General features: G+C 39.3%; 7 protein-coding genes across 10 annotated transcripts; 3 read left to right on the top strand and 4 right to left on the bottom strand.

The window, feature by feature from the left end:
• Window positions 1–6515: 6515 nt before the first annotated feature.
• LOC133988586 (zinc finger protein 664-like) lies at window positions 6516–9791 on the top strand. Its single transcript, XM_062428081.1, has 2 exons — window positions 6516–6739; window positions 8743–9791. The coding sequence occupies exons 1-2, from the start codon at window positions 6577–6579 to the stop codon at window positions 9690–9692; spliced, it is 1113 nt and encodes a 370-aa protein (XP_062284065.1). The 5' UTR covers window positions 6516–6576; the 3' UTR covers window positions 9693–9791.
• A 3186-nt stretch (window positions 9792–12977) lies between these two features.
• dna2 (DNA replication helicase/nuclease 2) lies at window positions 12978–24238 on the top strand. The gene is made up of 25 exons (XM_062421678.1): window positions 12978–13007; window positions 13522–13578; window positions 14044–15003; window positions 15323–15423; window positions 15851–16000; window positions 16150–16333; window positions 16732–16880; window positions 17213–17335; window positions 17574–17811; window positions 17936–18050; window positions 18409–18565; window positions 18770–18961; window positions 19155–19397; window positions 19490–19603; window positions 20185–20294; window positions 20594–20703; window positions 20862–20990; window positions 21410–21502; window positions 21648–21841; window positions 22048–22137; window positions 22425–22638; window positions 22978–23067; window positions 23179–23364; window positions 23499–23645; window positions 24185–24238. The coding sequence occupies exons 1-25, from the start codon at window positions 12978–12980 to the stop codon at window positions 24236–24238; spliced, it is 4230 nt and encodes a 1409-aa protein (XP_062277662.1).
• Window positions 24239–26513: 2275 nt separating this feature from the next.
• LOC133982706 (phenazine biosynthesis-like domain-containing protein 1) lies at window positions 26514–30686 on the bottom strand. The gene is made up of 10 exons (XM_062421677.1): window positions 30557–30686; window positions 30258–30357; window positions 28809–28907; window positions 28360–28469; window positions 28149–28178; window positions 27882–27970; window positions 27598–27689; window positions 27284–27367; window positions 26933–26995; window positions 26514–26740 (listed from the first exon to the last, which is right to left on the bottom strand). Exons 1-10 carry the CDS (start codon window positions 30638–30640, stop codon window positions 26628–26630), a joined length of 864 nt encoding a protein of 287 aa, XP_062277661.1. The 5' UTR covers window positions 30641–30686; the 3' UTR covers window positions 26514–26627.
• Window positions 28914–39904, top strand: hnrnph3 (heterogeneous nuclear ribonucleoprotein H3 (2H9)). 3 transcript variants are annotated; one of them, XM_062421675.1, is made up of 11 exons: window positions 28914–29165; window positions 32708–32800; window positions 33814–33969; window positions 34314–34457; window positions 35786–35924; window positions 36675–36874; window positions 37321–37416; window positions 37862–37974; window positions 38202–38337; window positions 38564–38620; window positions 38857–39904. In XM_062421675.1, exons 2-11 carry the CDS (start codon window positions 32713–32715, stop codon window positions 38934–38936), a joined length of 1209 nt encoding a protein of 402 aa, XP_062277659.1. In that variant the 5' UTR covers window positions 28914–29165; window positions 32708–32712; the 3' UTR covers window positions 38937–39904. The 3 variants fall into 3 exon arrangements, with proteins under 3 accessions (XP_062277659.1, XP_062277660.1, XP_062277658.1); XM_062421674.1 differs by lacking the exon at window positions 28914–29165 and adding an exon at window positions 31186–31323; XM_062421676.1 differs by lacking the exon at window positions 32708–32800.
• A 127-nt stretch (window positions 39905–40031) lies between these two features.
• Window positions 40032–57364, bottom strand: rufy2 (RUN and FYVE domain containing 2). Its single transcript, XM_062421672.1, has 19 exons — window positions 56697–57364; window positions 55237–55410; window positions 54933–55050; window positions 53433–53534; window positions 53069–53192; window positions 52115–52179; window positions 51945–52010; window positions 51043–51112; window positions 50651–50752; window positions 50298–50414; window positions 50104–50196; window positions 49211–49285; window positions 49009–49106; window positions 44449–44568; window positions 44019–44148; window positions 43825–43919; window positions 43253–43301; window positions 42991–43071; window positions 40032–42798 (listed from the first exon to the last, which is right to left on the bottom strand). Exons 1-19 carry the CDS (start codon window positions 57004–57006, stop codon window positions 42655–42657), a joined length of 2133 nt encoding a protein of 710 aa, XP_062277656.1. The 5' UTR covers window positions 57007–57364; the 3' UTR covers window positions 40032–42654.
• A 6731-nt stretch (window positions 57365–64095) lies between these two features.
• On the bottom strand, window positions 64096–66148 carry LOC133980142 (uncharacterized). Of its 2 annotated transcripts, none has more exons than XM_062418735.1 (2): window positions 65757–66148; window positions 64096–64441 (listed from the first exon to the last, which is right to left on the bottom strand). In XM_062418735.1, the coding sequence occupies exons 1-2, from the start codon at window positions 66096–66098 to the stop codon at window positions 64112–64114; spliced, it is 672 nt and encodes a 223-aa protein (XP_062274719.1). In that variant the 5' UTR covers window positions 66099–66148; the 3' UTR covers window positions 64096–64111. The 2 variants fall into 2 exon arrangements, with proteins under 2 accessions (XP_062274719.1, XP_062274728.1); XM_062418744.1 differs by having other exon boundaries at window positions 65787–66148.
• A 20238-nt stretch (window positions 66149–86386) lies between these two features.
• fam120b (family with sequence similarity 120 member B) lies at window positions 86387–102035 on the bottom strand. The gene is made up of 15 exons (XM_062444249.1): window positions 101965–102035; window positions 101536–101655; window positions 99999–100189; window positions 99508–99641; window positions 99279–99401; window positions 98745–98936; window positions 97947–98211; window positions 97659–97842; window positions 97264–97365; window positions 96699–96871; window positions 94547–94639; window positions 91569–91775; window positions 91277–91397; window positions 86970–87249; window positions 86387–86877 (listed from the first exon to the last, which is right to left on the bottom strand). Exons 2-15 carry the CDS (start codon window positions 101651–101653, stop codon window positions 86847–86849), a joined length of 2214 nt encoding a protein of 737 aa, XP_062300233.1. The 5' UTR covers window positions 101654–101655; window positions 101965–102035; the 3' UTR covers window positions 86387–86846.
• Between the last annotated feature and the right edge of the window lie 6293 nt (window positions 102036–108328).

Raw genomic sequence — 108328 nt, 5'->3', positions numbered from 1 at the left:
TTAATATAATAATGCTCACTGTCATTAATAGTTCTCCATGAGCTAGTATTGGGACACAGCTCAGGGAATGAATGCATACTCACAAGTGCCAAGATCAAGAAAGCTTCTTCTCCTCTACACTTGGCTCCTGTTCTCCTGCAGAGAATTACAGGCAGGCACTATCTATCATTCTGATATCTTCCTCACACTGAGCTATTTCAACTCCTGCTTAAGACATTTACCCAAATCATGGAAAACTTCAAACACCGTGCCCATTCCTTAAAAGCCTGGAGTTTCAGAACTGAACAGTTTTAGGTTCATTGCACTTACCTCCATATTATGTAAATGTATGGAGAGACTTCTAAGCAGACATATACATATCTTATGTAGATGTAGCTACAGAAAATAATGAACATGACGATGTATGTACGATGAACTCTTAAGATGTAAAGCTGTCAGAATTATTAACAACCCTTTTCACACACTGTACAGTACTTTTTTCCCCCACAGGGAGACATTACAGATTACTGAAGGATAAGAGAAATATCGAAGAAATCCTTGATGTCTGTGTATGCCGAGACAATGTATTGTCGTACATATGTTTTTTATGTTTTCATGTTATGTCTTATGGTGAACATAAGGTTATGCTGTAGAAACAAATTCAAAGGCAGAGCAATGAGTCAGTGCCGTCTTATCTCCAACTTCTGTTAGATGGAGTCCTGTCAAATTACCCTATCAGACAGTTGCAAAACCTGTAGCCACTACTATTACAAAGATGTTCTTATATCAAATTCAAGGAATTCAGTTCTGTGAGAAACCAGTAAATTAGTATAATCTGAGCTTGTATTACAATGATTGACATTATCTGACAGCTAAAAAAAATAAAATATTTTGAGAAACCAAACTTGGTATTTATAACCCTGAAATTGGTCTTTTTTCCCAGCAATATCAACATTTCCTGGATGACATTTACAGTTGATAATGCAGGCTGGATCGTCAGGCTTTATTAACAGAGGAAGTGTTAATTGTTCAGATTCCCTCAGTTGACATCAGGTTCATAATGGGGTATAGGAAATGTGTATTAATAATTTACATTATTGAGAATTAACATCAATATCCTTTTGGGAAATTTTGGGACATCCATAACATTAATTAAGAGCCTCAACACAACAACAACAACTTTTGGTCACTCCAGCCTCATCACGTGTATCACTCTGCACAGAGGACAAAGGAAGAGGAAAATGTTTATCAGAGGTGAGAAAATATTGATGTAATAAACTGAGAGCACAGATGTATACTCTCCCTGAGTATCCCCCTCACACTATTTCAAACAATGAATCGTTTTTTATTGTCCTATTCTCCAGCTGCCAGTAAGTTTTTCTATTACTTGATTAAAACTATGAACAATGAAAACTACTTTCTTGATTAAAAGGCAGCCAGGAAACAAAGTATGCTGAGGCTTAGATTAAGTTTATTTTGTATTTCCTTTACTTCATTTACAGAAAAACAGATGTGGTGCCAGTTACATAAAGAGCTGTGAAGGGCAACAAAAACAAATCTTCAAGTCAAATATCAATATTATCTGTATCAATCTCTCTGACTGCATATGTTTTGTATCTTACACAAAGTTTTGTATTGTTGGTTTGGAGAGTAACTAGAGAGTAACTGTTACTGTAAATATAGTTTTTAAACTACAATTTTCAATGCATTTCCAGCTATTTACTATGTCAAGAATTAACTTTAATACAACATTTTTTTAAAGCATCGGCACTCACGTCACATGACTCGAGTAATTGATTGTTTTCATTTCTGGCTTGTCTTGACAAAATGAAGACAACTTAACTGATCTATATGTTTTGGACTTTCTTGTAGTTGCCCCTTGTCTACACTGAATCAAAGAAAATCGAAACATTTTCCTTGTGAGCTAAATGGGCAAAGTCATGTTTTTGTTCCCTGGAGTTAAAGATGTAACTGTAAAATGCGTTGTTGATAACAACAGAGTGCTTAATGAGCCACATATGACTGTTCATATTAAAAAGCTTGATCATTAATATGTAGAAAGGTCAAACAAGTCAGGTATTCAGGTGCTTTTGTTGAGTTATGTGCTGCTAATGAGTCTAAACCAATTACCTCTCTGTCTTTGTCTCTATCCTACTTATGTGTGTTTTTCTGTCTCTCTTTTCTCTCATTTTCTAAATTTGGTGCTGACCTTTGTAAGAAGTGGGGGGGAGGGGACACACCCGAGTGCCTGAAACACCCGATTGTATTGGTTGTGATCCTCGTCCCTCTCACGACTGTAGCTCCTTGGTGAAGTAGCACAGCCAGTGTGTGGCAGTCTCATCCTGTAATCCCTTTGTGCCGCTGCTCCCACAGTTTGACAAAAGTTTCAGCAGCAGTGACCTGACAGCTCTGCACCAAAAAATCATAACAGATTATAAATGCACAACAGGTGTTACCTAAATGTCAATATATTTTATTTTCATGCTGTGACTACTGTAAACCAAGTTGGAATAAAAGCATATTTGATCTCTTTTGGCCATAATATTGTCATTTGCCTTCTCCAAAATATCATTTTTTGGAGCAGTTATCTGTTAGATTAAGAGACCAAAAAAAGTCTGCAGAGTTTAATCATTGGGGTTTCTATGATTTTGATTTCAATTAAATGATCTTTTATTTTAGCTGTTTCGGGCTTGCAGTTTAACTTAAAAACCATCATCAGGAGCAGCTAGAGGTGTGAATAGCTGGTGAATACCAGCTGATTGCTCAGTTGCATCAATCAGGCTGATGAAATCACAGGGCTAAATTCTCCAGACCCACGTCCTTTACTACTCTTTCACAGTTTCGCACAAACAGGAATTTATGCCAGATGTGGCAACAATCAAACTTTGTGCTACTCTATGCAAAATATACAAAAAACATGTTTACATTATTATTTTGAGATCCTCCTGAAGCCATCTCACCTACATCTGTACTTATGTTTAATAATTGATATGCTCTTCCATTTCCTCTGTGCATGGCATTGTGAGAATATAGTGTCCATGACCACACTGAAAACTCAAGTGAAATTGAACGAACATAATTTTCACTTGTCAACGTGACTGCACTATATACTCAAACTGTTAAAAATGTGCATGCAGTCTGAAATTGGGACACAGTGCTGTGTTTTAGACAGACAGCCAAATAACAACCTGATCAAAATGCAGCCACTGAGTACAGACTGCAGTGTATATGTTGTACTTTTCAAGTTGGGGATTTTCCATACATGTCTTTACAACAATATAATCACTGCATTGCAGCTGTTTGGCAAAAGTTTTGTACTTTTGCAGAAGAACGTTAGCGTAGCAGAACCACATTCAGAAGTGTGGTTGTCTCAACTTCCATTGAGACTTAATAACGAAGGAGGAGAGGGAACACTGATATTAGTTGAACTCCTGAAAATTAAATAGACTGCCAGTTCAATACTGCTTCAAGTGCCATAAAACACTGAGAATAACATATTATGTGACAGACTGCTTTCTTTCTCATCTTCACAGTAATACATTCAACTGCAAGACATGCATGAGCATTACTTAAAGCTGAAACTGCAGGGAGATAAAGAGGCCATGCAAACACATTTTCTCTAGTAAGTGTAGCTTATACTATCACATCATGCTGTTGTAAAAGAGCAATGTGGCATTTTCTAAAATTGAGAGTAATTATTTCAGCAGAACTTTCATTTAGTATGAAGCAGTAAAAAACCTAAAGGTATCTGCCCCCAATCTATAATCACTTCCCCATAACTTACAATTACTAGATAAAAGGCAATGATGATGTAACACTACTATCTTCTGTATCTTCAGACACATTTTTACCTGCCTACCTAAATGCGTATCATACGCAGCGTTTGTGCAAAATGTGTGTAAAAACACAGCACACGGTGTGTCAAGATGTGTGTGTCTCTTTATACACACCAGACAATTCACAGAAGTGTCACCTGTAAGCATATCCTGTCACAATGCAGTGGAATAGGTGGACCCAAATACAGGAAGCAGGAGGAACTGAAGAATAACTCTTTATTAGATTCAGTCATGCACACAAGGAAAAACTGAACATATGACCGAACTAGACTGAACTGAAAGCAGGAACTTAAATACAGACAGAACTAATGAGGGAATGGGGATGAGGTGAGGAGACGGGCAAGGACCTGATTGGCTGGGGAAAACTCCAGGAACAGGGCAGGACTAATGAGGCTGAACACAGGGCAGGTGAGGAGGGAAAAGCAGGCTGTCGAAAACAAGAAAGAAAGAACACAAAAGGCAATAACTGATCTGGGCTAAGGACAAATAACAAACAGAACTTCATCCATGAGTTAAATTAAGTAACCCTCTTTGTATATAAACCGTCATTCATCAAAGTGTCTCAAAATTACATGAATATAACATAAACGAGAGCATAGGTCACCTGAGCAAGAACAGCAAACACACTTCAATATTACATTGTCAGTTTTGGGACTTTTACCTTAAAGACGTGAACCACACATAAATTGCTGTTGGCATAAACATGAGCCAATACGTCTGTCAAGTGGAGAAGCCTTCATATTAAGATTGCATGTAACAATATGAATTGGACTATTGCTCAGAGTAACATAACTAGTTTTTCAGTTCACTTTTGCACGTTTCTTTGAGGGTCCTTGTGTAGCAAGCAACAGTATCTCAAGTGTTCTGTAATATAATCTGTAAACTCTCTTATCCGTCCGTCTCCCTCTCAGCCCAGTTTGAACAAACAAAGAAAAAAGTCTGAGAGCATCTGGAAGAATGATGAAGAATGGAGCCAGACTGTGACATATGCACTTCAAAAACCTTATTTTGCTCTCCTTGCACAGAGCAGGTGAGAAACTCTGTATGCAAAAATATGTTTTACTTTGAGAGTAGACGTGTGGGGTCTGTGCAGAATGAGCTGGCATGAATCTGTCATGCTGGCATGTAAAGTTTACATGATCTCTGCTCTTCTCTCTCTGTGTGTGTGTGTGTGTGTGTGTGTGTGGGCCCCCCACTGGTATGTTATTGTCTGACTGACTTTAATCCTCACGTCTGAACTAACAATACCATCAATGGTATTTCTGCTGTTTTTCAAAAGTCTGACTGGGACAAGGGGGACCACGCAAATAGAAATAATAATAAAAAATTAGTGAAAATAAAGTATACATTAAGTAAAATCAAAAAATTAAATATGATGGTCTCTGATAATAAAACAAACAAAGGTAATAATCAAAATAGCATAAAATGTAAGGTAAATGATTACACTTAAAGTTGATATACCAGGATGTTTGACCCAGCTTTGAGTGCTGAAGATGAGAGCATTGTTGAAGCAGGTTAATAAACATTCATCCCTCCACTGGAAACTTGAGTGGAAAAAATGTAGATTTGGCACAATAAAAAACATGTATCCCATTGACTGAAAGTGCCAGTTAGCCTGTCCTACCTTGTTTTACATCATCTATCATGATAAATCTGATAGAGTATCAACACTTTCTGGCTGCGGCTCTAACTGAAGCAAAGAGGCCATCACTCATAAAGTTAGTTACATTTTAAAGTGTCAAATGAAAGTGCAGCAGTAATATAAAAGTTGGCTCTAAAGTATTGTCAGATTTATTACGCCCAACACCCCTTTTTCTTACCCTGGATATCTGCTGTCATCTCCTGGTCAGCTGCAGCAAATGCGAACTGCAAATCAATGTAGGTAGGTAGGTAGGTCATAGGTAGGTCACTTAAATGATTCCTCTCATCTATTGGATTGCTCCTGTGGTGAACGCTGTGGTATGCTGTGGTATATGGCATTGGTTCTTGCTGTGTATCTGTCTCTATAAAAATATGATATAAATAAATGCTTTAGTGTTTTCTTTCATAGCCAGTAGATGGCAGCAAAGCTTCATCATGCAGAGGGACTCGGTCCATTGTGCGCATCAGTTTGTGTTTCAGATTGTGTTGCCATGTCCGTTCATTATAAGAAGCTTTACTGTTTCATGAAGTGATTCAGCAGGTTCAACAGATTATGTTTGACGCATGCTTGAAAAGTTGTCATTGCTTTATTTGGGCATATGTCCGACTACTAAAAAGAACACAGAGCCACACATAGAAAACTGTCAATCTTCCTGGATAGTTCCACTCACATGCTGTGTTTCTATCCTTAGTGATAAGAAAAATGACCCCATGCACCACGTATTTCATTGTATTTACCGGTACATTAAATGTACCTTTCTACTCCATGCCCTAACATATTTACTTCATCCATGCAATTTTACTTGAGAAATAAAAACATAACATAACATAATAAAACACTGTATCCGGGGTGTAGCTACATTATAAATACATGGGGTACAGTCCTACCATTGGTCATAGCTAAATGTGACTCACCTGGCTCACGTTAATAACATTTTCATTATTGGCAAATAGTCCCATATCATTTCACAAAGAGAGCGGGTGAGTCTTTTTATGGTCTGAATTTACGGCTGACTTGCTGGCTCCTCTTGCGACATCTGGCAACCCAGCGAGCAGCCGGCCCTGCTGTGAGCCCGTCAGTATCAGGATCGGTACTGGAGGTGTGCTTTCAACCGCGGAAATGTTCAAGATTGAACAACTTAAAACGCTGGTCAATGAGCGACTGCAAGCCGCTGCTGAGGAAATCTTCAGCCTCTTTGAAAAAACTATTAAAGACTATGAGGAGGAAGTTTTCCGCTCAAAGCAGCAGACGGAGCAGCACGGACCGCTGGTTGGGAGGAGAGGTAACAACACAACACAGTCAGGTCAACTTCAACCACAAAGAGCTGAGGAGATAAACTCTTCCTGGCTGTCACTATAGTGTGTGTCATGATGTCCGCAGCCTTCAGTCATCTGGTCCACTCCCTCAACTCACAGTCCGCTACAGGGGAGATAATAACGCCATTTTGCATCCCTGAAGGTATCAGGAAAGGGGATGCAAAATGGCTGTCTCAAAAAAATTGAGCCACATACTGTAACAGTTTTCATGTTATTAGAAACTGCTGAATATATTGCATGGCAAATACTTTGATTTTATATGTGTATAGTGTGTTGAATGAATGAAAATGGCTATGCCTACACATTTAATAATGCTGATAGCAGGAGGTTCAAAGCTTTTCCATATTTCTTTCCTCTCTGCTACTCTCATGTGGATCAGTCAGGTCAGAGAGAACAAAGGGATTAATGGAGTGAAAGAGGACAGGGAAGCAAAAGTCATGACTCGTGTGGAACAACTATCATCAGATAGACAGATACTTAAAATATCTCTCTTTCCTTGGTTGGAGTCTAAGTCCACGATATGCTTCACACTAAGTGATATTTTTGTGTTTAGTTTTTAGGACATTTTACAGAAAGGTTGGTGCACTTTAGTACAATTTATTAGAAAAAATAAAAAAAGTGTTTAGGTGGTTTGGTTGTGCCCACTCAGATTTTTTAAAACTACACACAGAAAACAGACTTGACTACAGTATGTGCTGCTGCGAATGCATCTATTTTCTTTAAATATTAACAGTTGAACCAAAATATAATCAATGTACACTTACCAACTGAACCAACTTGACACTTTTTCTGCAAAATGTCATTAAAAATTATTATTGAATTTAAATTACTTTTCCAGGAAATAGTTATAAGGGACCTGTAAAATAAAATATTACCAAATAGGACAGGTATATCATATTCTCGTTCTAATAGTAAACAGTGGGAAATGTAGTGGGTACACACCATGTCACATATGTAAGGTTGTGACGTTCTTTTTCAGTTTTTGTGAATGATTTTTGTTCAAGTCACTATCACAGTTAGGATTGCATTGATCCATCATTGTCAGTCCCGATACCTGGGCTTTGGTTATCGGCTGATACCAAGTACCCATCCAATACCAGTGTTTAATTGATAAGCTGTATGTCTCACTGCGTGGCAGAGACTGGTATCATTCTTCATGTGTAAGGCAAAATCAGGCTTGACCATACATTGCTTTCCTATCTTTGTAAAACAAAATGTAACAAGTAAATACATAGATATGAATTAACCAAATTTGTATTTATTAAAAATAATGGTATCCAGTACCAGATTGGTCCATTGGCATTGATACCCATTCCAGCTATTTGAGTTAGTATTGAACCAATATCTAATATCAATATCGGTGCATCACAGTTTAGTTAAACCCTCACCATGATAAATTATTTGTGTAGAGGTAATGTCAAGCTAACTTGGGTGCGGCTGCTCTCCTCCGCCTCACTGCCAGGGCAGCATAAGAAAAAGGCGGCAGATGAAAAGATGTGGGAGTTTTTGAACTTGGGATGTTAACAGAGATCCTCAACGTGTGTATAAACACTTGTGATGCTCTGAGAGCCTCAGAAGAGATGAATGAACATGAAACATTGGATTCATGTGGACACACGAAAACACAGACTTTTTAAAATCACCATTATCTTTTACTTCCTCCACTTTATCAAAACATAAGGAGCCCCAAAACTGACATCAAACCATGGAAGCCCATACCAGGTTTTATGCATATGTGTATGCCCAGAATAGCATTACAAAGAAACACTCACAATAGACCCTTTCATATCACAAATAGGCAGCTATGCAAACCTAAATGTCATTGCACCTGTTATGTTGTGCAAATGAAGACCATCCTTAGTTCTTCTATATTGCATGTTTTACCTGTTAATAATAACACACCTTTTCAAAATGTGTATTTGATTAAATGAATGCCTACATTTCTTATCTTCTGTGTAATACTGTCCAGCCCCCTTGCAGCTCTCTGTCCAGGAGGAGGACGCTCCCTCTGAGCAGCAGCCCTGTGTGAACAAGTCTGACCTGTGTGATGATGACCAGGAGCCCCCACACATCAAAGAAGAACAGGAGGAACTGTGGACCACTCAGGCATGTGAAATGCTGAAAGAGGCTGATACCAAAGACTCAATGTTCAATATTATTTATGTTCAGAGAAGTGACAAAGATGGAAGACTGTCCCCATGTGAAAGCCGCAGCGTTGAAAATAAAGAGGGAGGCGATTTACCCAACGGCTCATCCGAACATCTCAAAGCAGAACCTGATAAAGAACCAATCGGTGACTGCCAGATGAGTGAAGATGTTGATAGCGATGATGAATGTGGGGACAGTGGAGGACATCGCTCAGGAGTAAACAGCCTTAAACCAGAGGGAGCAGGTGAGACGGTAGACAGACCGTACACCTGCAACGTCTGCAGCAAGAATTTCAGGATTAAATCCATTCTGACTCGCCACATGAAGACACACACAGGAGAGAAACCCTACAGCTGCAGCGTTTGTGGTAAAAGTTTCATTCAGCGCTCCTATCTGCAAACGCACATGAACTCCCATTCTGGACAGAAACCGTACATTTGCAGTTTCTGCGGCCGAGGATTCACGCAGGCTGGAAACATGAATGCCCACATGCGAATCCACACGGGAGAGAAACCTCACAGCTGTGCCGACTGTGGAAAAAGTTTTAGAGAGAAAGCAGATCTTATCAAGCACACCATAATTCATACTGGTGAGAAACCGTACAGTTGCCACGTTTGCAGTATGAAATTCAGCACTCAGTCTAATCTGACACGCCATGTGAAGACTCATTCAGGGGAGAGGCCGTACAGCTGCACTCTTTGTGGGAAAAGATTCATTCGGCGCTCACATTTAATCATTCATATGAAGACTCACACAGGGGAGAATCTCTAAACTGGACATCAGCATCACATAAATGCACGTATTAGTTTGTAAGAGTTAACAAGGACTCATGTTAAAGGAGTCGATGTGTAACGTAAAACCACTTTTAGTAAGGAAATAAATCTTGTACAAGCATTTTTTTCTGTCATTGTTGTACATTTTTTTACACTGTAGAGCTTACTTGTAATTACAGATTACAAGTTATAATTTATATGTTTCTCCAGGTGACATATTGGTTTATGTTAAATGTGTTGCTTCAATGAAGCAGTCATATCATTACACTCAAGAAATTAAGAAAGTGGGACATTTGACCTCCTCCAAGGTCACCTAGAGTCAAACCGATACATTGGTCAGCAGATATTATCGGCTGATATTGGCCTATCACAGATACATTGGTATCGGCGTACATGTAACCCGATATGTGCCAATTTTTTTTTTTTTTATTCTTTAAAGCTATATTGCCAGCACTTTATGTATATTTGATCCATTTTCTTAATTCTTGTTAAATCTATATTTTGATCTGTTTTTTGTTTATAGTGAGTTATTCAATTTAATTTTTTAGTGCACTGATGTCATTTTAAACATTAAGGTTTGTTATTGAACTTTAAAATATCATGGCCTCCATTGTATATCTTTGTCACAAGTGTTAACCACATTTGAGGGATCATTGCAAAAAATGACCTTTATGTATATATTATGTATCTATAAAGATTTACTCCCTAATCATAACTGATTTTACTTATTGTTCTCCAGTTTGTTATTAGTTGCCCTTTTATTGATATGTGACATGATCACATGATTTTACTATCATTTATGCAAAAGGATAACATTTTCTATTTCCCTTATTGTCCACAAAGCCAAACAGTGTCTTCCCCCATTTCTTGCATCTTTTAACAATTATAGAGGCCATCAGTAGTCCATAGAGGTGCTTGCAGGGAGAATAAAATTATTATTATGCTCGATTCCATTTCCCAAAGCCCAATATGCAAACTAAAATGTCTTGTTTTTACCCAACCAACAGTCCACAACCAAAATATATTTCGTTTACTATCATAAAGGACTAAAGAAACCAGAAAATATTCACTTTTAAGAACCTGGAACCCGACGGGTTTTGCGTGAAAGGGTGAACTAAAATAAGAATTTTATTTTTACAGTCTAACCGTCTGTGTTTATGATAAACTTCTTGAATGTTGAATTTTAAATCTGTTAATTTTTGTAACTTTAAGTGGATGTGTTAAATTGTTGTTTTTTAGTGAAACCTGAGGAAACATAATATATCTTTAAGTGAGCACCAGGTCTCATCGGCTATGACCTGATGTGTGTGATATTTCACAGGCTTTAGATAAAAACAGTTGACCATGAGAAAGGAGTGTTTAATTGTGTTTAATTGTTTAATGATCCCAGTTTACTAAAGCAAATGATCTCTAACGATCCAGGCTCCAAATTATTTTCTTATATGGCACCCTTTATAAAATAAAAAGGTTTTAAGTTATAATTACTTCTTAGGCTTAAGTAATAAGTTCAGATGTTAAAATATCGATTTTGGTCCAGCCCTTTTCTATAAATAAGTGGTCAGATATATCACCAATCAAAGGATTAATACATTAATTATTAATCATTAACAAACACCTAAGTCACATTTGTATGAAAGGATATTGTGGATATCATGCCTAAAAGATGAGCTGTTTGAGATTATTCAAATAATGTGGGCTTGAAGAAAGCACACTTTACAATCATTTGCTCCATTGTGGAGTAACATTTTCTGACATAGTTGAGACACTAAGATGCCAGAAAACACAAAAGCTATATTTAGCATAAAAGTGGTTCTGTTCGTCTTGGATGATACTGATTGTTTCTGGGGGGTTTTTTAAAGAAAAAATGTAGCATTTCATCATCATCACATAGCATTTAATCTGCACAGGCCACATCAGAGTGCGCAGAAAAACAACAAGGTACATCACTGCATCATTAGATTTTCTGACAAATACAAAAATTAATCAATATATAAATTAATTAATCAAACAATTACAAAAAACAATTTACTGAAAAAATACCCATAGTGATTTCACTGTTACCAGTTATTTCTCTGGTATGTTTATCACCAACAGAGGGCGACACGATAACTTAAAAATATGGTAGATGGTAACCCTGGATTTACCAAACATGATCTCTTTCTAACCCTCATTATGTGCCTAACCAGACCTTAACCACTGCATTGTCACCTAATAAAACCTAATTATTTTTTACAATGAAAAACAACGTGCACAATCCAAAGAATCATGTACACATTTTTTTGGTCATTTTTTTAAGTTGACAAAAACAGTTTACATGTAACGTATAAAACCATATACATTCTGGGTACATACAACAAATACAAAGAAAAGTAAATGTATATGTAAATAAAATGTACACATTACAACTATAAATGAGTGCTAGGGCGATGGGGATCTATATAAAGATGTTTAACATAGCACTGCAGTGTGTTACAGTTGTAATTGCTTTTGGTTTTAGGAAGGATTAAATTAAATGAATGTATTGTTTGATCTTATTGCTAAATGCAATAAAGCATGGTTTCCTTAACTGTAAATTTACATTTATGGATATGGAATTTGGCCATTATAATAATGATAAGATTCATCATGTTCAAATGAGAATTATTTTCCAGGAGACCAAACAATAAATTCTTCCAAATTAATTTAAAACTTTCATCCATTTTTTTCAACAATAAAATCACAAAGGTTTTGCCAGAATATCCTCTCAAATAAAGTGTGCCAATTTTACGAGATTCTCAAATCTAGAGTTACCACCCAGAAGACTCGCCCTACTCTGCTTCATATTGGATAGTACTCGTTGCCTTCGTTGATTTGATTGGTTAGGTTACAATAAGAACATCATGACTAGCCATCAGAGGCAGAGTAGGGCGGTTTTCACAAAATTGACAACGCCCCCAAATAACCGTGTTCCTGATGTCATTTCCGCAGCAAATTTGGCGCGCCGGACTTTAAACAGTCTTCAAACATTAGAAAAGGAGGGAGCTGAAGGATATAAGATTAAACAGATGAGTACAATCTTCAAACAGCCCGGGAGTTTTAACGGGATAGTAACCGTAACTAACGCCGGACAGTCAGTGAGTAGTCTGCTGCTCGTGGAGATGCGGAGTCGTTTAAACATTAACATTAATTAAACAAAATTCGTCTATCTGTAGCTGATGCAAGTGATCCAACCATAACCACGATAAACTAACAACCAGCAAACACATAATTACACACACCTGCCTGTGTTTTAACCGCAGTCACCATGCTCAGGACCAAGCTGAAGAAACCCAAGGTGAGTTCAGAGAGCTGGCATCAGTTTTATTTGAATGATTAAAAAGTAGCAAGAGAGTAGTTGAGTAACGTACCAGTCTTAAATGGTGCAGAGTAATCTGTTAGATGTGATACACCTGTCATCGTTTACTATGATATTAACTCAGGTGTGTCTGACAGGTTTGAGTTTATCTTGCTGTGATCTTTTTTACCCCCCTGGAAATATATGGCTTATCAGGTAAATTCATTTATTCATGTGCAGAGCAGTTTAACCACCCAATCTTCTAAATGAAGAGCAGGGGTGACCACTAACATGCTCAGCTGTCAGTTTTAGAAGCTGATATGGAGTTTTGTTTATATTAAGACCCTCTCTTAAATCTGAAACCCACCAAGATGTTAATATGGAGCGAATGCTGTTTCGGCTCTGTTTTAGCATGGTACTGTGGTGGGAAATAAACGCATAACACCTGTGAAAAGCTACAGAAATGTAGTGATTATTGAGTTCTTGTAAATCTTTGCTTTGTGGTTTCTTTCAGGTGACCTCAGGGGGGCAGAAGAACATCTCAGCCTTCTTTTCCTCTCAAAACCAGAAGGTAGATACAACTATCTATTTTAGTTAATTATTCTTCTCTTTGCTTAATCTTGTTACCTGTTTCTAGGACAGGGTTGGGTATAAATCATCTTAGTGTTTTTGACTAGAGCAGGAAAATGATATGATCAGGAATGTATGCATATTGCACATTTATATAATTGCAGATTATTTACACAGAGATTGTTTATTGTATATAGTATTTTACTTTATTTATTTTTATCACTTTCACCCTTAGGTGGCTACTGTTGTGTCAATTTTGAATGTCTCCCTAGAGAGATCAATAAAGATACCTTACAAAAAACTGATATATCAAGTCATATGTCACAATAATGTTGTTACATCAACTCTTTTACCTCCAGTTTCTTTGTTCAATTTGTATTTGCGAGTTTGCTCTGATGTAAGATGTGCTGTAGATACATGATTGTTGTTTTTGAATCAAAATACTCATTGACTGTGTTGCTTTCAGGACTTATCTTCCACAAAACTGTCAGTAACTGATGCTGCTTTCACCAAGACTGAACCACAAATCAAAGATGAGGAAGTCTCAATATTCAGAGCCCATTCCCCCTATAAGAGGAGTATTCTTGGGAACGTTGAGAACCTCCTTCCCTCCTCACCAGATCTCCTCCTCTCTGTGCCTGAAACCCCCAACAGTCAGATCAGGCTCTCTTCCACCAGAAACCTAGGTCAAGTAAGCCCCCAGCCCAGCAGAGATGTTGAAAGCCAAGGGATGTTCGGCCAGCTGTCCCCAATCTGCCGAAGTCCCTGCTCCAAAGGGACAAGTGTACGGAGAGTAATGACTGAGGGGGGACTAAGAGCCAAGAAGGAAGAGGGATGTTCTGGCTCCTCGAAAAGACTCTTTAGCCCTCCTGAAGAGTCCCAAAATGCAAAGAGGCCAAGAACTGCCAATTTATTGGCACGAAGAAATGAGAGTCCCATAGCATGTGACATAAATGTAACAAGGCCTGTGATTGAGCCTCTAAAGAAACCACACATATCTAATGACCAGTCTGAGAGATCAGAGGGTCAAACCTTTGGGCTCAGTTCCTCCAGAGCCAGTGAGGTGATCTTTAATGACAACAGAAAGAACACAACAGTGCACAGCAAGTCTTTCAACTCTTTGAGGGAGCAGATACAACAACAAGAAGAAAGAGATAAAGATGAGAGAGCTTCTGGTTTCACTGTCATTACGGAGCAGAAGGCAGCTGAAGGGAGAGCTAGTGAAAGGCCACACGCTTGTCTGGATAATCACACTCACACTCTGACCGTGCACATACACAAACTCAGTGCACCAGCGGTCACACCCGCACCACAGAGGAGTCCAAAGGAGGAAGAGGAAGGGACTGCAATAACAGCTATGATATCCTCAGATGGAGGCAGAGGCAATGTGACTTCATCGAATCAAGGTACAGGTTCTGGAGGTACAGTAGTGCACAAGGGATGAAGCCTGGGTTTGAACTGCTACCTGCTATGTTTTGTATATTGTTGTGATTATTTTGCAAAAATGACAATATTTTTGATGGACCATAAGTTAAATAATGATATCAATATCAGAATTGCTGCCTCTAAAACCAGAAAATGACAAGATAGATGTCATATCATGGTACCAGTATTGTATTAATGCAGTATACATGCATGTCTTGTTCCTGTCTCTGTTACTTAATGTAGTTTATTTCATTCCCTTTCCCTGGTGGGGTAATAAAGTGCTATTCTTCTCCCCCAAATAAGGAAATGCAGGTATGGAGTCAGCATGTCCTGTGGAAGAGATGATGGACGATAGCTGGTTTGCAGAGCAGATGGATCTCAGTGAAGGTGTTGTCACGGAGGATAAATCCAAGAAGAAACGGTAAGATACACATGAACACAATGACTGGTGCTGTTCCTAATGTTAAATTTCAACAGTAGGAGAAAGATGGAAGAGAAGCAAGAACACAAAACACTGAAGAAGTTTGTGGGTTCAACCACTTTCTGAACTGCCAAGGTGGTGCATGTTTCTATGTTACTGTGTCAGTCACTCTATGGGAAGGCAGCTTCATAATTTAAGCAGCTTTTCACTGGAAAATGATGACACCAAGGCATATAGTTCATTTTCCAGGTCAATAAACTCATTCAGATTTAAAAAAAAAAAAAAAAATATATATATATATATATATATATATATATATATATATATATATATATACACACACACACACACACACACACATATATATATATATATATATATATATATATGTGTGTGTGTATGATAAATTTCCCCATTGTCCCTGCAGTAAGGTACCAGACCACGTGATCCTTTCTGGAGGCGTGAACAACCGATACTGGGTTTTGGATGTGGAGGAGAGGCCGGGTCACAAAATACTGACTATCTCATGCTCCAAATCTCTTCATCCAACTGAGACGTGTCTGCTGAAAGATGGATGGTAAATAATGTTCATTTGGGCTGTCTCTTCTTCAGTTCCTTCTTTTCTTCATGTCGTCTTTTTATCACATATGGATGATGTATTGACCTTTGTCTGTAGTGTTCGGGGGTCATGCACATAACATGATAATTCCTCCACTGTGTTTCCAGGGAGATGACACTCGTCAGCACTGGTGATGTGGTGCATCTGGAGGGTCACTCTGATGATGGATCTTGGTTGGTGGACAGGGAGCAAGGCTTCCTGGTTTTATACCCCGATAGCCTCATCTCCGGCACCAGCATCTCGAGCTCCATCCGCTGTATGAGGCGTGCAGTGCTGGGAGATATGTTTAAGGTACGTTTACAACCCTGAAATTAGTCACTTTCAATTGATGCCTTTTTCCTTTTGGATAAAGGTGTAACTTTTTTTATGTCAGTTCATTATTGTGTATTTTTCATTAAATTCCATTTTCTGAAGTGCATAGTACTTCTTGAAAGCTAATGGTTACTTCATATTCATTATGTCACCTAAAAAGGCATTAAGCTAACATTATGCAATAACCCCTGCAATTAAAAATGTAAAATGACTGTTTTAATGAGGTAATGATGCAACTTTGTGGTAACCTTTGAGGCCTTAAATGACATAATATTGTATATGTGTGTATATATAACACATTGAATTGTTTCATCTTACTTTGAATACACACACTGTAATAACACAATGCCTTTTAATCTCCGTTTTTTGTGATTCAGAGCTTTGACGGTGGCTCAAAGCAGATGCTGAACGGCACCATGGTCCATGAAGTCTTCCAGAGAGCAGCCACAGCCAAAGATTTCTCTCTGGAGACCCTGTCGAAGCTGGCTGACCAGGCCCTGTGCAGTCCTCAGCACCTGGGAGACATGTAAGTGTTGGATTGTATTCTGTATCCATTCATGCTTTGTCTACAGTGTTGTCTCACAGTGGGTGCTGCAGACCTTTTTCCTGTCTGTAACGTTTAAATTACAGCATTTTAACCAGAATGGCAGGAAAACACTGGACAGTTGGTTTGTAATGACACTCTCTGATAGCAGGACCCCAATACAGCGAGTCCATATTGTAATTCGTCAGGAATTCAATATTTTGGTGTCAATGTATCTTTAATGTTGTTTTACATTATGAGCATCATCTTTTCACTTGTTTTTGCACATATTTGCCTTGTTCAGTTGTCCTTGTTTTTCATCCGTGTGTCTCTAGGTACAGTTTGGGTGTTTGTCAGGAAGAGATGAGGCAGGAACTGCATGATTACCTGCCCTCACTGGAGCAATGGGCAAATGATTACGTCAGCTCACCAACACCGAAAGCCATCAGCCTTAAAATGTAGGAGCACGCACAGTGCTGCAGATTTACTCGATTAGCTCTGCAGGAGTCTACTTGATTATTTTGCTTCCATATGTCATATTAATCAGTGTAATAAATAAGCCAACACATTTGTTTGCTCTATTCTTAACTAAAAAGCTGTCAGAGGTGAGACTTGTGATACTGAGGGTATTTTTGCATAGTTTGATCACAGTTTAAAGATGAATGTCCTTCTCCCTCTCCATGACCTCAGCCCTAGCAACGGTGGAGCTCCAAGCAGGTGTCAGGACTCGGCAACTGTCACGGTTACAAAGCTGGCAGACATTGAAGAGAATGTGTGGTCGCCACGATTTGGTCTGAAAGGGAAAATTGATGTGACAGCACGAGTTCGAATCCAAAGACCCCGAAATAGTAGTCACAAAACGCCCGAGGAGAAGACCGTCCCCCTGGAGCTGAAGACTGGAAGAGAGTCAAACTCAATAGAGCATCGCAGTCAGGTTGGTGGACCACTCAGCTAAGCAGACACACAATGTAGAGTAGTTAGAGCAGGTGAAACAGCAGCTTTACATTGTTATAGTCAACATGTAATCAAAATGTGCATGTACTTGTATTTTTTTCTAGGTGATTCTGTACACTATGATGAGTTTGGAGAGATATAATCCTGCAGCTGGCTTCCTGCTTTACCTCAAGACTGGCAACCTGCACCCTGTAGTGCCCAGCCACATGGACCGCCGAGGTGCTTAAAGCAACCTGACCATCACCAGCTGTGAAAAATATCAAAAATGATTGTTGAATGTTGTAATATTTTACAGAAATGCTAAGTAAGATTTAAAATTTTACTTGAAAGTGCTTGATGAGCAGCTGTAGTAACTTCAAATTGAGCCCCAACCTCACACTGTTGTTCACTCTACCATTGAATTGCATACATGGGATGAAAGCTGTTAATATAGCAAACTAAATTTCTTATTCTGGTAAAATCGCATAAAAGTAAGCAGAGCTGTGTAATAGTATACTATCAGTCTGCTTCAGCAACACCATGTCTTCTTTAAGTATTTTAATCAACTTAATTACTTGAAACTCTTTGTTTATCTCAGAGCTGCTGAAGCTGAGGAACACCTTGGTTCATTACATTCACAACTGTTTGGCGAAAGACAGTGAGCAAAGCCGTTTGGTTAGACTTCCTGACATACTGACAGACAGAAAAACCTGCCAGTATTGTCCCCAGAAGAGAAACTGTGCCTTATATGAGAGGTAAACCTTTTTTGTTCCCAGTTACTGAAATCTGTTAGTCCTCAGCAAGTATGCAACATTTATTGGGCTAGGCTAATTGCAATTTTGGGAGGTAATGAGTTTAAATAGATGTCTCATCAAGCTATGATTCCTCATCTATCTCAATCTTCTGTCCTCTCCTCTTCCTCTCTTCTGACTCCACATCTTTCTTCACCCCTACCCCAGGGCAGTAGATAGCAGCTCTGCAGATGTCTCTGAGGATGTTGTGCGTGACTTCTTGCAGCAGGAAACCGGTCACCTGACTCCTCCACATCTGAGCTATTTCTCCCATTGGCTGTTGCTCTGCTGCCTCGAGGCTGCCACCATGGAGGCCAAGAACGGCCGAAAGCGTGTATGGCTTCAGAAGGTTGAAGAGAGGTACGAGACGTGACGCACAAACGTAGACCTGCGAACACTGATTCAGTCTTTGACTTATATTAGTAGTTCCGTATCCTTTCATACCCCCCAGTAAAGCTGGGTTATTGAAAATGGTACAAAATGATATGAGTAAAACCAGCTTACAACATCGAGCAAGATAACTAACCGTATTTGCTCTGATCTGCGTTTCTAGTGAGAAGAACGGAAGCTGTGTGGGGAATCTGCGCCTCAACGGCCCAGTGATTGTCCAGTCTGAAGGGGTTTTCCTCCATCGTCTCCAGCGAGGTAGTGTAGTCCCACAGAAGGGTATGACCAGCAACGGTCTTGCCAGCGGGGATCGTATTGTTCTTAGTGACCAGGAAGGTCGTTTTGTTGGCCTGGCAACAGGATACCTGTGTGAGGTCAGCAGGACATGTATCAGCTGCACTCTGGACAGGTGAGAACAAATCTGTCATTTGAAGTTTTCCACTCAAATGATAACTTACGAACGGTATCTTCACCTGTTTTGCTGTTTAATGTCTGTTTCAGGGACCTGTCTAAGTTCAGTAATGTGTTGTTTCGGGTGGACAGTGATGAAGGAGTGGTGGGCCTCAGTACTCACCTCACTAATGTCTCCAGACTGATGGAAAGCTGTCAGGACAGGTGGGTAGTGTAGTATACAATATAAAATGACGATGAAATTTGTCATGAACTGACTCAAGGTTCAGACAAAAAATCAGGAGAACACACATGTTTGAATCTCAAAAACCAAAGTAATTTATTAAAGTAACTTATTTACATAAATCAAAACAACATGTTGGATCAGTAGAGTCTAGAAGTGCCTGGATGTGGGAATGTGTTGTGTGCAAAAAAATAAACAAATGAATCAAACTAAGAAAAGGATGTTGCTGGTGGAAGAGAGGGAGAGAGAGATTGAGAAGGCCAGCTTTTATAAGGTGACCCAGCCCAGAACTGCTTCAGCTTGATGACCCTGGCTCTGCTTGATTACTTCCTGGAAGGAGGACAAAAAAGACAAGCAGACTAGCCAGGCAGAGCAAAAAACAAAAGTGGTCATCACACATTGTAGACTTGTAACATGTAAAACTGGCTTTTAAATGAACAAGGTGACAGTGTAAACAGTAACCTTAGATATTTTATGTAGGGTGCCTTGTGTGAAATTCACTATTGATTTTGCTCCTGGAAATATTTCAGGTTTTATTTAATGCATGTTTCTGTCTGTTCAGTGATCGACTGAGAGAGTTGGTTGTTGACCTTCGTCCTCCAGAGTTTATTTCCAACCTCAGTTCTGTTCTGCCCGGAGACGCCAAAGACACTGTGGCCAACATCCTCAAAGGTGACAGTGCTGCTCTGCTTTTATTCTACTCTGTCTGCCTCACGCTCTTTCCTTTGTCCTCTTCTTTTTACTCTACATTACTGTAGTTGTGTTCCCTTCATATTTTGACACTACTTCAGGCAAAAATGGGTCAGCGTGATAAATACTTCCACACATCCCTCGGAAATGTTTTAGGGTTAGGGATACTGGAGTTGTAGCTTTCTTTATTTCATTGCTACCCAAACATCTACACAGATAAATATTTCAGAACTGAACTCTGTTAACAACCTGTGTGTGTGTCTGTCTGTGTTTGTGTGAAGGTCTCAACAAGCCCCAGAAGCAGGCTATGAAGAAGGTGTTGTTGTCTAAAGACTACACACTGATTGTTGGCATGCCTGGCACAGGCAAAACCACAACCATCTGCACCCTGGTAACCATGACCATCTGTTAACCATTACTTTACCTGAACCATAAACCCATAAACCAACGTTTCCCTCTAACCGTCTTTTTCACCCACCACTTTCCTTTCACTACTTATGTTATCTCTTTCCTTCTTTATCTTTGACTCTTTCTCACTTTTCCTTTCAGGTTCGCATCCTACATGCATGTGGGTTCAGTGTGTTGCTGACCAGCTACACTCACTCTGCGGTTGACAACATCCTGTTGAAGCTCAAGCGTTTCAGGGTCGGATTTCTCCGTCTGGGGCAGGGGCAGAAGGTGTGTACTAGTTTAAAATCATTATGTGTAAAGAACAGTAAATAATAAGTTTACTGGTCTACTTTATTATAGCGGTAAATATACACCTGTTTACACCAGGGAAACAGGTGTGTGTGTGTGTGTATATATATATTAGACATTTCCAGACATTTCCATTAAATATTTGCACATAGATAAAATCACTATAACTGACATAAATACATAAAATATCTGGAGGATGGAAAGGTCAGTTCTTTATTATGTAATGTAGCAGTCTGTACTCCGAATTTTTGAAATGTTAAAAAAAATAGTTCAAAGAGAAGGTTAGTGTAGGATTTTGTCCCCTTCTTATGAGATCCCCTTGCTCTCTCTCTCATTTCTGTCTTTATTTATTTTTTGTTTGTTTGTTTTTTTCCCCCATTGTTTGCCACCCTCTCCAGGTTCATCCAGACATCATGCCATACACAGAGGAAAGTGTCAGGAAGAAAGGAGTTCACACTCTGTCAGAACTGGAGCAGCTTTATAACAAGGAGGTGCAGAGACTCTGTTTTTTGAGAAATTACAAATGCAACAACTACAAATGTATTAATTTTAAACTTTCCCTGCCTCAAGATATTTCACTTGTTTTCATCATAGATAAATTAATGCTTTATCATTCAACTTTTTTTCTCCTACCAGCTGATCGTGGCAACCACCTGTATGGGCATCAAGCATCCCATTTTCTCACGTCGCCGATTTGATTTCTGCATCGTGGATGAGGCGTCACAGATCAGCCAGCCTATCTGTCTGGGACCGCTGTTCTACGCAAAGAGATTTGTCCTGGTTGGAGATCACCAACAACTGCCACCAATAGTACAAAACAAGGAAGCAAGGTAAAGTAAAGGAAAAATGAAAAAAGTATTCCCTCAAGTGCACTTTTGTCATTGTCATCTACATTAGGTTAAACACAGCACACTGTCTGTCTTCACATTAAAATGGCTTATTTAAAAGTGAAAGTTCAGCAAGTAATTAATTCAAACAAAAAAGGATAAAGAATAAAATACCTATATAAATATCAGTCTGATTTATTTTATTCCAGGTCTCTTGGGATGGATGAAAGTCTATTTAAGCGACTAGAGCTCCATAGTGAAGCAGTGGTTCAACTCAATGTACAGTACCGGATGAACAGGTAAACTTACATACAGTGATAACGCATAACTCTTAACTGCTAACGACACATGTGCAACTTCAAAGAGTTTAAAATCGTTTTTCGGCAGAATGAATATGATTACAGTAAATTTCATTATTAACCTGCAATTAATTAAATCTGAATTGACTTTGATCTTAGAGAGAAACTGTTATAGCTGCTCTGTCCTACTTTAGCATTATTCTCTTCACTCAATAACTACAGAGCAATACAACTGGTAACTCAAAAGGATTCCCACTTGATGACAGATGTTTGCTCTGTGTTTTCAGACAGATAATGTCTCTCAGTAACTGTCTGATGTATGAAGGCCGGCTGGAGTGTGGGTCCGAGAGGACGGCATCAGCCCTGCTCTCTCTGCCCTTCATGCCCTCCGTCCAGTCGGAGCTGGGTTCCTTTTCTCAGACTCATCCCCAGCAGGACCTAGCATGGATACAGGCCACACTGTTGCCTAGCAACCCTGTTTACTTCCTGGATTGCTCAATGGTTGGTAGAATATAGAATACAGGACACCTCAAGCTGTAGATTTAGAAATGTGTTGTGTTTGAATAGAAATGAGTCAAGAGATCAGATACTTGATGCTCCAAATGTGTCATCTACAACTTTGTTAGTCCCCGGTGCTGTCTAATAGAGGGTTAAAGAGGTGAACTTAGCTGCTTAATTATTGATGAAAATGGTTTATCTGAAGCAAGATTGTTTTACACAAGAGTGCGATTTGAGCTCGTTTAGTTTGTATCCAAAGTGTTCAGCCTGACAAGATCAGGACTGATATAATTGAGAGTAAGACAATCGAGGTGCGCAGGTCTAAATTGGTCTCTCCTTCAGGTGCCAGCATTGGAGTCAGTGGAGCAGGGAGGTGTAAGCAATCACACTGAAGCTGCCCTCGTACACATGCTACTTTCACTGCTGATAAAGGTACACCTGTTGCCTGCCAAATGTTAAAGTATTTGTGACATAATGCAATGAGTTTTTAGGGCCCGTTAATGTTATGATACTAACTCCTGCTTTATATTCCTTATTTTTTAGGCAGGCTGTAAACCCAGTGATATTGGTGTTATTGCCCCCTACAGACAGCAGTTAAAGAGTATTACTGCTCTGCTGCAGTCGTCTGCTTTCAGTGGTGTAGAGGTGAATACAGTGGACAAATACCAAGGGCGGGACAAGAGTCTAATTGTGCTGTCTTTTGTCAGGAGCACTGCAGAGGAGGGAAATGTAAGTTGTTTTTTTTTTTCTTCCCTTCTCCCCTTTCTGAAGCACTTTTCCTCTCTTCGTTGCTTTTATCTTTTTCTGGGATGAACAAGTGAGTCAAAACCTGAACTGATTCTTTCCTTCATCTTGATTCATAGCTAGGAGAGCTGTTGAAGGACTGGCGTCGCCTGAACGTAGCCATTACTAGGGCTAAACACAAACTGCTGATGGTAGGCTCTGCCTCTACGTTACGACGCTACGCACCTGTGGAGAAACTACTCAATCATCTCCAGAAAGAGAACATGATATCCTTTCAAAAATACAACTTTGTCATAACGCAGATAATTTCTTTAATCTGCAACTAGAAGCTTTGATATTCTTACTTGACTCTATTTAGGTACATAATGCGAAATGCACAGTGCCAGTGTCACGTCAAACACATAGAAACAGTGTTAATATATCCTTTAGCATTCACAAATGACTATATATTGCAACTGCAGGTAAGAGAGCCATTACTACTATAATATTACAATATAAGAAAAAATCATCTACTTTTAAATGAACCTGCAGTTATTTGAACTTTTACAGACTTCATGTGTATATAGGGTCTATCATTGAGGATTTATCATGGCTAATGAAGAAGATTCTTTAGGGTCTGTACAGTCCGAAGTGTAGTCAATATCATCTTTCTTCCAACAGATGGTGGAGAAAGCGGAAGGACTGCTTGTATGCAGTCATTTCTTTTTAATGAACAGTTCACCTTTGTTCTTTTTGGATGTTTTCTGTACATGTTTCACATCTTCTAGATCTACAAATCTCTTTTTTTCCTGAACCCTGACTTCACATTATCCAGCTGCCACCAGATGCCCACAAGGCCTTACCCAGCATGCACCTGTAACATAAGTCTGTGCCAGTGGCTGTGGACCACTCAACTGGTCAGCAATCGACTGCCACCCAGTAAAACCACCACATGATCTGTCAGGAGGCTGTGATCAAATAGAAGCTGCAAATACTTGTATCCGACCCTGTGTTACAACACAGCAGGTGTCTGTTCAAAATCTAACCATTGCAATCCTGTCCATCGTTAGTCTGTCTGTCATAAACTGTCATGTTTATTGTGTAGCTGATAACATTAGTTACTACAGGACTAGGCACTACCTCTAATCTGTACCATACTGTTGAAACATTGTAGGTTTTTATAATATCATTTACAGGAGAGCTTTAATTATACAAAGCACTTGTAAATGTATGGGTCTTAGTGGTATGATACTGAAAATAAGCACATGCACCATTCAGCATAATTTAACAGAATATCTTTCCTCATTGACACATTCTGTGAGATTGTTCGATGGTCATTTTGATTCCTACCGTATTTATGTAGAAGTATTTATATTGACACAAGTAGAGGAGTTTGAAGAGCTCATACATCAACAAGCTTTGTAAGCCGTTATGAAGTCCGCAACACTTGAAACGTTCTAGTTTCAAAAGTCTGAGTAATTAATGTGTATGCTGTGAAACACAAGGACAAGACGTTAAATAGTAAACTGCTAAACTAGTTGTACAAAAACCTGAACTGGGTCCATAAAGTGGTCATTTATGGTCACACGGCTAAAATGTGTTGAACCTCCACTAATGGATTTTGGTACAGAGCATCGTACCTCATCTTAGACTGATCACTAATCACAAAGTTAGACCAAATACCTCTATCAACACAGTGATAATATCTTATCACAGTGACTATTGATACTTTCTTAGACACACATATAGAACCACGCGTCATCAGTAATGTGAATATGGAGCCTAAACAGCTAGTTAAGAGTTATCCATAGTTCATTTCACTCAGCTAAAACAATAGCAACAGGCAGATAGGCTCAGAAAGTTGTTCACTTAACTGCAATAAAGGCTCCAAGACAAATAACTACAGAACCAATCAAAACACCTTTCCATTCACTTGAATGAGAAAGTGTGTCCAAACTCTCGACTGGTCCTGTAGCTGTACTGTATCTCACAATAACCACAATGCAGAATGATTATATCCCCATATCTATACAACACATTTTCCAGCTCAAACATCAGCTTTTATAAAGAGAGACTGAATTGTCTAATTTATTTGGTAGACAGGCTGTAGATGACTGGATTTAATACATACCACGAGAAAAAGAGAAATGTCTTAGCACATCAGCAGTGCTCAATTCAAACCTGTAAAAAGACTGACAAAAATGAAACAACTAACTGGAATATGTTGTATAAATTGTTTATTTCTAATTTAAGAACATCATATTGTGAGTGACGGCAAAAACTAAAGTCAAACCATGCTTTGAGTAATCTCTCAGTTCCTTTGTTTTTGCAGAATGGGCCAACAGACCTAAAGATGCACTAAGGCAGAACAGTTACAAAGGAAACTACCAGTCATGATGGTATGATAACCAGTTAAAACTCACAGAATTTACAAGAAACCACTATAATAAAATATTCAACTCAAATAATTTCTGCCAATGTAATCTCCTGCAAATAAATTGCAGAATGCTGATTGATGACTTTTTAAAAAATTCTCATTCAGTAATGTGACCAGTAGAGCTACAACAAAGAGTCGATTAATAGATTGTCAGAAAGTTAATCTGCAGATATTTTGTTAATTGATTAATGGTTTCAGTCATTTTTTAAGCAAAAATACCAAATACCTTTTTTTTTGTTCCAGCTTGGCAACTGTGTAACGTTGCTGTTTTTCCTTTTCTGATGACAGTTAATTGGATATCTTAACATTTAAGACAAAACAAGCAATTTGAAGACATCACTGTGGCTTCTGACAAAATTGGGAATGCCAAAAATGTTTTAAAAACATCTCATAACAATTCACTAATTGAGAAAATAATCATCACATTAATTGGCAATGAAATAATTGTTAGTTGCAGCCTGAGTATGCCAATAACGCCACAAGGCTAACTGCTATCTACTATCGGATTTACTGAACACAATGTGTGATTTTAATTGTTTTGTTTGCTGTGTTTTTTGTGTTTTGTATTCTTATATCTTGTAAATATTGCCCTATGGGTTGTCTCATGCGAACGAATAATAATAAAAACCCTGACTAAATGTGAGATGTTGTTCCCATTCTGTAGTATGCTGTCATGTTGAGTGTTTCATTATCAGATTGACCACTATGCACAAAAGTCTAAACGTTTCCCCCTTTTATTTAAACCTTGTTTTCATCAAAGGGTGTAAAGCCTCTGTCTGTTTCCCTGCTGGTTACATGGTGAATGTCCTTGTTAGCCTGCACCTGTCTTTGGCTATACTGTGATTGTTCCCTGCAGCACAGTGACAACCTGTCCAGCTATGTTGATTCTTCCATCGTCTCTCACTTCTAGTTCCAGCTCCCCACCTCGTTTGGAGCACTGGTAAGCTGCATAAACACACAGGGCAATAATATAAGTGTCAGTATAGTTCAGTAGTAATGGGTATCCTTTATATACAGTGTGTGAAACAACACCATTCTGTCCTTTTTAAGGGTTAGTAAAAGACTGCCTTGTAACCTTTTTAAATATCATGTTCTTAAGAGTTGTGTCAACAGTATGGAGTTAGTTTTATTATTTACCCAACAATTTCTTCTTTCCAAGTTTCTCAGACCAGTAGCTTCCAAGTACAGTGTGGGCAGAACCTGCAGGACAGAAAAGACAAGACTAGAAACTTGCAAAATTATGAGGGTAAGTCTCAAATAACACATTGAATAAGTAGTGCTAGACATCTGAAACTATTTCTGTGTTTGTAAATGTTTCTTATATGTAAATGTGTATGACTAAATTATCCTGACTAATAACACAAGCTCTGTTAAAAGTATCTCGAACCCCCCCTCCCACCCCAAAGTAATTTTGTAACATGATGATAATCATGGTAATTGAGGAGGAAGAGGGGGGCGGTATAAGTTGTACTGTAGTATTCATCCTACCAGTGACAGGATCCTCTGGGATACCAGCCCACGGAGCAAAATATCTGGAGTAAAAGTCGTATCCTGGCTGGCATTCTGGAGATCCTGAAGTCAACATACAAACACTTTAAGGGCAGGATGTTTTGATTGAACATGGCTTATAGGTTTAATTTCTGGCTGCTCTCAACAGAGGTCTGTTAACATGCAATATTCACTGACAAACTCGCACAAACCTTTAGTGGAAATTGAAATGCATCAAAGAGACACACAGCCTGACTAATGAAGGGTTTAACATGGCCATGTCAATTTTTTTTATTTTTTTTATCTTGAGTTACCTTTCATAGTGATGATTAGACCTTTCACTCTTCCACTCCTCTCACTGCATTCAAGAGCGGCACTGTCAACTTTCAGACTAGTTAGCACTGACCTGGAGACAATACACACGCAGCACATAGATTTAGAAAATAGACAAGTTTGTGTCTGGAAGGTTAGCTGTAGGAGCTGAAGGAGAAATCAGCGTCCCACGAAGGTGTGTGTGTGTGTGTGTGTGGGTGTGTGGGTGGGTGTGTGTGTGTGTGGGTGGGTGTGTGTGTGTGTGTGTGTGTGTGTGTGTGTTAACCTGTCACAGTCGTCAGGCAGTCTAACCAGCAGTTTCTTAGTGTTTGAGTTCAGATGAACCTCCTGGACTGGTCGGCCTCCTAATGCCACCTATAATGCACATAAAGTAGCAGAGACAGTGAAGTGAGCACATTAAAACACAAGAATGCAACCACACTGGCACGTACTTTACATATAGATGGGTTCACATGAACAGTGAAGAAGGAGTCAGTGCTGTAAAAAATGTCGACTCCCACAAAGAGGAGGTGTCTGTTTAATTTTTACTGACCTTGATGATGTCTCTAAATTCATTGGGATCCTGGGCAAAAAAGATTCAGAAAGAAATATGTAAGAGTATAGCATTTTGTATTCTTTTTGAATACTTTGGGGGGAAAAAAGATTTTGGAAAATCTTGCTGTCACTTTTTGGTATGAAAACATGTGTTTAGACAAATAACTGCCAGAATTGCCCAGTTGTGTTTATCTGACTTCATATTGTACCTGCTTGGTAGGTGGGTTGAGAGGAAAATCCATGACAAAGCCTTCCCCCTGCTGGGTGACGAGCAGCTCTCCACTCTTAGTCTCAAACACCAATGTGCTATTCACATTTTCTAACAAATTTAAAATATACACACATTATTCACACAGGCTGGCTGATATCAGGTTTATTCAGGTATTAAGATGTAAGTGAATAATGTGGATGTATTTGCTAACAGTACTTTGCTCACACTTGTATTCAGCTGTATTGTGTGTTACATGTAAAGTCTTAACAATATCAGGGCAACTTGTTATTTTAAGATACAATTACAAAAATATTTACCAGTGGTTTCTGGTTGAATTACTTGTTGGCTTTGTTTTGTGTATCAAGCTGTCCGTGCAGTGACCAATGTGTGATAAAGAACATGATCTTCACACTCAAATTAGTGTGTGTGTGTGGTCTTGTGTCTTACTCTTATACTTGAACAGCACTGCTGCAGCGGCCAGAGTGGCATGACCACACAGATTCACCTCAGTGGTGGGGGTGAACCATCGAAGGCAGAACCTTGATGCTGTTAATCATTTCACATTGACAGACTTTAACACACAGCACTTAAAAAACATGTAACTGTCCACAGAGCTTGACATTTAAAGACACACAACACTGCAAAAAAGTGTTTGATTCAACTTTTAGCACAACCTAGACCTATAAAGGGAAGTTTATAATACCACACGAATTATAATACCTGTGTGTTGTGTTAATGTGTACAATCAGTGATTCTATAATTCAAACTAAATTCTGGGGTGACTGCATGTGATCAGTCTCTAAGGTAAAGTAATCCTATTTCTTATTAGTATGCATATAGTTTATCCAGTTAAAATGTCATTTTCTAAAATTGTTTTCAATTACATTTTAAAGGAAATTTACCTTTTATTTGTTTATAACATATAAGGTGTAGGACAGCAGGTTACCGTAGTCTTCCTGAGGTGCACATACTATGTGACAATAATTTAATCATAAAATTATTCACGATAATACGACAATATTTTAACAGTACCGGGCTTATTTCACCTTTGTTCCTTTATAGGCTCTTTAGTACCTGCAATAACTTTCATGTGTATTAGGACTTAAAGTCAGTAGTTTAATCAGTAGATGTTTGTCTTTTTTCCAATTTGTACTCTGATAACAAAATCTGTAACTAAGTTATTTTTTCAATTGTTTCTTCCAGATATGACCTGCACTTTCTTTTGTTAGTGTTTCTTACTTTAGTTGCATACCTGTTTAGGCAGCAGCTGCACTTGTGTACTGAACCCTCAACAACTCAGTATGTCACGTTGTGCCCATTTAGCATACTTTCTATGTATTTTTTTCATTTTTTGTCTAATGGGATATTTACTGTGGATATTAATAGTGCCCAGAGGCTGAATCATAATGTTTTGTGGTGACCACATTATCTTTCCTCCAGTATCATCAATGCTATTTTGAAAAAACCTTTATAATTATTTTGAATTTAGTGGCTTCATTGTTTTCTCTGTAATGCCAAAGTGTGCATTTTTGCCCCATTAGTGGGAAAGGCTCTAACAATAGCAAAATCATGTTTTTGGTTCCATCCAACACTTTAATAGTGTCATATTTATAGTCAGTGTTGCAGCATACATTGGGCACTAGCAGGTACTTGGATATTAATTCTTATATTATATAGTTAACATATCATTTATTTTGTACTACAGCAGTCTACTTTTATCCTCATGTAAATCAACAATAATGGACAGTACATTGAAGTAGAGGGCAGCATTAGGTTGATTTCTAAATGAACCTGTCCCAGAAATCCTTGTAACAAATCTACCCTGATATGAAATAAATGGCATAATGGTGATACATATTAAATACAGGCCTATACATATATATATTCTTATCTGACCCTTGGTGAAGTCGTCAGAGGGTCTGATTCTGGTGATGAAAGCTGTTTCTGACAGGTTTATCTCTGCTGCTATCCTCTGATACAATTCATCAGTCAGCTCCTGTTAGAAACACAATTTGTGATGACACATAGATGCAACAAGTGGTGAAACAACCAAAACTTTGCTAACTGAAAATTCCTGATATGATCTTTGAGAAAACAACCAGAGCCACAGTATCTAGATTACTTAGATTGTATAACTCTCATGCAGGCCATCATGACGCCTACTGTATGTGTAAATGGACCTTTATCTTACTCACATGCATCAGCGGACAAACTGCAGCCGGGTTTCCCTTGAAAGGTAAATTGGTGAAAGAATCCAGAGTAAATACTGGAATCTCCATTGTAAAAAAAAATGGCTGAAAATGTAAGGCGTCTGCAGTGGTGACCGTGGGGTTTCACACAGGAGATCTAGATGGACTTTCAACCCAGTCTGTTTGGTTTCAGCAGTTTTCCCCCCAGGTGAAACCAAACAGCGTGGTCAACGTCGGGGTTGTCACATTTTCACAACATGTTTACATTAGCAGGACTGTCAAGTGTTCAGACGCTTTGTGTTGGAGGCCAGTTATTATTAGCTATTGTTAAATTATCATTGTCATTGTGTAGTTTATTCCCATAATATTACAATTTTTGTCGTAACATTACTACTTACTGATCATACTACCTAATTCTAAATATAGTGAAATCTCGTTGTTTTCGGTGTGACACTAGTACTCTGTCGTAGTAAATTGACTTTATCAGGCTACATTCCTAGAATAAAAGTTTCATGGGCATTTCCAACTATATGCACTAAAAGGCTAATCTTATGGGCCAGAAATGCACTGTAATAACAAAATAACCCTATTTTTGCTCATTTATTCGCTGAAGGACTTCTTTAACTCAATCAGATAGTGTGTTTTTATTATAGGCTGAGGCTCAAATGTCATTTATTTCATGCACTGCAAGTCTCGCGACATCATACCTGAGCGTGTTTGCTGGCAGGAGACCAGAGTCACCTGAGGCTCGAGACCGGGGACAAGAGGAGATTGTGAGACTATTTCACTGTTTTCAGACATTTGTCACTGACGTCTGATATATGTCTATCTCTGTGTGCATGTTTATACCCGGTGACAGCGCACGGCCGTCAGGGGTTGAACTAGTCTGCCTCCTAGGTTTGACCGCTGTCAGTGTCCTGGAGTTAGCCTTAGCGGCTAGCTGCTAATGATATAAAAGCTAACATTAGCACGTCAGGCTACGTTAGCTTCATTAGCTAATCCTGCATCCTGATTGTGACATATTAGAGTACAGAGATAACTTTACCTGCAAGTAAATAACGTTTTCATAGTGTGTCGGTGTCTTGAAGTTGTTACTTCTGTAACTGTAAGTTAGCTTACAAACCTCTTATACATCAACACTTAGTGACATCTGAGACGAGGAAGTAACAAACATTATTACTGCATTAAAGTTTCTATGGTAGCTGCACTATTTTGCATTCCAGTTAGTCATAAAGAACTAAGTCTTCCTCTCAATGTTCTGCTGTTACATATCATTTATAATTACTGGTACAATCGTCTCTGGCTATTTAGTTGTCAGCAGGGCACTAAACAGTTTATTTTATTTTATACTTAATGGTGCATATACATATATATACACAGAGAGACATTCATTTACACATATACATGCATACACACACGTACAGTAGGTCTATATACATATCTGTACAAACAGATAAAGCAAAAAAAAGCTTGATGATTAGCTCATGTGTCCATGTCAAATAATCCTTTGGTCCTATTGATTTGAATGACAGAACAGTTTGAGCTGTTTATAGTACCATTCAATGCATTGTATTATTAGAGACTGACGATGTTAAAGATATCTGCAAGTGATATGCATGTGTCATAGGTCCATGACAGCTCCTACTCCATTTATAATTATAACTGAGAAAACGGATGTCAAACAAAGTACATATTAGTAAGTTTAGACAATGTAAGCACAGATAAGTCTTGGCAGAATTGTTAGACCAATAAATGACAGTAACAGAGATGGTGTAATGGGTTCAGGCCAAGTAGCTGTATTTTACAAAAGTACTTATATAAGTCCTCCTATTTAACATTTATAAGCACCATGTAAACATTTAATAACTTCTTTTTAACACACCATTAAATTGTTTTGAGCAGATTTGTAAGGGCTTAATGAGTATTTGTCATAAAATAACATCTTCTCCTATTGAGGCTTATAGTATTACACAGTTGTGATAATATGAAATATCATTCATAATCTGTTTATACACCTGTCTGTACTTATGGGGCCTACAGGAGGAGTTATAATCATGGAAAAATGCATTAATTAACTTATACCTTCCTATAACTACATTATAGTGACTTTTAAACATGAATTAATGTGTTACTGTTGTTTTGTGCTTCCTCTGGCAGCGAGGATGTCTTTGAACGAAGAGGGTTATGTGGTTAGGATCAGAGGACTTCCCTGGTCCTGCACGCAGGAGGAGGTGGCCAGTTTCTTCTCTGGTGAGAACACACACACATATTTACAGCCTAAAGTGAGAGTAGAGTTAAAATTTTAAGTTAGTGGAACCATTGCTAAAATGATAAAAAATATAGACATATCCATTTTCCATTTTTTAAACATTTTTATCATTTATTACAGCCGTTAATCCTTGCAAGGAATATGTTATTTTTAATGCAACTGAACATTCTTAATTGACAGAAAACTGTTTATACCTTTACATTGAGTCTAAAATACATATAAAATCAGTGTCACACCCTTAATTACTTACTTTTATGCCTACTGGCATGTAGGACAGCAATTGGCATGTAGGACAGCAACAAAAGATCTCCACTCTTATCTGTTTAGGGTAAACAGTGGTACCCCAGGCCTGCTGCAGGGCTATCAGTTATCTCTCCACTGGGCAATGCCAGGTTTCTTTGGGCCTTCCTGTGTTATGCCTTCCTTCAGGTGTTCAGTGATGGGCAGTTCTTGTGACCTCACCTTGTTTCTCTTTGCATGATGCTTCTCCCTTGTTGTGGTTGGGGGGTGTGTGCCCCTCAATTAACCCACTCTAGCTATATCAGCAGGAGCTTAGTCTCCTAGTAGGGACATCCCAGTCTGTCATGTTGAAGGGTAGAGGCCAGACAAAGTGCAATCCACCTGTCCACCAGGTTGGAGTTTGGGCACAGGGCTAACAACCCAGTGCTGTGGACTGGGTCGTAGCTGGTCTGATGGACATTTTATTCAAGTCTGTGTGCACAAGTCTTCTCAACCTACTACAACATTTTACAAACAACTTGACTAGATAATGTTTTCCAGCCAGTCAACACGATTGAAATGACCAGCAGTTAAGACAGCTGCCAAAGTCCATTGTACATAAAACCTGGGGAAAATGGGAAAAAAATTGCTTTTATAAACAGTTAATGATTTAAAATGAGAAAGATTTGAATTGTATCCTCAATGGTATGTTTTTCTTTTGACAGGGAAAATGTGTTTCTTTTAAAGAAATCTCATCAATGTTGTTTTTTTGCAGACTGTGACATTGTGGGAAAAGTAAACGGAGTGTGTTTCACCTACTCCAAAGAAGGCCGTCCCAGTGGAGAAGCATTTATTGAGCTGAAAACCGCTGAGGATTTCAAGAATGCCCTTGCCAAGGACCGTAAATACATGGGACACCGATACATAGAGGGTAAGCAACAAAAACTGGTACAGCAGGCTGACCATTGAGAGATGTTCTGATCTCCTTCTGTAATGTTTGTATTTTTGCATTAGTCCAAATTACTTTGCTATCTCATCAGTTTACTGTGGAGCTGTTGTTGCCTGTGTGTTTTTGCCACATATGTAAAAACTTTGGCTCTGCGATATTGAGAAGAGATATATCTCATATCTCACACTGTATAATTACTCTTTTTTTTTTTAGCTTATTTGTGTGTAAGATAAGCTTTTTATATACTCTCTGAAAAAAAATTGTTTCTAGATTGACTTTCAGATGATGTGTTTGTGTCTGTTCATCTGTCTGTGTGTTTGAATCAGTGTTCAAGTCAAACCGTAGTGAGATGGACTGGGTGCTGAAACGTAGCGGCCCTGCTGACTATGATAGCTGCAGTGGCTGCATGCTGAGACTTAGAGGCCTGCCCTTTGGCTGCAGCAAGGAAGAGATTGTTCAGTTCTTTTCAGGTACATCAACATGTGCACTTACAAGCTTTGTATAAACCTTTGTCTAATTACCATTAAATTGTCCTGATATTGCACAATTTATGTCAACCTCAGGGATAGTGTTTATAGACAGGCTGTCTGCAGTTTTTGTCACTGTTGAAACTACAGTATAAGGGTGTCAGGGAGCTGACAGAACTCACATCTAGACCTGCAGTGCAAGAGTTAAATGAGACAAACTCATTTAAGGAAACATCACATGCATGTAGACTCTGAATCGCTTGTTCAATATTTATTTATCAACCTGTATCACATAAAATGACTTCCTATCCTATGCCTCACAGGCATAAAATACAACTGGGTTATAATTAGACAATATAATTAGAATTGGTCTTGTACACTAATATTAAATTAAGTAAAAAAAGTCAAAATTTAAGGGAAAATTTAATTCAGTACTGATAAACATTTACACGTCCTTTCTTAAACAGAAATGTGATTTTATCGTGAACAATCCAAATGAAATCCCAGCCGTTTTTTATATAATGCTTTACACTCAGCTCAACACTCTGCAAAAGCAACATACAGTAACATTCAATGTAGATAAACGGTTTTTCCAACACTTTATCTTTTCACTTTTTTTATATTACACACTGATAATTAATTACTGTGGTAGGCAGGATTACATACCTGCATACTAGTGTCTGTGTGTCATGGCCCAAAGGCCTGATGTTTGTTTATTTCTTGTAGTATAGTCATACTGTGTTGACTAACCTGTCCTTGTTATAAATTGTTAGTATGAATTTTACTGTGTTAGTGTTATGTAAGCATATTATTTAGCATGTTTGTCCTGTATGATCTAGATGTCATGCATTAGCAGGTTAAACTATAGAATGGGCTTGGCTGGTTTGGCTGAGGGGAAACAGTCCCATGACACTGATCTGGGGTCAGTACTGTGATTCTGCTTACTGGCAGCCTTTATCTATGATGATCAACACTAAACAATTATTATGGAGTAGCTTCACTCAGCACTAATTAATCTGCTGACCAAAATTCAGTAGTGTATCAGAGAGAAAAAATCCTCTACATCCCTCTAAGAATTGCGGCATAAGCTGACTCCAGGCCAGTATGTGATTCATTCCTCTGCTGGTCACATTACAAGTGTGACTTCAGTCCTCTGAGATGCCCCCTTTTTTCAGAAATCCAGTCCTATCAAATACTGCAGCTGCTATTCATTCGTTGTCATGACCTTAATTAATCCTGAAAGCTCCAGTGATGCAGTGGGTGTTGTTCTATCTATAACTATCTATCAGTCTACCTACCGACCTATGTATTTATGTGTGCTTGGGTTGAAGGGTTGAGAATCGTGCCAAATGGGATTACTCTGCCAGTGGACTACCAGGGGAGGAGCACAGGGGAAGCCTTCGTGCAGTTTGCCTCAAAGGAGATAGCAGAAAAGGCTCTGGGGAAACACAAGGAAAGAATAGGGCACAGGTGGGACAGACGGGGAAGGGACGGGTTGGATTGGGTTGGGTTCTATTGTAGTACTTACTGGGTGGTCATATTAGAGTAATTATGGTATAATTATAATTTACGGGATGGTTTCTGTTACACTTAAGGTTGAATGATAAGCATGGGTTGGTCTGCTAGAATAATTATGGTACAATGGGTAAATTAATTGGGTGTGTTATATAACATTTATTAATATGCTAATGGGATGGGGTATAATGGGTTTATGCATTGTTATTATGGTAACATGTTGAACATTGGGATGAAAGATCATGTATCTAATCTTTGAGTTAAAGGTGGTGTGATGATATAATGTCATAGACAGTTTATTGATGGCTATTTAAGACCTGGGAGCTCTTTTTAACTGTATTAGACCAGAATGTGGGTGTATTAGATAATTATTCTGGCACTTTCTTTTTATCCTTTCATATATTAATTATACACATAATATAATGTGGGGATTATGTTTTACAGAGGACAGTCAAGGCAGCTTGGTGAGGTAAAAATCCTTTACGCCCAGTTAATGACGAGCTTTTGACCAGCTTGGTCTGTCACTCAAACACTTCAGCTCCAGGCTAAAACAGCTTAGACCACTATTTAGAATATTTGTCTCTTTGTGTTTTAATCTTCTCTCTCTGTAAATCATATGTATGTATGTTACCCGCGCTAAGCCATTTCTTCACCTTAACCGTCTCCTCTGCCCCTCCCTCACCCCACGGGCCTCTCATATTGCAGGTATATAGAGATTTTTAAGAGCAGTCGTAACGAGATCAGAGCCTACTATGAGGTTCCCCGACGGGGGATGGGAGGCCAGAGACCAGGTCCATACGATAGACCCATGATGGGGGGCCCCAGGGGAGGGTTTTTTGGGCCCGGGCCTGGCCGTGGTGCAGCTCTGATGGACACCATGAGGAGTGGAGGGGGCTATGGAGGAGGTAAACATACAGGAAAAGTCCTAACCTGATGCAGAAAGCAATTCAGAACTTCAGTTTCTTTTGCCAATATTATTAGTAATTAAGTTATTAATTCTATACAGTAGTTTACATCATTTACATGCTTCATTTCAAAATGTTATGAATACTAGACAAAAATGTCAAGTTTGAACCAAATTTAATTAGCAGACTTGAATATTCACCAAATAAGTCTTACTCAGCTCACTGGTTTACAAGCCAGGTCTTTAAAACAAGTTTTGTTGACCAGTGGGTTCACTGGGCTGCGTAGATTATGTCATATTTCCTTCTTCTGAGCCAACGGAAAAGTTTCATTCTTCAGTCTGCCTTCTATTCAGATCTGTGGAGTAATCGTTGCTGCGTCATTGTGTTGTTTTCTGTGTGTGTTAATTTACAGTCTTGCTCTGTGTGTGCCTGCGTGTGTTTTTCAGGTTATGGCAGCTTTGACAACTACAATGGTTTCAACAACTACAGCTTTGGCAACGGCATGTTTGATGAACGGGTGAGAGGAGAAAGGGGAGGAAGAGGTAAAGTCCAATTTATTGATTTTTGCCCTCAAGAGTCTGGCATTTAGAAACACTGATTCATGTCAGTTAAACGCCATTAGTATTTGCAAAATAGCACCACTGCTACATGTTTCCCAATAATTAATTTGTCCACATTTTTATTACTCTTTATTTTAGATTTGATCACTCTAAAATGAATTGCATTTTATTCCATATATTTAAGTATTTGACACCTCAACATGTTTAAGTTTTACAGTGTTGATGTGGATAAAGGAAGCCATGACATCTTCTTTATGAAGATTTCACAGTTTTTAACAACATTAAAGACTTCAAAAACAGTTTATACTTTTACAGTATGCTTTGATGATATCAGTCGAGTATCAGATTACCTTCCTGTTCTTCTCTCTCTTACATTTCCAGAGGTTGTGTTTGTGATCTGTGGATTTGATTGTGTGTTTTGGCTCAGGGATGGGAGGCCACGGCTACGGTCAAAGTGAAAGTGGCTCAGGTTTCCACAGTGGCCATTTTGTCCATATGAGGGGTTTGCCTTTCCGTGCCACAGAGGGAGACATTGCTAAAGTGAGAACACATAAACAAACACACACCCACACACACACCGGTTACTTTGATTATTTCTCTTGATAGATTTGAAGCAATTAGGCATTATGGAACCTGATTAAAGATGTCACTATTAATTCACATCCTTGATGTCTCTGTGGCTGTGATCTGGCTGAATATCATTTAAAAAAAAAACATTATTTGATCTGTGTGTAAATGTCGTCTTTTTCTTCTTCTTTTTCTTTTAGTTCTTCTCTCCATTGAACCCAATGCGGGTCCACATTGACGTGGCTCCAAACGGCAAGTCAACTGGAGAGGCTGATGTGGAGTTCCGCTCCCACGAAGATGCCGTGGCAGCCATGTCCAAAGACAAGAACCACATGCGTATGTCCTCTCTTCTTCTTCTCCTCCGGCCTCAACTTGGTTCTCACATTTTTCATGCATAGTTATATTTATAATGGAAAAACACTTTTTGACAACAGTGTGAGGAACTCTTTGCTCAGGAAAGTCTCTCAAAACACTGTGAAATCAATATGTGGGTGTCATTTGATTAACAGAAGAAATTCAGTCTGAAAAACAGGCTGAGTGATGATTGCGGTTTTCTCCACAGAGCATCGTTACATTGAGCTGTTTCTCAACTCAACAGCCAGCGGGGCAGCTGAGATGAGTACGTTTTCATCAACTTTCCTTATTACTATGAGAGCTTGATAACTGTCACTGTCTGCAGATTAAACACTACATTTTGTACCAATAACTGTGATGAAGGTGTGAGTGGCATTCTTAAAATTTGTATACTAAAAGCTGGTTGCTTGTTCTTCGCATTTTAGTCAGATTCATTCATCAAAAGTTGTTCAGGTCCTGATGACGAGCACTGACTTACTGATCTCTTTACAATTGGTTTAGGTCGTGGCGGCGGTGGTTACTACAGTAACTCAGGAGGGGGCGGAGGCTCACGGAGCAGCGGGCTGCGAGGTGCATACTGAAGACGTCATCCCACTCTTCCAATCCATCCTGACGTTTGTCCCACTTCTCGAGGCCACATTTACCTGAGTGTTTTTAAGCAGGAGAGCTGATCTCAAGTCATTTTACTGCAGGGTCGCACTACAACTTCACCTCAGATACGAGAGCAGACCAGAAATAAACTAAACATGTTCTATCATTCCTGAAAGCGTATGAAGAACAGAACCTGTCAAAAGGAAAACGTGGGAGCACTTATAGGAGCAGCATTGCTGATTGAAACTTCTAGTTTGTATTTTTTAAATGTTTTCTTATATTTTTTAAATTGGATATCATTTAAAAACTGGATATTGAGATATAGTTTGTCATGATTCACAAAAAACACATTTATGTTACGTACAAGTTTATGCCCTTTAAATATCTAAATTTGTATTGTTGCAAAGTCTTGGAGGTCTGGCAGAAACTGAATATGTTAAGCTTTCACCACCCTGTTATTCTTGTTACCCATCTCACTGTACTACAGGAGATGTCCGTCAGTACAGATGCTGCAGGGAGACAGAACATAACTGGACACAGATTAGTGCGGTCACTCGATGATAACGCTGCTTTGATTTGGGTGAAGCAGTGGAAATCGGCAATGCAAAACAATACAAGCAACCTTTGGTGATAAACTCATTTTTAATCTTGGTTCAAACATGAGGAATATTTAATCCACTCTAGTCGAACTTGTTTTCTTCAGTTCTTTGAGCCGTCCTGCCGCACACTGATTTGAATGTGATTTTAGATCAGCTTTGCTCTTTGAAAAGTTTGATAAATGTGAGCCAATGTGTTTTTTATGAATGTTTTCACAGTTCATTACAGAATTTAAAAGTAAGTTGAATATTATATTCCACTCTCAAAGAGTGGAAGTAAAATTAAGTCTCTATATTTGAGCTGTAAAATAGCTTATGCAGCTGTTGTACATTTTGCTTAATAAATTTTATATTTAATTCTCTTTCTGTGTCCCTGACATCTTTGTCTGAGAATACATCTGGATAGACAAGAAAAGAAATGGCTCTTCTGTGAGTTGTTAAATCAGAGGGGGAAAAATCATCTGTGGTAAACATGAAGCATTCTGGTTGTAACTTGATTTAATCAGAAAATGCTACACAGTGAAGGCAACATATTGTTGGCAAGAGTTAATATTGTCATGATTTAGTAAGCTAAAGAGCCACAGTGATTAACAACATTATGTACATAAAACATACAGTAGTATCAACACTGTACAAGTCCCATTGAAAGCTGGGATATATATAAGAGTGACACTGTACAAAAACATTTCAGGCCTGGGTGCAATTCAGAAACATTCAACCTATTTTACTCGATAAGATATGATCCACTTTTATGAAGCTTTTAAATATCTGGGGGGGAAAAACACTCCCTGAAGTGAACTCAGGCCTGTTTTATCTCTTCATGGGAATGAATATTTCCAGTTCTTTAAAAAAATCACAAGTTGTAAAACACTGTATACAAGTACAAAACCAGAATGTGCAGAGGAACCCGTCACTGAAGACCTTGTAGACTTCAGTCGTCAGCATTAGTTTGATTACACAAAAAACATGTCTCGTAAAGAAAAGAAAAAAAACATAATTGGGTCAAAGTTTTAAACTTCCCCTCTCAAGAATGGAGCAGCAGTAAAATGTGGTTTTTCTATGACGTCTCCATCTTCAGATTACAACTAAATTCAAGCAAAACGGGAAAGTTCAATAAATTCATTGGACTTTTGAGAGTAAATAATGTGCATAAAAGACAAAAAATATAAATACTATCAAATTAATCTGCATTACAGGCAATCATGGATTTGCAAATTCTCAAACATACTCTGGCTGTTTTGAGAAGAAACATTCAAGTCTCTTTTCAGCAGCCGCTAACTATTAAGTGAAGTGGTTGTGTTGTAAGCTAGCTTCAACAACACGAGAGCCAGTTTGACACTGATTTAAATCAGCCACCAGAGATGTTACGACACCAGTTGCTCTTCTTGGTCCTTGAAGCAGCATCTACTGTATTAGTGTCTCACAGAAACAGTGAAATGTGCCTTAGATCGAGGCTGCTTGCTTGGCTAGTATAGGCTAGTGTTGCTACTTTGAAATATTTTGGGCTGTTATTTCAGATTCTCTCTACAGATATCCTCTCTGTAGGAATCCTGTTGAAATATAGGGCTCATTTTGGCAACATGAGAAGCACAAGTAGTTTTTATAGCATTTACATTAAATTAAATTTAAAAATGGGAAAACATAGATTTTCAGTTCCTTTAAAGCCACAGCCTCATGGGGAACAAGTCTAGTCATAGTGTCAGCAGAGAAAAAACTGAAACAGTAAACGTTACTGAAATTAGATTGTGGGAAAGTCCATGTTTCAGTGCTGATTTCACACTGAATAGTCTGGAATGAGCAGAGCTGACTGATGCCTTTCTCTGAACAAATCTTTGACGGCAGAGCCAAATTATTAAATAATAATATTCTATTGTTCCTGTGAAACAGCAGCATTTAAAAGAGGAAAGAAAAGGTGAAAAACTTCTGGTCTCCTCACTCAACTTCACTGAAATACATCTAGTTTAGTTTCTCATATTAGGCGGTTTGATTTAAGCTGTGCCTGTGTAAAAGCTGCCTTTCCTTGTGTTTCACTCTGCCTCAGAAAAGGGTGCTCTGGAGTTAGACTCAACAACATTAAGGCCACCGGACATCCAACAGTAAGACTCTTACTGCATGTATAAATGATCTAATCTCACCTGTTTGGCTATACAGCTACTGTGTACAGTTTGAGGCTCCATAAAAACATTGTAATGATGTAACTAAATAAGACTGGAAGTTTGGTTGAGGAAAGTATGCATTTAGCTGCTCACAGTCAGTACACGTTCACCAACAGTTCATAGTTAAGTTGCTCCTCCTCCGAAACTTTAATGATGCATTTACTAAAACCTGACCTGCTGATCAGCATTAGTGACCTGCAGCAGCACACGCCTGCAGTTCCCCTTGATATGGTCACACCTGTTGTGCCTTTTAGAGTTTAGAGTGGTTTCAATGTGAGTGCAGTCAGATGGAGCGATGAAAGGATAGATGGTTTAAGAGTTTACAACTTCCTGAAAACTTGATCAACAGTCCAGCTATTGGATTCCACTTTACTGTCTTAAAAGTTCACTGAACTTTGATTATGATATATTAAGTTTTGGAAAATATATTTTATAATTTTTGTCCTGTGGGTGCAGGACAACACATGAAAAAGAGGGATCTAAAGCAGAAGGGAGTTCATGCTGTCCTGCATGACTCCCTCCATCGAGGTCACTGATGCCTAAATTTACTGAAAATAAATAATTTCCTCTAACTGCTGCACATTTAAACAGAAGCATGTCATCATTTAAGATGCTAAAGCAGAATAAAAACTCTACTTCAATTTCCAACTTGTCCATCAACAAGTTAAATATTTTGGCCCCTGCTAAAGTGCTACACTGGTTGCCATCTTGTCTGTGTCTGATGAGATGTTTGAATTTTTTAATTTGTAGAACTTTAGCAGAAAATGTAGTGATGTCAAACAAAGGTCAGATTGATGCAGACCTTTTTCCTAACTTTAGAGAAGATAAATCAAAAGCACTGAATGTTCATGCATGTGGTCCATTTTTAGCAGCAAACACTGTCAAAATAAGTTTTGGGGGGGGGGGTATTTTGGAGTCTGATGTCAGATTGTTTGAAGCAGCAGTGTGGGACTCCTTCAAGTAGGGTTGGAGGAGCATCGCTGCAGTAGCAGGGCGTGGCAGGTGTCACAGACTCTGACTGGCTTTGGAGAAGCGGGCAGAGGAAGCTCATTGTCTGAGCAGCTGTTACAGAAAATCTCCCCACAGTTCCTACAGTGGTGCTGGAGACAGAGACACAGATAGAAACAGATAAGATAGAATGTAAAATCGATGTAGAAAGGATATGGGCTTATACCTCAGAAACAAATACAGAGCCCTCAGATTATTTCCAGAGCTAGTTTTAACCATGTCCAGGATTTTTTATAAAACAGATTTGTAAAACTCTGTATTTTTGTGTTAATTTGATCACTGACCTTTCGTCTTGAGATGGAAAACTCCTTTTCACACAACTTGCAGTGGCTGGCTTCCTTGTCCTTCAACCAAACCTGACCCCCCTGCAACAACATGAAACAGTTCATCTCAGTTCCACCCAAACTCTACATCACACACATTATAAGCTATCACTATATACTATGTACAGTATCTAGATCTTATCCAATACCTCATTTAACATCTTAGTGATGAAGATCTAGATTCAACACATCCTGCTATTTTTATCTGATTATGATGATTTACCTGAAGAGCTTTGTTGGCTTCTTTGATGTCCTCAATCTTCATTTTGGATCTGATTGTGAACAGAATAAGTGAGCAAGGTAAATAAAATAAATGAAATCAACCACCATAGGTCATCAACCTCTTTTCATCTTAACTTCTTACTAAATCATTAAAAAAACAGCAACGGTTTATTTTTGGTTTCATTTTACAGGATCTCAAAAGCTTGTTTGTCTTTCTCATGAACTGTAATTTGTTTATTTGCAGGAATGTTAATTACGTGTGAATTGTTGGACAGGAGAGCAGGTATTTACGAGTCTAATGTCAGATTGTTTGAAGCAGCAAACATACAAAAACATAGATACAAAAAACCTACACTGTCATGGTCCTCTCTGATATTAACACTTGAGAATTTAAGTTAAAATCACGTTTTTAAATGCCTGTAAAAATTTGCATTTGTGTGACTCCAAAAGTTGGACAGGAAACTTATAATCCTACATTAGACATTTGATTTCAGAGTCTGTCCTTTGAAACTGTGAACATAAGCTGGGTTGCCGCAGTACAAAAACAGCATTTATTAATTAAGGCACACATACTCGCTGAGTTTGGAGCCTAGCTCCTCGAGAGCTTGTTCTTGGTCTTCACAGATTGTCTTCAGCTGAATGTTTTCATCCTGGAGGCGATGGAACTCCTGGAAAAATAATAAACACAAAACAGATGACATGCATCAAATCAGATCATATTTTACATTGAGCAGAATGTGCTGTATGTATCCTTTCTGTCTTTTTACCTTTTTTAGCCCGTTAATCTGCATTGCCTCTGCGCTGAGCTGGGTCACCGTATCTCTCTCTCTGTGCAGATCATTCTGTAACGTCTGCCTCCAATCCCTCTCTATCTTCAGGTCCGTCTCCAGCTGCTGGCTACAGGAAAAACATCACCAACATGTGCATACAACATCAAAACAAAGTAACAATGAGACAGAGAGGGGGCTAGGGTGGGTGAGCACATGAGCATGTTTAGTGGGCGCTATGGCACATGTGCATGTTTTAAACTGTATTATAAATATGATCTATTGTTCCAAGGTTCATGAATTAAGACCATTAGAAGTTTTAGTAAAAGGGGGAAATACACTGACAAGCCAGAGCTTTAAATATGATGTTGTGTTTGCAGCATATTTAGGTTAGCATTCATGAATGTGTGTAAACATGTGTTGAGCTTACAGTTGTCTTTCTCTGTGTTCAATCTGCCGCTGCAGGCTGTCGGCCTTGTTGGCAAAGTCCAACTTGAAACGTCTGGTTCCTTCTTCGGCCGAGGTGCGGTGCCTCTCTGCCTCCTGTAATCTGCACCATTATAACCAGGGACAAACTCAGGACCATGGAGAGAAAAAACTGAGGGGGAATGGCAGGGAATAAAATAACAGAGAGGGGCGGCAGGGAGGATGATGGTTAAGGAGGGATGATGGAGGAGAGATGGCTGAGGGTAAACGAAGAGGGGTGATAATATTGTAATTTGCACTATTACAACACCAGAGAGTGAAACTTAAAAGAGTGCAACGAAGGATGAGGTTTGAGTTGTGGGGGGTCAAAACAGCGAACGTAAGGAGTACAGGGGGCTGTTGAGTCAAAATAAATATCTGTGCTGATACAATGAGGGACAACGTCTTAAAGTAAACTGAATGGACAAGAAACAAAGAGGATAGCTAACCAAATGCAGTGTGCAACTCACTAAGATGGAGTGAACTGGTGGGTAGCATTAACATGTTTTCTTTCTTCTTTTGTTTGGTATTTTACTGAGTTTGAAAAACATGCCAATCGCATACTTTTTCACCCAATACTCCACAGGGAGGTAACTTTACCACACAAAAAAAAAACACTTTGGAATGTGTGAATATTCATGACTGAGAAATCGTGAAATAAAATGTACCTGTGTTTGACTACGCAGAACGTGGCCACAGACTCAAACCACAGGCAGCTCTTTCAAAACATCTAACTTTATTTGATCACGGTGGTAAAAGACAGTAGTTGTGAGTTTTAAACAGCTGTACTGAGTGTTCATTCTTCTACAAATTGAAAGGAGTTACAGTACTATGAACATGGAGTTAAAATAGGTAGAATGATCACTTCCTGATCTATCACAAATTTCAATAAATATGCCAAGACGACGACACACAACAACAAATTCAACGTCCCTTGACAGAATCTCCAGATGTTTACAGTGGTGTAACTAGAATTAATTTAAACTGGGCTCAGCTGTCTGTTTGAGAGAAAAGCAAGTGAATCAAGCTAAAGCTGCAGGTCTCACTGAGCTGTTTATATCTGCAAAACCTTGTCGCAACCTTATAATTCTCAGCTTAGGTGAACCTTTCAGGAGGATGAAGAGCAAAGAGGAGACAGGATCATCACAGCCAGTCGGGGGCAGGTGAGGAGGTGCGACACATGCAGAGCAAACTGGCAACAAATTAAAGCAGTAGGCTGCACAAGACACGCAGGCAGCTGTATGTCGATTATAGTTTTCGTGTTACTGCTACTTCTTCAGACCTACACAGCGTAGGCTAACAATGAGGTGCGTCTCCCCTGTAACATTAAGATCATGACAGATAGCAAACATTCAGCTGACCCAACTTTGCTCATCGTGGCTCTGGTCCCCCGTAGTTGTGATATGAGCGGGGAAGCCCACTGTACACATTCTAACTCGTTGTGAAGGAAAACAATAGGAAGGACACTATAATTACACCTCAGAGCCCAAACCAGCCTGAATTTCATCTTAATCTCAGTGTTACTGCATATAAACTGACTACTGGAGACAGGAAGAATGTGTAGCGTGTCCATGTACGTGTGTGTGTACGCCGGAGCCAGTGAGAATAGATGGAGTAGAAGTAGTGTATGATTAATTCAGCATCTATTAAAGTATAACTGATGTAATATTCAGACCGTTCTCTGACCGCCTAAACACAGCTGCTGCTGATGATGCTCAAAGAGAAAAGGACATTCAGAGGAAACTTATCTTCATTCAACAGCTGTTAAAAGTTATCATGAAACCTGTTGCAGTGGTCTGTATGAATCGCAGCACTCTGCTGATGATAATGTTTCAGTTACTGAGGAAACAAACCATGCGTTCCAGTTTCTCCTGATTCTCTGGCCACTCTCAGCCCGTAAAACCTTCTGAATATTGTGTGCAAATAAAACAGGAATGTTCCATTAAGTTGAGTCCACTTATTCACTCTGTCGTAAACAGCAGTGTGTCTGCATGTGCGTGCATATGTGCATGTTTGTCCTCAGAAAGAGATGTCCTTGACTAGCTTGTACTGGTGCTCCGTGTCTGTGCTGGCACACTTTACAAATGACATAGCAAGCGTTCTGGTTTGACTTAACAGATCCTTATCACTGCACACAGGAGCAGGAATAAAATCAGGGGGGGAAAAAAGGAAGAAACAGGGACGTTTGAGGGGAGCAAAAATGGATGAATGAATGAATGATTGAATGGATGGTTTAAAAGAGATAAACAAAAGGGAGGAAGGAAGGAGGAAAGAAAGAAAGGAAGGGAGGAAGAAAGGATGTCAATACATCAGTATTCTAAGTGGCCCCAGTTACACTGAACACTTTGAGTGATTTTATTCATCACAAACACAGCAGTGAGTTTAATGAAAGGTATTAAAACAGAGAAATCTGATTTCAGGTTTCTAGGTTCACACTGTCATCAGATCTCTACAGTCTGGATATATTGCACTTCACAATGAGCGTATGAGTGATGTGAAGATGTCAGGGGAAAAGCAGGGAAAGGTAATGTGGTGGACAGATAGATGAATGTAACCATAGCGGCCATAAACTGGCATTTTCAGGTACACCTGCAGGAGTTTCACTACTTAAATCCCTGGGATGTAAAGTTAAACTCTGAAGGGATATTTATTTCTGATTAGCTATTAATTAATTGTATTTTAGTTGTTGGCTCTGATCAGAACATTCAACCCAGCTTAATTTGACTTTGGCTCAACCAAATCTAACAGATCACAAAACTCCCGCTGAATATAACACCTGTAACCGGGGTCTGTATCCTACCAGACTACATAAACATTTAGAGCAGCAAAAAAACATTCACAACCAATCACAAACAGGATAGAACAGATTTAAACCAATGGGCGAGGGGAGGGATGGACTGTGTGAACTTGGAACTGATGGGGTGAGGAGGGATCATAAGGCGTCAATGAACCAGCACACAGCTACTAGCTTCAATCATGACTGATGCAGGTATGGAGCACTTATACACTGAAGGTGTAACAGTGACCCAGAAAACGTATCATGCATGAAAACGTCTGCTGCAGATTTTATTAGACATGGTAAATTATGCTTTGCAGGGTTTCCCACAGGAAGTTAAGAAGAGGTGGTAAGCTACACAGAAGCATCTCATTTTGTGATCAATTTAATACGTGTTTGAGAGCCTGAACAACACACACACTCATTAATTATATGGTATTGGCTGTGTGATAAAGTGCCTCTGCTCTATTTTCCCTTAAAGTTTATTGTATTTATGTCTCTTCATTCATTGTTGGTGATGTTAAAGAAGGTGTTCTCTTTGCAGGTGATTTTAAGAACATTTTAGTTTAATCTATAAAATTTAATCTGTAAAGCAAAACTAGCCATAAATTATCACTGTCATGTATCTCAAAATGTTCCCTGCTTCGTAACCCTAACCTCAGCTCCTCCAGGGGTTGAAACAAATTTTAAAAAATGTTTTAAAGAGAGATTAATTTTGGGCTTTTGCCGTTATTTTTGATAGTGGGTGGCAGAGAGGTCGACAGGAAATAGGGAGAAAGAGAGGGGAGGGACCTGCAGCATAGGTCCCTTGCCGGAATCAAAAAACAAGGTACGCTGCCGTTATGTGGCATGCACGGTAACCACTCAGCTACAAAGGCGCCCCGAGACCATATTTCAACTCCTTCAGCTCATGAAACCCTTTAAATCCTTGCCAACAATTCACAGCTAAAAGGGTTTTTGTGTTTCTCAAAATGTTTGGCATTTTGGAGATAGATTTTCATTTCATCTCCAAAAACTTATTATTAGACACACTGTCCAAACACTTTAACTGTATCTATTTGCTGTGTATAGGCACCACATTTTCTTACAGCAGTTTATAACAAAGGTGGGCTGCCTCCGCTAACGTCTTGTGTTCAATAAACCTGTAGGAGGGAAGAGGAGCAGAGGAGCTGTTTCACATAACAAAGTCCACATATTTGATGATTGAGGCTATTGTTCAAACTGTCATCTTGATCACAAAAGATGAGGGAACTGTGGGATCTGTGGATGATTTGATGTCACACTACAAGTTACACTGATAAACACCACAATCAAATCACTTCATTACATCATGTATTTTTTACTGTTGAGATATTTGTGTTAGAGTAAAAACAAAGGCTTACCACCTCCTGGCCTACAGTATATCCTAGAGTAAAAATCTGAGGACCAAAGAGGACTGAAATCATTTTCTCCATGTTTCCCCCCAGCTCTCTGCAGAACATTTCATGAAGAATTGTGTACGTTTAGCTCATTTTTACAGCGTCTCCTGACTGTTTTGCATTTCACCATGAAACATTCTCCCAAAGAGTAATTCATTTCTCCTCAGTGGGACAATGTATTTTCAGGTAAACCTGAGAAAAACTGCGATTTGAGGGTTTTACAGCAGAGAACTTGGTGTAGACTGCTGGAGGAACTGAGGAGACATGAGGGAGAAAGTGATCTTCCTCTTTTGATTAATATGCGCCTCGCCTTTCAGACAGTGAATCTCACCTTTGCTCCAGCTGCTTCATGGTGGCAGTGATCTGATTGGTCTTCTCCTCCAGACGACTGATCACATCGTTCTTCTTCTTCATCTCATCATCAGATGACTGAGAAACATAAGTAATAAATGTAACTACAGTATTTCTACCTCATTCATTTTTATTGTGTAGATGACATAAATATGTGTGAAGCTGCATGTGTGTGTCTGTACCTGCATCTTCTGGTACATCTCCAGATTGATGACTTTCACGTCATCCAGCTGATGTCTGAGACCAATCAGCGTGTCCTGAGGATCAAAAGGAAAATCTTCAGTTGTTGTGATCCAGTATTGCTGGTTCTGCCCATGCTGTCATGTGGCTGTTTCTGTTGTATTACAGCGGTTTCACTGTAAATTTATCATGCTCCTTTTCCTTTATTTTTTCATTCGCCCTTTCATTCTTTAATTATTCATTCATCACAGGGCTTTATTTATTTATCTGTGTACTGACTTATCCACTCATTTATTCATTCAATGACTGTCAGAACAAGATTAAACTGAGGACTACATGCACACTGATTTGTGTGGGTTATTTAAAGCAAAGTACTATGAGAGTTGAACAAACTGTGTGTATCATCATACAAAACAAATATTCCCATGTTAAACCCACAATATTCAACCTGCTGACATTATTGTCCATTCTCACAGCTGAGGCTGCTGTTGATAATGATCCCTGCAGCCTCCTTACAAAGCTGTGATGACGATGACGCCATGGCAGTTACTGTATCTCACAGCTTGGGTACAAATATCAGTTGGTGGTGTTCATGTTGCAGAGTTCACAGGTTGATGGTGAAAAGCCTGACACTGACAGGAATACTAAAGCAACAGGCACAGAGAGTACATGCAGCTCCATGTGAGCCTTATTTTTAGCCTTAGTGCCCCTAAAGAGCTTGTTGTACTGTCTATATATTCTGAATGTTTTAAGATTTTATTAAAAACAGTAAGTCGCTGTGGATATGTTATGAGTATTTCCATTTGTGTGAAATCAGTTCTTAAAACATTTTGTAAATAAATCAAGTGGTCAAAAGGGAAGACAGAAAAAAAGATGCACAAAAGTGTGTGTTGACCTGTTTTTCATGAATATCTTTCTCAAGAAGTTTCATGGCCAGCTCCATTTCCTGCTTCATTGACACCTGGACCACCAACTCATTCTCCACATCCTAAAGTAAACCACATCCATACATTTGTTATACAATTACATACAAATAGATACCACGCACATTTATTTACATATTTTAGACCAAGAGTGTTACAGTCTGACCTGTCTGAGCTGACACTCCTCCTTCAGTTGTCTTCGAGCCTCGTTGTACATCTCATCCAAACCCTGGCGAGACTGTTTGTAGGTGTCTCTCTCCACTGACACATCACCTTGGGTTACCTGGAGTAAATATCAACAATAAAGAGAATATATGAGCCACAAAATGCATCAGTTTGATCACTTTGTGACTTGTGGTGCTGATAAGTTTTGGAATATCGTATTTTAAATCCACAGTTGTCGCGTCAGTTTTGGCTCAAATGTGGGCTTCAGCTCAAACTTTATTTAATAAACAATGTTTCTCTGTATTTTGAGAGAGGGATATCATTGTGTGATTGTATGTATGTGCAATAGTGTACCTCTAAATGTTGTTGTGCCTTCAGTAGAATAATACTGTTTTCACTCCTCAGCTGCTGGTTTTCTTCTTGCAGTTTGATGATGTTGTTCTTGGCTATGGCTAACTACACACACACACAAACATGTGGACATTCATAAAGAGGGAGAATATCTCAGGTGATTAATCAAGCCAGTATCAGCAGCTGAATGCAAATTATAATGTTATCATTTAATGAATAGTTCAACATTACAAATGCACTTCAGTCAGGCAGTAGAAATATAGCTTACAGCAGCAGTCCAGTCATAAAATCATGAGGACAGTGACACATTTTTGTAATGTTGGTTCTGTATTCCAGCACACTTCAATAGTTGAAATAAGAAAGGCATCTAATGTATTATACTAATATTGTCTCACCTCTTCAATTAGTTTAGAGTTGGACTTCTCCAGGGAGTCCACTCTGCCCTGAAGACCATGAACTGTGGAGCTGAACATGCAGAGAATTATTTATATATCAACATCTGTTAATTTGGCTGACTTTCTGAATTCATACGGGCAACATTTCATTCAAAATGTGTAACAATGAGATTGGACTTAAAAAATGTGTTACAATTCTCAGCTAAGGTGTTAAAACTTATAACTTTCCATTCCTAAATAAAAAATGTATTTTTCTAAGTGTTGTTATGTTCATGATGTTTCATGATTGAATTTGCAACCGTCTCACCAGACCTTAATTTGATGGCCACAGTGCTGTAACAGTAGTGCCACAGTTAGCTTAGCCTATGTTCAGAAAGGACAATGCTTATACAGTGACTGAAAATGTGACTTAATGTCATGTCACACAAGAGCAAGCTGTTTTTTTAGCTTTATCTCAAGTACAGACGTTTCAAAGGCAGCAGTTTAATCCAGGTTTATGAATGATGAAGGTGAGTGAGTTCATTAAAAAATAAACATTACCATATCAGCAATGTATTTGTGAGAAGAAGAACATTTTAAATGTGACAGACAATCTGTTTTTGAATGTGTCACAGAGGACGGAGTTGCACTTCTGAAACAACCAGAGTGGTTCAAACACAAAGTAACTGATTTAAAAAAAATTGGGCCTATTTTTAACATGCAACCAGCCATACACAGAGTCTGCCTCGGAGTGAAACCATCATAAACAGCATGTGAAAATGAAAGGCCAACTTAATCCACCACTGTTTTTTCTCTAAAAACACAGAATCTGAAACAAAGGGCTTCCTTTCTTAGAACCATTATAATCAGGAAGTCTGGGGAAAACCATACAGACCGGTCTGTTTCAAAAGCAAATGTCTTACTTGAGTTGTCTGTTCAGTTCCTCTACATAGTTCTTCTGATCCAAGATGGATGCTATCTGGCTATTCCTGTTGTCATGGAAACAGACATAAAAACAACTCTGCATCACATTTGGAGGGGGCTTAAAAGATACTACTGTGTAAAACAGTGGAGAGACAATGAAAGACTTTACCTCTCTTCACTCCTGTAATCATCAATGTCGTTCTTCAAGTACATGGAGAAGTCAATGACCCCAACCTAAAAGAATAAAAAATAAGAAACTGTGTGAAAACTAAGCTAATATAATTCACTGAGGGAGAACAGACTGGGAAACAAAGATTGTGCAACCATTAATTTGGGTCAACAGGTAAAAGCTATGGCAACCTAACAGGTATGTTTACAATCATCTGAGTGTTTGGTTACACTAATTAAAAGTCAGACAACAAAGCCGTCATTTAAATACAGAAAAGCGATAGAAAGCAATTAATATCTAATAAGCTAATATTTAATCCTAATGCTACTGTGTCTGCATTAGCACAAATAACTTATTTATGCTGACTGCACACATGTAGAAAAAACTAACAACATAGTAAAGAATTATTTGACTTGTAAGATGAGTTTTGGCATTAAAATTACAATCTGTGTGGCTCTATAACCTTAATGCAATCTGTCTGACCTAGTAATCAGAATATAAGTGGATCTGAACAAACACAATTCCAGATGACTTCACATTACAAATGCATGTCAGCCACATGCAGTCATGTGTGAATACAGAAATGTGTTTGCACTCAGGACAAAGTCTCCACCCGTGGAGTAGAAACATGACACCAGTGTCTGCTCTCCATCTACCTGATGCCAAGATAATGAACGAAACAGACAATTCTTATCTGCACTCGTGCTTCCCGAAACTAAAATCAATGAAGATCAGAACTGTTTCATGTCAATGGTGAAGTGGGCACAGGAAGTAGAGTTACGCTCTTTTTTTAATGACATAAGACCAATTTCCTCCCTTTTGTTGATTATGATGCAAGCAGACAATAAGATCTAATCACAGTGAGGACAGAGTGAAGAGCTGTAAAAACAACCACATGCTCAGGTCTTCGTGTTTGAGTCAAGTGGCAGAATACCATTTCAGTATGGTGGTTACCTGAGAGTCCAGGTCTTCCCCTTTGACACACAGGTTGGCATCAATGACGTTCAGGCCCACCAGCAGGCCCACGATCACTGCTCCCTCCTCCTCGAGCATCAGCGATGAATTCTCATAGAAATCACTGCAGAAGAAGACACAAAGGAATCTCTATCACTGCAAGGATTTACAACCATCAAGCAAACAGAAGTTACTTAGATGTTGAAGCTCTAGAGGGTTATTATTCTTTCAGAGTACCTGCTGTGTTTAATGAATATTTGGGCAATTATTGGGGTTTAAACATTTATATTCTCTAAAACAGGTCAAATTTATCTTAGCTATACAACTAATTTCTGTGTGAGAGTCCGATTGTATGTGTTTGTACCTGAGCAAGTCTTTTCTGGTGATGAGGAGTCGCAGATAGTCGGCCAGCCGCTTCTGCATGAGAGCCAGACGCAGCCAAGCCCTGGCCCTTCCTAACGGTGTCCTAGTTAAAAAAACAAAACACATACACACATATCAGTTGTATTTTTAGGAGGTGGCACAGACACATAATGGAATTAGTCTTTTGCCACCTATGTTGTTTGTCTGTTTATTTTACTGTCTGTAAAAACTGAACAACTGGATAAATGTTTTTAATTTTATACAAATATTCTGGGTTTCAGCAGTCTGATCAAACTATTGACTCTACATTTAATGCATGACAATACCATTTTCAAAAGATTTTCAGTCATAATCTGAATGTTAAACTGTGTATTAGCCGAATATTATATATACTCTTGAAAAAAGTTGGGATAGGTACTGTTTGCACTGCCCTGTATCTAACCCTTGGGTCCATACTTCGTGTTGCAAAAGTGCAGCTCTGCTACATATCTGTTGGTCTGACTCAGCACCACCAAAGGAAATCAACTCTGTATAAATATCTGTTCCTCATTTTGCTGCACCAGATGAGAACTGAATACTACTAACTTGCTTCGTTGCCTGGAGGGACTGCTCTTTTGTGACTGATAACGGAATGCTCGAGTTATATATGACACAGGAATAGAGGTTTAGCAAAAGTTTGATTACTACAGCTGCTCGAGGACATAACCTGAACATTAATCCTGTATAAGATGCACAACTAAAGCTGGAATTAGGTTTCTCTGAGGATACATATGTCTCTGCAAACCTATGCAAAGAAGGTTGTCATGGGTAACTGTAGGTCTCTAAGGCAAGCAGAGGAGTCAAAGCGTACACCCTCCAAATCTCAATAACACATGTTATGGACCTGCACTTTAGGCAAGTTAACTGGTAATTAATATAAACTTATTACATGTATGGAACAGCCACGTGACTGTCTCCAAGCAGCTCCTATGTAAGTTAGCCTACATGCAGCCAAAACACTTTTCAGACACACTTTTCTTAATGTATTGAAATTGTTTTTAGAAAGAAATAATGGAACTTTTATTCTGCTGATAATTTGACAGTTGTATTAAGAAACAGAAATACCAATAACACCATCAGTCAGACACCTGCAACAGAACTATTACTGCACCATCAGCGACTCAAGCTGCATATTACCCAAAAACTCAGAGTATAATGACTAATTTAAAGTTACATTTTAAGCTGTAATTTCTTGTCAAATAATAGTGTGGCATCTAACATGTATCTAACAGTTTCAACAAAGTAAAAAAATGTAATAAAGAAGAAGAGAAATGAGGGAAAAGGCAGAAGTGAGGCAGCGGGGAGAGGAAAGGTGAAGTGAAAGTAAATGACACTCAGGTACTTCCCTGCTCTGGCTCAGGTTACATTGTGTGTGAGGTTGTGCTGTGTCTCATGTTCCTCCAGTACGATGTTAGCTTAAGTCATATGTGAGCACGTGTGTGTAAATAAATGTATTCCTTACTTAAGTCCAGGCAGGTCTCGTACTGAGACCGAGATCTCTGCTGCTTCAGGACACAGCTTTTCCACTAGCTCCAGAGGACCCCACAGAGACTTATTAAAGCCCAGGAAGGACTTCTTCACTGGAGAGAGACGAGAGAAAAAGAGCCTTCTCAGTCAGACATGCACACGACAATAAAAATGTAGGAATGTCATCTTCTCTGAGAGAGGAGCAGGAATTCTCCAGCCTAGACATTCAATTTTAATCAGTAGGGAGGTTGCAGATAGATCCACAGCAGACAGCATTTAAAACCCTCTCAGCCGCTCACCTCTAAGGCCATGTTTGAGACAGTGCTCCATCACGACGAAGAACTGCTGCAGAGGTGGGTAGTCTGAGTCCAGCGTTCTTCCAAAGCTCAGAGCTGACTCGATCAGCCCTTTGATACTCAGCTTGGCCATGTTCAGCAGGTTGGCTCGCTCCATAGCCATCGGGTCTCGCAGGGCTGTGGGATGAGAGCCATACACAAGACACAATCTGTTCACCGGTGTAGCTGCTGCGGTAATGCAGACGTTATAATATGCCAGCGGAGCACATTGTACATCCATGAGATGAATGTGTGGAAAAGTTCAGCTCACAGAAACAAGGGGGTAAGACATACATTGACAGAGGCACACAGACACTAAAAGGTAATTAAACCATAAAAACATGCGGAGTCTCCTATCTGAGGGGGAAAAACTGAGTCAGTCAGGTGAATGTCTTGCTTTCAAATTAAATGAATTGTCAATTGGAATTTTTAAAACAAAATGCAGCTTCTTGGTGGATTTTATTGTTTTTATTGTTTTATCGTGTGTCCTGGCTACACAGCATCTGTAACTTTTTCATTATCAACATCTGACCTAAAAAGCAAACATTGTATTTAATATTTTCATTCTTCTTTAGGGGCCTGGGTTTATGAGCTCCCACAGAGGTGTGCTCTGCACGTGGACGTCCTTCAGGGTTAATGTGTAGCCAAACAACAAGGAGCACGAAAAAATGTCAGGTGAAAATGTACACAGGCGTTGTCTCGCATTGTTGAGGAGCTTTTTATCTCCAGCAGGTTGGCCCAGAGGCAGAGACGATGACAGATCAACAGGAAATGTCTTGGGGGTTGGGTGACTGTTAGAGGCTCTTGGGCAGTGGGCCCTGAGGATACTCAGGGGAAAAACAGTAACCATTTGACTAGTTTTATCATCATGTGACCATTGAAGCACTGTCATAACACCAACAATAAGGAGAGACACACGGTTTGTTCTAAATATTTGCATCAGTACAGCACGTGATGCTTGAGGCAGTAAAGTGTGGTGGTATAAAACACAGCAGCACAGCTACAGCAACACTAACAGATGATGATGCACCATCAAAGCATGAGAGCAGCACTGATCTATGCAAAATCAATTGGCCACACACAGACAGGGGGTGCTGAGATACTGTTGGACATGAGAGGGAGGGAGGGAGAGGGAGGGAGAGAGAGAGACAGAGAGAGAGAGAGAGAGAGAGAGAGAGAGAGAGAGAGAAGGAGGAGGAGAAAGAAGTGTGTCACACTTATGCACACCTGCTTACACTATTTACCCTGCTCCAATTAGCAACTAGCTGAATAATTGATTGTTTGTGAACACCTCAGGGGAAATCCTCTAGTGTATAGAGGCTGACAAGCACAGGGTTAGGTGGCATTTCCTCCCTAAAACAATCAGGTGCTGGCTGCCATCAGTCCTGTCATTATCAACCACCTACATATGGGATATACTCTACCTTGGACGGTCCACTCCCCAGGCAGAGACGTCCTGTGCTCCGACACTTTGGGCAGGACGTGAATGCTCCCAGAAATGGTCTCGGATGCTTTCCTGGCTAAAGCGAAGATAGGAGCCTGCCATCGCCCGTCTCCTCCTCCTCCTCCTCCTCCTCCACCACCACCACCACCTCCTCCTCTCGCTGTACTGTTTGCTTTCTCTCCAGCACCGGATTTCTCCTCTTGCAACCTCAATATCCCAAACACCTGAGCTTTCTCTTTGCTGCTGTCCGCTTCAGATAGAGCCAGGTCGTGCTCTGCGGGCGATGCCATGTTCACGTAACTCTGGAGTGATTATAGCTAGTGCGCGCTGGTCGGTGCCAAAACAGCCAGATTCACACGGGGTGCGAACAGTTAACAAGCTAGCTTGGGTGTGTAATTCACCCGGCGACCATCGTGACAATAGCATAAAATACCTGTAATACCACCGGCCCACACAACTGCAGGTCCCGCTGGTGTCAAAAACCGACCGTCGTACCGTCCTCGGACTGGAGAGCGTCGCTAGGCGGCGGCTACATGGTGACTGTTAGCACCACAGCTGCTCAGGAAATGTGTCTATACCGTACATCGTAGTGTTGTTGTAGAGATTTGTTTACAGGCAGCAGACGTAACCGATAGTTGGCTTCTGACGGGTCCCGCTGCACCCTGCGGAGGGGCGGTGTCAAAAGGCTGCTCACAAGACACACACAAAAGGCTGCACGACGTAATGATTTCAGCGGCTGCGGCGTCGCTGAGCTGCTGCCCCCTGCTGCTGGAAGTAAGAACTGCACCACTGCGTTTGTGTAGGGGGGAGCAGAGAGGCATGGATACAGAGCAGCCGGAGAGAGCTATTTTCAGATATGCATGAAGAGAAAAGCAAAGAAAAAAACAAACAAAAAACAGTCTAACGTATACTGTTAGTGTCCACTGAGGACATTCAGTGATATCTATGGTAATTTGTAGGGGGAGAGGGGCTTATAATGACATGAAGAGATGCTATGTTCAATAAGTATTACATTTGTTTTTAGGCTAAGTCTGACATGTTACACTTGATCTTACCTACTGGGCTACTCGCAGACCCCAGAGGTATGCTTTCTGTCATATCTCACAGGTGTTTTATTCTCTCATTTAAATTTTTCATGACTTCGTCAATCAATTTGTTCCAAATGACTTCATATAGGCTAATTATTTTCTGTTTTAATTTTCCGAAAATACTATTGGGGTCGTGGGGGACCACAGTCAAAAGCACACAATTCCACCAATGCAGTTTTAATAGATCAAACTATGTATTGAGTTCATGTTTGCTCGGTCCTAAAAATATCACACACTATCAGGGGTGGATAGGGACACTGTCAGTCACTTTTGAAGGCTTTGTGGAAAGATTGTATTTGGGATAAAAGTTGAAATTTGTATTAAATAAAAGTATATATTTTCATTTTACACATTATGCAAATTATTTGTAACTTTCCTGAAATAATAATCTGGGTTGGAGTTTTTTCAGATGACATAAATGACATAAATAATGTTTTGAGAAGAAAATAAGTTAACATTTTGCTGTAGTGGTTGTTTCTTACAATAGACTATTCTTGGTCAGTAGTCAATAGTCCTTGAATGTTAAATATGTTGTCATAGGATGAAGGTTGAAGGCCAAAATTAAATCATAAAAACAAAGAGACAAAAGATATTTAGGATTCTAAACTACAATTACATGTAGTGGTGTAAAGATGTCTCAGTGTTGGCATTTTATGCTATTATTAGATAGTTGACAGTAGAGAGATGACAGATAATAAAGGTGAGGAGACAGGGAGTGACATGAAACAAAGATCCTCAGCTGGACACAAACCAGGATGTTGTGGTTCATGATCAGTATTTTCAACCCTAAGCTACCAGGGTGCCCAGTGAGATAGAATTTACATAAAATATGACTTAACTGTTTAATAAATTTAAAAAATGTGAAATGTGATTCCTAAAAAAAATTGTGTTGTTGGTGGCTGGTCTCAGATAAGTGGGGTTTTGCTAGGGAAATTTGACTCTTTTCATAACTTTTTGCAATACAAATAATTCATGACCATCAGTGTTATCATGTATTATACCAGCATTTGTCAGACAAGGGATTACTTTGATTGGTGACTTGTTTAAATATTTCTGGTGATTGTAATAGTCTGCTAATACAGATCAGCTACAGGACATCAGTGCGTAGACATCTATAAAATAATGCTTCACATAATCACAGGGCCAGTCAATGTACTTCCTAGGTAAGTGTTTCAGAGTGGCAACTGTAAAGGTGATAATATGTCAAATCAGCTTTGATGTATCAGAATAGGAAGAACAGGAGAGATGTTTTTGGTTGTTAATGCATTTCCATTCATCTCTGGTGACTCTGGCTCATTCTTGACTCATAGGAAAGTATTTTCTGTTGCGAAATTAGTTGCAATTGTCAGTGTGTTGGTGCAATGATACTTGAATGAATTTCAATGCATTGCTATGACACTGTTTCTCATAAGACATGAAAGCATAGTCCACAGAGGCCACATTGTTATGGCAGTTGACAAGAGTTATCATAATCTAACAGGGTCATACAATCAAATAGCACTTTCCAGCCTACCTTGGCTGTAGGCTAACCGCTCCATACTCTCGCTATGAGTGATGCCCCAGCGGTGGAGACTCTGAGGGGAGTACATGGTAAGTGGGAGCCTCCTCTGCCCAGTGTGTTGGTGCAGAGAGGATTGTGAACTGAGCAGATCTCTGCGTCCTGAAGTGGCTGATCTGTTCCCCAGAAGGACAATGACACCAGATGATCCGCTCGGTCTTGACTTCAGATCAGGCTCAGCCTTCCTCTAAGCTGCAGCCTGGGACAGAACAGACAATCAATGCAATCAAGATTTTAGAAGAAGGGTGATTAGAGGGGAGTGTATATACAGTTTCATCATTGGCACACTACTCAAATGTCTTTAGTATACATAAATGTGCTTCACTTCTTTACAAAAAACAAGGATACCAGGGATGCCAAAACATCCCTGGCTGATTGTAAATGACACTGGCCCACCAGGATGCTTAGATGCACATCAAGAATCGTTGTCTTCATAAAGAATAAGTCGGCCACATTGTTAGCCTGATTTTAGGCCCAGAATGATCTAAATAAATGGAAAAAAATGGCTAAACGTCTGATAATCAGGCTTTGACATTTCCTAAAAATGTACTTGTGTAATAGAGACACAAAGTGTAGTCCCTGTACAGCAAGTAGCTCTCTCTCTCACAGACCATCACACCTTTACTTTCTCCTCAATAAATCACATACAACACAGGATAAAACCCTTCACGGTCACACCTGAACAAAATATACCAAAATATTCTTCCCTCAAATATCTTACTAATTCATCTTGATTTAATGTGATAATAGAATACAGTCATAACCAAAATGTACATTCTTTATCAAACAGAGGTAGTTTTACCTTTTCACCACCAAGTAGCAGCTTATGCAGAGTGCATTCAATAGGCCTCCACCTCACCAGAATATGGATGTAAAAGCTTCCTGCCACACCAACTACACATTAGATCCATTACAACACACAGCACAAGAAACTGGAGTAGCACTGAGACTACAGTAAAGTGCACTGCAAGAGCCATTGCTTTTTGTCTTCTTTCATTGTTTTCTCTTGTTCTGTCTCTCTTCCTCTGTATACCACGCTCACTCTCTCTGTCTCTCTCTCTCTCTCTCTCTCTCTCTCTCTCTCTCTCTAATAGCTCAGTGGTGACCAGAGATCATATGACCGCTTTCTTGCAGATCCGTGCACTCTTTAGCTGTTTGTATACTGCCTGTGTTAATTCTCTGAATGGCTGCTTCTCAGTCCAGTATACAGATAATGCATAATTCAGGAAGCTGATGGTTTTATGTTAATAGTGATTATGTTGTCTGTTTTTCTGTTTTCTCTGTTGACCGCACTGTTTTCTACCTCACGTGTCTCTCTTGTTTGACTTGACTGTTTTTTTTTGGGGGGGGGGGGTGTTGCTTTCCAATCAATAACACAAGAGGCAGTAACAGTAAATATGTTAGCCTCTTCATCATTTTGTCCTTCTGCAGATTTGTCTTCCTATCTTGTTGGGATGCGCTCTGCCTGTTTGTCTATAGCTAACTACTTAATGATGCAAAGGAAAAAAGCATGATCATGTCAGGCTGCAACTACTGATTATTACAATTCCCATTTAGCCATTATTATTTTATTATTATTTTCTCAATGAATTGGTTAATGGTGTGGTCTGTCTCTAGTTTCCAGAGCCCAGCCTGACATCCTTAAAATGTTTTGTTTTGTTCGATCAACAGTCCATGAACACAAAGCTATCCACTCAGTTTACATTCATATATAACAGAAGAAAAGCAGCAAATCCTGACTTTTAAGAAGCTGGAACCAGAGAATGTTTGGAGTTTTTGCTAATAAATAAATAAATAATTAAAAGTACTTGAGTGAATAATTGGTCATTGAAATAATTGTTGATTCATTTTCTGTCAATTGACTAATCCATTGTTTCATTTCTGCAATCACGTCAAACCTATGGCATTAAATATAGGAGTTAATTCTGAATCGAGCTGTGTAAACGCCCTTGCTACAGCAAAAGTACATAACAAAAGCACTCTGTCTATTGCTGCCTCCTTTCTACATCTCTTTCCTCCCTCTTGCATCCACCTTCCTCCTCCACCCTGCCTGTGTCATCTCTGAACCACACCTAAACAAACACACTACTAAGCAGTGCTTCAATATGTATGGATGATATGTTTGTACCATATGACCATGTAAATTACTATTTGGATACACCCTTCTTCATGACAAATATCTGATTCAACCAATTAGTACTCTTCAGTGGAAGGTTTTTCCACCAATAAAAGTGTGATGCTGTTTCATCGTAGTAACCCGCCTCTCTCTGCAGCAGTGCTGGAATTGGAGGATTTTACTGTATGCTGACAGATTCTCATAGCGTTATTCATTAGTATTACTTTGATTAAGAGTAACAATTACACTGTTTCGTAATATCAGAGGAGATAGAATGTTACAAGGTAGGAGACAAAAATAATTGCAATGCAATATCTGTGCAGGCTATACCAACTACACAATTTGTTTCACACTTTCATCCCGTATGTGCTATACTCATGTAAACATGCATGATATCATGTCATTATTGTGTCTCACCTCAAGCAGTATGAAACTGAGAGTGGATCGTTGGTTCTTCAGCTATCACCAGTCTGGTCCAAACATGAGATGGGTCTATACTCTGGTCCTGGAGGTGAACTCAGAGGCAATGACTAGGTGGAAACTGGCAAAATGCACAGCTGAAGCTTCTGTGTGGTCGTCCCAGTCCAGTTGAGCAGCTACAGGCAGCAGTTAGTTGCTCCCAGACATCCCATGATAGACACTTCAGATAGTACCATTACTATCCACAGCAATTAATAACGAACATATGTCTATCTATCTATCTATCTATCTATCTATCTATCTATCTATCTATCTATCTATCTATCTATCTATCTATCTATCTATCTATCTGTCTGTCTGTCTATCTATCTATCTATCTATCTATCTATCTATCTATCTATCTATCTATCTATCTATCTATCTATCTATCTTTCTTTGTTATCTGGAGGTGCTGCACGGCTGTTAATTCAGAATAAGCTTCTGTAGTTCTGAAGCAGTAAACCGGTACATGCTGTGGAGACATCACCGACAGAAACCACAACCATCACCCCACACAGCACCCAATGACAAGAGAGCAGGGAGGCTGAGAGAGGGGGGGAGGGGTTGAGGAGTAAAACAGCAAAGGGAGGAGAAGGAACAAGATGAGGGAGGAAGCTCGGAGGGGCATAAACAGAAGAAGGAGGGGAGAAGAGGAGAGGAAATAAGATGGGGTAAAAGAGGAATGACAGAGAAAACATACACACAGTAGGACGAGATACACACCCACACATTAGCACGTGTGAATGAAATAAATTAAGATATGAATGAAAACACACAAATGTTAAAGCAAGGAGGGTCAAGCCTGTTCTAACAGACCAATCCCTGATTGCGAACTCACCAGAAAGGCAGGACCTTGTTGAGACAGAAAAGAGAGCAGCCTTGTGTTGTGTGGAAGTGAATGACTTTGCAGCTAATTGAAAGAAATAGGCAGAAATATTTCTCACTGAAATGTAAGATAAGGCTTATACAGCCACTATTCTACCATAAACTAACAAAGTGAAATGAATGAGCAGCAACATGAAAGACGAGATTTTTACACACTTGGAGGGATGATAAAAATACAAATATTTGAAGGCCCATTACAAGTATAGTACAACATATCTACATTTATACTTGTATAATTAAAGGATTATAAATGACAAAAATATTTTTTTTTGTTAGAGTGTGTGTTTTTAAGACACATCTATCAATTAGGCAGTAATAAGAGCATTTTGGGCATAGGGCGATCATTTTGTATAACAGCATCAGAAGCTGCACCTATCATCTATAAAACTGAGGCATGTTAGCAGCAGCTACTTTTAAATTTGAATAGATTACTTTTTCAAATCTCTGAAAAGCAAAAATGTTTTTCAGGAGAAACAACATATTTATTTGCAAAAAATATACAGTAGAAATGACTCCCTTCACAAAGATAAGAGGAGATATTTATTTACAGTCAGTGAGCTTCGTCTAATCTACAAAAATTGTGTTAAAGGAATCAGGCAACATCAGTAAGCAGAGTAGTTTTTAGAACTAAATTGGATGCATTTTACTGTTTCCTAACATTGTAGTTTTTAAGTAAAAGAAAATAACGTCATTGAAGTCAAATTATACCAGAATTGATTAGGTTATGAGCAGGTACAGTGCTGTTATTCAGTCATCAGGCTTTACCTGGAAACAGTAAGACAACAAGCAGTGCTAGACTAGAGTTTAAAGTTGTTAGGTAGTTATATTTTTGTGCGGACCTTATTTCAAACAAAATCAACCAATGAATAAACAACTACATAAATTGATGTTAGCTAAATTAGTTGAATCAGTATTCAGTTGACACATTGTCAGCATAAGCTGCTTAAAAATGATTTATAATGGGACTGCTGTATTTGGTTGCATTATATTTTACTGTAAAAAGTGTACCAGATGACCTATTAACTCTATGTTTATTCTCATTTTATACTTGGTAACAAAAGTGAGGCTCCACAAATAATATTGAGAATGAGAGACACGTTTCTCCGTTTTCAAACTCAGGGATAAAACTCATTATGCATATTCAACTCTGACAACGCTGAAATATAACAACCTACATTTTATATGTTTTTGTAGGGATAGTGGTCCAAAAATAAATATTAACGAGTTATAATGGTTAGAAAAATATATTTACAGGTTGAACCCTCAAAAATGTCCTTTAAATTAACTCTTCAGTCCTCAAACTCTGCAGCATAAAGCACTTGCTGGAATTTCATCCGCACCTCCATTCTTTTTTTAATGGTGAGCCTCTTCAGCGAGGGCAGGAGGCTGAGCAAAAACAGTTCATCTTCATCTCTGAGGTTGGTAAGGGCATCTCCAGAACTTATATCAGTTTCTGTGATTGATTGCCTTTTACGTTTGAGAGAAACTCCCATCTCATCATGGCTGGTTGGACAGGACTCCACAAGAGGGAAACTAGTGCTGACGACAGGCAGGGGAACATGCTGCTCCTTCTGATCTTTATCTTGCTCTTTCTCCATGTCATCTCCACTTCCAGTTATCTGTGTGCAATGAAAGAAGTAAACAACAACCCCGATAACAGCAGCTCCTCTTATGCAAGCTTCTTTCTCTCAGGTGATCACAGCCTAACATATCAAAGTCTATTCAACCTTTACCTCCTTCAGGGAACAAGACAGGTTTGCTTTAACTGGGTTTCTACTTGCTTGGAAGTCTACAGAGGAAAATAAAATATGTTGATATTATTATTATTATTATCATTATTATTATTAGGATTACATTATTGTAATATTATAATTATTGTTTTTTTTTAATTCGCACATTTTTGGGTCTCTATTTGTAAAACAGGAACGCCCAAAACCCTAGGCCACAAAAATACGCAATTTCATAGGCCTAACCACTAAACTGACAACTGAGTGTCTATGCTCATACAAAAAATATGAAGCTTTAAAAATAAATATTTAATCAGTGTGGCTGAGCAAATGCATGGTGCAATGCACCATGAAATGATTGTTAGAGGAATCCAGTTAATTTGATCACACATTTGGTCAAATTAAAAGACCAATGTGTAGGACTTAGTGGCGTCTACTGGTGAGGTTGAAGATTGCAACCATCTGACTACACTTACCCTCCTCCTCCTTCCCCTCCAAGTGTGTAGGTCGGAGAACCTAAGGTGGCTGCAAAACTCACGAAAAAAGCGAAAAGAGTTTGGTTTGTCCATTTTAGGCTACTGTAGAAACATGGTGTTTCAACATGGCGAACTCGTGGAAGAGGACCCGCTCAATATTTATATATAAAGGGTTCATTCTATGGCAACGAAAACACACAACAATTCTTTTTCTGATGATTACACACTAATTCAAAACATATGATATTTATCAAGTGTCGGTTTTACACAAACTGCTTTTACTTTGAAAACTAAACCAGGCTATTCTGTGACACCCTTATTTTTCCTTCAGCCGCATTCCGCAAACACCCGCCCTACTATGTCTCTGATTGGCTATTGCTCGTTGCCTTCGTTGGTTCGATTGGTTAGTGTTAAGCACGAGGAGTGAGATGATTGGGTTACGGTAAGCCTACCAGGATCAGAGCCTATTAGAGGCCGAGTAGGGTGGACGTTTATGGGATGCGGGTGGGAAATAAAATAATATGGGTACAATGATGCTACTGGATGTTTCCATGATTTTAGCTCATAATAAAAAAAGAAGTTAGTGGTATAAAACTATGCACAACGCTAATTATATGAATATACAGAGTTATCACAGAGTACATACGACATCAGTCAGCAGTGGCTATATTTTCATTGGTCCAAATGAATATATTTTTCAATTAATAAAGGACTGACAGGTGGGCACACACCTCGGCAGTGTCTCCCATGCCAGCTCTTACTCTAGGTTTAACGTAGGGAGTGAGCCAGGCGAGCTGGTTGTAGAGCACCGGGACGGGCCTCTCCACCGAGTTCTCGTCGTCTGTGAGCAGCGGCTGGTTTCTCTTCGCCATCCGCTTCTTCGCTTTGCAGAACTTGTCCCGCAGATTTTTCCATTTCAGCTTCACCGCTTCTTCAGACTTTCCCATGGCAAGTGCGATCTCTTTCCACGACATGTACGCCTTCAGGTTGTCTTTATAGTCCCGCCGGGACTGGTCGTACAGATTTGGGTGTTCGTGTATAATCTCCGCCAGCTGCTTTTCAAAAGTGTTCATTGTTGGGGTTTGTTTTAGTCTGTGCGAACTCTTTTCGTCCGCAGACCACGACCGAGGTTCGTCTTCCTCTGCAGCTTCGAGTCGGCAGAAGGAAGTTAGATCTCAATGGATTCAAAATAAAAGTGCTGTCATTAAAGGTCCATCCAGACATGTTTTAGGTACTCACCTAACCCTAACCCTTTATTAGGTACACCTGTGCAATCTAATTCAATCCAATACAACAGCTATTCCATAAACTCAATTTTTTTTAAAGCTTATACATCTTCAGTTTCAGTTTTTGTTGACATTGTCAAGAAGGTGATAGCCTACTTCTGCTTTATGTTTATTATTGAGGTCTTAGTGGGTGATGGTGGTGTACTAGGGGGCATTATATTGAATGGTGTTCCCTAATATTTTGTCAACTCCATTAACATAAATAAATAGGATGGGATATAAGGAACACCAGTCAATATAATGCACCCCAGTACACCAGCACCACTTAGTACCTCCTCAGTAATAATATCAAAAAGTAAAATGATCACCTTTCTGACAACAAAAACTGAAAATGTATAAACTTCATAAATGTAGAATTAATAGCAGAGTAGTTGTACTGGATTGAATTAGATTGCACAGGTGTACCTAATGAAGTGGCCGGTGACTCTGTAATACTCTACTTTGATCAATAAGATCTCTGTGTCTAATAAGGCTTTTCACAAAAAATTTATAATCACTTTGTTAAAATTCTTTACAATGTATTTACTCCTTCTCCATCTTTAACATGTCCAGAATCTATGAATGTGCAAGTATTTCTAATTTCTAAAGTTTTCTTGTTGAACACGAGATGTCTCCCATTTAAAGTGTATTCCTTAGTGTTTCTTCACTGCAGGCTTCAACTAAGATAAGTTAAGCTAAAATGAACTAAGCTAAGCTAAACTAAGCTAAAATAAAATAAGATTAAGATTAAGATGTATCTTTATTGATCAACCCTTGGAGAAATTCACACAAGTAGTACACTGGGGGGGGGGGAAGTAGCAGCATGAGGGTGAAAGTGATAAAATATATAAAATAAAATAAAATACTATATACAGTAAACAATCTCTGTGTAAATAAATCTGCAATATATAAATGTGCAATATGCAGAAGTTCCTGAGAACATATACATGTGTGCAATGTTCCTTGGATTTACATAGTAAGGACAGCAGCAGTATTTTCAGTGGGAGTGGGAGGTACTGGGAGCTGTGGTGTTTACAGTCTGATGGCTGATGGTATGAAAGAGCCCCCTAAGTGCTTTGAGGCACATGGCTGGATTTGTCTGTGGCTGAACGTGCTCCTGGCTCGTGAGCTGCCTCCGCTCGGCATAGAAAAGATGAGAGGGACTGTCCATGATAGCTTTCAGGTTTCCTCTCATCCTCTTCTCCAGACTGTCCACTTCCATCCCCACTACGGAACTGGCTTTCCTCACCAGCTTATTCAGTTTATTTGCACCACATCATACTTGTGTAAGTTGAATATTGGACCGGAATTGGTGCCAATGTATGTAAACAGTATACAGTAATATTACTAGAGTGGTAATAATAATATTAAATCCTGTATGTAAAAGTATCTATAAAAACTATGGAAACTATCTATAGTATTAATTTGTTGTCACCATGTGTCTATGTTTAAAAATGTGTAATGTAAAATTACATTAGCATCTATAAAAGAATATTCATAAGAACAGAAGCAGCTTTCTTACAAATCTTACAATTCATTGCATTTTGACTTTCATTCATCAGTGTAATGTGCTTCTTGCCTGCGAGCACTAGATGGCGTATTTACTCTCTTCTTTAGACGCATCTTTTCATCACTTCTGTAATGACTGAAAAATAGACATGGTTAAATGAAACAGGATACCTTGTCTCTGGGCCTGGAATAATTTTAATGGGCTTCTCCCCTCAAAACAGTAAAGGGAGTAGAAACCATGCATGTGGCTAAGTGTGTCTCATTATGTTTTGGGGTTATACTATTTTATTCATTCTTTTTTTCCTCTTATGTGTGTCTGTAGGGCTTAAAATATTTTGATCTATGCTACTGAAATTTAGTCGCGGTAAACATACACCAGAAGTGCTGGTTATGGTACAAACTTCATAATTAACATAATTGCTATCAGGTGTAAAAGGGTTTTTATGTGCGTATTTTGTATTCATAAAGAAATATGCTTGAAAAATGAAATAGTTTGCCATAATAAATCATTATCATAGTCATTGAGCTCCTTTACTAACCCATAGCCTTATTTTATATTTCGTTTTTTATTTTCATTACAAAGGAGTTTTGAACTTTAAGTTTGGGGTTACGTATGATTATCAAAGGCTAAAATTTAAATGAAGGCTAATTTAAATAGTTTTTAAATGGTAACCACATCAAGACCCCAGGCAGGTGTGATGAATACTTACACCACAGCATTAAATTTCATTTACATGTAAAGGCAATGATGCCAGGTTGTGACAGATCAAACATCGTCTCTGTTGGAGGCAGTCTAAGTGTCGCCTGGAAGACTCCTCATGTGGGACAGTACATATTACAGGGATAGAACAATTGATAACACCAATTATGAGGACGTATTATCATAGGGATGTCACATGTGATTGCACCCTCAATTACAGCGACAACTGACTGACTAGACTACCTACATAGCGTCCACAAGAGGTGGTAACCTGTTATTACAAGCATCCAGAAAGTCAAGACACCTTCATTTAAAGGGACAAGACAAATTACATAGAAAGAACGAGAGGTAATTATTCAATTTTGGCTGATAGACAGAGAATTGTCCTTCTTGTTGTTGACAGAGGAACAACTGAAGTCAAACACACAAAGTTTCATCATGTCTGACTTTTTTCATGCTTTATGTGCACACACGGTAATGGGAGATCTCTGTTGATGTAGTTATATTTGTTTGATTTGTTTCTAATTTAATAAAACATTTACATAAAAATACAATGTGACAGTGGCAGTGACAGTGACAGCTCCAAAACAAAAAGAATTTTGAGACTTCAAATTTAGGCGTTGGATCTGAAGTGGTTAACTAAGAAACTTTGCGATTAAAGCTTAATGACACACGTAGAAGAAAAGTTTGAGAAAATGAAATGACAGACACTGGGATGAAGATCTGAACCTGAAGAGAAGAACAGCACAACTTGGGAATCTCAGTGGTTACATCATGCTTCTGTTGCAAAAATGTACAAATGGAGGAATAGTAATAGTAAAAAATGCCTATCTTTATACAAAGATATTTCCAGTTCAGTCTGTAATAGGTTTTCAGTGTGCTTTCCTCTTTGACTGAGAGTTTTGGCAGTGTCAGGCAACAAAACCCACTAATGCATTAAGATTTTCAGCAGACCAGCATCTCACTCCTGCAGTGCTGATGGCAGACTGCCTGTCAGTGGGGAGTCTAGAACCACAAGAGAGCAGTGGAGCCTTCGTCTTCCTGCACAAGTAGCAACAGCAGCTCTCCTGCTTGTAAGTTGAAAGCTCATAAAAAAAAAATATTTGACAGAAGTTTTAAAAATCATGATATTTATTTTTCAGGTAAATGTAAATGATAGAAACCAAACTGAGAGAAAAAAGTAATGATTAGATATCATCATGATGAAGTTTGAAGTCAAGAGGGCAGAATGCTGTCTCTGAAACAACTCACAGTAACACACTAGTGTTATGTAACTTATTATGTACGTATTGATAATGTGTTAACATACTGTATGTACAAACTATTTCCTAGAAAGAACTGCAGGGACTCAACCAGACAGGCAAAGAGTAGCAATTATCTGTAAGCTGCACAGACTTAGGATGCTGATTATCAGAGCCAAAGATCACTTTATTAAATGTAAATATAAAATATTATTTCATAGTATTTTAATAACAATATGTGGCCCCTTTGCAAGATGTATTTTAGACATACATTATGAGAACAGTTACAGTTTGCTGTATATTTATTTTTTAGACCGCTTTGACAAGTTAGGTTGTTAAACTTACTGTGTAGAGTGGATACAACCTTATTATCAGTGACAAGCAGTTTAAGTGTGGTTGTAGATGCAGAGACGCTGTTACATTTATCTGTAGAGACTGTGCAGCTACTCTACAGTCTGCCACTGCTGTTAACTGAACAGATCCACTGCACTGACTGAGCCTTTACGTACCTTGCTCAAGTTGCTAAAGTAATTGTACCAGTCATTTTCCCTGCCAAGCAGTCTAGGAATCTGAACCACTGACCCTCTGGTCACAAGGTCACTTCTGCAATCGTTTGGCTGCTGTCCTCCGCAGGTTTATACTCTGTAACCTATTGTTTGCATGTTTTGTTTTTCATGACATGTAGAAAAGTTTGTTTTAAGTATATAATAACAAAGTATTACTGTAAATGATGCATTTATCATATTTACTGTAATACTGTTACTTAATACCAAATAGTTTGTCTGTTGGCTCTGCCCTAGGCTGCATGTCCCAAGTCATCTTAATACACACAAACCCTCTCTCTCTCTCAGCCACACATACACAAACAGACACACATCCTCTGCAGTGTGAGCGACATGTTTATCTTCAGAGGAAAGGAGGAGGGAGACCAGAGCAAGATATATGGCTTAAAAACAGACGCCGGTCAGGTAGTCATAGATAAATCTCTAAGTGAATGTGTGTGTTAGGGTTTGAGACGATGCTGAGTTGGCTTTGAGCCAGGTCATTTTGATCAGTGAATAGTATAGATCCAAGATCTGTGCAGGGACAGAGTTGAGATAATTAAAAGGCTGTGAAGACAATTCTGGTCCCAGTGCAGGTCTCACGGTTGCCAGGATTCTGCATCGTCAAGGAAACTCAGTTGTTTTATCATTCATGTCTAGACCTGATAGTCTATAGACCTCAATATCTGGTGAGAAGGGGAGACATTTTCCAACCCAAGCCATATCTGCGTGTGTGTGTGTGTGTGTGTGTGTGTGTGTGTGTGTGTGTGTGTGTGTGTGTGTGTGTGTGTGTGTGTGTGTGTGTGTGTGTGTGTGTGTGTGTGTGTGTGTGTGTGTGTGTGTGTGTGTGTGTGTGTGTGTGTGCGTTGTTGAGAGAGCGTTGCAGAGCGGCTCTTTCCCAGACCAGTGAAAAGTGTCACCTCAGTGGGGGCTTTGACACCTAGTGTAAAGGGAGGGGGGTTTGGGGGGACGTGAGAAGTCTGGGGTTCACACCTCATTGACGGTAGGAGATGATCCTGTAACTAACCTCCTAATACACACAGAAACACACACACTCTCATAGTAGAGATTGTGGTGACTTTTCATGTTTTAGCCCATCAAAGAATTTTCAGATCAGCAGCCACCCGTTTTCAGATGTTTATGTATAAAGATTAGTTTAGCTTTTAGTCCACTCTATTTTAATTCAACTTGAGTTGAAATACATTGTCACCACATGGAAACAGTTGTGAGCAGGAATTGTTTTGAACAGGACAAATGACTCTCTGTGATGGATTGTTTCAAATCTCTTGAAGTGGATTTTCTTCCCGACTGAACTCAATGGAAACTGATGGCTGCCTGGAAGGTGGGAAGTCAGTCGGAAACTTATGGTATGCTTTGGAAAATGTTCAGCACTCATGCAAATTACTTGAAATTCATTGCCAATGGGCTAAAACATGATAAACCACAGGAATGACCCTATCACTATCATGGCAGCAATTATTTCATCAAACACACACACACTGAGTCAGTAGAATTTTAGATACATTTATGTGCCATAGGGGATCGAGCACTTCTTGTTCTTGTTGTTCTTGTTGTTGTTCCTCTTCTTCTAATAATAATAATAATTATTATTATTATTATTATTATTATTATTATTATTATTATTATTATTATTATTATTATTATTATTATTATTATTATGTTGTGTGTTACATGTTATAAATACTATAGCAATTTGAGTTTCATTATGAATGAAAAATTATGGTACGAATGCATTATTATTATTATTATTATTATTAGTGGAAGTAGTAGTAGTAGTAGTAGTTTGTTGTTTATGACTCTCTAAAGCTGGACAGCAGTTTTTTGTGGGTATCCTCACATTATTCAACCTTTGTCATTATTTTTGTCTTGATGTAGGGGTCAGTTACAAATCAGCCTGATGGGACATGTTAGACATATTAGACATGTTTCATAATGACCAGGACACCCCAAAAGAGGTCAGGAGGGATTGTTATGGATTGTTAAACTGCCGACCATCCAGCAGAGAGATGAGACTCCATACTGTCAACATGCCAATCTTGCCTCCCCCCTCTCTCTCTCTCTCTCTCTCTCTCTCTCTCTCTCTCTCTCTCTCTCTCTCTCTCTCTCTCTCTCTCTCTCTCTCTCTCTCTCTCTCGCACACACACGCACGCATGCACACACACACACACACACACACACACACACACACACACACACACACACACACACACACACACACACACATCCTGTTCCTTTTGACAGTTACATGCTAAAGAGAGGCTGGGACTCATTTGTGAGAGAGCTCTTGCTTCCTTTAGCATCTTTCTCATCTTCCAGGTGTTTGTATAGTGAGACATTTCCCCTCTCTCATTCTCCTGCACACACACTCACAATCACACAGGGTGCGAGAGAGTATAGAGATATAATGAAAAGTTTTCCGTCCACATAAAAACAATAAGAAAACCACTAAATCTCTTAATTCTTCTTCCCCATTTGAACTGCAAAACAACTACACTGGCTGTGCATGCCAGCCTACATCTGGTAAGACTGGTTGCTCTGTCAGGTCTCACATGGTTATACCCTCTGATTTGTTGCTTCTTGCTCTCCATCATTACTTACATTGTGTGTCAATATTGCCAAACTCACCAATTTACTCCCTGATTCAAGTGAAAAAGTATAAAACAATCATTTGATCCCTGTTCATCGAAGTGAACAATAATTACTCTGCTGCTGCACCAAGAACACTGATACAATTACTATTTAATGCTTGCAAAGCATTCTAGTCACATACTTATATCAGTGACAACACCTGTACTGTGTGTTAGACCATACTGACATTGAAAATGATCACAATGTGAGATTGTGAGGCAACAGGTCACTAGAGAGAATTTTTTTAAATTGCTCAATTTTAGGTGAAACCAGATTAACAAGGATGGAAATCCAAAACAATGCAATTATAAGTCTGCAGGTTGGGTTTGGATACAGTCACAAATGTTAACTTTGTGGCAGGACAAAAGAGAGGGAGATTGTGCGTGTGTGTTTGTCAGTGCCATGCTAAAGGGAAGTGTCTGTGCTTATCAAAGAGCAGGATGAGGTGACATGTACCTGCTGAAGAGCTATCAGCTTCTTTTACGGGGCTGTTACCCCCCACCCTGCAGAAACAGTGTGTGGTGTGTTTGTGTCTTAGAGATAAATATCTAAGCAGACCATGAAGAAGAATTTTTTTAAAAATCAGTTTGAGATGTTTGTGCAGGTTAAATGATGTATTTTTGACCAAAAAGAGGCACTGATTGACTGATTGATTAACATGTTGTGAGCAGAGCATGTTTAAATTTCATTGTGGGAATCACCTGCAAGGAGTCCTACATACAGTAGAGCCATAAAACTTCTAGTATATCGCAACGTTTGTTTTTCTAATTTGTGTAATCTAGTTGTGTTTTCTCCCTTCATCACTTGGAAGTTCCTCCATCTGGCATGAATGCAATCCATCAGATTCGGAGTTACAGTGTACTGAAGTGTGCTGCCCACAGCAGTGTCTGTGATAAACTCTTTGACACCCACCACCGTGAAAGAAAAAGAGAATAAGTGTCCAGTTAGAAGAAGATGACCCGGCAACACTTGTGGTGCACCTCACCAGTGAAATGTAGGCGTCCCCTTTGTGTGTGTCTCTCTCATTTTTTCACTGTGATCAAAGAGTTTCCAGTCAGGCATTTACAGCCATGACTGTGATTTACACAGAGGAAGACGCCACTGTTGTGTGACAGACTTTAAAAGGTCAGTTAAACTCCTGCTTTTCCATTTCTTTTCCTCTGGCAGTGATGCATTTCAAAGTGATTTTAGAAGCAATTGTAACAACTAATTAAGCTTGTCAAGTTTTGCGCTTTTCGTTTCACTCACAGGAACATTTAAAACCTTATTTTATAATCGCAAGTGAAGAGAAAGAAGAGGACAGTCAAATCAACAGACATTCAGTCATTTCATTTTGTATGATCTCCTTCAGAATACATATAATCATTGTGTTTGTGTTATGAATTATATTATATGTAGTCTTCTTTTCAAAATCTTGCTCTAAAGTAAAAAAGATTCTTTGCAGATAAACCAGAGCTTTTACTGTGGTTTTCAAACTGGATGAAAAATTGCCATATTTTGTATATATTGTAGTTGAAAATACTGTAAGTTTAAAACAAATTTGGTGAAAGCCAAATAGAAACATAGCAGGATAACATGGTGGCAGGATAGCAGAATATGCAGACAACAGTCTTTTGTCACCTGTTGAAGAAGACGAGCTGTGGACGAGATGCAGATCAAAGCAGATTTCTGCAGTAATCATCCAACAGGAGGATCAGTAGCTGTGCACTGAGCTCTGGGATTTCCCTGTTATCCCGACCTTTGACCATGAACCTCTATCCCCACCTCTCAAACCTGCCTGCTTGTTAACCTGGTCGTCATGCGTGTGACCCATCAGCACTTCAGAGGAAGTCCCAGAAGAAAGTCATCTGTGGAGGGTTAAACCGTTACCGAGGCAGAGAGAGTGAGAAAGAGATATGAATGAGAGTGAGGGGGAAAGGAAGACAGAAGTGTCATGATTCATGCATTAACACAGGAATGCCATTGAGAAGTGGAACAGAAGCAGCAGTTTCCAGCAGCGGGAGTGGTGAAGGGGATGCAGCACACGCATGCAACCAATGATCTAGTTAAAGGGAGAATCCACAGCAAAACAAAATCCATGTGTGCTGTTGTTCCTCTGATCTTACAGGGTTCAGAAAAACAAAAAGTAAATGAAACCATATTGCAGTACTGCAACAATACTACAAATACTAATGAAGAGAAAGCTGCTGAAAACATTAATGTTTTCTTTTTTATTGTGCATATGTTTGCTTTACTGTGCAAAACAGCTTCTTAATTCAAATCTGGGCTCTTGTGGATTTTAAATCTTGGTTTATTGGAACTTTGGTAAAGATTCAAATCACTTTAGTTATTGGTTGATAGTGAAAACTCAGAATCATTACTTGTATTGAACATTACAGGCAAAATGTATTTCTTTCTATCAAATAGAGGCCATTGTGTAACTCACCTGTGGAAACTAATGTAATGGATAAAACTGAGAAAATTCTTGGATACTACATTAACTCTGTTTAAGTGATATTTGGAAGCACCGGCACCAGGGGCAGGCCAACATGGTGGCCAGGGGTGGCCCACGTCGAATCTGAATCTTGAGACTGTGCCCCAGCCTGGCCCCCCCATCAAACATGTTCTAGATCCGTCCCTGATTGGCACAATTAGTCCAAATTGACAAACCTTGAACATCTGTATATTAAATTATGCATTAATGCACCAATGATATAACACTCCTCATTTAAAACATACCTCTATTTTTGACATTTAACCACATTTTCTTGCTAAACCCCAATACTTTACTCCTACAGTACCTGCAGAAAATGTTGCCATTGCCAAAACATACTACCCACTACACTCACATATTATATTGTGGATTACACTTATGGGAGCAAAACTCACAGACATCTGTGAGGATGAATGTCTCACAGAAAGAGACAAAACAACAGATTTTCTTTTTCCTTCATTAGAACAAACACAAAATGGCTGCAGATGGGAGCAGTCACTGTGTCCACATAGTTCTGCACGCACAATGTGGCTCACTGTATAAAAACAAAGTAAATACAGGTAGAAGAACTGCTAAAGAGAAATCAAATGTGTGGAAAGAATTAGGATTCGCCAGCACTCTCTCTCTCTCTCTCTGTGTGTGTGTGTGTGTGTGTGTGTGTGTGTGTGTGTGTGTGTGTGTGTGTGTGTGTGTGTGTGTGTGTGTGTGTGTGTGTGTGTGTGTGTGTGTGTGTGTGTGTGTGTGTGTGTGTTTGTGTGTGTGTGTGTGTGTGTGTGTGTAGACTTTGAATGTTATAACATGTGTGTTTAGGGTGTTATGGGTTTTTGTGGCTGTCCATACTAACAGACAGACAGGTACACATTGAAAGCATTCCTATCCTGACCCAGTGGAGAATAAATTATCTAGACCTTTCTGTTCTGAGCAGAAGCTTTAATCTTTATAGGTGTAAGGAGGGACGATAAATGTCTGCACAGTTGATGGGACAGAGCTACTAAATTCCACAAAACCCCACACAGTTCTGCTTAATACAGACAGACGAGAAAAAGAAAAGTAGAAAGAGAATAAAGAGAAAGTGGTAATATTGATCTCAGAAAATAGCAAAAAAACAAAGGAAGACATCATGAGACAAAGGAAGGAACAAACAACAAAGTTGGATAGCGGTCTGGGGCTACAAGTCTGCAGCTGAAACGCTCATGAACACACACAAGCATATGTGGTACACAACTATAGTTTGCATGCTTACGAACAGAATGCAGAAAGACGTTTTGGTTAACCGTAACTAGTTGATGATACTGTGGTCAGTAATGCTGTGTTTGCTGAATATTTTCTGTGATTCAATTGTTGTTGCACATTATTACATCCCGCATATACAGACATATATTGTGTTTATCATGTCTACTTGCATTTTTTTCTGCATCTGTCAACCAATATAACTTTAAAACTTCTTGAAATGGAGCCAAGAAACAAAAAAGCAGAAGCTTCAGAATGTGAAAATTAGTCTATAAAGAAAGATAAATCCAGTTTATTATAACTTTGGTCTTAGTTTTGTCATTTTGGCCACCAGTACTCTTGGTTATTATAATATAGTACACACCACAGTAATTGATAACAGGGAACACAGCAACATAATGCAACATACAGCAAAGTTTGGTGTGGCAAGAAACTCATTTGGAGGAGGATTTGAAAAATGAAAGTGGGCAGACCTGAAATCAGTGAAGTAATTCCTTATTGCACAGGAAAACTGTTTTCATGAACAACTACAGTATGTATCAAGAGTGGAATAAAATGACAGAACCACACTCTACTGAATATATTGTTCTTGTAAAAACAGTGAGATGTGTGGATTATCCAGAGGTATCAGCTGAGGAGGAGTACACATGAAAACATTCACATGGTGGATTAACTCACATACCTTTTCTGTATAGGCACCACTAGATTAGCATGAAAATATGTTTTTTGTACCACTTTCTAATGAAGCGCAGTTTGTAAGTGGTTTATAAGTTGTAAATGTTATACACTGACTTTTTTTCATCCGAATACACTGAAGCCCTTTTTAAAAAGGTAACAATAGTTACAGCATATTTTGTTATTTTGGTGAACTGACCCTTAAATTTTAAATTATCCTCCAAATAAAGTAATTTTCAACATCTGTTTGTTTGCCCTGCTGTTGACGGGAGAAACAACAGTCTTTCTTAAATAAATTCATTCTCAGCAATCAGGAAACAATTGTCTCTCATCTTGTGGGATCAGAAATACACGGCATGGCTGTCCAATGACAACCAATCAGCATCACCATTAATAACAACAAACGTATTACGTTAGGAAAATGTAATAGTATATTAAAGGCGCGTCTGAGTTACTAGATAGTGGAGACAGTGGTGAGAGACCAACAAAATGGGAAAGAATTTAGGTGGTTGACATTAAACCAGGATCATAATTTGGACTTGAAAACAAAACACCACAACATGGAATGAGCCTCCGCCTGCCAAACACCCAGGATGCTCCAGTTAGTCCCATACTGTTGTGTTAGAGGGGGATCCCTTTGTTGTTGTTTTTTTGTTGTTGTTGTTTTTGTTTTTGTTTACACTGACTGTTACCTTAAAATGTCTTCAGATGTTTTTACACAAACAGTTTTGATGCTCATCTGTGAAACATCTCCTGGCAGCACGCAAAGTGACTTAAAGACATGCTTGAAGTGACTTGACTTCTAACTGACCCACCATGATCATCTTGACAGATTAAAGGACAGGTTCACAGTTTGTCAAGTCTGTCCTAAAACAATAATAATTGTCCAAATGAACATTGAAACATGTTTTTTTTGCTGTCATCATTCCTCCTGTTCATACGGGCCATTAGAAGATCCTTCTTAATGAACTGTCAGTGGGGAGAAAAATCCACAAGACTGTGCAAAAGTGTATTTAAAAGTGTATCTGAAGCTAATATGTGGGTTCAGCTGTCCAAAACAGTCAAATCAAGTATACATCATTCAACTTTATTTAGTGCCAACGTTCCTTTTTTTTTTTTTTTTTACTATACTACCACCGCAGCTCAGCGGGGAAACACTGTCTGAGGAAACACAAAGAGGGAACATTTTACTAAAAAAACTGTACATGTGGCAGATATCCACTTTATTTGAATAACTGGATGCTGAAGCTTCATGTTAACTTCATATTAACTTTTAAATACATCTTTGCTCCAAACAAGGACTCATGTTCTAATGAGCAGGGGGAATGATTACAGTGAGCAAAACCTTTTTCAGTGTTCATTTTGGGTTCCTGACTGTTTTTTAAGACAGAGTTGAAAAACTGTGGTCCTGTCTTTTAAAAGTGACGTAAAATGTCCACAGTTTACCGGCACACATTTTCAAATATTTACTGGAAGGAACAACTTTTACAGAGTCAGATTCATTGACTTGACCATTTCCTCTGGAGAGCTAGACTTATCATTGTGTTTAAACCATATTATTTATGACATGTTTTTGAATTAACTTTAAGGGTTTAGACCTTTGGATAGTTGGTACAGTGCCACCATCAGAAAGGAATTGTCTCCATAGTTGAGAATACATTGTTTGGGAAACTGCTTTGTGGTGCGAAGGACGTTCCTATCCGGTATTGTTCTTGAGTTATTGTGTCCATATTAATGTGTCTACAGTCAGTTAGACACACATACACACACACACACACACACACACACACACACACACAGACGCCACTATGACAACTCACTGAAATACAAATTCTGAGTTTACAGTCTTGTCCCAGGAAATCACTGTCACTGTCACCGATGTCCTGCAGGCAAACAAGCCACAGGAGCCCACTGCTGGTATTCAGCATGTTCAAATTAAAACACATCTACTGGTTTTACTGTTGAAACTCAAAGTAGAAAAATATATAATATATATAATAAATGTCTCAAACACAAGGACCCGAATTTGGAAAATACTGAATCTGCACAGATGTTTTGTGGTCAGCTGGACTGACACACTTTGTCTTACAGTGGGGGGAGATGGGACACACACACACACACACACACAGACATAAATATATACAAAAGAAGTGGGGGTCTCAGGAGAGGTGTGTCAGAGGAGATGGGCTGACATATGGCCAGCAGACCACTGCACTGGGTGGAGCAGGGTGTGTGTGTGTATAGTTGGTAGGTGGGGCCTGTGTGTGTGTGTGTGTGTGTGTGTGTGTGTGTGTGTGTGTGTGTGTGTGTGTGTGTGTGTGTGTGTGTGTGTGTGTGTGTGTGTGTGTGTGTGTGTGTGTGTGTGTGTGTGTGAGGGTGGGGCTGCTGAAAGGTCTGACTGAGGGTATAGATGAATAGGCCAGTGGTTAGAGACAGTTAAAACTCAATATTCATTCACTGTTGCCCTGCTGCTGTTTATAAATGTGTGTGTGTGGTGGGGAGGGGAGGGGGTAGGGTGTAAAAAGACATCCTATAAAACATCCTATTAACTATTCTCAACTCCTTTCAAGTGCGCAACAAATCAAATCAAAAACATTTTTTACATTTACTTTTAAGTCAAACAATCCTGACTCAGCATTTTTAGTTATCATATCAATTTCGCAAGCTTGTTTCAGGCTAATACTTATTAGAAATACTTATTCCTCAATACCAAAATAACAAGCAAACAAAAAAAGAGATTTCAGTAAGAGTTACAGGAGGCATGTTTCAAAAAAATACACACACAATAAGCAACACATTTTCACCCAAACAATAAACATCCTGAATATAAAGCACCATAAAGCAGAGTTTTTTAATGATAATTTGAATAAAGTGAAGCAGCACAAACACAATTTCAAAACTACTACAAATTGGTTAAATGTTTGCTTTTTTCTTCTCACTTATCTTTATTCAAAATTTTAAACCTGCATACATTCATCCAAATTTGTCTATTGACTGAACATCACAGTGTTTGCTTCCTGGTTTGTAAATGGTCTGACTGGGTTAGTAGGTCTCCTGGAGACAATGTCCTCAGTCAGCTACAGTATAAAACTAAATCTTTGTGAATTTGGGGTCTAAAGGAGGATTGGGTAAGAGACTGGATAACGGAGGAGCAGGTCGTCCTGGAAGGTCAACCTCATTTCATCAACATGTGGGAATTCCTCCACTCTGCTTGTCAATTCCTAAACATAAACACACACACACACACACACACACACACACTCAAACACACACACACACACACACACACACACACACACACACACACACACACACACACACACACACACACACACACACACACACACACACACACAGAGCCAGGGGTTGTTTGACGGGCTATTTGACTGAATGGCCTATCGCCATGGTAACAGTAGCACTCCATCAGTCCATTCAAGGAACAGATGGCCGATGTGCAACAGGAGGCATATGTTTCAATGAACACACACACACACACACACACACACACACACACACACACACACACACACACACACACACACATAGCACACACACACACACACACACATAGCACACACACATACACACACACGCATGGATGCGCCTCCGCTCAGAGGGAGGGTATTGAACAACCAGCAGCATATGTTCCACTAGTCAGAGAGCATTCATTCAAGGACAGACAGAGGAGAGAGGAGAGGGAGGAGGGGGCTGTGGAGAACAGAAATGGAGATGGGCGTAAGGCAAAAGAGCGAGGGAGGGATGTACGGACAAGAGATAAAGGCGGATGAGAAAAGAGAAGGATGGAGCTGATTGGAGGAGAGGAAGAGGGAGGGACAGGATGCCACTGGAGCCAAACACAGAGCTGATGTTGACCTTTATCTTTTGCTTGGGTTCAGGTTGGAATTCTGGATCTGATCAAATTTGTACTAGAATTACGGCATCCATGGATTCATTATCCTCAGTTAAACTCAGCTGTCAATCAGGGGAGACGTTCCTCAAAGCTGCTGTAGTTACACGAGCCAAAACTATTCTTGACCTGATCCGTCAATCCCACAATGTATTTACAAGAACGTAAAACATATAGTTATCTACTGTGCTTTCTACTAAAGCAACACAGTGATCAGAGTATAAACCTCCTGCAGGTATCAGAAGATATTCCGATTTTTTTCAAGTTAATTTTAAAACAAACTGTTCTGTCATCTATCCAAACTCACTGATAACATGACTACACAAAGTCAATGCATCTGGATGAACTCCCTCTGAAACCACAAACTGTTGTTATATGTTTGTGTTAACTTGTAAGCTATAGACGTGCTGGTAGGTATAGAAAGCAAGTAAGTACTCTTTCAATACAATATTCAACATACAATGTACACTGAAAAAAAGTGATTGGTTACTGCAATTCTATTCCTAGACAATATTAGTATTGTCCAAAGTTAGTCATTTTAGTGTAAGATTATGTCTTTCCATTTCCGAAGACAGTGTTTCATTGCTTAGGGAGAAAGATCATGTGGGTTTGTTACTGGACACATGAAACGTACATGAGAATACCATATTAAAGTACAGTCAAAAGGTATTGCTTCACAGCCAGAAAGAATAGGAGGAATGATACGAAGTAGAATAAAGACTGAAGGTAGTAGGAAGAAACAGAGAGAAGAGAAAAATTAAGCCCTGAAACATTCATCAGTCCAGTTTCTTTCATGTGCTTTTCATTGTCATTCTGTTACCGCCTTCCTTTTTTAATCACCTCTTCTTTCTCTCTGTGTAACTCCACTAACTACATGCCATTAGACTGGAGCCTGGAGCGTGCTAGTATCGGTTAGTCACACACACACACACACACACACACACACACACACACACACACACACACACACACACACACACACACACACACACACACACACACACACACACACACACAGTCTGGGAGTTGTTCCCTCTGTGTATTGGCCTCAGCTAAAGAAAGCAGTTCATATTTATAGACTCTGCTGTAAATACAAGAAGAGTTATATTTGGTCACTATGGCTCTGTGTATTTTTGGACGCCTGTGTCACTTTGGTGCGTGCCTCTGTAAAATCAACTACAACAACAAGAAAATAACAGAGCCATTTCTGTCGCCAAGATTACATGCACACACACACATGCCAAGAAAACAAATGGACACTCATTCTTTCGATGTGTATCTGAATGCAGCTACAGTTTGGCACACTTAGGAGACATTTATTTGTAATATATTTTAACCAGTTTTTCTTTGTGATCCAGAAGCTGACTCTGTAAGTAACTGTGAGAGAATGAAAACATCAATTGGGAACTTTTTACATAACAGCACTTGTCTCAAAGCACTTGTTAACTTACTAAGCATGTGTTTTCACCATTTAATAATAAGCATTACCCTCTGTAACAGCTGGTTTGCTCATGTGTTAACAAGTGGTGTTTTGGTTGAAACAAATTGGTGTCTCACATTGGCTCTGAAAATACTGTTATTAGATGCTAACCAGCATTTGAACAAACTTTGGAGGGTCATCCACCTCATCCTTCTCACGTCACTCACTGACAACCCTGCTTTTAAAGAGCAGGAGAGTACACATATCAGCAAACACATCATATCAAGTAATGTGATGATAGGTAGAGTGTTGTGGGATGGCTATTTCAAAGTTAAATATTAACTTGCAGTAGTCGACACCCACAGGATGTGAAAAGCATTCAACTATACTTATCAATGTTCAGATGATCCTGATCTCATCTCAGGTGAAGTCCTGCATTATACATTGGAAACAGAACTGCCTGACAAGAGCTGATGCATTTTTGTTTATAATAAACAGTCTTAAAGCTGCTGTGATCAACATTTTTATATCAACAATGAATCAAATGGTTATGTGTATGTGAAAGGTGCCACTTGTAGTAATGAATCCATCTGTATTTCCCCTTAGCTCCAAGTAGCATTTCATTTTCTTTCATCTGATTGTTTCATCTGATAGCCACAACTTTACTGTGTCGGTTCACTCCCTCAGCTCTTATCACATATTTACCTCAGGTGTACATTTAGATCAAAAATAGAGCTAAAAGGAGAGAAAATATTGGAGTTACATTTATCAGATAGCCAGAAACACAACTCCCAATAATGGTTAATGTGGATCTGTGTCTACTGGATGTGTTAAAAAAAAATTGAAAAGTGAATATTAGAGTGAGGTTTAAAGTTGTTTGCGAATATGATATTAAACTGGTGAAGTGAAGGCCATCTCCACTAACTCTGTTAACTTTGACCACTCTTCCTGAACATACAAAGTAAGGTCCAACAAATGTTCCTATAAAGTTTTGATAATATTTTAAGAGTCAAAGCTGTGACCAAACACGTTTGGTGCTAATGTAACAACTAACAGCTAACATCTGTTTGTGGTAAACAAACACAGATTACAAAAATTCTCTAGTGGTCAAATTCCTACACGAAAGTTTGCAAAATATCAAAACATGTGACAGAAATGAGCATGACTTCCTCCAATGCAATACAACCATGTGACACCTGTCTGCCTTGAAAATGATATTTGTTCGGGACAACATTTATTGAAGTGGTTTTGTGGTCCAGATTGGGCTCTGTTTTGGTGCCACTCATTGTGGCCAAAACTGGACAACAAGACTTTAAATTAAATCCTTTTGGTCCAACAGGTTTATGGGTGCCTGGTTTACCGACCATGGTTTGAAAAAGCCTCAGAAAGTTTAGATAAGACGGTATGTGATATAGTATCCAGCCTGTTGAATGGCCACCAGAGAGAAAAGATGCCTGATCTAACCCAAGGGAGGAGGCCTCAAAAGGGGTTTGACTGTCTGTTTGTCTCCCTGCTGCTTGTGGGACCACGCCCATACCTCCACCACACACACACACACACGCAGGAAGCTGATCTGTCAGGCGGCCAACAGTGTTTCCTGTGGTTGAGACAAGACTCCTGACTCAAAACGATTGGATTCTTAACTCCTCCGTCTTCCCCTCCTCTCTTTTCTCCACTCTCTTCCCTCTCATCCTGTTTTTCTATTCTTAGTCCTCCATCACCCACTCCTACTTCCCTTCCATTTTAATGTTTATTTCTCCTCTTTTCTTTACACTTCTTCACTTCCTTCTTCTTTCCCCCTCTTCCTCTCTTTTTAACCTTCCATCCCTCGCTTCCTCTTCACCACAGAAAACATCCCTCCTCCTGTTATTGTTATTATCTAGAAGGGGCAAATGGGCTCAGGTTATGGATGTGGGTTGCGTGCCCCACCCTTATCCCCCTCCTCTCTCACTCACGCGCGCGCACACACACACACGCACATGCACACGCACACACACACACAGAGCCAATCTACCCACCATAATCACAAACCCAAAAACTACACACACACATTGACTGCTGTTTCTTCTGAGCCTCTGGACTGAGAGCAAAGACGGGGAGTGAACGGCATGGTCACATCCCTTCAGAAAAGGTTTCACACGTGACTCTAAGAATCGCTGCACTGTTTATTGTCTTGCCTCTCTATCCCATTAAAACTTCAGCAAGAAAATTAAATATTTTGGGGTTTTTTTTCAAAATCAAACTCTGATCAATTAATCAAAAACTCTTTACACAAATGCACGCACTCCAAAGAGGAACTGGCTGTTTTAAATGCCAGCATGTTTGACAACAACTTAAAGTCATGTCTCTATTAAAAGGCACTCTGGCAAGCAGACTAATAACATTTCTACAATTTGTCTCCTGCCATTAAATTGTGAATATAACACAGTCACATTAACAGATACAGCTCACTCAAGGCTAAAATATTCTTAGGCATAGAAATTTATGAATATGTAAACATTTTTTAAGTATCTCAATTGGCCTAAACTTTCAACTTCCATTCCTCACTTGCTAAAATAAATACTCTGCTTCACACAAAATGTTGCAGGTTTTATGTTTACAAAAGTGTAAAGAGGGAGAAGTTTTTTTTCTGCTTCGACAAGGTAGTGGTGCATTTTTCTGCTGACAATTTTAAAGTATTGATATAGGTGTATTTGGTTCCATAATACTGATGTTCTCAGAAATTCAAAATGCTGCATTTAATTTATTTCATTCTATAAGTAAAGGTATATTTAAGGGGGGAAAACTATTTTTTTAAAAGGCCAAAATCAGTGCAGTAGAAAACAATACAACACAGTAACACTACATGACAGATTGTTACAATGAACACTGACCACATGCTGAGTAAGTTTAAGAAGTCTGAAGGCTGCAAAATCTGTGTAAATCCTGAAGTGATACTTGTAAATACATCATTACTGGGGACCTTCAGTTGAGCAACATATCAGACTCACTGCCTTTCTGTGAAATCCAGCCAACCAGCTTCAATGATTTTTATTCTTCTTTTTAAAATCAATCATTCACAAATGGAATAAATATTGATGTCAGTGGAAACTAAAGATAATACCTGAATCTGGCACACTTGTGTACCTTGGAGGGGCCATTTCTAGCTCTTAGTAACACACACACACACACACACACACACACACATACACACACACAAGTACATCTATCTATAATCTATTTTAGTGATGTGTGGACAAACTGAACAACAAGGCCACACACAGTCTCACCATCACTGTATCAACACTGATTTCCTCCTATTAGTTTCCATTTGTTGAGAAAGTCACTCAAATGTCTTTCTGCTCTGCTTAAAGGCAACACACACACACACACACACACACACACACACACACACACACACACACACACACACACACACACACACACACACACACACACACAGGAATGAGAAAGCTCAGGCGGAGGAACTTTCTCTGCATCCTTTTCCTCTCTGGTGGGCTTTTACGACGTTCACGGTGCTACAGGAAGGCAGTCAGCAACTCCATTAGAGTCCATTACAGACAACAACAACTGAAAAACAGAGTCTAGTTGCCTTACTCAGTCTTACTCAGTATCAGATTATAGAAGTGTATAAATCTCTGGTACTGCTGCCCTGTTTAAGCCGATATTCGATACCAGCATGACTGTTTCTCTAGTTAAAACCATTACTTTAAAAGGATTAAAGCACTGGATACACACAGCTCTTAAGATCTTTGCTTTTTATTGAGAAAGATAAGAGGTAAAAACAGGCTTGAGGATTAACCATTAATCCACTTCTCAGTGCATGTTTGAAGTGGGGCATTTATGTGTTTGTTTGGTGACTTCTCCTTCGTACTGTTCATTTCTATCACAGTGAGAAAAGGTAGTTTCCCTGAGATGAAGGAGAGGCATTTGATTGACTTAAAACGATGTATAAAAAGTCACGTTTAGGGTTCAAACTGACAAATAACACAAAGTATTCTTAATCTCTTCTTTCTGCCTCCTCTTAATCCCCATTTTTCCATCTACTGCATCCTTTATACAAACATTATTCTTGACAGATAATTCACTAATCAGTTTGTTCAGAGAAATTTGATTCCTTCAGTCCTTTCATCACGTCTTTCCCATCCTCTTAACTCCACAAGTCCTCCCCTCTAATCCTCCCCTCCTCTCCTCTCTGTCAGGGTCGAGTTTATATTCCTGGAGCAGGAGGCTGCGACCATCTGAGGAGAGAGGAGAGGAGACTCATGACATTACACAACACAAAGGAGAGAAAGAAACAGGAGAGAAGAACAGAAAAGGGTACTGGTGTTACCTCGGAGCCAGCCGGTATCTCCCCTTGCTTCGATATGATCGGCCTCTGGACTGTTTATGAGGAGGACTCATGTTCTGGAGACCTCCATCATTTCCGTATGGATAAGAATGAGGGTGAGAATGTTGGTCTCCTCTCATCCCTCGTCCTCTGTGTCCTCCTCTCTCCCACATGTGCTCTTGGTTTTCATATTCACGTTGGTCTTGTCTTGCTTCCCATCTCTCCTGCCATCCCCCTCTGCTTTGATGACATCCTGTTGCCTCCCTCAAGCTCTCGCCACCACCTGAAGGCCGACGTAAAAGTGAGAAAAGTAACATTTTAAGGCCGTGAAAAAATATTTTGTCAACCAGATTCTTTCAATAAGAAATAACTCCTACATGAACACACCCTTTCAGCCACAATGGCCTCAAATCTAGCTATTTTTTATGAGAGATTTCTGTATTTGTTTTTTCAGACAGCAACAGAGACGTCAAGAAAGGAAAGAGAGAGAAGAAAGACAAAGATCCCCAGCTGGACTCAAACTAGCATCTTAACCTCTTAATAAATTGCCGCTAAGGATTTTTTGATTTTTATATAATGTAACGTCAACTTGGATTCAGTTTTTCAGGTACACATCCATAAATAAGATGGGAGTTTTTCAGCTGAATTAAAGGTCAACGCTGACCATCACATGTTTGAGAGTGAACTTTGATGGAATTCATAAGTTATGTTTGGCTTTGTACATACTTCAACGTCAACTTTTCAATTCAACAATCTTGATTGCCCCAATCCGTGATACAATGCAAAAACTATTGCAATTGTTCCCTCTTTTTTCGCACACACACACACACAGCTTGTCTTTCAAGTCTGTCCACAATTATTTCAGGCTACCCACGGAAAAGCGAAAACAAAACAATCACGGCGGACATATGCAGTCATTGAGTCTGACAAACGTCGCCAGTGTTGAAAGCTGAATTATCCAATGAAAGAAAAACCTTTCATGAAGCTGAATGCCATCAGATCTCCTTGTCAAACTGTCATCTAAACTAAGATGAAACACATTTTTATTTCGTTTTCATCCAAAATGATGTTTTAGATTATCGTAGTTGGTAAAAAGTTGCTCTATTATGGGTCATAAAAATGAGCACTCAATGAGACTCCTGTTTAACTGCAGCACCGTATTCAGAAACGTCTTCGATGTCCTTTCCGCTAAACAACTTTGACAGATGTGGCAGATTTTTAGCCAATAACAAACTACTTGAAATAAAACATCCAGTCCAACTTTAGACCTCGCCAGAAGGGAGCTTTAGCCCTCAAGGCCAAATCAGGCCATCCTCCCATCAACCCACTGACTGAGTGTGAAAGAGCAGAAAAAAAGCAGATGAAAGCATGCCACGCATAAGCGAGCGATGTGTCAGGCAGGCCACAAGCACCCAGTTCTATTTCTGTCATTGTTATGTCTTTTGGAAAACTCAGTTTCTCTGATTTAGATTCAGATTAAACCAAAAGAGGGAAACAAATAAGAGAGATTCGATTTCTATGATAGAGAACAGTTAAGTTATCTGAGGACAGATTAAAGGACATATTTACTCACAGTACACAGATCTGAAAAATAAGTTGTTTTCATTGACTTTTGTCTTTTTTTGGACAGAAATAAACTGCAGGGACACTGAGAGCAGCTACACTGGATTCACTGTTGAAGTGTAATTGCGAGGGCAGGCAGGCAGAGGAGATATTTGCTGAGGAGACTAAACATCAGGCCTGATTCCAAACAAAAACCAAACCGGGCCCTCAACGATACCACATAGCGCCACCACTACTCTCACGCACGCACACACATACACTCCCTCTCTCTCTCTCTCCCTCATACACACACACACACACACACACACACACACACACACACACACACACACACACACACACACACACACACACACACACACACACACACACACACACACACACACACACACACACACACACACACACACACACAGTATCCCCACAGCTCTGTAGTAATGATTGGTGTCTGCGTCTGGCAGAAATGAAACACTGAGGTATAAAGAGTGTATAGCCTTCCATCTATAAAACCAGAAACATCCTCATGAGACCCACAGGGGTTGACTTGGTCAAAAAGCAGACAGTTTGGCGCAAATCGAAGACTCTGCGCCAACATGGCACCCAGTCACTTTTAAGAAACGGTTGATATAAAAGGTTTATAAGTCACTGGGTTGAATAGAAACTACGGGTTCACATTTCATGAGCTAATGCTGACTCATCCTCACTGATTGACCACTGAGCACGATGGAATCTGTGAACTACAGACAGGTCCTGCACCAACAGGGAGCTGGGCTTTGCTTAAATGAGTCTGATGATATTCTTTATTTTTCTTATTGTCAGCAAACCATGTGAGAAGACTGGAGCTGAAACAGTTTATCAAATGATTATTCAATCAACAGAAAATAAATGCAACTATTTTGGTAATTGATTAATGGTTTAAGAAAAGTTTTTAGCAAAAAAGGGCCAAATATTCACTAGTTTCAGTTACTTGAATGTGAATATTTGCTTGTTGTCTATGGTAGCAAGTTGAATTTTCTTGGGTTTTGCACTGTAAGTCAAATTAAAAAAGTACTCGGACTTTACCATCTTTTGATGTGCATTTTTCAGTCATTTCTAAAATCCTGTATAGAAAATACTTGTGTGTAGCTGAAACCTGATATAGTGTATTCTCGGCACTGTAGAGCTTCATTTTTGTCCAAAAATGATTAAAAACACATCAGCGACTAACACTGTAGTGTTAGGTGACATTTTCCTTCACTACAGTAAACATGGGCACTGTAATTTATTTTGAGTCAATCCAACACACAATGTTCTGCTGCCATAAATAGTTGTTAGCACACTGAATCTGCAGCTTAAAAAAGTATTCAACAAATACACAATTTACTCCTTTCGTAGTAGCATTTACTCTAAACTATAGTGTCAGTGCTACTTTAGGAAATTACTGACCCTTTTTTTAAGAAATGAAAAAATATATTGGTGACATCCTGAGTAGAAACCAATTTGCTTACAGCTGAGAGTGACTGAAAGGTAAAATAGTTGCAAACTATTGAAGGACAGATTTCAACCCTAACCCTTCAGAGGGAATTGCTAACAGTAAGAAAAATATCATCAGTCTTATCCTTTAAGGTCTGCAGTGAGGAACATTGTACAGTTTAGTAACAGGCACCACGACTAGTTCAGGGTTAGATGGTGAAGACTCTATGTATCTCCAGTCTGAAGTCTAAAGACTCCGAGAGCAACAGCAAAACATGAAAAGGAGACTTCAGAGCGGCAGAAAGAAGAAAAGAGAAAATAAAAGGATGAAGAGTAGAACAGAGGGTAACAACTGAGGGGAAGGGGAGCAGAAAGAGGGGGGAGAGAGAGAGTAAGAAGTCTGTAATCAGTTAATCTTGTTGTGTGTCTTAAAATAGAGCTCTCCCAGCCTATAAACAGAAACCTACTATTACTAGCGCACTGACAAAGCAAGTCTTGAATCCAAGCGTACACGTGTGCGTGTGTGCACACACACACCGTGGTAAGTGTTAAGGCCACAGCACACATGGAGCTCGTTACAGCACGGCCCTCTGGGTAATGTGGTTCTGTGAGGGGCACCAGAGAACTACAACCACAGATCGACTGTCAGATTAAAATGCTACTTCTCCATTTGGCTCCAGCAGTATTTTCATCAGTTTTTTTTTTTAATATGAGTTACAGTATGTTTCTGCCACAAAGACTAGGTCCAAAACATAAAAACTGAACTACTGGAGCCTTAAAAATAATAAAATCACCATTACATTGCAGTTATAATGTTTTTCTTGGCATTTTTTCTTTTGTGCTGGATAGTTTATATTATAGATAAAGACAGGAAACATAGGAAGAGAGTAAAGGCATGACATGCAACAAAGGTCCAAAACAGGAGGTTATTGTGGTTATATGGTCTATATCTTAACCACTACGCCACCAGGGCGCCCCAGAGACACCATAACATTTCATAATTCAGGTCAAAATGTTTTTCTCTCTCTGACCTTTATTTAACCGGGATAGTCTCAAGATCAAACGCTCTTTCTTCAAAGAGTACTCGTCCAAAATGGCAGCATAATTATGCTACACGAAACAACGGAGAACCATAAACTGTTTCAGATAAATACAAATGAGCAGCAACCCACGGAAGAAACAATCGCTAACAAACACAAGACATGAGAAGAAGGAAAGAGTTGACTTCAGGTGGCTGAAGTGGTCAATTGGTGGTGTGTATCAGAAAAGAGATGTCAGGCAGTCAGATGTCTCACCTGTGTGTCTGTCTCTGTATCTGGTTTGTGGGTTGGGTCTGGACTGCAGGACTCTGCTTCTCCTCCTGCAGGCTTCTGTAAGTTTGTCTCTCAGGTGGAGAAACAGAGACAGACAAGCAGACTGGAAGGAGAGGCAGACAATAACACTTAAATAACTCAGGATTAAGACACAAGACTCAAAATCATGTTACTCGTCTATGATAGAACAGAAAGAAGACAGCTTTGTTATTTTTTCTCTCTCCTAAAAATCTCACACACACATTCCCCTTTTTGTTTTTCTGTCTCCACTCACATCGCTGTCCAGCAGCACAGTGTCTTCTGTGCTACTGTGTGCCAGCAGGTACTTTGAGTGAAACAGCCGTCCGTCGAAGCTGTGCCAAGGCAGCAGGGCAGCACTGGGCAGCGGGCAGCCACTGGCAGAGTTTGCACCCAGCAGGTGGCTCAGTCCTCGTACATAGAGAGATCCCAGTTGCACCGCCCGACTGGAGAGGAAAGGCAGCTGAGAGTGAAGGAAAAAAAGAAGTTTGGGTTCACATTTGGTTGGTAGCACATCTTTATTATGAGGCAGACGCTTTGATGTATCTACTGTTACAAATTGTTGGACTTAAAATTTGAAGATGACACAGCAGCAGTGACTCTTCTGAGCTGCCAGCCAGTCACACTTCACTCCACCACATGTGACAATAAATTCCTTCACCTCAAAGCTTCACAAACTGGAAAAACAGATCCTCAGCCCACCACAGCAACGGACCACACAGCTGGTTACTGCACTGTCCACAGAGACAGACCCGACAGTTTCATTTACAAATGAAATCAACAAATGTAAGCTATCATTACAAAATATGTAACTAGTTTTGATTATAAAAAACTTAACTCACGCACATGCTGGTTATTTTTTCTTCAAATAAAATGTATAATTCTGATGAATGCATCTTAGACAAAGTGGAAATTTCATTACATTATTAACATTAACAGAGCTAGAATTGAGAAGTAATGTTTGAAGCATCAAGTGCAACTTTGATTTCAATCAACACACCACAAATATTAGCATCATTGAAAGAGTTCTGCTGTAGAAAGCCATTTGTTTCTTCAGTTTGCTCAGAGTCAGCCCTGGAACACAGTTCTCAAACATTTATTCACAGCTGCTGAAATAAGTGATGTTTCACAACACAAACTTGCACAACATTATCTGTGCAGTGCTGACTCATAAATAACACAACCATAAAAGACTCAGACCACCCACTTCATATAACTTAACTCTACGCTAGCTAGCTATCTAATTATCTAATTATCTAACTAGCTATCTTTAGCTGACAAAAGTAATCAGCTGTGATAGTTTGAGTCGATTGATAAAAGGAAATGAAACTGTTAATGGCCATAAAGATGAGGAACAGAGAGAAAAGATTGGATGAGGACAATTAATAACAATTGAATTAGAAATTGGAAATTAATAAAAAAGAGGGTGACATACAAGCTAATTGTAACAACAGCAGTCGATAACAGCAGGCAGATGTTCTCCTTGTGTGTGCATGCTTTCTGCTCTCACCTGTCCTCTGGCAGATAGTACTGATAACAGTGATTACGTGTACACACACACACACACACACACACACTCACTCACACATACACACACACACAGCCCTGCCTGCCACCTGCTTCCAGTCAAACACAGCTTCACCTACTGAAAACAATGAACCATTGGACAGAGACACAAAAGCCTGAAGGCGCACACAAACAAACCGACACAAAGAAGGAGAGAGAAAAAGATAAAGAGAAACATGAAGAAAGACTGAGGAAGAGAAAGTGGTCGACTGTAAAAAGTAGAAGAATATGAGAACACATGAGAGCAAGACAAAAGACAGAAACACACACACACACACAAACACAAACTGTGTGTGTCCAGTGGGGCGGAGTGTGTTTGATGTAAATAGATCCATGTGGTGAGCGTCAGACAGGCGACTGTCGCCAGCACACTCTTTCTGTCACATACACACACACAGACACGCCACAATCACAGTCTCACGGGGAGGAATGTCGCAACGAAACCAACGCATCCCAAAACCTACCCACAACCCCTTTCCCCTAAATACACACAAATAATTTTTGTGACTCATTTTCACTCAGTTGAAGACACACACACACAAGCACATGTGTGCGCATACACACCATTCTAATAAATTTACTTTTATATTACAAAACTACTCTTTATGTATTTTGGTGAAATAAAAAGGCTTTTCAGTTTGTACTGTGATATCCTGAAGGGTGGATGTGTGCATGTGAATCTGTATCTCTTTGCAGGTCATTACACACATGCATGTGTGAATAAAACACAGTCAAAAACCTAAAATTTGATGTCTGACAACCCAAATCTGAGTGCATATGTATTTTGTGTGGATACGGTGTGTGTGTGTGTGTGTGTGTGTGTGTGTGCAGCTAATCCATATTCAAATCAACGCCCAGCCCTAATTATTGTGTCGGAAACAGATGAGCAGCAAAAATACAAATTACTAGACGTAAGTATGGTAATTAAGCAGTAAAAATAAATGGGGCTACAACAACGCAGCAAACAGTACGGCCATTTTCCCAGAGAATGGAAGAGCACAGCTGACTCTCTGATTCTGGTAACAGAGTTCACTGGTCTCATCAAGCGAGCCCACTGTGAGAAGACAGAAGTCCTGGTGCTTCACTGATTTCAGTCACTGCACTGTTGACATGAGGGATGTCCAAAAATAGACTCACGCAAAGTTCCCAGAGATCAGACTGATGTCTTCAAACTGCTTGGTTTGACAAATCAAACCAAAAGATATTCTAATTACACTTTTATCAGTTGATTACGGTGATATGCTCTCTGAAATTACATTAGTGATGCTTTCAAGCACAGAAAGGCTTTCCATCTGCTTAACTACATCAACACTCAGGTTGTGTTTGTACAAATATGAAAAGGTTTCCTCATTTTTGCTTCTGGATAAAAAATCTGGACATTTATCTGCATTTGTTTTGAAATGCAAAAAAATGCTGACCAAAAAAAATCCCATCACACAGTTAAACATAATTGTTTGTTTTCTTCTTCAGACTTTCATTTAACAGCTTAATAGTGTTATTTTTCTTCACTTTCTGATACTTGACACATTTTCTGAGCTGTACTGTAAACTGCAGAGAACATTGTCTTCTTGCAGCAGTAAACAACACACTCCGGTGCACTAGGACATGAAAATGAGGTGAAATGATTGACCTTATGTGCAGTATGTGTTGTGTTTGTTTGTAACTGACCTTGATTTGTTGAAGCTCCTGAGGGGATTTTAGTCTGAGACACACAGCCTGGCTCAGGTAAGCATCCACATCCTCTAAAGACAGAGCTGGTACCTGAACACACACAAATACACAAACACACACACACACGCAAGAGGTAAATATATAGTTAGCCAATTCAATCACATCCCAATGTGTCTTCTATGTGGGTCAGTTTGTTTTGTCTGCTCTCTGCACGGCAATTCAACAGGGAAAGAAACAATGCTGACTGCAGAAACAAGGCTGCCCAGTTGTGTGTTCAAAACAAACAAACCCTGAGGCTATTTAAATAGAAGAGTGACGAGTGAATGTGAATGCAGCAGTGATCAGACAACAACAGCTACTGTTGTCTGTCAGCCTGTCTGCTCATCTTTGATTGTCTACTCGTCTAACAGTCCATCTAACAAGCTGCTCTTCAGCCTGTCTGTTGGTCCTTCATCCATTTAAACAACCGCTTAAAAGTGGCCCGTCTGTCCGAATGCTCTTTGGTAAAATTATGTTGTAAAGCAGGATTAACTTATTGAAATAATGTTAGCCAATTTGTTAAAGCGTCATATGTTTCCGTCTGTTTAACATTCTTACTTTTACTCTGAGCTTTAGAGTTAAAATGAGATTGTGAAAAGAGTAGTGTCCCTGCTCATTTTTGGCTACAGCTGCAGTTATCTAATTAGCCTTGTCAGGTCAGGTACTTTGCATCACTTCACGGATTTAAAGTAAAGCTGGTCATTTCATAACCATTTCACAATTTTTAATTGAATGATGAATAGTGTCTTTAAAAAAAATTCTGGTGGCCTAATTTTAGTATTTTAGTAGATAGTCCGCTTTAAGCACAGGCAGATAATGTGAATGAGAAGTTGTTTTTCTGCTTTTCATTCATTCACTTATTCGTTCAGTTTAGAGAACTAGCATTAGAAAGCAGGCACTGTGTCATCCTTTCAAATGAGATTTAAAGAGGGAGACAGCGTTAACGCTGTAAAAAGACAGCTAAAGAAACTAAGCAAATGCATTTTATACATTGCCCAACACAAAGATGTGTCATTTAAAGCATTAATGTTAAATATGCAAAGAAAGTCAAAATGTCTGAAAGCTCAAAACAATATTTGAGAGCCATTTCCTTTTCAAATTGTTCATTGCAAAGCTGATAAATCAGGATATAATTTTTGTTTATCTCCAGCAAAATGACGCACGCACTTTTATCCAAGTGATCCTGTGATTTCTGTTGTTTCAGAGCTCAGATGACGTCCATGCAAAATGCACAAAGGAAGAATCTGATCACAAGGCATTACATAAGGATTACAAACATCAAAAATGTTCACAGTTTAAAATTCACACCCATAATAAAAACACAAATGTAGTGGGGTGACTAAAGAAATGGCTCTATTCAAAGCCCTCGGGTGGTTATCAGAGCAGTTGTTGACGCAAGAGCTACAGCTGCAAAGACCAGTGTCTGTGGCTAAACTGGGCACTCAGTGGGTGATAATGGTTACCATCAAGCCATGACAAAACAACACAGAACAGACTGTCAACAAGCGATGTTTAACTGCACATCACTCTTTAACAAAAGAGCAAAAAAATGCCTAAATACAAACTGAATGCATTGTATACAACTGTTTCATTTAACAGCTTAACTGATTCATTGGAGCCTAAGCAAAACACACAGCCTGGGTAATGAAAACCAAAAGAGACGTATCAATAACAGTGGAGACGTCACCATTTTCAACGTGCCAGTTACTAATGATGTTTTCATGCTTTCTGCAACTGGAACATCAAACATCACTCAAGAGAAGGTTGTGCATGTGAAATAAATACTAGTATATCTTCAGAGAAAATCACTTGCATGTATTTTCAATAAAGTAAAATTAAAATAAATTAATTTGCCATTTGTGTTTCTACATGTAAATATTGGTTTATAAATGAGAGGAAATAAGTCTAATAATCAACACATTTAACTGAATGTCAAATCTTATATATTACATCTAGACCAAGTCAAGTGTGTCCACTTGTTTCCTGTTTATGACATGACTTTTGATCAATAAATGCTCTCCTCAGCATTCATTTGAATTTGGCTACTGACCTTTGTATTATTTAATCATTTTGTGCTAAAATATATCAAAATGTAAAAAGTCAACATTACCTGAAGGGCTATGTAGGTGACCAGACACAGAGCAGCCAGAAGAGAGTCGTCGATAGCGCCATACAACTCTGAAAACTCCTGGCAGTCAAAAACTGAGAAGAAGCACGCTAGACGAAGAGCAGAAACTTCAGGACCAGTGCTGAACCACAACAGGTCCAGACTGGGCTGATCGCCTACAAATTCAGACACAGAAACAATACTTTGGTGTTTGGTCTGAAAAACACTAACATGAACAGATGTCTGTAATGTGTTAAGCATATTAAGCTTGATGTCTTCTACAACCAGAGGCAAATATTCTGAAACCACTCGCTCATTACAGAGGGGCAAATTATTCCAGGGAAACCACATGGCTACTTCTGTTGCTTGTTACCTGAAGTATTGTAAACTTGCAGAGCACTACCCAAAACTAACACAGCTTATCGTCATCCTAACAAGGGAAATTACATAAAAAGGCCTTATTTACTCATTTTGTTGACTTGTATCAGCTGACCTAACTATAGTTAAATCCTAACCTGAGCCTAAGAATACAGAGACCGGTATATTAAGAAATCAGTAGGTACAGTACATGGGAGGCTGACTGCGACGGGGTGGACCAACTCCGGTTTATTCAAAGGGTTTCCAGGGTAGACAAACCATTCCCTGATTGCTGGAGGTTCAACAACGCTGCCTGAAAACACACACATAACAGTCAACTCACTTTGACTTCTTACTTCTGCCAAGCATGTATTTCTTGTGAAGTGTGTGCATGTGTATAAGCATGATCTGTTGGGCTTGTATACCATCAACTGAAATTTACAGTGCCCTCAGCGCATGTTTACGCATGTGTATGTTTATATTTACATGAGTTGTGATTTTCTGACTGTGTGTATGCGGTTGCCAGATTGTGTGTGTCAGCATGTGCATTTAATGTCCGTAAATGTTTGTATATGTGTGTGTATGTCTGTACGTCTGCTGTCCTACCATCATGCCTGGGCTGCAGCAGCAGACTGTAGATGTGTTGTCTGCAGGACTTGTAGACGAGGGCCTGAGGCAGCAGTTCATTGTCCTCGTCATCCTCCACAGTATTGCTACATTCAACCACTCCCTCACACACAACACTGTAAACCATGAAACCCTCTGCTGCTATGTGCTTCTCTCTACATGCCTGGGGAAAACCACAAAGAAAGACATATTTAGCCAATCTGGCATTTGGCACTCTCTAAACAGAGGAGATTTCAATAACACACACATATGTGGTACAGAACATACCTTTAGTATTTCTAGACTGACATATTTCTCAAAAGCAGAGCCAAAGGGAAAACTGTCACCCAGCTGAAGAGCTTCCTGTCCAGGCAGTAAGTAGGAGCAAACACCCCTCTCCAGGAACTCTCTGTCTGGATCTGACAAGTTCAGAGACTGAGGGATAAGCCTGGTCTCTTCCTCCTCCTGGCCCCACAAAGAGCTCACAAACTGGGATACTGCTAGCAACATCTGCCCCTGCTGAGATCCAGAGAGCGATGCAGGATGCATTTTTCTGGGAGATGGAAGACTTTACTTAACTTTGAATTCAACATGAGTTCTCATCAGATCTTTAACTGATTTGGCTCACTGTCACATTACGCTGAGATCAGTGATTTTAGTCAGCAGAGTGCGGCCCAAAGTAAATGATTGCAGTTTCGCAACCCTTTGATTCCTAAACAATGAAAAATGTGGCCACAGCTGATTTAAATACTAAACAGATCATAAAACTGCCAAGTTAAAGTATTCTGCTTATGGCTATCACAAATAATTTAACAATAAAACTATTTTTGTTTGAAACAAGTCTTGCTCGGAAAATTATTTCATTCAGCTGTTTTTGGTTGAGCACCCTAGCAGTAGGAAAAAAATATGCATGTAGTATATTGTATAAGGTATAAATGGACCTGGTATTATACCTAAAGTTAGTGAATGGTGATCTTTATAATTCTATATAGAGGATAAGAAGAACAAAAACTCAAATTCAATATTCATAAATTGGAGTATTACAACTATGCAATATTGAGCAAATCAAACCAAAACCTCAGACACCTGTATGTTGCCATGGCATTGTTCCTGATGTGCTGCATCCGCTCCTCTGACACCACGTCATTTCCTAGGAGACAGGCCAGTAGAGGTAGCTGGTTAACAGACATCCCAATGGATCGGCAGAGCCTCTGTCGGTCATACAGGACAGTGGTGAGGCTATCTATCTGCAGCTTTGCCATCGACAAGTAAGGAGCACTTTAAAAGACAAAATTACACATTCAGATCAAGCAGTTTATCCACATTTCATCAACCAAACTTAATTAGTATTCCATGACTTGTTATTATTATGAAGAACCACAACCAATAATTAAATTCAGCACTTAAGCTGTGAAGTAAGATAAGTCCTTTTGCAGATAACTTTGTCTTACAGGATTAAAGTATTTGACTGTATGATTTAATTGGTACTGCAGATTTACTGAAGCAGAAATAACAGTTCTAATCCCTGAAGGAGACCCCTCAGTTTGGGTAACAGCTTGTTTTTACTTGTTCTGATTCAAAATTAAACTATGATAATACAATAACTAACTAATAACAAACCTGTCATATATGATGAAGTCTGAATCCTGTCCCAAAATGCCCATGCTGCCATGATGACGGGCGTATCTGGCGATCTCAAAGTCAGCCTCCTGCACTGTGCAAAACACTTCCTGACCCAACGACCTGTAAGCAATAATTAAATCTATAATAAGAATAAATTAATATTAAACAACATGATTACAGACAAAAAATTCACAATTATCACCAATAACAAGAACCTAAATTTGACCTGAGGGCAAAAGGTGTGAATGTTGCCAGTCCAGAGGGAAGGATGAAGAGATCTCTGCCGGGCTGCTGCCCACTTGTCTTAATGTGACGAAACAATTTACACATCTCCCCGTTTACTCTGTGTCTCCTCTTCACCTATAGACAGGAAAAGAGGTTGTTAGTATAAAGGAGATTCAGAAATGTAATCTTAGAAGACCAGCTTCATAAAATCTGCTAGTTCAAAGGTCACTATGTTAAAACACAGGGTGTGACTACACTACGGTTTGTGCTATTTAAGTGGGCAAGAATATAAGTAGGAACATGAAAAAATGTTAGAGCTGGCCTGTTCTTAAAGGTGAAATACAACAAAGATATCTTAATCTACTTTTAAAAAAACAACTCTGTAACTGAAGACAGTAATGAGCTGACAGTCTTTTAGTAGACACAATTTAAAGGCGTGTTAAATACAAAAATATAAATATTTATGCTAAAATATAGTGTTTCTTTCCTCACCCACTCTCTTCTCTTTTTCTCTTCAATCACCCCATCGAAGAAGAAGACCAGTCTAATGCCTGCTGAAGTGAAGCTCTCCACCCAGCTCTTCAATGCCTCTATGTACTCCCTCCACTGCCCCCCACACACCCAGTCCTTACATGAGTACCAGTGGCGCAGGCAGGCCATACCATCCACAACGAGTGTAGGACCTAGTGAAACACAAATGTGGCCTGCATGTTAACCCACTTTGAGTCAACAAACATCCAATAAATGAGTTAATCAATCCAACAAATTAGCTAAACAAAGTTCAGCTGATCATTTTAACTTTTTTTTTTCCCCTTAAAGGATAAGTTTATAATTTTTCAGGTCTTTCTTAAAACAACAGTCAGGTCTTCAAATAAACATTGACACAGTTTTTCCTCGCTGTAATCATTCCTCCTGTTCATACTGGCCTTTAGAAGACCTCCTTTAAATGTGCTTTGAGTGTAAGTGATGGGACTCATCAAATTCCCTCTTTGTGTTTCCCTGTTAAGATGCAGTGGAAGTATAGTAACAAAAAGAGGGACTTTGGCAATAAAAAGACCAACATTAAAAGATTTCTACTTGATTCGACTAATTTGGATGGCTCCATGTTAGCACAACTTTTATCTTCACACTACTAAAATTACTGATGTATGTCTGTTATGAACAGCACAGGTCTTTTACCTCTGTCATTGCAATGCAAATGTAATTTCCAGGCTTAGAGGAATACTGAATATACAGTGATTGTAAATGCTTTCACTATTAATCAGAATCTGCCTATTAGCCTGTTTATCTGTTTATTAAGTATGCAAGCACACACAAAATGAATACAAATATAACATGAGCAGGGTAATAATAATAATAATAATAATGAGATAAACACAGTAGTGCTAAAAATTAAATGGAAATCTATTTACAAAAACGTAATATGAATAGTTTTGCAATGGGATATAAAACCTGAATGAAATGCTGACTGTAAAAAAGGTTTAACAGTGGAGATTAAATGCACGTACAATCTAAAGTCCAGTATGATGAACTATATTAAAGTGACCAAGGTCCAGATTAAAAGGTCACTGAATAACTGCAAGTACAGTACTTTACAACTAGATGCAAATGACATCTAGAGGGCAATTTAGCTTAGTTCTGATGTACATAATATAAATTACATGATACACTAAGATAAACATAGATAGATAGACAGATAAAGATATTTACAATGAGAATCTTACCAAGATATAGAAGATGTAGATATACATTTGTGCAATTGATGCAGAGTGTTACATAAGGTGATCAACGTTTACCAACAGTTATTAGCATATGTAAAGATGCTCTTTGTAATATTGTAATAATATTAATAGTACAATGCATGAAATAACCAACACTGGCAGACAGTTGTATACAGTACAGTACAGGGCTTAAATTATTTGAAGTGGCACCATTCATTCATTCATTCATATCAGTTTGATCAATAGCCTCCCCAGTTTTTACTAAAATGCAAGTACTAAATCAGTTTTCACACTTAATGAAACTCAACTGGTGGTGTGGTCTGTGGTTCTTGCAGCATGCTGTCTGGCCATGTCTCTCAGGTCCACAGCCACACAGGCCTCTGGACAGCAGCGGTCCACAAACTGCTGCAGACCTTTCACTCCCATTTCTACAGAAACAGAGACAGAAACACAGAGACAGGCTGAGTAACGACACATGCTCGTTGATTACAAACTGTTTAAGGTTGCATGACGTTAAATGACGCCAGAATATGTGCCTGTTGCCTCTAATCTTTCCTATCATGCCCTGTTTGTTTATTCAGTTTTCAGTGAGAACAAACCTTAATGCTAACAGCTAAACGCCAAACTCATTGATTACGGCTAAGCTACGTGGTTCACCGCTGCAAACCAACTCGTCGTGTATTGTGTCTGCAAATGCCTTTACTGGTTAATATTGCTTTACACGGCTCACAACTTACTTTAAATCCTGGTATAATAGGGCTGAGTGTGTCTTTGTCGTGTTTATTAGTGGTTTACAAATTACTTCCTGACATCTACGCGTGGCGTCATCACGTAGCAGAACAAGATACACGTGCTCGGCGCATGTAGCCCACTGATGGATTACTACTACTGCCACTACTACTATTACTATTACTACTACTACTACTACTACTATTGCTACTGCCACCACGTCTGCTACTACTACTACTATTACTGTGATGTAGGCCGGTTCCAAACCATTTAGAGCTTTAAAACAAGTAAAAGAACCGTAAAAAATCTATTCTAACCGATCTAACAGACACTGGGAGCCAGTGAAGTGCAGCTAAAACTGGAGTAATGTGCTCATTTCTTCTTGTTTTTGTAAAGAGTCGAGCAGCACAATTTTGAATAAATTGCAGTTTTCCAAGTGACTGCTTTGGTAATCCAGTAAAAACAGCATTGCAGTAATCTAATCTGTTAGAAATAAAAGCATGGATAAGTTTTTCAGCGTCTTCGTGGCATAGGAACGGTCGTGTCTTGGCAATATTTCTTAGATGATGAAAAGCTGTTTTGGTCACCTTCTTTATGTGGGACTTCAAATTCAGCTCTAAATTGATGGTAATTGTCAGACATGTCACCTCTGGTTTAATCTTTGCTGCAAGTTGCCCAAATTTGTGACAAAGTAAAGTTCTTTTAGCTTGGGGACCAACCAGAAGTATTTCAGTTTTATTTTCATGTAGTTTCAGAAAATTGTTGCTCATCCTATTTTTGACTGCATCCATCCCATCATATAAACGCCCTTCACCAGCTAAACCATTTTAAAACGGTTCCAGAGAGCCCGACCCAGTTCTCAAGGCAGCCCATGAGTGTATCATGATCATTTGTGTCAAATGCTAAGCTTAGGTCCAAAAGAATCAGCACAGAGACCTTATTAGCATCAGCATTTAATATAAGGTCACTGAGCACTTTAACAAGGACCGTTTCTTTGCTGTGGTTAGCCCTGAAGCCTGATTGAAACGCTTCGATAATGTTGTTTTCATTCAGAAAGCAATTCATTTGGTTAAAAACAGGCGTCAGGAAAAATACCAGTTGCAAGGGATGTGTTAATGATATCTCTAACAGATTTAAAAACACAGTTAAAAGATGTTTTAAAAAGTGCACTGCATGGGGACAGGGTCAAGACAGCAGTAGTAGTGGTAGTAGTAGTAGTAGCAGTAGTAGTAGTAATGTAGTAGTATTGGTAGTGGTAGTAGTAGTAGTAGCAGTAGTAGTAGTGGTAGTAGTAGTAGTAATAGTAGCAGGAGCAGAAGCAGAAGTTACTACTACTAAAACATGTACCGTAAATATAGGTTTTTAATGGCTAGTCATACTACTGTAATTAAAAAATAAACACCCTAATTTGGCATTAATAAGAAAGGACCGTTGAGGTTTTGTGGGTTCAGTCCTCCCATCAACTCTTCAGGTTAGGATCAGACACTGGCTAATTGCTCTCTGGGCTCTCCTGGAGAATGGGGGCTCTTCTCTTTTCTGGAGTCACAAGCTATTAGGTCTACCTTCAACACAAAGCACCCCCGTCCCTTCCACTCCATTGTCTGAGCTAAATAAAGAAAGGGACATATGCTGGCTGTCAGTCCAGCTGTCAGCATCTGTCGCTCCTCAGCCAGATGCTCTGTGGACTGGGAAGACAATCCACCCCTCCCAGTCAACTGATCTTCAAGGAGGGAGGAGTTGTGTTGTAAATCTGCCTCCCGTGTGCACCGGAAAGTTATGACCACCGGACTCATGAAGAACACAACATATTTGGGCCATGTTTTCCAATAGCATCTAAGGCTAAAAGTGTTTAGCCATAAGAATGTGTCTGGGAAACAGCTGCCCTGGATGTGTGCAGATGTTGAATCAACAGCTGCTCTGTCTATTCTTCTCTTCGCCCACCTGTTATATAGCTACAGATTTATGTTTAAAACTGATTAACTGAGGAGCTGGAGGCAATTGCTCAGGTTTAGGTCTATGTCTTATCTTCATAATAAGACTACACTGTACATAGCATAACAAGGTGACACTTTAACACTATACACACTAAAAATCACTGGGTTAAATTTTTACCCAGTTTGAGTCAATATGGCACCAGTAGCAATCTGCTATTTTGACCTAGTGTTACACACAACAAGTTTTAGCCAAAAATGGCCACAAATGAGTTTCTCGTACAAAATGATGTGCATATGACATTCAAAAGATACACAAGTTATTAACTATTAATAAAAAACCATGACATGTACGTTTCAAAAGAGTTGAGTTGATTATAGCAAGCTTTAGTTTGTGAAATAACCCAACAGTAAAATATAAACCCTGTATGCTATTGGTGATATATTGATCCAAACTGGATAAAAATTTGACCCAGTGATTTTTAGTTTATAACAATGTAAGATCAAAAGAAAGGGGGCATGAGGAGTCAAATCACATGATAACTTTATAACATATCCAAGCACCTACTGTACTGTTGGTAGATTGGTGGGTGTTACACAGTTGTGTTTTGAATTCAAGGCTGGTGATTGAGGTACTGTACACTCAAGAAAAGGTTCTTTTTTTGTTGCACCAACATTGTCGTGAGGTGGAGTGGTACTTAATGGATAATTTAGGTCTATCTTTTAAATGTACAGATAATATCTTCCTAGCCACTGTTACTGCCATTAAAATACATGTAGTGCAAAGAGGTCATCCATGAGTGACATGGTTGGCCAAAGAGGAATAGCCTGCTCGTGACCTTCAACCAAAAGAATCATTCTTAAAGCCAGAAATAATGAAAATAGTCCTCTATTGTATGTTAACAATGAAGACATTGAGTTTGTTAGTTTGTGCCCTCCATTATCTGGGTTTTTGAACTGCAAGTCTTGAAAATCATTTTATTTTCACTCTGATTTAATTGCTGAAAATAATCAGAGATGTGTGGGTCAATTTAGATGTCTGGAAACAGGTTATCATATATAATGTGCTTAACAACCAGTTCATACACAGCATGTATCCTATGAAGTTTGTTTCACACAAACTCTCAAACTTTATCAGGACCAAGCTCAAAGGCTCTGCACCCTGATACTAGTGATAGATACACAAAAAACACAAATATACTGTTTTATGTAGACACATATACATCCAAGCCCCTTCATATATCCTCTTTATGTGAACACAAATAGATAAAAGTGGGAAGGAGCATGTGTGATCAGCAGGAGCCGTTGCCTCCTCCTCCTTCACCCCTCCCCACTCCTGACCAAAGCTTGACTCAGGAGAAACAGAGGCAGATGTTCCAGGAGCACACGACTGCCCTCAGCCCTCAGCCCTACCCCCCAACACCTCCCATTTGTACTGGATCAGCAGTTAACCCCCGGAAAGAATTGACCATACAAGCACGCACACACACATACAAAGAACACCGCTGCCCAAATCTGTACTGGCTCAACAGTTGTCCGAATGAATGAACAACACACACACACACATACGCACCAAGTGCTGTCCAAATCCCCTCAGTGTCCCTGATAGTAGCCACCCTGGGGTCAGGCCTGGTGTCAGCATCCAGGGTCCAGGGTCTCTCTGGGCAGCTGGCCTGGCTAATCCTGCTGCTGGAGGCCACTGGTTCTCAAACTAAAGGCCAAGGACCCCCAGGGGGCCACAGGGCAGGGATCTTAGGGATCAGGGAGTGTGTGATTTGTTCAAAATACAGGGGATGTTTGTTTGTTTGCTCATCAAGATTTCAAATTCTGTGTTCTTGATGGGTCATCATCATCATCATCAGATGCAGATTCATCATGTGGTCGAACAGCGTTCAACAATCAAAAACAAGAAATATTTTATGCTGATTTTCGGAGAAACTTAACATAATACAGTACACAAAACATCCAGAAATGTCCTATTGAGTGTAATAGTGCAGCCATGAAACAAAAAATGGAATTTTTTAAATTTCACTCAACATTATCAATGAATCTTTCTACCATTCTCTTATTGAATTGATGAATAACCTGACCAATATTATTCTATAAATGTTTGTTTAGTGTAACAGTCAAAAATACAAAAATATTCAATTTGATATCACAAAAGACAAATAAAAGGAGAAAACCATCACATTTTGTAGCCAAAACTAAGTCGCTGATTATTTTCTGTCAATTTATTTATTAATGAGGCCTAATTGACTAATAAGTCAATTTAAGCTCACTGTAAACATTCTTTAAGCTCAATGTAAACAAACTTAAAAGATGCCCTGAAAAATACAGAATATCTGACATCCAAGTGAAAAACATTTTTCATCTAGCATTGAAACCAATGAAGGTGAAATGCAAACATAATATTGGAGATACTGAAGCTCAAAAGCTAAAAATACCATGTTTTAAGACAGATTACATCCATATTATTCCACTAAATGGACCTTCTGCGTTTCATGTAAAGGTCGGTGATGGCTCACACAGACTGTCCCACCATCAAACTATAATGCAGGTGTAATATATGTTTATGTCTCACAGTCAGGCTAACAGGTGGTGTGAGCTGCTACATTCCTGACTGGGATGGTAGGTATAGGCGGCCTCAGGTCTTTGTTGCTCAGATGGGGAGGGGGCACATGAGTCTCAAGTTTCTGACATCACAGTGTTGTTGTTGCTGGGGGAGTCTGATCCATCAAGCCACTGGCCGGGCCACACGACTCTCCTTTTATCATTATAATCAGGAAAGATCCTCACCACATAAGGCTCTGCACCTGCATCTATCTATCAATCTATCTATCTATCTATCTATCTATCTATCTATCTATCTATCTATCTATCTATCTATCTATCTATCTATCTATCTATCTATCTATCTATCTATCTGCTCCTCTCAGCATAATGTGTTGGAATGAATGCATGATGAATCAAATAAATTTGACTAACTCGATAACAGCAGCTCAGGGGCTTCGTCTAATTGAATATTGGTCTCTATTCAGCTGTACTGAAGCTCTTTCAGCCCAGGTTGAATTTAAATATTTCATTGAGCACCGCAGCTAATTAAAACATACCAGTATTCCTGCCATGCATGTGGGAACCTGCAGCACAGAGGGAGTTACATTTGTTCTGGCTCAAATTGAATGATCGAGAGTTGTGGCTCTTTCCAGCTCCCTGTGAACTTTGATTGCTATAACTGACCAGACCAAGACTGCCATGCTATGAGCAACGTTGTGTGTGTGTGTGTGTGTGTGTGTGTGTGTGTGTGTGTGTGTGTGTGTGTGTGTGTATATGTGTGAGTGTGTCCAGTGCGTGTGTGTGTGTGTGTGTGTGTGTGTGTGTGTGTGTGTGTGTGTGTGTGTGTGTGTGTGTATATGTGTGAGTGTGAGTGTGTCCAGTGCGTGTGTGTGTGTGTGTGTGATGGCGATGATGTGGACGTTCCCACGACAGCCATCCATCCATTTCTTGGCACACACACAAACACATACACGTACACACACACTGGCCATATGGCTACCTCATACCGTTGCATGCCTCCACTGTGATTTGGCCCAGGAACCAACAGAGCAACTAGTAGCTTCACCTACAAAGGCATCTGGTTTGGAAATGACAGAATGGAGAGAAATAAAAGATGACAGTTAGACAGAGAGAGAGATTAACTGAAGCACAGAGAGGAAGATAGAAATACAGAAATGAAGAGACTTTACACAGATAGAGATGAGGGAAGCCATTTGGTAGGTTGGTTGGTGTTGTGGTGTTTGGTGAGCAGATGGCCTGGGCTCGAGGAGGGGCGTGTCTTGTCCTCGCGACCCTTCACAAATCACACAGCTCTCCCCCGAGGGGCTCGCGACTCACCGTTCAATAAGAATCAATGGGAATTACTTCGCGAGAGAAAGGGATGAATGGGCGGCGGGGCGCGAGACCTCTCCCTTTGTTGTCCCCCTGCGTGTCACAGAGCTCCTTGTCACACACACACACACTCACGAACATAAACGCGCGCACGCGCAGATACACACACACATAGACAATAGGAAAACACTTCAGTTAAACAATCCACCTCCAGTTAAACAATTTTTAACCTCGCGCGCGCACACACGCGCGCACACACACACACACACACACACAATGATCAGAGGGGAGGAGTTCCTACTTTCTGCTGTTTCCTTTAAGACACAATTAGAGAATCTCGTGGCATAAATTATGTTTTAGGGGAAAATGTCGTCTTGATGTTGGTGAAAGGGGGGGAGGGGAAGGGGGGTACTTTCCATCTCACCATGCCTTTCAGTCACGCTTTGCTGGCGTAATTGGAAAATGTGTGCCAAGTCATGGTGATGAATGACTGATAGTATATTGGCCTAATACAGAGAGGGAGAGAAAGAGCACAGGGCACCTCTGAAAGTCGGGA

The sequence above is a fragment of the Scomber scombrus genome, chromosome 1 (genome assembly GCF_963691925.1).
Source record: "Scomber scombrus chromosome 1, fScoSco1.1, whole genome shotgun sequence".
Classification (NCBI taxonomy): domain Eukaryota; kingdom Metazoa; phylum Chordata; class Actinopteri; order Scombriformes; family Scombridae; genus Scomber; species Scomber scombrus.
This window is presented reverse-complemented; position numbering and strand designations above follow the sequence as displayed.

Bases quoted from the DNA above. Each gene is read 5' to 3' on its own strand.
- LOC133988586 (XM_062428081.1), top strand. From the start codon at position 6,577: ATGTTCAAGATTGAACAACTTAAAACGCTGGTCAATGAGCGACTGCAA. The intron at 6,740-8,742 runs GTAACAACACAA...AATACTGTCCAG, and splicing joins ACCGCTGGTTGGGAGGAGAG to CCCCCTTGCAGCTCTCTGTC.
- dna2 (XM_062421678.1), top strand. From the start codon at position 12,978: ATGCTCAGGACCAAGCTGAAGAAACCCAAG. The intron at 16,334-16,731 runs GTACGTTTACAA...TTTGTGATTCAG, and splicing joins TGCTGGGAGATATGTTTAAG to AGCTTTGACGGTGGCTCAAA. The intron at 21,503-21,647 runs GTGCAGAGACTC...TTCTCCTACCAG, and splicing joins AGCAGCTTTATAACAAGGAG to CTGATCGTGGCAACCACCTG.
- LOC133982706 (XM_062421677.1), bottom strand. From the start codon at position 30,640: ATGGAGATTCCAGTATTTACTCTGGATTCTTTCACCAATTTACCTTTC. The intron at 28,179-28,359 runs GTACAATATGAA...TTTTTTGCCCAG, and splicing joins TCAACCCACCTACCAAGCAG to GATCCCAATGAATTTAGAGA. The intron at 27,368-27,597 runs GTAACTCAAGAT...TGTTGACTTCAG, and splicing joins TCTAATCATCACTATGAAAG to GATCTCCAGAATGCCAGCCA.
- hnrnph3 (XM_062421675.1), top strand. From the start codon at position 32,713: ATGTCTTTGAACGAAGAGGGTTATGTGGTTAGGATCAGAGGACTTCCC. The intron at 37,417-37,861 runs GTAAAGTCCAAT...GTTTTGGCTCAG, and splicing joins AGGAGAAAGGGGAGGAAGAG to GGATGGGAGGCCACGGCTAC. The intron at 38,338-38,563 runs GTATGTCCTCTC...TTTTCTCCACAG, and splicing joins CAAAGACAAGAACCACATGC to AGCATCGTTACATTGAGCTG.
- rufy2 (XM_062421672.1), bottom strand. From the start codon at position 57,006: ATGGCATCGCCCGCAGAGCACGACCTGGCTCTATCTGAAGCGGACAGC. The intron at 53,193-53,432 runs GTACAAACACAT...CTTCTTCTGCAG, and splicing joins ACCAGAAAAGACTTGCTCAG to TGATTTCTATGAGAATTCAT. The intron at 44,569-49,008 runs GTGAGATTCACT...ATAATGGTGCAG, and splicing joins ATGAAGCAGCTGGAGCAAAG to ATTACAGGAGGCAGAGAGGC.
- LOC133980142 (XM_062418735.1), bottom strand. From the start codon at position 66,098: ATGAACACTTTTGAAAAGCAGCTGGCGGAGATTATACACGAACACCCA. The intron at 64,442-65,756 runs GTGTGTGCCCAC...CATTGCACACAG, and splicing joins GCATGGGAGACACTGCCGAG to ATAACTGGAAGTGGAGATGA.
- fam120b (XM_062444249.1), bottom strand. From the start codon at position 101,653: ATGGGAGTGAAAGGTCTGCAGCAGTTTGTGGACCGCTGCTGTCCAGAG. The intron at 99,642-99,998 runs GTGAGGAAAGAA...TCCTGTCTATAG, and splicing joins AGAAAAAGAGAAGAGAGTGG to GTGAAGAGGAGACACAGAGT. The intron at 97,843-97,946 runs GTATGTTCTGTA...GGTTTTCCCCAG, and splicing joins TCAGTCTAGAAATACTAAAG to GCATGTAGAGAGAAGCACAT.